Here is a 138,088-nt window from a genome sequence, read left to right as displayed (position 1 = left end):
CCTAGCCCTGGCCTGGAAACCCCAAAGTCTAGACAGTGCTGTCAAATAAATGGGATCCCCTACATATTTACCCCTCATTTTCCAGAGTCTGCAGAACACCATTCTGCCAGTCCTGTCCTGAACCACTCAGGTTACGCTAAAGAGGCTTCCCCTGAGAGTTTAGGGCTTGTGTCCTGGTTTGGGACATCTCCCATTACACTGTGGTTCTTACAGTGTCCGCGGATGGCTGCAAACCATCAACAGAGCATCACCAGAGCCCGCTGCCACTGTCGTCTGTCTCCTTGGGTTTCTGTGCCTCATTTCAGCTGTGTGAGAAACCAGTGCTGCAGCTGGGGAGGAGGGGAGCTGGGGGGGATCCAGCCCTGCCCCACGGTGGCTACGCAGGACACTTCCCCCCACCATCCCTGCTCAGGCCGTGTGCCCTGGGATCAGCGTGGGAGCGTGGGGGACACCCAGTGGGGCAGCATTCCCAAGAAACCCAGCCGAAACCCGCCGCACACCGTCTATGGATGCTTCTGTTTCCACACAGCCTGCAAGGGGGTTTCCATCAGGAAATGCCGAGTTCCCGTCTAAGGGACACTCCCTTCTCCCAGGCTGGGTTGATATATGAGAGGTGAGGACCGGTCAGATCCCTGCGTAAGATTAGGGCATCCCAAGACACGGAGTTGAGCAGCTGGTGTGAGCTAGGAGTCAGCAGCAGCAGGGCAAGGAGCGGAGCTGTGCTCCAGCAAGCATCCCAGGAAGAAGATCTCACAGAGGGAGGAGTTGGGACAACAAGAGCGGAAGATGCAGGCTGCCCCAGGAGGAGACAAGGGGCCAGCCAAGCCCCACATCCCCTCTTCCAGCTGGGCTCCAGCCGGGGCAGCTCTCAGTGGCTGCACCTTGCAGGGCTGCTCGCTCCCAGCTCGCCTCCCCCTGCTCCGGCCAGCTTCTCGCCGAGCCCCGGCCCCGGCGCGCTCCCCGCCACACGCTGGCTGCCGGCCCAGCCGAGCGGCTGCAAGCAGTGGGTCTTGCCGCTTTACTCCTGTTTACAGAAATGGGAATTTGCATGATGAAAATAACCTGGGACGGATTTTGATTTTACTGCCCTTGGCAAAAGGCTTGGAAAAAACCGGTGCATAGTCAATTACTGGAATTTTTAAACACAAATAATATTTTATGTGATCAGCAGGCTGGCTCGGGGCCTGGGCACCGCGCTCCAACGGCACTTATGAAAGGAACAAGCCATCAATTGTGCTGCCGCGCACAGGAGCCTGTGGGCAGGTGCAGCCTGTGTTGACCTTAGCACACACAGCCCTCTCGGCTCGCTTAACCCGTGAGGTATGGGCCGGAGATTTGCGAGGCTCAGTCTTGGCTCTTGCTACCTTGTGCTGGCTGAAAATTTCTTCCCTCCTTCCCTTTTTCCACCAGAAACCCAGGGAAGCATCACCTCTCGGTAGACATGGAGAGGGGGGATGCGCGAGGCTGAGACACTCGTTCCTGGGGCTGGTGGTGCAGAGCGAGGTGCTGACCATCGCACCTCACCAGAGCCACGCTGGAGAGACGGGACCATCCCTGTGGCAGCCTCCGAACCTGTCGCCGGTGGGGAAGGGGTTAACCAAAGCAGGGGCCCCATGCATTTCCCCCAAATCCCCACCATCCTGGCAGGCTCCCCAAACCAACAGCCCTGGGACCTCATTCCCAGAAACGCTCGAGCCGGGAAGGCGGGTTCCGGGAAGGACCTGCACAAGCCAGCGAAGCCGTAACGTGGTGCAGGAACCTCCCTGGCAGCCACAGACCCTCTCGGGACGTGTTACTGGGATCAAGGGAATTAGGGGAATTACACTCCCCTCGCTGTTAGGCAGCTGGGGCGAGGACAAGCAGCGAGGCAGTATCAGCGAGGCTGAGAGTTGTGTTTATCCGTTGAGGTACTTATATGGTTTCTATCCCCAGAGAGGGAGAGCGAGTGAGATGACTTAGGGAGGCAGAACAATATTAATTCATTAATTTATCACAAATACTTTTTCTTTTAAAGCGCTGGGCAGTGAAAGGGCTTTAAATTTCCAGGACTACTGCCAGTTTCCTCCTACTTTGCCATACTCACTTTAAAATCTCACCCCACGGGTCCCCCTGGCAAACACCGGGCTGTATGGTGCATTCAGCGTTGCTGCTTTCTGCAATTCCATTGTGGAACTGCCCCGCAGGACGGGAGCCCTGCAGCAGCCGGGGTTGTAAGTGTAAGAGCTGCTGGCAGAGGCTGGAGGGTGTGATCCCTTGGCAAAATGACCACTTCTGACTTCAAACAGCTCCAGATAACAATGATGAGGATGAGGATGCTGATAATTGGCTGCCTGCTTTGTTCAGGAATAGGCTTTAAGGGAAAAAAAATAAAAAGTGCTATTGTTGTTGTTCCAGGGCCAAGGGGAAGAAAAATTCCTTCCCCGGTTAAGGATCTCTAACACCTGGGTAGAGTTTCACTTCTCTCAGCTGCCTGCTTCAAGGTTTGATAGCTACTTCCTAATAACTCAGGGCTGGATCCAAAGCTCACTAAGTCAGCCGGATTCTTTCCATTCATCTAACGCTGATCAGACCTTTCTTGGCTGATTCGGAATCATTTGACACCCTGAGTGTGTGCATACATGTAAGAGCGAGAGGCTGTTTTCAAGTGGCTTCCTGAATGACTTTTTCATGTGCACTTAGGTGGGGCAGAAATCGATGGCAAAAAAAGCTCCAGATGAGTTTCCGTGTGGCGGTGGCATTGTGCGGGGGCCGTTGTGTTCACCTCTCCCAGCTGAAGACACACACACGAGTGTTTCCTGCCTGGCACACGGGCACTCCTTGCCTGCTCCTGGCTCCTGCCCGCTCCCTGCCCTTGGGACGCCTCTGCCATCAGCTGGCCACGGTCGCTGCCGGCTGCGGGGAGGAGAAGGCTCTCTGGCGGGTCTCAGGCAGGCTGTGCAATGCGCTTGTGGCCTCCCTCCAGTAGATTTCAGCTGTTTGTTCTCGGCTGGTGCAGGTGAAAGCTCCTGGGACTGAGAAAGCGGCTCTGGGCTCTGTGGGAAGCGGTCTGGGTGACTAAGCTGGATGCTCTCCTCTGAGTCAGGGCCGTCCCTGGCGCACTCCAGCCGGGCCGCAGGGACCGTGCAAGCCCTGTGCTCGCTGCGGCTTTCTCCACCCCGTCTGCACTGACCCCGTCCAAGTGTTGCTGTTCCTGAAGGCTACTTGGATGGGATTTCTGGCCAACTCCAGCTATTGCAGAAGCTAGAGAAGTGTCGCAGGAAGAGCCATATGAACCCCCTGGCCTGGCTGAAACCGCGTTCCTCTCTATCCCTCGACCAAATTGTTATGCCTGGTTGCTATGAGCTGCTAAACAGATGCTGCAGTGCCCCCAGCGAGGGCTGCATCTCATTAGGGGAAGAAATGAACCCTTTCAACAGTGGTCACAATCTGTAAAGGCTTTGGGATCTGTCCAGACCTTGGTGGTGGTCAGCAAGGGCTGACTCGACACCCATAAAAGAGGCTTTGGGTCCCAGAAATTCAATACAAGGCAGCCTTTGAGGGAGTACGGCAATATCTGAGCTGGGCTGGGAAAAACAGCTGGGAAGGAAGAAGGCTGAACAACAGGTCACAGACAAGCCTTGCCCCCCCCAGCAAGAGTCTTGGCAAAAGCCTGACCCCTGAAGTGGCCTTCTTCCCTTTGCAGTATCCCAGCTTTGTTGGACTTTTCCACAGCACAACGGAGGTGACTAAAATCCATGTATTGGCTGCCCTATGCTCGGATGAAAACACGTGCAGTAAAGTCCGTGATCATTTATGCCAGTACATCTGATGGGTATGCAAGGATTTGGGTCCAGGGGCCACAAGATTTGTCTCCTGCATCATGTGTTCTTGGCATGGGCAGATCTGTCTGTGACATGTACAATGCGTCCGTCACAGCAGTGCCCGTGCCAGCAGAGAGCACGATGGACACTGAAGTGCGGGCAGGTGTCTGTGCCTCGCTGCCCTGCCGTGACCGGTGGCGCGGTGCCGTCTCTGCATGCACACTGACAAGCACGTGTCCCCCGTGCACAAGCGTGCGTGTGCCCAAGGGCTGCTCGTGCCCGCACGTGCGTGTGTGCAGAGCGTGTGAGCCTCCATGTATAAACACGGCAGCAGGGAGAGCGCTTGCAGCCCCCAAAACTTGGCATTCCCTTTGCAGCGCAGTTGCAAGGTTAAGTAAATATCTGACTGCGAGCTGAGGAAATGAGTCAAAAAACATTGAGAAAGAAGAAACCCAGATCTCTGGAGAGACAAACTCCATGCACAGCCTGTCCTTATTGTGACTGCATGTTCCTGGCCTTCCTTCTCCCAACCAAGCCGTCTTGACCTGCTTCTTTTCGAACCGCCACCAACGCCCCACGCCAAGGGGACAAGCAGAAGAGAACAGAAAGCCCAGCCAGCTCCCTGCCCACCTCTGCGACCAACCCACTGCGGCTCTGCCCACCTCTTGCATCCCTTTGAGCCATCCTCCGTGCCCAGGTGCAAGGAGGGGGCTGTGTCCCTTCCCTGGATCGCACTTTCATCTGGAACACGTTACGGCAGGAGGAGTTCCCTGGTTTACCTGGGGAAATCCCAGAGCTGGGAAAACGTGCCCAGGTGATGACAACCCCCTCATGCTCTCTGACAACCGAATGGGAAGCTGGTGAACACTCTTTGAATGGCATCCAGGAAACGAGATGCAGCGTCTCCAAGACATCTAAAAAAAGGCTGAGAATAAAACAAAAACAGCAATCACGCCTGATGGGAGAGGAATTGGATTCTGGCCTCCCCTCTGCTTCTCCTCTCCTCCCCCAGCCTTCTGGAGGACCAAGTTGAATGCAGCTGGCTTAGTTTGGCTAATTGGCTCTGTCAATCATGTGTCAATCAGGTCAGCTCACAGTGCCGCTCCTGCCCGGGTGAGAGAAGTGTTAAATCTGAGGGACTGCTGGTGGGAAAGCAAAGGTGACCGGCAGCTTCTGATGTGGTTTGAGGAAGGTGTCAAACCTGACAGGTTTGCAGAGGGAAGGTGTTCTGGAGTTGGTCTCCAGCAGCGCTTTGCTGTTTGAGCCTAGATAATTTGGTGCCTCAGTTTCCCCTTTCCGAAGGGGACCGAGGCTGACCACGGGGACCCCAGAGAAGACCTGCTGGCTGCAAAAACTAGGAACACGGGGCTGAAAAGCCCCATGTTTGCCTGATCACACAGATTTAAGGATTCATTCTTTGTTCCATGCATGGCCCTGGGGTCACTGCCCCTCCTCTGGCAATGTCTGCTTAGAAATTAGATGCCAGACAAGAAGGAAACTCCCCCTTTCTCCTCTGGGAGAGTGAGTGAAGGGTTAATCCTAGGAAGTTTTTTGGGAGGAGATGGCAAAGTTTGGCAGAGGTCCCCCTTCTGTGTCACAGCAAGGAAGCGGTTAAGCCAGAGGTACCACCTGGGAAGCAGAGACAGGTCTGAAGATGCTTTGCCGGTTACTTCTCTGTATAAACAGCTTTTCCTTCCGGTCCCCCAACACTATCTCTCCGTGATACGCTAATTATCCAAAGCATATACCAGACAAAAAGGGAAGAAAAAAAAAAAAGAAAGGAAGAAAGAACGGATTCTGGTGCTGCTTTTTGCTGCGTGTTGAGAGATCTAGCAGCAATGCAGGGAGGGGACAGATGCTGCTGCTCCGTTTGCCCGAAAACAAAGGAGGAGAAGATTACACTTGGATTTCGAGTTTGTTTATGGTGAGATCAAACCCTCTGCAATCTCTTGTCTGGCTTTCAAGTGGCAAGGGCCTCAGGCTCCGGACTGCAGGGATGCAGACTCTTCCCTGTGGGCCTGGTGGGGAGCACCAGCCAGGTGGGTACCTGCCTGGACATTGGTGGCACTGTCTCTGGCCACCCCCCAAAGGACCGATGTCACAAGCTGAGCACGGCTTTCTGCTGGTGCTTTCTCGGCTTTCTCTCCCTTTTACAGGAGGGGAAACTGAGGCACGGGGTGATTTGGCGCACACATCCTGAGCAGGGGGTGGGGAAGAGATCTATGTGGGTAGCAGGGAGGAAGCAGGGTGAGCAGACAGGGTTCTGGGGACCTGCCAAAGGACGCCTGGGGTTTAATTTCTTGATGCTGGGAATTAAGGGATGGGCTGACATTGCTGTGAAGGACAGCAGAGTGAAAATGCCACATTTGGTGGTGCTAGTCCGAAGCCCCCCCCAACTTGTACCAGTACCTGCTTGGCCCACACACCAAATCCTTCTCCCCCAGCTGTCATCAAGCCCTGAACCCCTCCTTCTGTAAACCCCTCCATTGGGCATCGGCCAGGGATCCTTACAGAGCAAGTGGCCTGAAGAGAGCCCTAAGAATCCCCTAAAGCATCTTGTGCAAAAATCCTGCCCTGCTCCCCAAACTGGAAGTGTGTGCACACGCGCGCAGGGAGGGCTGGCCGGGCTGGCACATCCCTCCTACAGCACTCAAGCACCTTCGCTTCCCTCCTCCAGCTGCAGGCAGGGAAAACAGGCAGCTGTATCCAGATCTCCAGCAAAACTCTCTGATGCTTTAACCACAAGCTCCAGCCAAACACATCTGGCGACGAAGGAGTTAAAAGCTCTGGGCCGAGCAGTTTTCTAGCCTGTGGCTTCTTCCCCCCCCACCCCCTTCCCTGGTTTACAAAAAAACACATTATCAAAAACCTGCCTGGAATCCTCTCAGCCAGTGACACAGAAAATTCACACTGCGGAGGCTGCCAGGGTGACAACAAATAGCAACAGTAAATACAGCTGCCTGGAGCTCCCCGGCTGGTGCCCTGCCCGCAGGCTGGGGATCAGGAAGGGCGTCACGCTTCAACACGACACGCTCTGCCTCCAGATTTCTAGAGGACACTCTGCTTTCTTGTTGCTTTTCTGGTCTCTGCTCAGGCGCCCGCAGCTCCCGGACTTGTCCTTTGGAGGAGTGACAGAGCCAGCCTTGCGTCCCCTGCCCCAGCAAGTGCAACCAGCTGTCTGGTTCCCTTTGAAGCACTTCAGCTCCCTCCATTTCTCTTTCATCCCTTTCCTTTCCATCTCTCCAGGGTTATTTTCCTCTCCTGAGCCCGTGTGAGCCCGAGACGGGGGCCCTGCAGACCCTACCCTCCCCGAGCAGCTCCAGCAGCTGCCAGGGGGATGTCCCGCTGCATGGGCACACAGTCCGAAGCGGGCACGGACCAGTCCCGAGGGGCATCAGTGGTCCCAGCAACAGCAGCATGCGCACAGTCTGCACCGTGCAACCCCCTGCCCAGAGGTGGGCCTTGGCAGACCCCCTTGACCTTGGTGAGGCTCTGGGCAGGACACTGAGGGGCTGGGGAGGGACTTGCCTACAGAGAAATCACTGTCCTCTCCACTGAGGAGCAGTTCAGCTATTCCTTTGCTCACCAGCTTAACGCTGGATCTCTAGTGCATTATCACCCTCTTCCCCTTCCTCCTTTTTGCACGTTCCCCTTTTCCTTCCCACTCCAGCCATCACTCGGCACTTCACACATCTGCCACACTCACATTAGCAACAGGTAACCAGGCCACGTCTGGCCTAAAACTGGTAATGCTAAAGGATATATATTTTTTCCAGCGTCACTTTTTTTCCAAGTTGTCGTGGGTTCCAGGCCCCGCTTTGCAAATCTGATGTTTATTTTAAGTCAGTTGCCGGGTGGAAGCTGTATCCCTGCAGTTCCTGTTCTTAATCTCTGCTTTTTTCTCCTCTTTTGCTCTCTTTCCTCCCTCCTCCCCCCAATTTACAAAGTGTAATTTGTCATTGGGGTCACCGAGGCAGCTGCAGGAGGAGGTACAGTGGGACCGAGACTGTCCTGCTGCTGGGGGAGCCCCCAGGAGCAAGAGAGGAGGTGACCGGAGGACAAGGGCTCCTGGCAAGTCTTTGCAAGCGCTGGACTGGGCTCCTGCTGCTCCCCACCTCCTCGGTGCAGCCCCAGCCCATAAGATTGCTGAGATGGAGGGGCCCGTCCCGGTCCTGCCTTAACCACTCATCTTTCCCATGCTTTACACCTTGAACCTCATCCATGGAAATGAACCTGGCTCCACTTAAAATCAGCACCACAAACCCCACCATTAAGTCAAAGCAATGAACAGAGAGGGAGAATTAAAAGCCAATTATATAGAAGATGGGAAAGCTTCCTCTTGGCTTAGCAGGAGGGCATGGAGCAAGCCTGGACATCCACTCAAATAACTGCCTCCACTGGGTGATTTTATACCAAACCGTTAACGGCTGTGTTACCCAAAAGGGAATCCAGCGAGCGGTTGCACTGGTTCCCAATGTTTGAGAGGGGCTGGTTGCTATTAATCACTTGTATTACAAGTAATACAAATTACTTGTATTACAGCCCCAGGAAGAACCAGGACAGCCCCCGTAAGCACACTGTCCCCACCGGGAGACTCCACAAGACAAGGCAGGGAGAGGCACTGCCAGATGCCACCAAGGTCACAGCAGGCACGTGGCAAGGCAGGGACAGAAAGGTCGGGGTCTCCTGCCTCCCACCTCGGGCTCTTGGCATTACACGTCTGCCTCCCAGTGCCTCACGGTGGGGAAAAGAAAGGAAGATGGAGAGGATGCAGACAACGGGCCGCCTGAGGGGTTTGGGAGGTGAGATTTATGAGGCTCTGTCTTGCAGAAGCTTCCAGGAAGGGGAAAAAAAAAAGAAAAAAAAAACCTCCTTCAGGTGACTGGAGATCTGTCTTGCTGGTGATGGCAGAGATTTTATCCTGCCAGTCTGCACAGAGGAGGGTCTCATCTCTCAGGGATGTTGCAGAGACCTTGGGAAGGTGCCCTTTGCTGCTAAAAGTGGCTTAGTGCCATGTCTCAGGCACAGGCAAGGGGACTCATGGAGGAAATCTCTTGCGGGCACTGGTTACCTGCTGTGGACACTGTGCTGCTGATGTGGCCGCTGGGCAGAGGCGATGCTCTAAGGGGGACAAATCCAGGGTTACCCAAGGCACAGTCCTCTCAGGAGAGCACCTACTGGATGTCCTGTGTCTCCCAGGCTGCTCGGTGCCCTGCTTTCGAGGGTTTGCATGGCAGCAATTCATCCTGAAAGCTAAGGACAGGGAGCAAAGGGAGCCGCAGGATAACGGGGAGATGAGGGCAGGGCCGCGCGCCCCAGCTCTCCCCACTCATTCCCTGGCCAAGCGAGGGCTGAGCACAGTGGAAGGAAGAAAGAGCAAAGCCAGGAAAACTCCTTCCCCATCATATTTACTGAACTGCTCTGAGTTATGACTGGAGGCCAAGATCTGGCTTCAGGCGATTGCCTAAATCATTTAGGAGCTGACAAGGTAGGGAGGGGGGAAAATGTTCTTGTAATTCTTCAGTCTGAGGTACATTAAGGAGCCATAAGCCATGTCGAGAGCTTGAATTACATTAGAGAGATTATCCTGTTACAGTTCATAATCCTGGATAATATACCATCCCGCAGCACACCTGCCAATGATAAATCTCGCCCCGTAATGGGGCAGTCGTGACCCTGGCGGTCCTGTAGCCCTCTTGGCATGGAGCGGTAGCACCACGCAGACAGATGGAGTCAGGAGGGAGAGCACGGAGGAATAACAGCCTGGCAGTGGTGTCTGCACCGAGGGAAATTCATAGCTGGGTAGATCCTTGTGGTTCTCAGTGTGCTGCGATTCACCGAGCCGCCATAGGTCCTCGTCCACCTGTGGACAGCGTAGGCATGGGACAAGAGGGATCTCTGTGGAAGGAGACCTGTGGAAGGGTCACCTGTCTCCACAGGGAGCCATATGGGGCCCCAGCAAGTGTGCTGGGCTCCACTGATGGGGTTGAGGATGTGCCCCATGCCAAACCCCGCAGAATAAGGAGGGGAGCCTGGCAGCCAGATGGAGAGCAGCACCCCAAGCCAGAGCAGGACATCCCCCCAAGAAGAGGGGATTTCTTGCACAAGGCATCACGCGTCTTTCAGTGAGAAATGGGGAGGGATGGGGAGGAGTCCCAAAGGGATGAAGGAGAAAATCAGCCTTATGAAACAGCCTCTCCTTTTGGAGCAGGGTACAAGGAGTTAAGCTGTCTCAGCCCCTCTGGAAAAGTGGATCCTAATGGTGGGATTTGCAGCCTGGAGATCCTAGGGGTGGTGGGATCTCCCAGCAGGGCAATGCAGGGCACTGCCTCCAAGCCTTTAACCCTTTCTGGCAGCAGCATTTGGCTGCCAGTAAAGGTGGAGCTGTGCCAGAGGCCAACTGCTGCAAAGTGCATCTTTGGGGCCCTGGGTTGCAAGTCCAGGGGATAGCAGCCACTGACAGCTCATTGGGACTGGGACCTTCAGTTCTGCTGCAAGATGTTTGCCTTTCTCCAGCATATACAACTCCCCTTCCCCTCCTATGCATTAGGAAACAACCCAGAGACCTGTCCTCCCCTCTCTATGCCATAATCCTGCCTTGTAATCTTTTACAAGAGGCCCGGCAAGCTCCAGGGCTCCTCGGGTCTCCTCTCTAACTCTTTCTTAGCTTACACCCTCGACTGCTTGGTCTCAATCATCTCCCAGCCATGCTATCCTACTCCATCGACTGCAGCCCCCGGGGCTAACAAGCCCCTGTTGTTTTGGATGGCCAGTCATCCTCCAGCCCAAGCCACTTCTTTGCCCTCGAGACCATAAATCCTGCTGTCCCCCTTGATGTGAACTGACCATGCAAACACGACCAGGCAGCTCCTGCTTCTCTGCCAGGCAGCCTCTCCCCGCTCCAGCCCACATTCCCCTGCACTGGAAACTGCAACTGCTCCATTTAAGTCTCCCAACAAGTCCCAGTGGAAAATGCTCTATCCCTGAGGCCAGACTGGCTCCTGATTTTGCAGAGGGCTGCTCCTGTAAACTGCATCAATCCGCTGACTGCAGAAGGATGACACTGATTTACACTAAACCCTCAAAGGAAGGGAACAGGACTGTGTCCACCCGCTCCGGGATGTCTCCTTGCCTCCTCTTCCCTCCTGCCCCTCTCCAGACCCACATCCTGCTCCCTCTGCCCTTGATCTTTTCTTTAATAGCCACTCACTTCCAGGCTGCTCCCCTCTGATCTGTGGTTAAGCAGCTCCCATGAATTACTGTCGTCTCTGCACTGGCTGCCAGCCTCAGGCCAAGGTAAATCCCTCCTGCTCTCCCTTCCCCAGCGCCCACCTGCACCAGCCCCTGCTCCAGGGTCTGCACAGTGTAAAGAAAGAGCCCCTCTATCCTGCAGGGATTTGCAATCTCCCCTATGGCCCTGGCGGATACTTGACAGAGCCTCTTCTCTCAGGCTTGTGTGTTTTGTTTAAGTGCTTTGAGATAAAGCCCTTTTATCACGTTAAGAGCTTGGTTGCCCTGGTTTCTTCCTCTGGCCTGAAGGCCATTCTTTTCCTCCCTCTTGTTTTTGACCTCAGGTTCAAGAGTGCTAGACCTCCCTGGTTTAGAGGAGACCTTGGCGGCGAGTGCGACAGCCAGTGTGGGAAAAGGCAGGGCAAGGGTTGGAGAGGGCTGCCAAAGGCCCAGCTTGCTCAGGGAACAGTTTCCAAACCATTTAGGAAAGTAGGAAGGAAAGAAACGTAAGAGCAGAGCAGACTTCCGGGCTTTTTCAAGCCTCTACTGCTCTCCCTTCCTTTTATCTTTTTCTCTCTGTTCCTTCCTTTTATTTACACCTCCATCCTTTCTCATTCCTTCTCCCTCTTTCCCCTCCCCTCCTTTCCCTGTCTGTGCCTCCCTTTCTCCCTTTTTCTCACCCTTGTTTTGCTTTCCTTCCCTCCTTCTTTCTCTCTCTCTCTCCCTTCCCCTGCGGCTTGCCAACTGCCAGCAGATGACATCTCCTTTCATGTTTGGGGCTGAGCGGAGGCTCTGAATGTTCGTTTGATTCCGTTAAGATAATAGCTGGTTCACTGTCAGACGCAGACTGATCAGTTAAAACCTTAATCACTGCCTGTCTACTCACATGGCACTTATTTTTTAAGAGATTAATCCCCTAAGCACTGCACCAGCATACATTCAGGCTCAAAGAAAAGGGTGGGTTTTTATTATTATTTGATGCATTTACTGTTTCTTTTTTGCTCTTTTTTAAAAAAATGCATCCTCTCTCCCATCTTTTTTAATCTGATGCTGAGAAGACATCTGACCTTCGCCACCTCCGCACAACGCCTCTCCCCTCACGCCAGGCACGCACAGAGGCCGGGGGAGGCAGCAGGACATGGAGGGGATGCCGCTCCTGCCACGGGCTTTGGGGGCTGAGGGGAGATGCACAGGATGGCACGGTGGGCTGCGGATCAAGCCTGGTCAGAGACTCAGAGCTGGGCTCCGTCCATGCTTCCCCATTCGGTCCCTGTGTCTCCTTTCCCTTCCCGATTCAGATGCAGGAGACGGCTCTGGATAAACATCGCAGAGCAGCAAGTGCCGCAGCTCAAGCGAGAGGCCTCCGTGAGCACATCAAAGCTGGCTGGGGACGTTAGGTGTCCACCTCTGACTAGGATTTAGGTAAAGCTTCTTTAAAGCGCCTCAGCTTAGCACCTGCCTGCATTAAAGCAGCGGCTCTCCAGGCAGGCTGTGCCGGCACCCGGCCACGGTGGCTACCGCAGCCCCGGCTTTCCCAGCCACAAGGCAACCGCGACCCAAAACCACTGCCGGCACCACACCGGCACTTCCAGCACCTAACCACTAAATACTAAGATAACAGCGAGCTTAAATCTCCTCCTGAGCTAGGATTTTAATTAATGGAGAATACCACATCCCCCTCAACCCATTAGATGTTGCAGTAGGTGCAGAGAAAGAAATGGGACCGTGATACAGAGCCCAGCTCCCCGTTTGCCCAGGGACAGCAGCAATAACCCACTCTTAGGCAGCATTTTGTATTCACAGAGCTCCCAGCACTTCACAGAGGCGTCTGCCATCTTCACCTCCTTCTTCGAAGGGAAACAGGTGCTCATTTGCCTCAAAACCACCCTGTCGGTGAAGGCAGAGCTGCCAGACCCTGTTTCCCAAATCATTCCCCTGCAGCTGCCAAACAAGATGCTGCTTCTCTCCCCCTGTGAGACTCAGTCCTGGGACCGAGTGGGGCTGGGGAAGGGGGTGGTCGGGGAGGCAGGGGTTTTCCTTATTCCTTCAGCATCACCAGAGAAGCGAGGCAATGTTTTCTGAGTGCTAAAGGTTTGTGAAAATTTTTCTTTACGTTTGACTTGCGATCAAAGAAGGAAGAAAAGTAAAGAAAGTTCAAGAAAAGCAAGTCTTTTACTAACTCCTAGGTAACAGTTTTCAGAGTCCCATTCCCTGTAACAGCCACGAGAAATGACTGATTTCTGCATCCATCTCACAACGGCCACCACACTCCTGAGTGCCCAGTGTTTTGACCTGCCTCTCGCTTGAGGTCACGGCTTTATTTGCATGATGTACAGCGCCAGGGACATGGCGGTCCCGGCACACGCAAGGGGTCCCAGAGGTCAGTCCTCAGCTCAGAGGGTGCTGGCGGTCTCCATACCCTGACCAGCGCTGCGAAAGCAGCTCAGCCACGTGATATCGTGCTCTTCCTATGAAAGGGCTTCTCTCCCTGACCCCCTGGTGCTGGGGGAACCTCTAGCAAGGTCTGCAAAAGCTGCTCTTGGGACAAGCCAGCTTCCAGAGAGCAACTTCTCAGCAGCTCCCCGCAAAATACAGTCAGGGTTGTGCAGCCTCAACTTGTGATCTGGAAGGATGCTCGGCTCTGGAGCCTTCATTTCCACCTCCTGCTCCTCACCCCACACCTGCAACTCCAGCAAAGCAGCAGCAGCAGTGTCACCAGCTCCCGGATAAAAGAGGTGGAACTGCTGGCAGTAAAGGATAACTCAGAATCAAGTTGGAAGTATATGAGAAGAGGTTTCTGTCAGCTGCCTTTGGCGTTTCCTAGTTAAAATGAAAATGTAGTGAGAGAACAGGCTCTGAGCGTATTTTGGCAATTTTTGGTGAAGTAAAATAAAGCTGTCAAAAGGATCTATACCTATATATAGAAGCAGAGTTCACCTGCAGACCTTATTCTGCTTATTCCCCAAGATATTCCTGAGGCCAGGGTTCAGTGGAGTTGGAAAAAACATAAAGAAAAAAAACCCCTGAAACTGAAATAAATGATACCCAGAATCATAGGGATAAAGTTTAAGAAAAGAAAGCTTACAGAGGAAAGGGATGCAGAATTCCTTGCTACAAAGGATAAAGCAGCCTCTAACTAATGGAGATTAGGAAGAAACTCTCCCAAAGGACTGCTTATCCTGTAAATTAATAGAATCAATAGTGTCGCAGACCTCAGTCACAGGGTCCCGAATCATTGTACTAAGTGCCACAAGTGCGTGAGCATCCCCCTCTGAAGCAGCTGGGGCTGGCCACTACTGGAGATTACACCGCGGACAGACGGAGCCCAGATTTGAACTGACCATTCCCATGTTTCAAAGCAATGCCAAAAAAAGGCCGTAGCAGTGAATGAGTGAAAACACATGGATCTTTTCTGGGGGAAAGGGTGCTAGCTTTAACTCAAACCTGACTTGACTTTGATCTCGTGTGTTAGACCTGGCAAGAAATTTCCTAGGATGCGCGCAAGTCTTCAGACACACCAGCAGCTATCACCAGTGTTCATTCAGGGCAGAGTTACTGCCTCCGCTACCTACTGAAGATTAGCCTGAGCCCACGGCAAATGCTCTTCTCCTGCAGGTTTAAGTTAACACACCTGCTTGCAGAGTGGCTTAATTATTTTTTTGTGGAAATAATTGCTATGCAGAAAGGTAGACTAAACGACAGGTCCCAGATCTTCGGGTAAGCATCTTTCTAGGGGACGATGCTCCAACTTAGCCCCAGGGTACGGTCTGGTGGGAGAAAGATTTGGGTTTTAGTCTCTGGCCTTCGGTATGTGGGAGGCCAGGCAGTTGGTTGCGTTAGTCTCTTCCTGACCTACAGCCTAAGAAAAGCTGGCTGCCTTGCAAACACAGTCACAGGGTTATTTAGAGCACTGGATTGCTCAATGACATTTTAGCACCCAATTTTGTTAAGCAAATCCAGGTAGCTGTTTTATCATAACTGCTACACCTTTGCTCAGAGATCTCTGCTCTCTCAGGCTGACAGTGTTGCATAGCTACAGTCTACAGAGATCCTTAATCTACCCCAGAAAGCAGATTAAACTTCCTCCTCTCTTATCAAACTGCAAAAGATCCTCCTCTCCTGACCCTGAAATACACGGGCCATGCACCACACTCAGAATAAACAGCCTGATACACTCAGAAAGAGCTGCTTGCTAACACAGAGCCCACGGGGACTCTGCAGAGAGACACCTCATTAATAAAAAAGACGAATTCCTACTCATCCAAACAAGCTCATGTTCTAAACTTGCCAGAATGAGAGAGAGCCAACTGCCCACGCCTGCCTTTGCCCACCATCGCTCAGAGAGAGGAAAGGCTGCAAAAGGCTTCCCTTTACACCGCCACCACATGAGCCCCAGCTCCTGCAGCCCCCCACAGCTGGCAGTTAACAGGGCACAACTCCACGCTCAGAGGGAGAATTGAAAACCCACAGCATCACCTGCAGCTCTGCTCTTCTCCACCCTTGATGACTTTTAAATCTCTCCCTTTATGCAAGCAGGGCCTTCCCCTCCGTACTTTGGAACACGACATTTTAAAAAAATAAATCTTAAACTTTTAAGATACCAAGGAAACAATTATCCAATTACTTTGTTGGTATTTACTATTGTTGCTCTGGCTGCGCTTATTGCTTCACAGCGAGAGTCGAGCATTACACTTAAGGTTGATATTAATAAATAATAGCCATGAATTAACAATACACCTCTTGCCACGTTAATTATATATGTGATCTCCATTCCAGGGCTTTTACATGTGCTCACACCACAGCTGGGCAGGGTTACCAGCTCCTGTGTACAGAGGGGAAATTACTGCACATGGAGCTTATAGCCAAGCTTCCCAGGGATATTTTAGAGTTTAACTCCCACTGAAACTGCAAATTGCTCCAAGGCTCCCAGCCTAAGAGACTTGCCCAAGCCTGTGGTGGATTCGGGAGTACAACAGTGTTTCCCTCAGGTTCACACCCTAACTGCGAGATCCTCCCTTCCATATCTCAGGATCTCGAGACCGTTTAAAAGCATTAATAAACAAACCAATGGAGCGAAGGGGCCATCTCTGTTCTCAAAGGGGCACCAATGCAAAGAGACAGATGAAGTAACTTGGAGGAGATCGCATTAAGGTTTGCTGGAAGCTCTGAAATTTGAGCGCCTGTCTCCTTGTTCCCATCCCGGTGCCTTGACCTCCAGGACCATCTTTGCTCTCTCGGCAAATGAAAATAGGCAGGGTATGACAGATTGACCAGCCAAGCTTCCTGGAGGTATTTCCCACAGATTGTTGCTGAGACATACAATGAAAGCGATAAATATCCCAGTGGGAAATATATGGCACCTCATCTCCCACTTGTGTTGCTGTGAAGAGCTGGGGATAAATTTTGAAAAGGCCTTTTCCCTCTTGGGGGATAAATCCTTCAGGACCGGTCCTCTGGTGGGAAGCAGAGAACAACTAGAAAACCCCGTGACCCTGCCTGAAATCGTGGAGTCAACAAGTGGTCAAGCAGAGGTCAAGAGGCCAAAGCGGGGCCAAAAAGGATGCTTTCTGCCAGGCCCATCTGCTGGCAAACAGACAGCAATCACCCAAAAGGTGCAGCATGGATCAGGCTCCAGGACTCAACTGTTTCTTCCCCCAGACAGTAGCAATTATCATAATCAAGCAGTTGACTCCAATTACGCCTTCCTCTCATTACAGCCGAGGGGATGGACGCAGCCACAGCAGCAAAGGGAAAGTTCGCAGCCGTGTCGACTTTGCATATCTTAATCTAAAATGACAGGGTGTGACACGGGGGGCCGGTGACCCTGCCAGCCTTCAGCTGTTCGTGTGGCAACAATTTCCAGCACCAAATTACTCCCAGGCAGGGCTTGATTGGAGGTTCAAGGCAGCAGGAGAGAGAAGCCATTTAGGGGACTGAAACATTCTTCACAGCCCTATTTAAATACAATTTACATTCCAGGCTCTACTGTTTGTGCATTGTTAATTGCACCTTGTACCTTAGTTTATTTTATAGTTGAAGGTTTTTTTCTTTGCTGTTGTTTTTCAAAGGCATGCTTGCCTTTTTTTTTTTTTTTTCTTAAGGCGCTGTTGTTCTCAGAATGTAGTTATATTTCCCGGAAGGGAAAATAGATTAGTAGATTTAAAGGCCAGAAGGGACAAACAGATCATCTAGATGACCTCCTGAAGAAGACAGGCCAGGACATTTTATTCTGTAATTCCTGTGTCTCGATCTGTCCAGACTTAACCCAATACCTTGCGTTGACTAAAATACCCCTTCCAGAAAGGCAGCCGCAATCCAAAGACGCCAAGAGTCACACGAGTCACTAGTTCGGGGGTAGCTGGTTCCAGAGCACAATCATCCCTCACCTGGAGCAGGCACAGGCAGATCTGAACAGCTTCTGGGCTGGAGGGACAGCATGGACACCTGGATCTGCCTGTTCTCACGGTGTCGTCTCAGTTGAAATCTGGTACCCACAGTGCTTGATGCTTGAGAGAGAGAGGAGAGCACTAACCCAGGAGAGCTCACCAGCAAAAACGGACAAGGCAGGCAAGGAAGAAGCCCTATTTGATAGAGCCAGTATCCCAAGAGACCAGTATTTTGCCTGTGCTGAGGTCAGAGGCTCTCAACTTCCAGCACTTTTCATCAAAGTTTGTATCAAACTTAGGATGACTTGGTCACTCTTGGACAGACATACTGGTCTTCCTTTCCCGTGTGTAATGATGGTGGTTCCTCACTTTTCTCCAGCCCACTCTCAAAAATTCACTGCCCTTTGTTTGCTGGGTCAGGCTGGCGAGGCAGGGGAGGATGGGATGCATTGGTTAGACCTCGATAACTGGATAATTCATGAACCATTTTCATTACCTTTCCACTGACCAAAGATTTGGTAGAAGATACAGCAATGTAGGAACAGAAAATTATTTATTTAGATTTGGAAAACATGCAAAAGACAGAAAGCTTCTGGTTTGAGTGGCTTTTTTCATTCAATTGAAATGGGGCATACAAATTAAAATAGGAGCATCCACCCAGCTTTTTGCATTACTAAACTATGGTGCTGAGATCAGCTATATCCCATAGCCCTAAGGCCTGTGGACACTGGCAACGAACCCTCTCTTCTGGCTGGTGCCAAAGAGCAGGTCGAATCTAGACAACATAGCTGTCTTTCCTTCCTAAAATCCCATATTTTTGCACTATTTATTCATTACTGCATGTTACCACACATTGTAAGAGAGAAGGCTCATTTTCTAACATTACTTGAACTCGTATTATGTTAGCTGCCTTACATGAGGTTGATTCAATGAGAGTACGGACAGAAAATCCTACACAGCTGAAGCCGGGGGGTGCAGAGGTTTACCTCTTCTCAGATGAATTCTATGAACCGACCAAAGGCTGACTTCTAACCTGGTGCTAATCTAAAGTAAAAAGTTTTCACAAGTTCCTTTTCCTTGGCTATGCAGAAAGGGTGACTGCAGAAGTGGAAAATGGACTTTCAATTTCCAAACTGAGGTGGAATTTCAAATCTCAGCTCTGCCTGCAAAAAAACCACCCCAAACCCCAACAAAACATCTGTTGGTGGAGCACAGGGGTAAAACATTGCAGAATTTTTCACTCCTCTTTTTCCAACTTGTTCTGCTATTGGGTTTGAAAAGCCAGTGTCTTTTGCGAGTGATTATTTGTGACCGCGGGCTTTCCACCAGGTTAAGAGCCAACTGTGGCTGCCTAGTAGCTGGAGCAGGGACCCACTTCTGGGTCTCAGGACTGTTTGCTCTAGCAAAGCCCCAAGAGCTTCAACTTAGTCTGAAAACAATGAACTATCATCCAGGTGACAGCCAGGAGAAGGGCAACATTGCCCAATGAAGTACATGGGAAAGGTCTGATTCTGCCCCAAATGACACCAAGCAGCACTGTCAGTTCACAGCTATTTTGGCATTCTTTTCTTTGAGCCCCATCTGCTGGAGTCCCGTGATTTCATGACGTATTTTATCTTTCACTCATTTGTTCATATTTAAAAAGCATCTTTTTTAGCCTTTGCAGCCAAGGACAGAAGCTGTAAGCCCAGAAAACCAAATGAAAGAAAAATGATTAAATCTGAGGAATTTCAGGGTAGTCCCGTAACTTCACAATTTCTGAATGCTTGTGGCTGGGAATATCTGGTGCTGCCACTTGTAAAAATAACCTCCCTGGTCTGGTTCACATTTACGTGAAGGTCCCTTCACACCAGTCTGGCAATGTTGGAAGCTGGTGCGATATAAAAAGAGGTGTCAGTGTAAATGACAACTAAGCCCACTTGACCCCAGCGAGCCTACTCCTAATTTCCTCCAGCTCTGGGGAGGTCCCAGTCAGACATCAGCTCGGTAAAACTTGACGGAGAGACAGACAAATGTACGCCACAACCTGCTGCTGCTCCAGAGATCTTCCAAGCCAATTATTTTGGTGATCTCACTCCTCCCTTCCTTCTTCTTTCTCTCCCCCTTTTCCCATCACGTGCTCGCTTCCAGCACACGCACGTCCTTCTGCAACAAAAAGCAGTACCGCAGAGGAATGTGGAGGGTTTGAAAGCCCCCTGAGAGCAGGTAGATCCATCTGAGCGAGAGTGCCTGCCTCCTCCAAGTCAGGAGGGGAAGGCGGGAGGAGATCGGTTTACATAAGTACTTTGCCATATGAAGAAATAATTTAGTGGTATTAATAGAGGTTAAAGTTTCCCAGGAATCCAAACCAGGCCCCGCAGACACAGGTGGGTTCTTTCACTCACAGGGATGGGGAGAGTAACCTGACTCCCTCCGGCGAAGGGGAGACCAGAGGGCGATGGGGGGACCGGAGGGTGCTGGGGGGCAGAGGCTCTGCCGTGGTCTGCGGAGGGTCGTGCTGCCTGATGGCTGATTTACTGCAGGGCACGATGGGCTGTGAGACAGGGGCTTTGCTGAGGGATGCGGGAACCACGCTGCTAACCCTCCATGCTGGCCGCCTGGAGGGGACGGGATTTGCAAGGCTGCTGGCTAGTTGGGAGGGAGAAGCTGAGCTCCAGATCAAACCTGTGGTCAGGAAGGGATCTGTGTGGAGGGCACTGGCAACACACACGCACACCAAGCGCTGCCCAGCACATCTGCCGTGGCCTGAGCACGCTCCCCACATGGGCCAGAAGGCGCACGTGGCCCTGCAGACACGTGCAAACAGGCACGGGCTGCTCCTTGGATGGAGCGTGCACCAAACACGCTCAGCAATGCGCATGGAGTGTGCTGCGCTATTACCTGCGCTGGAAATAGCTGCCTTTCCAGAATTCAGATACCACAGACCAACCTGAAATCAACCACCCCCCTTTTCGGCAGAAAGTCCCAGCTGATGCGCAGCTATGATCTATCTCCAGTGTCTTCATCCCAACTAAACAGATAAACTGGCATGGAGCAGAGAGGGGGCTACAAGCAAGAGACTAGCAAGCCTAAATCCCCCTTTGCTTAGCTTAGCATCTGAGATAATGTTACTGATTCTCAGACATGGAGTTTTCTACAGCCCAGGGAGTTTTACGCCACCCCAAAAATAACAATCTCTCAAAGCTCTAGCGATTACGGTGCTTTCACCCTACAAAACACATGGGACCAAGCTCCAGCCCACCCTACATGGGACTGTGCTGCCTTGCACTGATTTGGGATTTGGCCCACGGCCTCCAGATCACAGACCTTCCCAGAACACGTGGCTGCTGTTCTGCTCCGGAAGGGACTAACAAAGAAATAAGAATATTTGTTAATATTTTTTTTCCACTGAAAAGCAGTTAAACCTCCTAAGACACTTTTTCCAGACATCTAAATCCTTTAAAAATATTCTCTAGACTCCATAAAACTTACATTTTCCCCGGGTTCTCCTGTGAGTTATTAAAAAACTGAAGTCCCTACCTTAAGAGCTTAGAGTCTGGTCATGATCAGAAAACTAACTATGTAGAATGGCACCTTCTTGTGTATTCAAAGACACATCTACTAACTTAGTGGAGAATATCTGAGTGAACTGCAGGACCAAAGGAGAACAGCCAAGACACTAGAAAGAAATAAGTGATTTTTTGGGTGTCCAGCCTAAGGCAGATTGAGGGATGTTTGTTTGAGATGACAGGAGACTGGCACCCTCTGAAAGCGCAGGGTGCTCTGATGGATACCCTGGACTGGCACACAACATTTGTAACTGTTGGAAAACAGCTATCACATTCTCACCGTTTACTCTTTTCTTGACAAACACCCGGCAAAGTCAGAATTCTAATGGCAGCATCTTTGATTTCTTCCAAAAAGGCTCTTAAAAATCAAGATTTTTTTTCAAGAAGCTCTCGATACGTAAGCCAGAAGAAAATCTGTATCCAGCCATCCATCTACCCAAGCATCAGCACAGCATCGGAGCGCTGCTGTTGCTGGTACGGCGCAATGTAGAGCCTCTCCCTCCCAACAGAGGTACCTGTATGGAGCCTGTACGGTCACGGATGGCTGTGATGGGTACAAAACATCCCCTGTGCATCAGGACAAGCAAATGACGTGGCTCAAAAGACACCCGTCACAGAGGGGCTTCAGAGAGTCAGAAGAGGGTGGGTTTTTTCCGCAGCTGCTTTTCTAGACCAGAACTGTGCTCCAACACTGCTGGAATCAAAGGCATCGTAATACCCTCCCCGGTTCACTTAAACATCAGTTTGTCTGGGGCGTGAACTCTGCCAGCAGCAGCTCCTGCAAAGTGCTTAGCTCTTTCTTTCTCCCCCTTTTTTTCCCTTTTTTAAAAAGCTTTCCCTTTCCCTCCCTGCTCTTACCTCGCTCCCTGTCTACCTCCCTGTAGCCTCCCAGAAGCACTGGCGTGTTTTTAACCCAGGCATGAAACAATCCCACAGCCACAGATTGTGATGTTTCAGATAACATACGGAGAATGTAAATCCTGTCAGCAAGTGCAACAGCCATAAAAGGCTAAAATGGATTCCTGCGGATTAGAAATAAAACACAGAAAGGGCCCTGTTCTCTCACTTTCCTCATCTCACAACCTCCTCCGCCTCCCCTAACCCTCCCTCTCCTCACTCCCCTTAAAAAATCGCCTGGAAATGCAAGGGGCGTTTTTTTTTTTTTTTTCATCAACTTAAAAGAAAAATAAAATACATTCCAGGAAAAGGACTGCTGCTAAGAAAACTAAAACCAGAAAATGCTTAAAGATGTTTTAATGACTTAAACACAGGGCCGGGATTGTGTCTAAAAGTTTCCACATTTAAAAAAATAAAAGGCAAATTCAATATTAAATGTCCCCCACTACCACTGCTGCTGTATTTCTTTCTCGAACCATCTGATTTGAGCAGTGTATTATTAACACGGCCAGCGCGAACAGACACGACCCTACATTTAGCAAAGTTTACGCTTCTGTTCCAAAGCAGAAAGGCACAACTGAAAACGCTCCTAAAAATAATGAAGGACACGTGAGTGTGGGTCTGAGAGGCTGTTAACAAGCAGCTGACAAGTTTCTGCTCTAGGAATTAGACCCTCATTTAGAGGGAGATTAGCAGAAATCTTCCTTCTAATTACAGAACAAGCCCAGCGATCTCTCCGGTCCGAATCTGCTGCCTTGGGCTGGAGGCTCGGCAGACAAAGAGCCTCCCTCCAGCCAGAGGTGTGGTTCAAGGGCTGCTTCAAAGCCCAGGGGTGAGGCGAGCGGGGTCAGTTCTCAGCTCCCTTCTGAAGCCAACCCATGTAATTTGTCACGACCGGTAGCTTGTGTTGTGGAGGGGCCTGACTGCTGATCGGGCATGAAGGGCTGAATCAAATCCTTTCACGGAGCAGACAGTGCGGTTCTTCTAGGTCACGGCAGAGGTTAGGGCAGGGCAGGGTGCTACAGCTGCCTGCAGCGTGTTTGGCCTTCGGTTATGTTCAAAGCGAGATGTGGGGAAAGCCCCATGCTAAAATGTTGGCTTGAGTGCAGGAGCGGGAGAGACAAACCTCCTGTTAAAACCAGCAGCTGAGAAGTTAAGGCACAGATACGCCATCTGAAACGCACAGCGTCGGGAGCATTTTGTTTAAGTGAAGGAAATCTAGAGTATTCTGGGCAGAATGTGAAAACCCCAAATTTGAGTTGCTGCTTTGAGGCTGTATAAGAGCAGACAAATAATCAGACAGGCTAAGCTTTGCCTATTGAATGTCACCCGTCTTATTGACAGATACGTAGACACACACACGCGCACACACACACAGGATGTAACCTCCAGACACAGCTGCTCCCCAAAACAACCCAGTCCCTCTCAACGGTGGGGTAGGGAAGCTTTCAGTATCACAGAGCAAAAACATTGCCTGGGTGGGAAATCTAGAAGATCCCTGTGTCCTGTCTAGAGCCAGGCTTTCCACTCCTGCTCCTAAATCCCACCTTTGCTATACCAAAATCAGCCTGCATCTGGAGGGCGAGAGCCTGCTGAGAAGCCAGAACTGCCCAGAAGCATTGGAGAGATGAACAAACCCTGGACTAGGGCCAGGACATATTGTCTGAGGCTGAAGAACGATCCAAAGGTGTACATGTCCCTCAGGAATTCCCAGAAGGGAAAGGGAGGGAATCAAGGGAGCTTCTTGCAGTTCATCACAATTTTCCAACCATTTCCACTGGGTCTGACCCTCCGTTTCCTTCCAGCAAACCTAAATCTTTTGGGGACAAACCAACAGATTGAAATAAAAAACTTCCTGCCTGCACACAAAAGGGCAGTTATCTAGTTTCTGAGCTAGATCATCTAACGGTGTAAAGGAGCCTTCAATGGAGCCAGACCGATTTGCACCCACGGAAAACCTCCCTTCCTATTTGCAGCCTGGCCATGAAAGCAGCTGCAAGAGGAGCTGTCACAGAGAGGGAAAAAACCCCCACATTTAGTTTCTTTTTCCTGAAGTCAGACCTGATGGACCAAGGCTCTTCTCACAGCTTTGAGAGGTGGAAAGTCCTCTCCTGCAGGGACCCTCTGGGAAACTAAACCCGTGTGGGACCGGGGGATCTACCAAACCTCAGCTGGAAGCGACGCCCTGCTCCCCACCCCATCTCCCCACTGCAGGACAGACCTGCTGAGACTCCAGCCCAAAACAACTCCTCAGCAGCCGCTCTGACAACCTCTCCCCATCTTCCTCCAAAAGCTCATTTCTCTTTTCAAGTCAGCATCGGGGAGGGGTGATTAGGTTGCCTTTTTTTTTTTTTTAATCGAGAACGTGCAAGCGTGTTTCAAACCCAGATTTCCATCCAAAAGAGTAGGAGGCCATAGTCAGACTTCCCAGACCACAAAGACGCACAGCTCAATCTCTTTCCAGCCAGAGTTTCCATTGTATTCTTCCCAGATGAACTTTTAAAATGTGTATGCATGTGTGAATATGTGTGTCAGTGTGTGCGCAAATGTGCGTGTTTTTTCTTCTCTTAAAAAAAAAAGAACAGAAAAAAGGCAAGCAAGCGAGCGAGGCTTTTAGGAGGTTAATAAACCGACCTGTTGCCAAGTTGGATATGTGTGTGGAAGGGGGGAGCTGAGGGTTTTAATCCCAGTTTTTGATAAATAGAAGACATTCTAGTCATAATAAAACGTGTTTTACACTTGAGGGGGGGAATAAGGGGGAGAAAAAAGGAAAGTTTTGGCCAGGCACTGCAAGCTCCTGAGCCCAAACAATGAGGTTAAGAAACATAACTGTAACGCATTAGTAAATTGACAATGAAATTGCAGTTACTTCACTGGCTCTTTATTAAATAAACACAGCCTGAAATGGACCTGTCTGCCCCGGAGGTATTTGTATAGGGTTCAGATTACTAACTCAACACTGCTGCTAACGCACTCTCCGGCACTGCACACCCTGGAGTGCAAACACATTCCAGAGCAGACCCTGCAAGGTGGGGCCGACCTTGCTTTTTCCCCTTGTCACTTTTTCCCTTTCGTTTAGACCCCGGATTTTATAGCCACTGGCTGCTACCATGCCATTTTATCCCCCGTTGCACCTCCTTTCAGGTCCAACTGAGAGAACGGCGTGCATGAATACACGTGCTACGAGCACGCTCGTCGACTCGCGCTCTCCCACACGCGCTGCCCCTCCTCCTGCCCCACTCTTACCCCGAGGAAAAGGTCCTGCTCTCCCAGCTCCTTCACAGCTTGCCCCCAGCTCACAGTCGCTGCTTCCCCTCAGCTCCCTCAGTTGTTCCTGCTCAGCAATCTGCTCTTCCCGTCTATTCACAACCCTAACAAAAAACTCAAAAAATAATAAAAAACCCACAGAGCCAATGACAGCATTCACAGTTCAAACCAACAGCCATTTACAACCCCAACCAGCAAACATCACCACTTCCCACTCACCGGCTGTCACAACGCTCCATTGTCACACCAACGCAAGGGGCTTTCAGCAACATGTCGCCATCCCCGTCCTCATATATATCGTGCAATCAACAGCCCTGACACTTGTGCTGTAGCCTCACCCTCAACCATCCAACGCTGCAGCTACAAGTGGCAACCACAATCAACAAGACGCAGCTGGTTGCAGTTGGGGATACAGCAGCAACTCACATAGCAAGGTGAAAAGCCACCTTACAAACCCTTCACCTGGAGTTCCAGCTAGCCATCGATACATGCTAGCCCAGCCAAATCCCAGTCCCACTCGCACAGCAAGCTGGGGTAATCCATCTCCGCACACATGCGCGTGTTGGAGACAATAGGAACTTCAGCATGTTCAGCACCTTGCGAGGCCTTGAACGGCTGCCAATGTCCTTTGGAGATGCGCCAAACCAGTTCATAAGATGTGAATGATAGAGATTCTCAGCAGCCCATGGGGTCTGTAGCAGGCTGTGCTACCGTTGGCTTGCATGGTCACGACACGCTTTTCCCCTTGTTCTAAGACATACCTCCTGTGGAGTCAGGTTTTCTCAGTGAGGAATTCTGTTCCTGTCTGCAAGTAGAATGAAAGCGCTCTGCTCTTCCTTCGTATGTGACCAAAACCAAAGAAGCAGTAGGTTAAGTATTTCCTTGCTCCCACTGTCAACAAGGGCTTTATGGGAAAGGATCAAACTCTTACGAAGGTAAAATACAGAGATAGGACCTAACGAATCGTGCAGAACACAGAATTTACCTGTCACTAATTCCATCCAACTAGTCTTCACCTAAACTTGAAATTTCCCCAGCTACTCAAGGCTCGCATTTTCAAACCTTCATGCAAAAGAAAAGTCTGATGTGGTGAGAAAGTGCACCAAAATTCAATTTTTGTGGAACAATTTCTTCAACACCTTCTACACAAACCTGAGCCTTGGAACAAGAGCAAGGCCAGCCAGCCCATGCTGAGCAGCCTTCACGCATTGTTCTTGCAGAGAGCAGCCAAAGTCAGGTGATGGAGAAAAAGCAGGAAGCAGAGACGCAGCCACTGACAGGAATTTTAGTAATATGAAAGAAGAGATGGACATTTTGCAAAAATATCTGACACAGAAGACAGCAGATGAAAAGGCCACTGTAAAAGCACAGTACAATAATACGATGTGGCTTTACTAAATCTAAGTGCCAAAGACAAGGGTAAGGATGCTTTGCAGTGCACTTACAGATGGGTGTAGGGACCACTGAATAATTTTGGCTTCTCCTCAGGTGCCAAACTGCATTAAAATCCATCAGGATCAAGCTCACACTGAGTATTTTCTTAGTCATCCTGTTTTTCCATATGAGCAAATGGTGTTGTTGGCACGTCTAGCCTTTGAAAGAGCTTACCAAGGGGGATGAGAGGCATCAATTCTCAAATTGTTTGGGATCCTTAAGGCAAGGCTGGATGTCTCTCCTTAAGAGACAATGCCCACGCTCCACCAGGGGCTGTCTGGAACGCGCAGGAGCGGCGGGTGGAAATCCCTGGCCAGCCGTATGCAGGAGGTCAGCCCAGCGGCTCCGAGGGATTCCGTCTGGCCTTGCAGCTGAACGTGAAATCACAGAGACATCTCCTGCCTTGCCAAAAGCAGTTTTAATTTCGTACAGGAGTGAAAGGGAGAGCTTTCCACTGAGTTCTTTCATTCATACAGACTGGTGGATTTTTAGTCTTTTTTTTTTCCCCCAACCTGTTGAAGCCTCCAAGTTTCCCTCTGGAAATTCCATCCAGGGATGGTTTTCTCTTTCAGTTACCTTTTGCAGACTTTTCAGGTGCAACCCAAAGGCCTCCAGGGGCCAGGATTGAAAAACTCTGCAAATTTAAGTGGATGCAAACAGGAAGATGCCCTGTTCATACATTCAAGCTGCCTTTGACAGGAGTCTCTTGGACAGGAGTCAACCTTGGCTGTGGATGGGAGGGAAGGTGGCTCTGCCCTATGGTGCTACTTGTTCACAGAGATATGTTGAAATAAAAACTAAGAGTAAAGAAGTACCTTATGTATCCAAAGATTGTTTAAAGCATACAAATATTGCACAAGGGTCCTGAAAGCCTCACCTTCCTCCTCCTATTAACACAGGAATTGCCAGAGTCAGGGAGTCGGAGCCAGGGAGACCAACATCCTTCTCCAGACGCATGATGTTTGGACCAGCTACAGCAAGTGGCAGTGACATGGCAGCATCAGCCTCAGCTTTCTTGTTAGCTTACCTTAACTAAAGCAACATCCATCACAGGTGGCCAACTTTTGAGCCTCCAGCACTAAAACCAAGAGTTGAGGCAGCTTGGACCAATATCTTGTCTTCCATTTCCACAAATGGAAGTATGGGACTCCTGGGTTTATTGCTCACTTTGTGCAGCTCCCAGTCCTTGCAATATGCATAGCAGGTCCATAGGAGAAGGGGCTAACCAGCTCTTTAAAGGGGTTCCAACCTTTTCCTAAATAGGGATAGGGTGAAGAGCTCAACTGTGAGAAACTCTTATCCTTTGTGGGTAAATCATAAGAGAGAGAGATTGCACGACACACTTTACAGTGGGTAATAGCAGTCGCTTCTTGGAGCTTCCCTCTTTCCCCATCCATCCAGGTGGTTTTACACATCCTCTGTTCCTCACAGTGGTTTGTCCCTGCTCTTCAGAAAGCCCCCACCTTCCCCTTACCCATTTTCCAGGCATTCATTTGACATCTGGTAGAGAGGGATATAAGCCACTCTGCAATGAAATCTTACCCTGCCTCTTTTTCCAGCCTGTCTGACAGAGAACAAGTCAGCTGTGGGCCTCACCAACAATTTTAAACAAAACCCCACAATCCAGCAGGTCAGGCCATTTTAGCATATGTACCTTTTATTTGTAGCGGACTGTTAATAATTAAGTGATGCCTTTCATACAGACATTTACAATAATTTAACCTTGCCCTTGCTGTGTAATTTATTCTTTGCAGAAGCCAATAAAAATAAAGGCCCCATATTTCGTCTCTCTCTCTCTCATTCTCTGTACATATATATAAATATATATATACACACACATATATCCAGAATAGTGTAATAGGTTTCACATATTGTTCCATAGGTATCATTAGGGTAACAGAGCCAAGTGTCTCAGTTCATATGACTCTCTTTATAGGTGCCTTATAATCCACATAAAATTGAGTTTATGTTTCCTCTCCATCCACTGATCCTAAAATAAGATGAGGAAGGGTTCTCTCTTTCTCTTTTTTCCTTCTTAGTTCCAGTCCTCACTGCACCAAATTCAAAATTTGCCATTGGTGGTAAAACCTAATCTTTAAAGAACCCAACAATTACCAAACTGTGTATCACTTGCAATCCTTCTCTTGTAACATCTTACTTCTGACCATGACAAGTATTAAAGGCTTCAGGAAAAGGGTTTGAGCAATGCCCATAGCAGACACGTATGAAATCACCTGCCCAGGCAGGAAAATCCTTCCTAAGTTTGTGAGTGAGTCATTACTCCTGTTTGCAAAGCCACAGAACAGAGAACACAGCAGGTAAGCGGAATAGGAGCAAGGGAAGGGACTAAAACCAGAGATTTATTTCCTCTACAAAAAAAAAAGGGCGGAAAAAGCACAGGACAGGGGGAAAAAAAGAGCCAAAGCTAGTACTGTTGGCTTCACTTCCACAGAAAGTCCTAAAGAGGCTACACAGAGAAACAAAAGAAAAATATTTTCCCCTGAAGAAACATTAGTAAAAACACATTTATTAAAGCACAAAAAATTCCGTAACACTTAAGAGACCTGATGCTTTGGAAAGTGCAGGGCTGACCGCTGTGCGTTGGCCAGCGAGGCTGAGCAGACGCAGCCATGTGCCCGTGCGGACCCGCTGCTCCAGCAAGGAAGAGCCGGAGAGCCCAGTTTGCCAGTCTACCCACTCCACATCAACCGGGGCGACCAGTACAGCCCAGCTCAGCCTGATCCAGGCAGCTATGGAAAGGGGTCTACAACTTCAGCACAACTTTTGTGCTCCCAAAGTAAAGATCAGCTTTACTGTCCGTCCCGAGGTCTAACCTAACTCTTAAAAAGCTCCCGCATTAGATATTCCACCTTTGTAAAGGGAACCGTACCGTGCAATTAAGACACTCGGGCTACGCTGGACAGGCCGAGACAGATACAAGCACTATGGATCTCCAAACGCATGTGGCCTAGAACCTATGGGTCACATAGGGGACATGCTTCCCCCATGCCATATACCCATGGTAATGCTGCAAAAAGTTTCCATTCAATCCCAGCCACAGCTTTTTTCCAGGATGCTTTAGAGCAGCAGCTCCTAAGGGACGTGAAAGCACGTCCGTATTGTTATTGTTGTTATTATTCAGCGGCGTGGCAGGGGGAGAAAGGGGCAGGGACAACACGGCTACTGGTCCCTGGTGCGTGGTGGACTTATGGCGCACGGCTGTTTGGTCCATATGAGGTGATGGAAAACTTTCCCCAGCATCAGGTGTTGCTGCTGAGTGTGAGCTGCTCCAGTTACACTCTCGGCAAGTGTTATAAACACACAGGCACAATCTAAATATTTATGGCACATGAAATCTCCCGTCTGCTGTTCCTCAGCAGAGAGAGAAGTGAGGAGGGAGGGTGGGAGGGTGAATTAAGAGGTGATTATTGTGCAGGGCCTGTTAAATCAAAATATGGAATCAAGATGTATTCAGTCCCCAGGAATGGTCACCACAGAGAGGAGCCAGGTGTCAGCTCCCTGACATTGATCCAAGGAGTTTGCCACAGACTGGGGTCAGCCGGCCCAAACCACAGCCGGGGGAAAGCGCTCAGCTTCCACCAGCCGAAACACCACTATTTTACACCAGATGGAAACATGGCCCTGCTTTCATGGTCTCCCTTTTCCGCTCAAGCACCTCCTGAGAGACTGATTGCTTCAGCTCGTAAAACCTTTCTGGGGCTGGGAAGGAGTAGAGCAGGCTGGGAAATTATTCTCTGCCCTTGACAAAAGTTATGATAGAACTTGTTTTCTTATTCTTTCTATTTTTGTTCAAATCTCCGGGGGTTTTGTTAAAGGCTGAAAAAAGAAAAGAAAAAAAAACCCAACCCCCAACAAAAAAAGAGAGACCCAGACTGGGGAAGTTCAATGTGTTTCTGGAACAATTGCCCATTGATACAACCTGTAAAGCACTGAGTATCTGAGGGTGATAGGACAGTCTTCCCAGAAAGAAGTGGAGCTGCTTTAGGAGAAATGGTCCACTGCAAAGCTTAGGAAGTCAGTATTGATTGAAAAGGCCCCACCAACAGAAATCCTGTCTGCACTGGTCTCTGGTGCTAGCAAATGCCATTTCAGCCCATTTCACCACCATGGCAGAATCAAGGACAAAGTGTTTACAGGTGCACACTAAATTTGGTTGGATAGCTGGACAGCCCACCAACAATCTCCTCCAGGTTGACGTGCTGGAGGGAAGGGATGCCATCAGAGGGACCTGGGCAGGCTGGAGAGGTGGGCTCATGCGAACCTCATGAAGTTCAACAAGGCCTGACGAGGAGAACAGATTGCAAATATATTTTCAGAACCATAACACACTGCAATTCCCAATGATGTATCTGCCCACAGAGGAAGGACATGGAAGGCGAGAGCATCATCCTCGCTGATAATGTAAATTCAACCAGGAACACTGACCCGTGACTGGCTTGAGCAGACAAGCCCTGTGGAAGCCTGCCTGGAGAGCAGACAGACCAGCTCTCAAGGTGCTGCCCACACTCCGTCTTTCACATTTTGCACTATTATTAGAAGAAAAAGGCAATACAGAGGGCAGCTCCTCTACGGCGGAGTGCTTTTTCTTTACAGTGATGTTAAGACATCAGCAGTGTTAGTTACTGCATTGGCGGCTCTGACTGAAGGCTTGGCGATGTCCAGCTGGAAATAAAGCCAGTCCTTCCTCCATGTATTGGAGCCGCCACTTGCAGTGTTCCAAAAGACCCATTCATTTCTATCAGGAAGGTGACACCACAAAGAGTGACAGTTTTCCAGCTTCTGATGACTTTGGTTTCTGGCTGCCAGAAATCTAAGAGAACCAGCCCATGGGAATTTGTACACTGCTCTGTTTTCAAGGGAGTGTATTTCAGTTAAAGGTGGGGCCCCCAACGTTATTTTTAGTTCAGCACAAATAACGGAGCAGAAGGCTTTGACGTTTTTCCTGAACGAGTCCCAGAACCAAATTAAAAAATCTAGGCAATTTAAGCTCTGAATGGGAATTTATACAACCTTTCACCTTGATTTGTGCCGGCATTGGTGATTTTGAGCTGGTGACAGCAATGGGAGCATCAGCAGGAAAAAAAACACATGGGGTACGGTTGAGGTGAACTATACCAATTAATATCTCATTTTTCTGTCCAAAATATGGGCTCAGTTTCTTCTCAGATGTGCTCTGCAAAGTTGCTGAACAGCAACTCTTGATTTCAGGGAAGCACTCCAGTGCCTCAAAGGGCTGACGGCTCACTGTTGCCAAATTAGAGTAAACAAGCCAATTTCCACGTCCCCCGGAACTGCAAGCACGTCGATAATCACTCAGGAGAAAGTTTAAGTGGAGCCGGGCCTTAGTAATAACAAAGCCAGGGCACGTTCTAGTTGGCACACCCAGATGGATGTTTACACTCACACCCACGGAGGCGCCAACCCCAATCTCCTTCCATTGCAATGACAGGCCTGACTTTGCAGGGCTTCCAAAGGCATAACACCTCCTGCCCTGCAGAGGAATTTTACTCCCAGAAGGCTGAGAACGTTTTCCGTAGGAATCTGCAGTTGAGAAAGGCACTATTTTCCATGTTTCAAATACGCAAAGTGAGACATCATCTACTGCTTACGTTCTATAAGCCACACACCATCTCTGTTGCAAGCTGGAACAAAGGAACTGATTTCAGTGGACTTCTTGTGGACTCACCAGGGTTGCTTGTCCGTGAGACAAGGGGTAGCTTTTGAATTCCTCTTATTATGTATTTTCAGGGTCTCTCACTTAAGCCTTTCCTGTGCCTCTCTACAATCAACCCAGAGAAATAAAGTACCTTCCTCTAGGGAGAGCTCAGCTGCCTGCACAGCCAAAGGTAAAGCTACTGTGGACATTAAGAAGCCTCCACGCTACCCTGTGTCTGAGCTCAAATCTCAAAAAAGCCAAAAATCTCCAGCTCAAACTAATAGACACATCTGCCAACAACTTCTTTTAATTTTTTGGAACTACTCTATAGATTATTTCATTGCCAAGAAAAAGAAGAGATATTTATGATGGTGACTGAGAAGCCTTGAAATTCCAAGTCAGATCCTCAGTGGTGTAAACTGGAGCTGCTCCAGCGAGTCGAGGGGACACTGCCAATTTACACAGGTTGAACTGGCTCTCTAGTTGTACCTGCCCGACTCTCTAGCACACATGGACAATTAAAGGTAGCTTATTGAGGTACTATATGAATATCTGCCACTCTTTCCTCTTGAGTCATCCAGTTGGAAAAGAAATATAAAGGCGCAAATACAGAAGTAAAACCAGACATTTGCTCCTACCTTGAACTTAGAGGTAGCTGGCGTTGCAGCTTTAGCATGAAAATGGGAACTGAAAGCTGGGTGGACACAGAACGCCTGCTGATACAGTGTCAGGTAGTTTCCTTGAAGGCACCAAATTTGTCCTGTAAATCGGAGGCAGGGGGAAAAATCTTTAGTTTGTAACTCAGGGTTGTGAGTATTAAAAACAGGTAAGACAGGGAGGTGTTTCAATACCAAAGCAACAGGAGCACGGGGGAGTTCTAGAGATATAGAAAACACGTGCTTAACATTCAGCAGGTGCTTAGGTCTATATAAAGTGCGGCTCAATGAATTTCCAAACTTTCCTGTCCCAAGGTTCTTCATGAACAAAGCTTCCCCAGGTGGGTCTCATTCAGAATCGGGGCCTTACTGAACATCAGGGAGGTTCTTTTGATCTGTCACTCTCCTGGTTTTCATTATGACTGAGACATCTTTTTGAGAAGGTTAAGGAAATGTGTATTAAATAATGGCCTCTATTCTTAGTCTTTGGAATTAAAAAAAGAAGTATGTAGTCAACAGAAAATACACATGCATTATGACAGCATGCAACTGAGAACCTTCCTGAAGGTGTGCACCAAACATACCAGACTGTGGTATTAGCAAACACATACAGATATGAGTAACTTTACTCGTGGCGATAGTATCTTAAACTATTTAAATGATCTTAAAGTACTGACACTGGTAAAGTGACTCCCAGGATTGAGTGCTGCAGGATTGGGCCCCATGTACTCTGCAGAGCATTTTAAAAAATTTAAATATATCTAATCCCTTAAAAAAATGTAAACCAGTTGTGACCTCCTGGCATCCTGTGAGTTTAATGGGGAGTTTTGTCTGCACAAGGAACGATTCCTTTGTTAGATCGGAACATGCTGAATTTAATCTCAGAATGAATTTTTATGGCCAAGACATAACCCACCCTTGAAAAGAAAGAGAGTTTCTAATGGAAAGGCTGACACAATCTGAATTATAGAGCTATAAATGACAGCACTTTAATCATTCGATTAAAGTGACCGGTCACTTCCAACAAAGGGGTGCTTGAGCCAAAGCTATTGCAGCAGGTGGAAGGATCCTCCGCTGACTTCAGAAGGTCTTTGGATCAGGCCCAGATTGCTCGTGGATTTCAACTACTTTTATAATCATTTCAATCCTTATTCAGCTAGATATTTTAAACACGTGCTAAATATTTATTGTTTGCGTAACCTGGAACTAGTCTTAAGTTTTAAATTAGGCCTGGGTGTAACTATTTTGCCAACCGGTACTGGGATGAGCTAGTTTAAAGAGGCTTTTACTTGAATTTGATATCACATTTTACTAAGCTTTTTCATGTTATCCCGATTGCTTTACTGCAGTCGTCACCTTTTGTTAAAGCACATATTGACACTGTGGTGCAGCGATTTTAATTGTGTGGATTTAAAAAAAAAAAAACAAAAAAACCCAACCAAACCACTTCTCCAATTATTTGGCGTTTCATTTTCTTTTTTTTTTTCTTATGTTTGGGGAAGAAAAGACACACACACACAAAAAAAGAGAAAATGGAAGGTTGAAAATGATTGGGTTTCAGGAAAAAAAAAATATTTTTGGCAATGAAATCAGGAAAAGCAGCAGGATTTTTGAATAGTGAAGCTCGCCAAGTAAGCCAGGGAAAAAAACCTGAACTGAGCTCTGAAACTTTACCTTCCTTTAATTATACAGGTGACATTTCAGACATTTAGTCTGATTTTTTTTGCATCTGCATATTGAAAACACCCTTTTAAAAATACTTTAAAAAATAGCTGCTACAGAACATTTATTTAGTGAAAAGTAAATCTTATAAAAATTCAATTGCAAAGTAGTTAAGGTATTTGAATTTTTTTTAAAGAAGAAGAATCCCAAGAAAGAAAGTATTTGATGGCTAATAATCTCATTTCAATATAATAGGACCTTTCTTTTGCAAAGAGCAAGACAGGTTAAAAGATATAATTATGACTTTGCAAACTCTCCCAAGTGCTACGAGATCATCTGACAGTTCTGATCCCGGGCTCAGCTCTCAAAGGGGAAAAGTCTTTGTCTAGTTAGAGAGTTAAAGAGACAGGATCCCTATTCCACCCTCTGCCTACATTGCAATTTAACTGTCAAAAAAATCCAAGCTGCAAAATTGTCTTATTCCAACACAGCGCAAGAAAAGAGAGAGAGGTTTGAAACTGACCTGTCAAAAGCACCCTGTTTAAAAATGTATAATATATTTTAAATATTTTTTTCCGGAGGTACTTAAAGGTTAAAGATGTGCCAAAGAAGTAGGATGGATTTTTTTTTCCCCCCTTCACTAAAGCTTTTTAAAACAATTAAAACAAAAAAAAAAAATGTTTCAAAATTAGGGATCATCAGTGTAAAAAATCCCCTGAAGATCAAAAGGAACACATTAGAATCACATTAATTCCGATTAAAAAAAAGAGAGAATAAATCCCCTTTTTCAATGGAAAGAGAAACTTCGAGGACATTTAAATAGTGTTTTCATTGTCAAAATTTACAAGAAGGTGGAGCAGAGCGTCTGGAAGAGATGGAGACCAAGGCAAGCACTGAGCCATGAGGAGAGATACGGAGGCTGCTGTTGACAGTCCGTCCTGGATATTCTTGGGCTCTTTAAAGCTTTGCTTTTTTATGTTTCAAAATAGTGAAAGGAGGAGAAAATATTTTTCCCAAGTAACCAAACAAAAGAAGCCATTCCTTAAGGGGGGGGGGGGGGGATGGGTTTCCAAGGAGCCACAAACAAACAATTCCAAATCACTTTTTTTACCAAATATAGATGGCAAACAGACAGCTGGACGTGACCAAAGGCTTTTACAGAGTGCCACCCGCGTGGCATTCTGCAGTACCAGCAGCACGTGGCGTTGCACCGACGCAGACCCGGTCTGTTGGACTGCAGGACCTCCCCCTCTGCTCCTTCAGGGCTGCCCCAGCAGGATCGGGCCCTCAGGTGCCTTAGTCAGCGGGGTCTGGGGGCCACAGGAGTGCCAGGGTGGGAGCTGTAAGGTGTGAGCTGTGTGCTCATCCCAGAGCAGGCAGTGCATTACCCTAAGCAGGGTGCAGGGGCCGAATTTCCCTATCTTTCATCCTACTACAAGTCAGGAGTGAGCTCTTCATCAATCAGGAGTCAATTCCTCAGACACAGAAGTTTCCCCACCTGACAGAAACCGAGTGAGAGTGTGTTTGGGTCCATTCATCCACCTCCATCCAGCCCCAGCAAACACCTCAACACCTCAAATTGGAGCAACTGAGAGGGCTCTTGCACTGGCAGCCTCTTTGTAGCCTTTATTTGCTGCAGGGAGGCTCGTCCTCCAAGGAGACAGTTGGGTTTTCCTCCCTTCTCATCAGCAAATTGTGACCTGCTCCTTCCCATATGTGGCTTGACTAATGGTCCTGCCGTACGTCTGGCAGGGCACAGGCCACGCTGTGTCACAGACGTGACTGCAGGCACCCGGCAGGAATGGCGAGCCAAGGGACAGGCAGAGACACGGGCGAGAGATTTGTAGCTTTTGGACAAAAGGGTTGCAAAATAACGTTGCTTCCCCTTTAGATCTTGCTCATAAATGAGTCCTCTCCCAGATGCCTGGGTCCCAAACCCACCAAGAAAAATGGGAATCTCCTCTGGGCTCTGCAGTCGGCCCTTCTAACCAAGGGCTGACAGGGAGGGCTACCAGCCTGTCTTAGCCTCAAAGGCACGAGCTAAAATCTTTCTAGGACTGCAAGCCAAAGGACACTATCTCAGGGAGTTCCCCAAGTCACAGAAGGTGATGAAAACAGTCTTCACTGAGTAGCACTCGCAGACAAACATATACTGCCTGCAGGAGGGCCATGCAGCTGGGCTAATGCCAGAGACTTTAAAGTGCTTTGAAACATACCTTTATTTAGATGTATACAAACACCGGAGCCATAGGCTTGGCGTACCCAATAAATACACCTTAAACGGTATCAGTACAATCCAAGATAACATGGCACCAGCAAGACAAGTGGCATAAAAATTAACCTACTCCCCCTGCCAATTTTCCTCCCTTTCCAGCCCTCTTCATCCTCTCATTTCCAGGTGGGTGGGGAAATAGATGAGCTTTGCAACAGCACTGAGCGTCACCGTCAGACACAGGGAACTTGGGAATAAGGGTAAAGCCACAGCTGCGTATTGGTGCTTATCTTCAATATTTTAATATATATAAAACTGGTAAATTGGGGTGTGACCAAACTATAAACAAACAGGGATAGGGGACTTCATTAAAGCATCCTTGCAAATTAATTTGTGTACCTCCTGCTGCATTAGGAAGCGTGTCAACACAGTCCTGTGTTTCCATAGGACCTGCAGGGTGACCAGGCTTTAAGTATTACGCACTAAAAATTAAAGCCAAACTGGACTCCTGCCCTAGGAAACTCGCCAGATTTCTGCTCTTAAAGGAATGATAAGCCTTTGGGATGCTGCTTTTCTGACTGTGCAGAATCAGGGTCAAGGCCAGGATAAGAGCACCTCATTAAATAGCTCTGACCCCACTTCCCTTAAATCTGGAGGAAAAGTCTTCCTTGAGGAGCAGGACCAGAACCCAGTAGCAAGACAAAGGTGTGCTCCTGACAGCCCAAATGGATTACACTAGGGTGAAGGGCTTTTTAGAAGGTCTTCCTTTTGTGTATGTTGCCCATAAGAAGATAAGAAAGCCTTCTCCATCCCTTCCATTAAGCCCTCCGGTGCCAAATTCTCATCAGTTTCACTCAGCCTTTCAAGGGATGAGATGGTGATAGGGCTTCCCTGGTGTAACCACGAGCAGGATCTGGGTCTCCTTGGTAAATACTGTATGCTAAAGCTGGCTTCCTCGTGCCGCTGGAAAGCTGCCGTGATTCTGCCCCTGTATGAACCAAAACTCATCTGCTTCACACGTCTTCCTCCTAATCCAACCCGTTCTCCAGCTCATCTTCTCTTGTTTGTGATCGGTTTGGAAGGATTTGTGCCTTTGTGTCAGGGACAGTTTAGTCGCTTGCTTATGACAGCACCAAGAGGGCTGCAGGTGGCAAAAGGGAATTCCTGCAGTGAAAATCATGGATGTAGTTCTGAGGAGACACGGACAGTGGGGAGTAAGACAGTGTGAGTGTCACTTGGTGAGAAAACAGTAGAGAGTGGCAAAGAGCCACGGCACACACTGATTCGACACGTGTTAAGTGTGTAGCAGGAGCAGAAATATTCACACGAAAGGAGAGAGGAAGTCAGCAGGTGTAACCTCATGAAATTACACAAGACAACTCAATGCTTGGGTTTACCATTTTCACTTCATCACTTCCCTTCCTTCCTATTGCTGCAGAAACCACCCTCATCTGAACATCCCCAATGACCCTTTCCATCTGGCACCCTCTTACTGGCCAATTCAAACCAAAGGCCGTGGTCAATACTAACAGCTTTGCCAGGATTTTCTCAGATAGGGGAAACTTGCAGGAGGTGTGAAGCTCGGGATGCTGGCTTCACACAGCAGAGTCCAACCCTACAGAAGCAGAGTGCCTGTCCTCGGAGCAATGTCTCACCACCAAACGAGACAATTTCAGCTGTGCTATGAGCTGAGCTGCCTTCAGGCTGGGACAGGCTCAGGCGACGTCCCCACTCTGCAGTTGGTCCCCCCTCAGCGCACAGCACACGTTTCGGTTTGATTGATTTTGTAATTGCTCGTTTAATTGAACAGTTACAGCAACACTATCAGGAAAAGGTTTCAGGGCTGAGAAGGGGGGTGGGAGGGTGTGGGGGTGGAAGGGGAATTGGAGCTGGGGAAAGAGCAAAATGGGTTTTTCCCTTTCTCTTAAGATGAAAACAGAGAGAAGAGGAGGCAAGGAGCCGAGTTCCCTTTAGCAGGCACTGAGGAGGAGGAGAGCTGAAAACAATGAATTACAAAAAGAGAAGAAAAATGAGAAGTGGGTTGAAAAGTGTGGCAGGGCCGGAGGGTCCCAGGGACTGCTTAGCCTCTAACTGACATCCTCTTCCTGCTAGCTGTGAATGCTGGCATGAGGAAAATGGGCCACAGAGAAGGAAAGCTGGGAAGCTGTGTGAGCTGGAATGGGGGGAACATGCAGGAGAAGGTGGGAGAAGATGGCTGTGTGCCTAAATAAAAGGTGCATGAGCAACATGGAGAGACAGGGAAAGAGATACCCGCGTCAGAGAAGCTGCAAAGAGCAGAGTGTATGAAAGCAAAACGGATGTGTACAGGAAGGTCTGCATTTCAAGCACGAGGGTGGCATGCGTAGCATGTCTTGTGTGAGAGGTAAACCTCCAGGGAGTGGGAGAATGGACCAGCAGGTACACATAGGAAAGCTGGGATGTGCGAGAGTGAAGGGAGAGTGCACATATATGAAAGGAAAGCAAGAAACATAATGAGATGGAGGGACACCTCCGCAAAAGGAGGTGAGCGTGAGAGAATCAGGACACATGCTGGCTGGGTTTATCAGTAAGCCTGCTATTGGGTATGCTCTGCTATCAGGCTGTGATGTGAGGTTGCCACTTCTTTGCAGATCTGGTGCCACGCTTCTTTCCGTGTCTGAGCCTGTGCGGGCACTGCTTCCATGTGTCTGTGAACGTTTTGGAGCATTTCTGACGCCAATCTGCATACACTGCCTAGGTGGGTTTCCCAAAGGGGTGAACATCTTCTAGTTGTTGGCATGGTGGGCATTTGCATCACTTTTCACAGAGTGTTTGTGAAATGGGGTGGGCATGGATGTGTGTAAATCCGTTACAAGCCCATCTATGCAGTGGGCACAGCGCACCTCTGCCTCAGCTTCCACGAGTCCAGATGTGGCAGTGTCACTGTGTGCCCCTCTGTGGTATGTGTGTGTCTGAGCCAGGAGCATGTGCTTGTTGGGTGTGTGTCAGGAAAAGGACAGGAGAATCCAGACAGGGTCAGGGGGGAAGGTGCACGCAGAGGCCATGGTGCAGCTCCACAGCAAAGGAGATCAGGTTTCAGGAGAGCCTGGAGCTAGGGCTGGAGGGGGACAGGAGGTGGGCTTTGCTGCCTGCATTCCCTGGCAGGCAGCACAAGGCAGGTTTAAAGAATATCCTTCCATTTAGGAGTTTGTTTATTATTCTTAACTAAGCAGCTCAGACAGGCAAGCCGGCAGCACCATACCCACACTGACTTCCCAGGAAGGCAGGGAAGGGAGGGACAGGAAGGCAGATTTCCAGACTGGGGGACAAAGGGATTTATGTACCACTGGGATAGGGAAGGGGGCAAAGCTGCTTTGCCAACTATTTAGAAAGAGTGTGGAAGACACTCGGCTTTGGGACGTCAGAGTGGAGTCTGGGTGGGGTGCAGCTGGAGTATGGCAAACAGGACCATAGCTGACTCGCTGTTCCAAAACCGAGCAGCACCTTTGGATTGGCTCCTCCTCTTATACTTAAGAACTTCAGACTTTTGTCTGAAATTCCTCAGAACCAGGAGCAGAGACTCGGCTGTGTGTTCTCTAGAGAGGAGGGAAAAGTAATCTCTTTCCTGTTATAATCCACTTATTCCGTCAGGAGTCACAGGGCAGCAAGGTAGTAGAAATTCTCTCACCTTGCAAGTGTGTCCATACCAGGGAGTCAATGCACATCTCCCAGCTCTGTGTTTTGGCTTGTCTGTCTCATCTGGCAAGTTTTTAGCTACTGCAGCGATGACCAAGAACACAGCAACCTAGACAGAAAGGAGAGAAAGTATTGGTGTGCGTTTCTCACAGGGACAGACCGTATATATCTGTGGGCTCCCTTGAAGCGTAAGTGACAGAGAAGGGAAAAGTTCTGCACATCTATATATAGAGCGAAATATACAGCGGGATTTTCCTGCATACTGCTTGTGCATGCATGCCAGCTCAGCTGAACACTGGCCACACATACAAAGACACACAGATAGCATTTTTCAGCCAGCACCTTCCACGTCTCTGGACTCCGGTGTGCAAGGGAGCGGTGCAGATCCAGGTGATGGGGCACCCACCTGCAGCGTGTGAGCACACCCCAAACCCAGCCCACGGCTGGACGGGAGAGTTAGCGTCCTTGCAGCTCAGAGGGCATGACTGCAAGGGAGGGACTATCCTTGCCATTTGCCGAGTGCCGATGTGTGTGCTCACACTGTCATGAAAATGAGGTCAAGGAAGGTCATTCAGTTCAACAGTATAAATCACGGAGGAAAGTAGAGTGGAAGCCTGTGAATACTCGGGAGATCTCACCAGTGGGGGGTGGCCGGGGAAGCAGAGGAAGGGCTAATGAGACCAAGAATGCCACACGCGGGTGAAGCAGAAGCAGCCAAACGGTGGCAGCCAAAACAGAAGGCAGGAAAGCCCAGCCTCAGGTCCTTTATCCTGCGCAATAACCAATGCTTCGTGTTAACTCACAGGATTATTTTGCCAGAGCAGGCAGAAAGGCTCCACACCCTCCAGTCCCAACCCGCTGACAGGAAACCTTTCACTGGAAACTCGCTTGCATTCAGTGCAAAATGTCTCACTTCTGTTAGCAATTTGTTCCCCATCACAAGCATTCCTGGGAGAAGTTTGGCGGGGGTAGGAAACAGGCCAGGAGGGCTGCATGCGGGGCGCTTCCACCTGGCGACCTGGTTAATAACACAATGGAGCAGACAGCCGGCCTTTCACCACCTCACACTCTCCTCCATGGCCCTCATTCCGCCTTTCACCACCTCCCCCTCCATTTCTCTCCTTTCTCCTCCCTTTTGCCAGCCTCCTCGTTCCCCTTCTCCACTTTCCCTCTTCTTTCATCCCTTTATTTTTCTGCTGCTATGTGCTCTTAGCACATTTGGACCTCATGCTCTCTCCCCTGTCTGCAGGTCTCCCAAACTCATCACACCTGTGCCCCACCACACTCTCAGGTATGGTAGAGCTCAGCACTTTATCTTTGGGCTTGATCTGAGCCTCCAAAATGCTTTTTTGTGATCAGTCTTCCCCCAGCACTCTCTGGACCGAAGTCTCCCTCTTTCCCTCTTCCCTTCCCCCTTCTCTTTCTCTCCCTCACATAATATTTTCCATATGAAGAAGCCTTCCTGAAGCCGCACACTGCCCTCTTGGCGAGTCTTAGGCGGGTTAGAGGAGACCCTGGGAGCCTTTAATCCTCTCTCTCTCGCTTGCTTTCATCCTCAGCCACAGCTGGACGCCCCATTGATGTGGAACAGACCAAACACCAGGCCTCTCGCTAAGCTGCTGCTGTGGGGCCTCTTCTCCTTTAGAGCCGAGCCGAGCCCGTGGCCCATGTCCTGCTCACAGAGTGCCTGGCCGGCGTGGCCAGCAGGCCCTGCACACACAGCCAGCGTCTCCAGCCCTGGCTTTGCCTGCCTCCCCCAGCCATGCTTTTGCTCTTATTGCTGACTAAAGCTACTGTCTCCCTGAGCCATCTTCTGTCGCCTTGTTCTAAGACAAGCCCCCACCATCCCCCTTTCTCAGGACTATTTAGCATCAACTCCCCACTGCCTTGCATCCCGGTGGAACATCACGCCTGAATGAGGGTGAAGGACTGGTTTGTGTTGCTCTGCCGAAGCAGCAACCGGTGGTGATGCCCCCAGGAAGGGCCTGGCAGGCTCCACCATCTGATGCATAAGGCCTTACGACTGCAGCCTGTTTACAATTTTGGGAAGAAGGGTCTGCTGTCTGTTCAAGAGCTCTCTTAAGGCACCCTGCGGGGTGAGGAAAGGATATACAGCTTCTCTAAAACTTTGCAGCGTACACAAGATGGGCTCACATGGGCACCTGCCTCTGGGAGCCAGGGGAAACAGAGGAGTGACAGGCAAACTGCCATGCCTGGGCAGCTGACGCCCCAGGCTTCGGTCACCGCACAGCCAGCTAGCTGAGCAGAGCGGTTTGTTTTCCTTGCAAAACATGGAGAATATCGCAAAGGCCAGCATTTCACCTTGGTGCCGAGCTCCCCGCAGCTAACCGGCTGCTTAGGAGCAGAGACAGGACTGGGCTGGCAAAGACAGCCCCCCCAGCCCAGCTGCGAAGCCCCCGAGCCCGGCACCCCATTCCTGATCTTCCTCTGCCCTCTAGCGGCTTCATACCCCCAACCCAGCCCTTCCCGATGGAAGGCAACAGAGAAGCGAATGTTTTTATCCTTGATTGGATGAAAAGCTCGAAAGAAACTTCAGGGGGCTTTGAGGACTCCAAGTAGATAGGCAGAAAATAAGTGGATTGATGAGAGAGCTTAGAGAAGGGGGGAAAAAAATGATCCAAGCTGTCAGAAACACAACCTAGGAGGGGAAATTAAAAGACCTGGGGATGGTCAGTCTGGAGTGGAAAGACTGAGGGGAGGCATGACAGGCGTCACTGCATACAAAGCAAGAGAAAGGGAATAACCTGTTCTCCGAGTTCACAGCGGATACAAAAGGGAGCAAGGCGTTTAAATAGCGGGAACAGTCAGATGTTTGGAGAAGCTTTCAAATAAGGATGGTGCAGCACTGGAATAGGTCACCAGGAGAACGCTGCGACCTAAACTAGTTAAACGGTTTAGAAATTGCATTGAGAGAGATGATCCTACTGTGTGTCACTGGGCTAGATTAAGTGACCTCCTGAGATAACATTCATCTACTTTTCTGTGATACTATCATTAAAAGCCATATCGATCCTCTGTCACAGATGCAGCAAAAGGACCAACTTCATTACTTCCTTGCTGCTCCTTAGTGACCAACATGCAAGGTCCTGGACAGGCTCCTGCCTCAAAGAGCTTCTCTCCTCAAAAAAAGGACCTCCAATGGACATGGCAAATGCAGATGCTCTGAGAAAGGATGAGGCATTGCGATGCTGCACAGTTCTTGGCTCAGTTTGTAGGCAACCAGTTGCAGAAACTGAACTAATTGCGGACTCCTGGGATTTGTTCATAAGAGAACGAGTGCATTCCCCCTTCTTGTTACTGAGCATCAAGTGCCTGATGAGAGAGGGATTTGGGGACAAGACAATGCGGAGATATCTAGCACAAAATGATTAGCCAGAATGTATTGTTAATAAGCTGCTTATTCATATAATTGGAAATTATTTGCAGCCAGGGTGTCAGTACAGTCTTTCTGCACTGCTCTGATGGAGCGAGGCAGGTAGGTACTGGCCCAGGGGAGACCACTGTCAGCATATCTGCCGGCAGTGGGGAGGCAGAGGAATGTACTGTCATTACACTTCTCTACTGTCATTGCCTTGAAGGGCACAGAAGGGCACAGGGATTTCAAGGGGAGGCAGAAGGGAATCTGCCAAGCCCCACTGACTAGGGGCATGTTTCCCAGTATGGCAAGCACAAGGTGTCTGGGGAGCAGAGTGGAAGGACAGTCCTTCTCCAGTGTCCTTACAACAGCTAGAACAAGAGTAAGGCCCAGAAAGCATGGAGTCAAGACCAGTAAGACCTGCCACTACATGTGCTTCCCAAAGCAGCTATTTGAGGTGGAGCCAGCTGTGGAAGATCCATGAGCGAGTCCACCCCAGAGCTGTGACAGCCATTGCTAACGGGAGACTTCAGTTGTGGCTATGATGCACACATTGTGGCTTGATGACTGAACTGGAGGTTTCTAGAAGTGGCTTTGTGCACCTTGAGGAGAGCTGGCTTTGTCCTGATTTCCAGGAAGCAGAGTTCCTTGGGGAGGCCAAGGGAAAGAAGGGGAAAAGCTACAGAAGCCGCTCTGCCCAGTGGGTGCACAAATACAGGGATGTGGCATTGCACCACCACACGTCCTTCTCCTTCCCTCACCTCCACTGTGGTTGAACCCAGGTCTGCAAAGCACCCAGGTTCAGGATCAGCCACATCGAGGTTTTTGTGCCTTTAGAAACAGAAACATTTCTGCATTTTTCTGAGGCCAAGGGCTGGCTGATTTTAATGATGTTACTAGTGGGAGTGTCAAGTGGTCTTTCCCAGGGGTCCTTTGGGGACAAGACTGAAAGTGTAGCAACGTGGTGAAGTGTGGCTTCCCTTGATGCAATGGTGAGAAGAAAATAGCTTCTCCTCGAATTCTGCCTAAGGCATCTGTGTCTTCTGAACTGGCCAAGCTCTGTTGATCGGGACAATTCAATTATTTAAGTGTGAACTTGGTTGCAAAACAGCAGTGAAGGATTTCTGTGCCAAGCCAAGCGGTAAGCCACTAACCTCAGCTTCTTCCTCCAGCAGTACCAGTGTGGGATAGGAGGGTACAGACAGAAGACATCTACTAATCCTCTGATCCGCCTTCAGTGTTGCCCTTTCTCTTGGCTCCAAGCCAGGCATGGAGCCAAAATGCCTCCTGCTTCTGCTCTTCTCAGGTAAGAGAAGGGGTGAGGTGGTATAAGAGGCAGGGGAGCTCAGGTACAGTGCTTCTCTTGCATTTGTCTAAGGTCCTGTTAAATGCATGATATTCCAGCATTAGGAAAGGGATTTTCTGAGAGTTTCTACCATGAAAGCTGGTTTATTTTCAGATGGAGAAACTCTCTGCACTGCTACAAAAGGAGATGGGCCAGCTCTAGTTCCTATTACCTGGAGATTCTGGCTTCTCCAGGACCAGAGGCCAACTCACTCTGGGCACAGGTTCCTCTTCAAAAACAGATACAAGTGTGTCATGAAAATGACATGTCACCTGGAACTCCCTGGCCCAGGTCCACCACTCCCTGAAAGGACCATGTGGTCAGTGGCTCAAGGGGCAGCTGTCTTGGCAGTGATTCCTTCTCTGCAGGAGCAATATTTAATAGAAATCACAGCTACTTAAGGACAGGCTAAAACTGTGTGAAAAAAAGGAAGACCTTAAAGCATTTGTTTCGTGGCTATTAAATGCCTCTTAGGAGCTGACTTTTAAGATGCAGAATCGCAGGTACTGAGGCACACCGGACTAAGCGCACAGCACACTGTACCTTTGATCCAGCACAAAAAGCAGTGCTGAGCAGAATGATCACTCTGAAAGCCTCTGCCAAGGAAAAGGAGAGTCTTTGGGAGGCAGCAAGGAAGCAAATATACATAAAAGAGTTGCTAATAATTTTGGAACTGGGATCATCCAAATGACAGCAGTGTAATACTATTTCAGCAGTCCCCAGGAATGACTAGCACAGATTTACTATCACACACGACTGACACAGTCTGCCGTTTCCTTACCAAACCTTTCATATCCTCAGTCTTTTGAAGCCTCCCCAGAGCCAGCTCAGGCCTGTTAACTATTCCATAGAAGAAATATAATTCCATGTATATTTGTGCTCACTGTATCTCTAGACACAAAGCTTGAAAAGGTATGAAAAGATTGGTCCCTGAGCACAGTACTAAGCTGTAATCGAAGCTGGAGAATCTCATCTTTTGACGACCACAGTTTCCTGCCTGATCCCTCCTTTTCTCTCGAATACACCCGCTGAACCCACCAACCATCACAAGAACATGGGCAGAACTGCAGCAGAACTAGCACTGAGCCACACAGCACAATTCCTTCCTTGGGACTGTTTCTGACTTATGCTCAAGCAGGACAAACTATCCCCCAACGCTACAACACAAAGAGCAGTTTCTACACCAGATCATCACAGTCAGCCATTTTTGGTTGAGGAAAACTACACTTCAGTGCAAAATTGCGATTTTAACCCCAAATATATTTGATTTCTGTGAAAGATGAATTTTTTACTTAAAGTAAATTTGTGTTATCCTTTACAATACAGTAAAACACGAATTTGGAATAAGGAAAAGACCCCATTTTCCTATTAGCAATTCAGAGGGATGCTGAGATACAACATTCCTTCTCTTTCCGGGGAGAGACCTAAATACTAGAAATTTTGAAAATACGGCTAGGAAGACTCTCCTCCCTATGTGACACATCACAGCCTCTTAAACAGGGAAATGCTCGTAAGCCGGCACTGAAACAACAGCATTCCCTCTGCCAGCCTGGCGCTTTATCCTCTCGCACAACTCCTGACACTGCACAGGGCACAGACGGACCCACACACTGCAGAACTTGCTTCTGCAAATGCTCCGCTGACTGCTCTCATACAGTCCTTTTCCCTACCCTTGTTTTGGCTTATTTACTGCAAGCATTGTACTGACGAACAGGTAAACAGCACAAAAATAATGGCTATATGAACTATGCACATGACAAATAACCAAAAAATCTGAGGAAAGCATTTGAATGTTCCCCAGACTCTCCTTCTCCCTAACCTTTTGTTACCTTATTGATAGATCACACGCTCCACAGACCAAGAATTCAAACAGCATGCTATTAAAATTTGTTAAATTAGTCTCCTTTTTCTCTATTTCTGTAGAAAAAAAGACAAGTTATTTTAAGGCTTACCTCAATTTTTGTTCTTTCAAATATTTTTGCAAGATGCCTTTCCCCCCCCTAAAACCACAACCTGAAATAAGGCACCCTAAGAATTTACTCAGCAACTCCTAGCTCACTAGATTCTTCCACAAAGTCTGAAAAAGGGAATAACTTCCTTTACCAGAAGCTTTATACTAACTCGTTTGATAATGGGTTGAGGATGCTCAGCTGCAAACACTGATGAGCGTCTCCCAGCTCTGCTGTGATGGTGGTAACAGGAAAGGAGAGATGGGGTGCTTTTATCTTAGAATTGCTACTACACCTAAATCCAGCAGCTTCTTCCTGTTAGAACTTGGGATACTATGGGAAAATAAGTTGTTATGGCAGAAGCAGAGAGAGCAGGCGGTGTGTGAGGTACACAGGACTGAGGGCCCATCTGAAGTCACAGTGTGGGTTTCACGTGTGAAGGATTTACCCCATAGTGGATATGTCATTTGTGGAAGATGGGTCATCATGGCTCTTAGCTGGGAATTATACTTTGGCTCAGGACAGCCAAAGGAGTGCCCCACGGCCACCGGAGTGAGGGCAGAGCGTAGTGATGGCCAGATGAAAGCAGGAAAGGGCCTTTGCCACCAAGACGGGCCGAGCTCTGCTCTCAACCACTTCCCTAAATTGTTGCTGAACATGATGAAGGATTTCCGCTTGAGGCAAGACCTCAGGCACTTCCTCCAGCAGCGTCACTGGGATGCGGGAGGGCTCACAAGGCAGACACTTTTGAACGGGACACCTTGGGCAGCCCCCACCAATGCCCCTTGCCTGGGCTTGAGGACGGCCATGGAGCTGAGAGCCCTCCTCCTGCTGCCGCTCTGCTTCCCAGGTAAGAGAAGGGCTGGGCTTGCCTCGGGCTTCCCACGCACCCAGGGGGAGCGGGACACCCTTCCCCACCTCCCGCTGCCCAGGGAGCTCCACACTGGGGGGGAATCCGACCATGGACAGACACTGCAGGGATGGGGAGGGAAGGGGCTGCCCCAGCTCCCACCATAACACATCTGGCTTCTCCAGGCTCCCAGGACAAACCACCCTGGGAGCACACAGCTGTGGTCTCCGGAGCAGCCCCAGCGCCTCCCCCAGTCGCCATTTCCCGTCACACTGCCTGGCCCCGCTCGGCTGCTCCCATTGCATCCCCGGGTCAGGACAGAGTTGCCCGGGGGGCACGCGCCTGCCTCCCCTGCTGTCCCAGCAGAGAGCACAAGGCTTTCCGCATGTGGTACCAGGTTGGAGAACCGAGGCAGCCCTGCACCCAGCACAGCCTCGCACCCTGGGTCGCTGGGCATCCTCCGAGGATGCTGCATGGAGGAGCTGCAGGCGGCTGGAGGCAAGCTCAAGCCCAGCCACAGAATGAGAATTTCATCCCCAGGGAACACACTGCCCTTGCTCCTTCCCTCTGCCCTGTCCCCAAATCCCAGACAGACGGCCACATGGCTCCTGAGGGGCACCTGAGCCCCACCACTGCCATGCCACGCGTCAGGTGGGCCTGGTCTCCATTCTCCCTGTGGCAAGGGGCAGTAACAACGGGCTGGGCTGCTGGGGCAGCTCCAAACGCTGAGCCATGCATGGTTCCATTTAGGCTTGAAGGTCCAACGCCTCTAGCATTCGCAGGTCTGTGGGTTTTAAACCAAAGATACTGGGGTTTAAATCACAGGGGTGGCCCCAGCTCAAATCTCAGCACTGCCCACCAGAAACCAACCTCCCCATTTCCAAGCAGGGGAATTTAGCAGGGGAAATGGATCTCGGGTTTCAGAGTGCCTCCAGACACAAGTGCCCCTGGACGAAGGTCGGAGGCAGTTTCTGTGTGTCCGTCGGGAGGCTGTGGGCAGCCCTGCATCAGCTCACCTCTCCCTCACCACATCTGGCATTTACAGGTCTCCAAGCCCAACCACCTGATGCCGAGGAGAGACAAGCAGAAGGAAGCATTCTGTCTATCCTGTGTCCTTACACAGCAGGGACTGACTACCAGCAGCAGAAAGCCTGGTGCCGCACAAGAGATGAACAATGTGAGCCCTTAGCGGAAACAACCAAGCCAGCACGATACCCATACACAAACAAGGCCACAAAGGGAAAAGTTACGATACTGGATGACGGCCTGTATAGAACTGTGTCCATCACCATGACCAGCCTCCAGGCAGAGGACTCAGGCACATACTCCTGTGCTTACCGTTCCGACAGTTACTGGTATATTCCCCTAAGGACGATCTCACTGATTGTTTTCAAGGGTGAGTACCTTTCTCCCCACACAAACTCAACACTTGTCAGAAAGCAACATCACTCCTTCCCGCACTCCCTCCCCCCTCTCCCTCACAGGTGAGCACCTTCCCCTGACCCCCACAGCCCCCCACCCTCCCCAGCCTCGCTCACCGCCTGCCCCGCTCACACAGGCACAGTGTGATGGAGCCCCACAGACCCCGCTGGCCCTGCAGGCTCTCGCCTCCCTCTTCTCCTGCCCGACCTCAGCCCTGCGCTGATGGACACGGCGTCTGTCAGGGAATTGCCCAGGGCAGAGTCTGGCCCAGGTGCCCACCTCAGGCCGGGGCTGTATGCCCGGGTGCCCACTGCTGGCGGGTCAGTGACCACATGTGCTGTTTCGCAGAGCTGCACACGTGGGAGCGGGACTCTCTCTCTGTGCAGTGCCCCTACAGCACCCTGGGGCACAGCACAGGTACAAAAGTCTGGTGTGGAAGAGAAGGTCAGACTGAGTGTAAAGTCGTGGTGAGCACAGACTACCCTTCGACACGGAATGCACAGTGATCTGCACTGTCCGTCTGGCTCACGTGTGCTCTCAGGGAATCTGCCACCAGATGGGCCTCGCTCTCCTCCATTTCCCTCTCCCTCTATCGCTTCCTCTCCCTCTGCCCAAGCAATCACCACCTTTCTCCCAGCTCCTCACTCAATGCTGCTGGGTAAAGCCTTGAAGCAGCAAACGGCACCCAGCTGCCAGGGAGAACCTGCCACTCGCTGAGGGGTGGCTGAACCCCACCACTGCCATCCCGGGGTGGGGAGGGGCTGGTCTCCATTCTCCCTGTGGCAAGGGGCAGTAACAATGGGCTGGGCTGCTGGGGCAGCTCCAAACGCTGAGCCATGCACGGCTCCATTTAGGCTTGAAGGTCCAACGCCTCTAGCATTCGCAGGTCTGTGGGTTTTAAACCAAAGATACTGGGGTTTAAATCACAGGCGTGGTCCCAGCTCAAATCTCAGCACTGCCCACCAGAAACCAACCTCCCCATTTCCAAGCAGGGGAATTTAGCAGGGGAAATGGATCTCGAGTTTCAGAGTGCCTCCAGACACAAGTGCCCCTGGACAAAGGTCGGAGGCAGTTTCTGTGTGTCTGTCGGGAGGCTGTGGGCAGCCCTGCATCAGCTCCCCTCTCCCTCACCACATCTGGCATTTACAGCTCTCCAAGCCCAACCACCTGATGCCGAGGAGAGACAAGCAGAAGGAAGCACTCTGTCTATCCGGTGTCCTTACACAGCACGGACTGACTACCAGCAGCAGAAAGCCTGGTGCCGCGTGAGAGATGGACAATGTGAGCCCTTAGCGGAAACAACCAAGCCAGCACGATACCCATACACAAACAAGGCCACAAAGGGAAAAGTTACGATAATGGATGACGGCCTGTATAGAACTGTATCCATCACCATGACCAACCTCCAGGCAGAGGACTCAGGCACATACTCCTGTGCTTACCGTTACGACAGTTACTGGTATATTCCCCTAAGGACGATCTCACTGATTGTTTTCAAGGGTGAGTACCTTTCTCCCCACACAAACTCAACACTTGTCAGAAAGCAACATCACTCCTTCCCGCGCTCTGTCCCCCCTCTCCCTCACAGGTGAGCACCTTCCCCTGACCCCCACAGCCCCCCACCCTCCCCAGCCTCGCTCACCGCCTGCCCCGCTCACACAGGCACAGTGTGATGGAGCCCCACAGACCCCGCTGGCCCTGCAGGCTCTCGCCTCCCTCTTCTCCTGCCCGACCTCAGCCCTGCGCTGATGGACACGGCGTCTGTCAGGGAATTGCCCAGGGCAGAGTCAGGCCCAGGTGCCCACCTCAGGCCGCGGCTGGATGCCCGGGTGCCCACTGCTGGCGGGTCAGTGACCACATGTGCTGTTTCGCAGAGCTGCACACGTGGGAGCAGGACACTCTCTCTGTGCAGTGCCCCTACAGTGGCCTGGCCTACGGCACGGGGACAAAAGTCTGGTGTCGAAGAGAAGGTCAGACTGCGTGTAAAACTGTGGCGAGATCAGATTACCCTTCAACACGGCATAACAGCCAAGCTCTGGAAGACAGAACATTGATCCAGGATGACACCCAGAAAAGGACTGTCAACATTACCATGCAGAAGCTGCAGGCCCAGGACAGCGGCATGTACTGGTGTGCATTATATAGAGGCCGTGAACTCATCCGGATAATGGACTTCCAGCTCTCTGTGTCCAAGAGTGAGTACCTACTGGCAGACAAGCCTGCCCGTTGGCAGCGTTCAGCCTCACCACCCTGCTGCTTCTCCCTCCTGGCCTGCGCCACTGCAGCGAGGAGCCCAGTGCTGCCGCCACACAGCTGATGTCTCCCTCTCTGTCTCTCTGGTGGACACACGGGCGGCTGCCCCTTGGGCCTGTGGAGCCAAAGCTCTGGCCTGGCCCTTCATGCTCTGTCTGCTCCCAGCTGCTCCCACGAGCTCCCACAAATGGGGCCGCTCTTCACAACTGCTTCCCACAGGGCTCAGCCAGGGGCTCCAGGAGCAGCTCCCCCAGTTCTGCGCTTGCCTGGCCCACGCTGGGCACCGCTGGAGACCTCCCCCACTGCAGGCATTGCTCTTGCTCTGGCCCCGCAGCTGCCAGCCCTCCCTCGTCATGGACTCCCAGGCCCCACGGGCTGAGCCCCCGTGAGCATGCGGTCCCTGGGGGAACCAAAGCAAGGGGACAGGACACCAGCCAATTTGTGGCTCAACTCTGCACGAGTAACCTGGCTCCTGTCCCCTTCTGCTCCTCATGTCCTGCAAGCAATTCTCATAGCCGAGTCCTTCACAGACAATGCTCTCTGCTTACTTCTCATAAGCCTCTGTCTGCTTAAGCACAGAGCTGTTAAATAGTTCAGTGCTACCTGAAGACCTCTGCCATAGAGCAGAGCTGCTTGCACTTACAGCACTTCCTTCGGCCACGTGTTGGGGGGGTACACACAAAGCGGGGCTCCTGCTCAGCTCCTTGCCCCTCCCTCCCACCTTTTGATCCTTACTTTGCTTTGCCGGCTGACAGCAAGTCACGATGACACAGGTTACAGCCTGGGCAGTTTGGCTGTGCTGGGCATCGTGGCAGGAGTGCGTTTATAGCCCCATCTTCCCAGGGCCAGGGAAGTTTAGCTGGTAAATGCAAAGCAGCCCAGTAGTGATTATTCTTCTCTTCCTGTTTGTGATTGCAGCGTCGGCTGGAACACCTTTGTCAGGTACTGCAAGCACAAGTCTAACAACCCCTTCTGGCCACTCCCCACCACCATTGTAAGGCCTAAAGAAGTCTCTGAGCTTGAACACAGACAGGAGTTGTTAACATCTCGCGTTGTTTCCCCTCTACTTAAAATCCCTTCAGTCGTGCCTGCAGAGACATTGCTGTCAATACGCCTCCTCAGCAGCTGCACACCTGACTGGCCATTCTGTTTTGCTTTGTCTCCTGTCACTGACACAGGTCAGTCCTTTCTCTGAAAGTATTCTACTTGCAGGTGAAGCACCAACCTCCTTGTCTTCCATTTCTCCAATGATTCCCTCTAACTCCACTGAAAGAACTATCAGTATTGAGGAAGAAATGAAACAACACAGGTGAGCTGTACCTTGCTGACAGGTGAACGGGGCAGCACGAGCCAGCCTGAACACTCGAGGGTAGAAAAGAGCAGTTTCTGTCTGCTCCTCCCCCAGGTGACAGAAGACTCATTTTATCAACAATCGAGTAAGAGGGAATTGGCTAATCTGATTTATCTCACAGTTGCAAAGAAGCTGTGATGGTACGGGGCAAAGAGAAAACATTTCTCTAACTAGAAAGCAGCAAGCAGAAAACAACAGAAAAACTAGGAGTTCACCACACGTGGCAAAAGAAATGCACACGGCTGCAGAGATCCTGCCCCAGAAATACCACCAGATGGAGGATTTGGCTGGCTATCTCTGTACCTCCTCCAAAGATGAAAACAAAGGAGAAATAACAAAACAAACATTTTGAAATGTAACAAATTCAAAGCGGCAAAAAGAAAAGTCTTTTGTGCCTTACTGGGAACGTAGGCCTCTGAACGAGGGGGATGGGGAGCTCTTTTACTTTACTTACGGCATAGCTAATAGGTTCTTCCATCCTCCTCGCATCAGCACACATCTTACACTGTCTGTAAAAATCTCCGCGCTCCTTCCCTTTCACTGTCTTCTTCACTGACATAAACTGCTAAATTTGCTCCTTTCAGGAGTTTTCTATGTGGGGAAGATAATCTCAAAAGCAATCTGCAGTATCCGAACTCCCCATGGTTTGGAGAGCTCAGTCTTCCATCGTGCTAAACAGACATCTGTAGAACGATGCTCGGGACAGATTTACCTTCCTTTCTAAACTCATTGGGAGTCTCCCTTAAATACTAATTCCTGATGGATTCCCCTTATGCATGAAGAATGGTCACGTTCCACAAAATCCTTACCCTCCTTGGGGAACCCCTCCATCTCTCTGGATCGATTCTGCTGTCCTTGTGGGGTTTTTAATTTGTTTTGGTATATTTCTTTCCTTTTTTTTTTCTAGGTTGCAGACCATCCTTTGGCTTGTCCTTGGTATCGTGACCAGCAAGATCCTGGCAATAGTGATCTTAGTGCTCCTCACAAGAAGGATGAAGAGGACCTCCACAGTGAAAGCATCTAGATGATAGTAAGCAGCAAAATCACAGTGCAAAACAACAAGTCCTCTCCAGAACAGCAACGACCTGCCTGGTGGGGATGCAAGTCATGTGGGCTTTTAGCCAAAACCAGAGAAAGTTGCTTCTCACCAAAGCTTTTCCACTGGGGCAAGCTCCTATAACTGAATCCCGTTCAGAGAAGCAACAAAGTACAGTTAGGAAGGACAGAGACACCAGCAGACACACTGAGACACTGCCCTTGAGCACAGGGATAAGAAAAGGGCGAGGAAGAGAGGGGTGAAGAGGCTTGGGGAAAAAAATGTGCTATATAGAGACAGGTTCCCCTCTTTTTCCCCATGTCTCTTGAATTTCTCAAAAGCAGCTCCTCCCACTACCCCACTCTTGGCTGCTAGGGCTGACGCATCACACTGCTTTATACCCTGAGGTAGTTTAAATCCCACATGGTCTAAAGCAGGCATGAATTAACTTCTCTCCCTCTGTTGCCCAGCACCAACCACTCTGGTGGGAATTTCCCTCCTGATATTACTCAGAAGGAAACATTTTGCTTAAGAGAAGAAACCTCTCCCACAGCCTAAATACCTCCAAACACATAAAGGCTCCTTTTCAGCAGGTTCAGAGGGCAGTTTGTACGACCAGTCAATCTGTCCCCGGTTCCTGGCAGCCCCTGTAATTCTGCAAGGTGCAGTAAGCGTTTGCCCCCACCAGAAAACATCAGCCTTCTTTTCCCACTACTGGACTCAACTATGAACACTTCCCAGCCAACAGACATTTCATGAAAGACGTTTCCCTCTACCTGTCCAGGGCAGGAGATACCAGGAGAGGAGAAAGTTCTGAGAAGAGCTCACGTGACACCCTGTGCTAAAAGCACCTCTATGCCCCAGGTCGAAGAAGTCTCTTCCTTCCAGCCAGCCAGAGCACAAGCTACCACCCACTGCCACCCTGCCAGCCTCACCTGAGGCCAGCCCTTAAATATCTTCCTCCTTGTCACACAGCAAAGTCAAAAGGGACTTTGAGGGAGGGGAAAACACAGCTTGCTTCAATTATTGCTCTCTTTCCTCCTCCTCCTTCTACTCTTCCTATCTCCAGCCCAGCCAGCAGCCTCACCTCCTCCTCTCCTTTTGACCAGCAGAGGAGGGAGGCAGGCGGGGAGGAGCCCATGGGCAGCATCTGCTGCTGGGAGCTGCCCTCGCAGCCTGCCCGGGCTCTGCCACCAGCACCCCCCTGTTGCCAGGTCCCACCCGGGAGCAGCCGCGCTACTGTCACAGAGCAGGGTCTCACCCCGGAGCACCCACACTTCCCACAGAGCTCTGCAAACCCTCTCGCCTTCCCCATGGGCCCCTGCACCAGGGCTCTGCGAGGCTGCCCCATGGCAAATAAAATGTGCAAAACCAAACGGTTCTGGTCTGGTTTCTGCAGCTGGGCACTCAGGGGAAGGCACCCCGAGGGCTCTGTGCACAGCAAAGCACAGGGCACGAGGGAAATGGCTGTGGGGGTGGAGGTGGGGGATCCCAAACAACACGGGAGGGTTCATGCAGACACAGCCCTGGACGCATTACCACCCTGGCTTTCAGGAGACTTTCCAGCAAGGGCCTGGGCAGAGGACACCGTGGGAGCCCAGAGAGAAGGGCTTGGCCAGGGCAAAGGACCTGCTCCATCTCCCACGACTCGGGACAGCCCAAGGAGTGCTCCACGGCCACCGGAGTGAGGGCAGAGCATGGCAATGGCCAGGCGAGAGCAGCAAAGGGCCTTTGCCATCAAGATGGGCCGAGCTCTGCTCTCAGCCACTTCCCCAAACGCATTAAGAAATTATCGTAATATCAGTCCCGTAACAAAACATGGTGAAGGATTTCCGCTTGAGGCAAGACCTCAGGCACTTCCTCCAGCAGCGTCACTGGGATGCGGGAGGGCTCACAAGGCAGACACTTTTGAACGGGACACCTTGGGCAGCCCCCACCAATGCCCCTTGCCTGGGCTTGAGGACGGCCATGGAGCTGAGAGCCCTCCTCCTGCTGCCGCTCTGCTTCCCAGGTAAGAGAAGGGCTGGGCTTGCCTTGGCCTCCCCCCCACCCAGGGGGAGCGGGACACCCTTCCCCACCTCCCGCTGCCCAGGGAGCTCCACACTGGATTCCCATCCGACCATGGACAGACACTGCAGGGATGGGGAGGGAAGGGGCCGCCCCAGCTCCCACCATAACACATCTGGCTTCTCCAGGCTCCCAGGACAAACCACCCTGGGAGCACACAGCTGCGGTCTCCGGAGCAGCCCCAGCGCCTCCCACAGTCACCATTTCCCGTCACACTGCCTGGCCCTGCTCGGCTGCTCCCATTGCAGCCCTGGGTCAGGACAGCGTTGCCCGGGGGCACGCGCCTGCCTCCCCTGCTGTCCCAGCAGAGAGCACAAGGCTTTCCGCATGTGGTACCAGGTTGGAGAACCGAGGCAGCCCTGCACCCAGCACAGCCTCGCACCCTGGGTTGCTGGGCATCCTCCGAGGATGCCGCATGGAGGAGCTGCAGGTGGCTGGAGGCAAGCTCAAGCCCAGCCACAGAATGAGCATTTCATCCCCAGGGAACACACTGCCCTTGCTCCTTCCCTCTGCCCTGTCCCCAAATCCCAGACAGACGGCCACATGGCTCCTGAGGGGCGGCTGAGCCCCACCACTGCCATGCCACGCGTTGGGTGGGGCTGGTCTCCATTCTCCCTGTGGCAAGGGGCAGTAACAACGGGCTGGGCTGCTGGGGCAGCTCCAAACGCTGAGCCATGCACCGCTCCATTTAGGCTTGAACGTCCAACGCCTCTAGCATTCGCAGGTCTGTGGGTTTTAAACCAAAGATACTGGGGTTTAAATCACAGAGGTGGTCCCAGCTCAAATCTCAGGACTGCCCACCAGAAACCAACCTCCCCATTTCCAAGCAGGGGAATTTAGCAGGGGAAATGGATCTCGGGTTTCAGAGTGCCTCCAGACACAAGTGCCCCTGGACGAAGGTCGGAGGCAGTTTCTGTGTGTCCGTCGGGAGGCTGTGGGCAGCCCTGCATCAGCTCCCCTCTCCCTCACCACATCTGGCATTTACAGGTCTCCAAGCCCAACCACCTGATGCCGAGGAGAGACAAGCAGAAGGAAGCACTCTGTCTATCCGGTGTCCTTACACAGCATGGACTGACTACCAGCAGCAGAAAGCCTGGTGCCGCACGAGAGATGGGCAATGTGAGCCCTTAGCGGAAACAACCAAGCCAGCACGATACCCATACACAAACAAGGCCACAAAGGGAAAAGTTACGATAATGGATGACCGCCAGCATAGAACTGTGTCCATCACCATGACCAACCTCCAGGCAGAGGACTCAGGCACATACTCCTGTGCTTACCGTTACAACAGTTCCCAATATATTCCCCTAAGGACGATCTCACTGATTGTTTTCAAGGGTGAGTACCTTTCTCCCCACACAAACTCAACACTTGTCAGAAAGCAACATCACTCCTTCCCGCACTCCCTCCCCCCTCTCTCTTACAAGCGAGCGGCTTCCCCTGACCCCCACAGCCCCCCACCCTCCCCAGCCTCGCTCACCCCCTGCCCCGCTCACACAGGCACAGTGTGACGGAGCCCCACAGTCCCCGCTGGCCCTGCAGGCTCTCGCCTCCCTCTTCTCCTGCCCGACCTCAGCCCTGCGCTGATCCGTCAGGGAGTTGCCCAGGGCAGAGTCAGGCCCAGGTGCCCACCTCAGGCCGCGGCTGGATGCCCGGGTGCCCACTGCTGGCGGGTCAGTGACCACATGTGCTGTTTCGCAGAGCTGCACACGTGGGAGCGGGACACTCTCTCTGTGCAGTGCCCCTACAGCACCCCGGGGCACAGCACGGGGACAAAAGTCTGGTGTGGAAGAGAAGGTCAGACTGAGTGTAAAGTCGTGGTGAGCACAGACTACCCTTCGACACGGAATGCACAGTGATCTGCACTCTCCATCTGGCTCACGTGTGCTCTTGCGGAATCTGCCACCAGATGGGCCTCGCTCTCCTCCATTTCCCTCTCCCTCTGTCCCTTCCTCTCCCTCTGCCCAAGCAATCACCACCTTTCTCCCAGCTCCTCACTCAATGCTGCTGGGTAAAGCCTTGAAGCAGCAAACGGCACCCAGCTGACAGGGAGAACCTGCCACTCGCTGAGGGGTGGCTGAACCCCACCACTGCCATCCCGGGGTGGGGAGGGGCTGGTCTCCATTCTCCCTGTGGCAAGGGGCAGTAACAACGGGCTGGGCTGCTGGGGCAGCTCCAAACGCTGAGCCATGCACGGCTCCATTTAGGCTTGAAGGTCCAACGCCTCTAGCATTCGCAGGTCTGTGGGTTTTAAACCAAAGATACTGGGGTTTAAATCACAGAGGTGGTCCCAGCTCAAATCTCAGCACTGCCCACCAGAAACCAACCTCCCCATTTCCAAGCAGGGGAATTTAGCAGGGGAAATGGATCTCGAGTTTCAGAGTTCCTCCAGACACAAGTGCCCCTGGACGAAGGTCGGAGGCAGTTTCTGTGTGTCTGTCGGGAGGCTGTGGGCAGCCCTGCATCAGCTCCCCTCTCCCTCACCACATCTGCCATTTACAGGTCTCCAAGCCCAACCACCTGATGCCGAGGAGAGACAAGCAGAAGGAAGCACTCTGTCTATCCGGTGTCCTTACACAGCACGGACTGACTCCCAGCGGCAGAAAGCCTGGTGCCACGTGAGAGATGGACAATGTGAGCCCTTAGCGGAAACAACCAAGCCAGCACGATACCCATACACAAACACGGCCACAAAGGGGAAAGTTACGATACTGGATGACAGCCAGCATAGAACTGTGTCCATCACCATGACCAGCCTCCAGACAGAGGACTCAGGCACATACTCCTGTGCTTACCATTCCGACAGTTACTGGTATATTCCCCTAAGGACGATCTCACTGATTGTTTTCAAGGGTGAGTACCTTTCTCCCCACACAAACTCAACACTTGTCAGAAAGCAACATCACTCCTTCCCGCACTCCCTCCCCGCTCTCCCTCACAGGTGAGCACCTTCTCCTGACCCCCACAGCCCCCCACCCTCCCCAGCCTCGCTCACCCCCTGCCCCGCTCACACAGGCACGGTGTGACGGAGCCCCACAGACCCCGCTGGCCCTGCAGGCTCTCGCCTCCCTCTTCTCCTGCCCGACCTCAGCCCTGCACTGATGGACGCGCCGTCCGTCAGGGAGTTGCCCAGGGCAGAGTCAGGCCCAGGTGCCCACCTCAGGCTGCGGCTGGATGCCCGGGTGCCCACTGCTGGCGGGTCAGTGACCACATGTGCTGTTTCGCAGAGCTGCACACGTGGGAGCAGGACACTCTCTCTGTGCAGTGCCCGTACAGTGGCCTGGCGTACGGCACGGGGATAAAAGTCTGGTGTCGAAGAGAAGGTCAGACTGCATGTAAAACTGTGGTGAGATCAGATTACCCTTCGACACGGCATAACAGCCAAGCTCTGCAAGACAGAACATTCATCCAGGATGACACCCAGAAAAGGACTGTCAACATTACCATGCAGAAGCTGCAGGCCCAGGACAGCGGCATGTACTGGTGTGCATTATATAGAGGCCCTGAACTCATCCGGATAATGGACTTCCAGCTCTCTGTGTCCAAGAGTGAGTACCTACTGGCAGACAAGCCTGCCTGTTGGCAGCGTTCAGCCTCACCACCCTGCTGCTTCTCCCTCCTGGCCTGCGCCACAGCAGCGAGGAGCCCAGCGCTGCCGCCACACAGCTGATGTCTCTCTCTCTGTCTCTCTGGCGGACACACGGGCGGCTGCCCCTTGGGCCTGTGGAGCCAAAGCTCTGGCCTGGCCCTTCATGCTCTGTCTGCTCCCAGCTGCTCCCACTTCACAACTGCTTCCCACAGGGCTCAGCCAGGGGCTCCAGGAGCAGCTCCCCCAGCTCTGCGCTTGCCTGGCCCACGCTGGGCACCGCTGGAGACCTCCCCCACTGCAGGCATTGCTCTTGCTCTGGCCCCGCAGCTGCCAGCCCTCCCTCGTCATGGACTCCCAGGCCCCACGGGCTGAGCCCCCATGAGCATGCGGTCCCTGGGGGAACCAAAGCAAGGGGACAGGACACCAGCCAATTTGTGGCTCAACTCTGCACAAGTAACCTGGCTCCTGTCCCCTTCTGCTCCTCATGTCCTGCAAGCAATTCTCATAGCCGAGTCCTTCACAGACAATGCTCTCTGCTTACTTCTCATAAGCCTCTGTCTGCTTAAGCACAGAGCTGTTAAATAGTTCAGTGCTACCTGAAGACCTCTGCCATAGAGCAGAGCTGCTTGCACTTACAGCACTTCCTTCGGCCACGTGTTGGGGGGGTACACACAAAGCGGGGCTCCTGCTCAGCTCCTTGCCCCTCCCTCCCACCTTTTGATCCTTATTTTGCTTTGCCGGCTGACAGCAAGTCGCGATGACACAGGTTACAGCCTGGGCAGTTTGGCTGTGCTGGGCATCGTGGCAGGAGTGCGTTTATAGCCCCATCTTCCCAGGGCCAGGGAAGTTTAGCTGGTAAATGCAAAGCAGCCCAGTAGCGATTATTCTTCTCTTCCTGTTTGTGATTGCAGCGTCGGCTGGAACACCTTTGTGAGGTACTGCAAGCACAAGTCTAACAACCCCTTCTGGCCACTCCCCACCACCATTGTAAGGCCTAAAGAAGTCTCTGAGCTTGAACACAGACAGGAGTTGTTAACGTCTCGCGTTGTTTCCCCTCTACTTAAAATCCCTTCAGTCGTGCCTGCAGAGACATTGCTGTCAATACGCCTCCTCAGCAGCTGCACACCTGACTGGCCATTCTGTTTTGCTTTGTCTCCTGTCACTGACACAGGTCGGTCCTTTCTCTGAAAGTATTCTACTTGCAGGTGAAGCACCAACCTCCTTGTCTTCCATTTCTCCAATGATTCCCTCTAACTCCACTGAAAGAACTATCAGTATTGAGGAAGAAATGAAACAACACAGGTGAGCTGTACCTTGCTGACAGGTGAACGGGGCAGCACGAGCCAGCCTGAACACTCGAGGGTAGAAAAGAGCAGGTTCTGTCCGCTCCTCCCCCAGGTAACAGAAGACTCATTTTATCAACAATCGAGTAAGAGGGAATTGGCTAATCTGATTTATCTCACAGTTGCAAAGAAGCTGTGATGGTACGGGGCAAAGAGAAAACATTTCTCTAACTAGAAAGCAGCAAGCAGAAAACAACAGAAAAACTAGGAGTTCACCACACGTGGCAAAAGAAATGCACACGGCTGCAGAGATCCTACCCCAGAAATACCACCAGATGGAGGATTTGGCTGGCTATCTCTGTACCTCCTCCAAAGATGAAAACAAAGGAGAAATAACAAAACAAACATTTTGAAATGTAACAAATTCAAAGCAGCAAAAAGAAAAGTCTCTTGTGCCTTACTGGGAACGTAGGCCTCTGAACGAGGGGGATGGGGAGCTCTTTTACTTTACTTACGGCATAGCTAATAGGTTCTTCCATCCTCCTCGCATCAGCACACATCTTACACTGTCTGTAAAAATCTCCGCGCTCCTTCCCTTTCACTGTCTTCTTCACTGACATAAACTGCTAAATTTGCTCCTTTCAGGAGTTTTCTATGTGGGGAAGATAATCTCAAAAGCAATCTGCAGTATCCGAACTCCCCATGGTTTGGAGAGCTCAGTCTTCCATCGTGCTAAACAGACATCTGTAGAACGATGCTCGGGACAGATTTACCTTCCTTTCTAAACTCATTGGGAGTCTCCCTTAAATACTAATTCCTGATGGATTCCCCTTATGCATGAAGAATGGTCACGTTCCACAAAATCCTTACCCTCCTTGGGGAACCCCTCCATCTCTCTGGATCGATTCTGCTGTCCTTGTGGGGTTTTTAATTTGTTTTGGTATGTTTCTTTCCTTTTTTTTTTTCTAGGTTGCAGACCATCCTTTGGCTTGTCCTTGGTATCGTGACCAGCAAGATCCTGGCAATAGTGATCTTAGTGCTCCTCATGAGAAGGATGAAGAGGACCTCCACAGTGAAAGCATCTAGATGATAGTAAGCAGCAAAATCACAGTGCAAAACAACAAGTCCTCTCCAGAACAGCAACCACCTGCCTGGTGGGGATGCAAGTCATGTGGGCTTTTAGCCAAAACCAGAGAAAGTTGCTTCTCACCAAAGCTTTTCCACTGGGGCAAGCTCCTATAACTGAATCCCGTTCAGAGAAGCAACAAAGTACAGTTAGGAAGGACAGAGACACCAGCAGACACACTGAGACACTGCCCTTGAGCACAGGGATAAGAAAAGGGCGAGGAAGAGAGGGGTGAAGAGGCTTGGGGAAAAAAATGTGCTATATAGAGACAGGTTCCCCTCTTTTTCCCCATGTCTCTTGAATTTCTCAAAAGCAGCTCCTCCCACTACCCCACTCTTGGCTGCTAGGGCTGACGCATCACACTGCTTTATACCCTGAGGTAGTTTAAATCCCACATGGTCTAAAGCAGGCATGAATTAACTTCTCTCCTTCTGTTGCCCAGCACCAACCACTCTGGTGGGAATTTCCCTCCTGATATTACTCAGAAGGAAACATTTTGCTTAAGAGAAGAAACCTCTCCCACAGCCTAAATACCTCCAAACACATAAAGGCTCCTTTTCAGCAGGTTCAGAGGGCAGTTTGTACGACCGGTCAATCTGTCCCCGGTTCCTGGCAGCCCCTGTAATTCTGCAAGGTGCAGTAAGCGTTCGCCCCGACCAGAAAACATCAGCCTTCTTTTCCCACTGCTGGACTCAACTATGAACACTTCCCAGCCAACAGACATTTCATGAAAGACTTTTCCCTCTACCCGTCCAGGGCAGGAGATACCAGGAGAGGAGAAAGTTCTGAGAAGAGCTCACGTGATACCCTGTGCTAAAAGCACCTCTATGCCCCAGGTCGAAGAAGTCTCTTCCTTCCAGCCAGAGCACAAGCTACCACCCGCTGCCACCCTGCCAGCCTCACCTGAGGCCAGCCCTTAAATATCTTCCTCCTTGTCACACAGCAAAGTCAAAAGGGACTTTGAGGGAGGGGAAAACACAGCTTGCTTCAATTATTGCTCTCTTTCCTCCTCCTCCTTCTACTCTTCCTACCTCCAGCCCAGCCAGCAGCCTCACCTCCTCCTCTCCTTTTGACCAGCAGAGGAGGGAGGCAGGCAGGGAGGAGCCCATGGGCAGCATCTGCTGCTGGGAGCTGCCCTTGCAGCCTGCCCGGGCTCTGCCACCAGCACCCCCCTGTTGCCAGGTCCCACCCAGGAGCAGCCGCGCTACTGCCACAGAGCAGGGTCTCACCCCGGAGCACCCACACTTCCCACAGAGCTCTGCAAACCCTCTCGCCTTCCCCATGGGCCCCTGCACCAGGGCTCTGCGAGGCTGCCCCATGGCAAATAAAATGTGCAAAACCAAACGGTTCTGGTCTGGTTTCTGCAGCTGGGCACTCAGGGGAAGGCACCCCGAGGGCTCTGTGCACAGCAAAGCACAGGGCATGAGGGAAATGGCTGTGGGGGTGGAGGTGGGGGATCCCAAACGACACGGGAGGGTTCATGCAGACACAGCCCTGGACGCATTACCACCCTGGCTTTCAGGAGACTTTCCAGCAAGGGCCTGGGCAGAGGACACCGTGGGAGCCCAGAGAGAAGGGCCTGGCCAGGGCAAAGGACCTGCTCCATCTCCCACGACTCGGGACAGCCCGAGGAGTGCCCCACGGCCACCGGAGTGAGGGCAGAGCATGGCAATGGCCAGGCGAGAGCAGCAAAGGGCCTTTGCCATCAAGATGGGCCGAGCTCTGCTCTCAGCCACTTCCCCAAACGCATTAAGAAATTATCGTAATATCAGTCCCGTAACAAAACATGGTGAAGGATTTCCGCTTGAGGCAAGACCTCAGGCACTTCCTCCAGCAGCGTCACTGGGATGCGGGAGGGCTCACAAGGCAGACACTTTTGAACGGGACACCTTGGGCAGCCCCCACCAATGCCCCTTGCCTGGGCTTGAGGACGGCCATGGAGCTGAGAGCCCTCCTCCTGCTGCCGCTCTGCTTCCCAGGTAAGAGAAGGGCTGGGCTTGCCTTGGGCTTCCCACGCACCCAGGGGGAGCGGGACACCCTTCCCCACCTCCCGCTGCCTGGGGAGCTCCACACTGGGGGAGAATCCGACCATGGACAGACACTGCAGGGATGGGGAGGGAAGGGGCCGCCCCAGCTCCCACCATAACACGTCTGGCTTCTCCAGGCTCCCAGGACAAACCACCCTGGGAGCACACAGCTGCGGTCTCCGGAGCAGCCCCAGCGCCTCCCACAGTCACCATTTCCCGTCACACTGCCTGGCCCCGCTCGGCTGCTCCCATTGCAGCCCTGGGTCAGGACAGCGTTGCCCGGGGGCACGCGCCTGCCTCCCCTGCTGTCCCAGCAGAGAGCACAAGGCTTTCCGCATGTGGTACCAGGTTGGAGAACCGAGGCAGCCCTGCACCCAGCACAGCCTCGCACCCTGGGTTGCTGGGCATCCTCCGAGGATGCCGCATGGAGGAGCTGCAGGCGGCTGGAGGCAAGCTCAAGCCCAGCCACAGAATGAGCATTTCATCCCCAGGGAACACACTGCCCTTGCTCCTTCCCTCTGCCCTGTCCCCAAATCCCAGACAGACGGCCCCATGGCTCCTGAGGGGCGGCTGAGCCCCACCACTGCCATGCCACGCGTCAGGTGGGGCTGGTCTCCATTCTCCCTGTGGCAAGGGGCAGTAACAACGGGCTGGGCTGCTGGGGCAGCTCCAAACGCTGAGCCATGCATGGCTCCATTTAGGCTTGAAGGTCCAACACTTCTAGCATTCGCAGGTCTGTGGGTTTTAAACCAAAGATACTGGGGTTTAAATCACAGGCGTGGTCCCAGCTCAAATCTCAGCACTGCCCACCAGAAACCAACCTCCCCATTTCCAAGCAGGGGAATTTAGCAGGGGAAATGGATCTCGGGTTTCAGAGTGCCTCCAGACACAAGTGCCCCTGGACGAAGGTCAGAGGCAGTTTCTGTGTGTCCGTCGGGAGGCTGTGGGCAGCCCTGCATCAGCTCCCCTCTCCCTCACCACATCTGCCATTCACAGCTCTCCAAGCCCAACCACCTGATGCCGAGGAGAGACAAGCAGAAGGAAGCATTCTGTCTATCCAGTGTCCTTACACAGCAGGGACTGACTACCAGCAGCAGAAAGCCTGGTGCCGCGTGAGAGATGGACAATGTGAGCCCTTAGCGGAAACAACCAAGCCAGCACGATACTCATACACAAACAAGGCCACAAAGGGAAAAGTTACGATACTGGATGACGGCCTGTATAGTACTGTGTCCATCACCATGACCAACCTCCAGACAGAGGACTCAGGCACATACTCCTGTGTTTACCGTCACAACAGTTCCTGGTATATTCCCCTAAGGACGATCTCACTGATTGTTTTCAAGGGTGAGTACCTTTCTCCCCACACAAACTCAACACTTGTCAGAAAGCAACATCACTCCTTCCCGCACTCTGTCCCCCCTCTCCCTCACAGGCGAGCGGCTTCCCCTGACCCCCACAGCCCCCCACCCTCCCCAGCCTCTCTCACCGCCTGCCCCGCTCACACAGGCACAGTGTGACGGAGCCCCACAGACCCCGCTGGCCCTGCAGGCTCTCGCCTCCCTCTTCTCCTGCCCAACCTCAGCCCTGCGCTGATGGACGCACCATCCGTCACGGAGTTGCCCAGGGCAGAGTCTGGCCCAGGTGCCCACCTCAGGCCACGGCTGGATGCCCGGGTGCCCACCGCTGGCGGGTCAGTGACCACATGTGCTGTTTCGCAGAGCTGCACACATGGGAGCGGGACACTCTCTCTGTGCAGTGCCCCTACAGCACCCCGGGGCACAGCACAGGGACAAAAGTCTGGTGTGGAAGAGAAGGTCAGACTGAGTGTAAAGTCGTGGTGAGCACAGACTACCCTTCGACACGGAATGCACAGTGATCTGCACTGTCCGTCTGGCTCACGTGTGCTCTCGGGGAATCTGCCACCAGATGGGCCTCACTCTCCTCCATTTCCCTCTCCCTCTATCGCTTCCTCTCCCTCTGCCCAAGCAATCACCACCTTTCTCCCAGCTCCTCACTCAATGCTGCTGGGTAAAGCTTTGAAGCAGCAAACGGCACCCAGCTGCCAGGGAGAACCTGCCACTCGCTGAGGGGTGGCTGAGCCCCACCACTGCCATCCCGGGGTGGGGAGGGGCTGGTCTCCATTCTCCCTGTGGCAAGGGGCAGTAACAACGGGCTGGGCTGCTGGGGCAGCTCCAAACGCTGAGCCATGCACGGCTCCATTTAGGCTTGAAGGTCCAACGCCTCTAGCATTCGCAGGTCTGTGGGTTTTAAACCAAAGATACTGGGGTTTAAATCACAGGGGTGGTCCCAGCTCAAATCTCAGCACTGCCCACCAGAAACCAATCTCCCCATTTCCAAGCAGGGGAATTTAGCAGGGGAAATGGATCTCGAGTTTCAGAGTGCCTCCAGACACAAGTGCCCCTGGACGAAGGTCGGAGGCAGTTTCTGTGTGTCCGTCGGGAGGCTGTGGGCAGCCCTGCATCAGCTCCCCTCTCCCTCACCACATCTGGCATTTACAGGTCTCCAAGCCCAACGACCTGATGCCGAGGAGAGACAAGCAGAAGGAAGCACTCTGTCTATCCAGTGTCCTTACACAGCACGGACTGACTACCAGCAGCAGAAAGCCTGGTGCCGCGTGAGAGATGAACAATGTGAGCTCTTAGCAGAAACAACCAAGCCAGCAGGATACCCATACACAAACAAGGCCACAAAGGGAAAAGTTACGATAATGGATGACAGCCAGCATAGAACTGTGTCCATCACCATGACCAACCTCCAGGCAGAGGACTCAGGCACATACTCCTGTGCTTACCGTCACAACAGTTACTGGTATATTCCCCTAAGGACGATCTCACTGATTGTTTTCAAGGGTGAGTACCTTTCTCCCCACACAAACTCAACACTTGTCAGAAAGCAACATCACTCCTTCCCGCACTCCCTCCCCCCTCTCCCTCACAGGCGAGTGGCTTCCCCTGACCCCCACAGCCCCCCACCCTCCCCAGCCTCTCTCACCGCCTGCCCCGGTCACACAGGCACGGTGTGACGGAGCCCCACAGACCCCGCTGGCCCTGCAGGCTCTCGCCTCCCTCTTCTCCTGCCCGACCTCAGCCCTGCACTGATGGACACACTGTCCGTCAGGGAATTGCCCAGGGCAGAGTCTGGCCCAGGTGCCCACCTCAGGCTGCGGCTGGATGCCCGGGTGCCCACTGCTGGCGGGTCAGTGACCACATGTGCTGTTTCGCAGAGCTGCACACGTGGGAGCGGGACACTCTCTCTGTGCAGTGCCCCTACAGTGGCCTGGCCTACGGCATGGGAACAAAAGTCTGGTGTCGAAGAGAAGGTCAGACTGCGTGTAAAACTGTGGTGAGATCAGATTACCCTTCGACACGGCATAACAGCCAAGCTCTGGAAGACAGAACATTCATCCAGGATGACACCCAGAAAAGGACTGTCAACATTACCATGCAGAAGCTGCAGGCCCAGGACAGCGGCATGTACTGGTGTGCATTATATAGAGGCCGTGAACTCATCCGGATAATGGACTTCCAGCTCTCTGTGTCCAAGAGTGAGTACCTACTGGCAGACAAGCTTGCCCGTTGGCAGCGTTCAGCCTCACCACCCTGCTGCTTCTCCCTCCTGGCCTGCGCCACTGCAGCGAGGAGCCCAGCGCTGCCGCCACACAGCTGATGTCTCCCTCTCTGTCTCTCTGGTGGACACACGGGCGGCTGCCCCTTGGGCCTGTGGAGCCGAAGCTCTGGCCTGGCCCTTCATGCTCTGTCTGCTCCCAGCTGCTCCCACGAGCTCCCACAAATGGGGCCGCTCTTCACAACTGCTTCCCACAGGGCTCAGCCAGGGGCTCCAGGAGCAGCTCCCCCAGCTCTGCGCTTGCCTGGCCCACGCTGGGCACCGCTGGAGACCTCCCCCACTGCAGGCATTGCTCTTGCTCTGGCCCCACAGCTGCCAGCCCTCCCTTGTCATGGACTCCCAGGCCCCACGGGCTGAGCCCCCATGAGCATGCGGTCCCTGGGGGAACCAAAGCAAGGGGACAGGACACCAGCCAATTTGTGGCTCAACTCTGCACGAGTAACCTGGCTCCTGTCCCCTTCTGCTCCTCATGTCCTGCAAGCAATTCTCATAGCCGAGTCCTTCACAGACAATGCTCTCTGCTTACTTCTCATAAGCCTCTGTCTGCTTAAGCACAGAGCTGTTAAATAGTTCAGTGCTACCTGAAGACCTCTGCCATAGAGCAGAGCTGCTTGCACTTACAGCACTTCCTTTGGCCATGTGTTGGGGGGGTACACACAAAGCGGGGCTCCTGCTCAGCTCCTTGCCCCTCCCTCCCACCTTTTGATCCTTATTTTGCTTTGCCGGCTGACAGCAAGTCGCGATGACACAGGTTACAGCCTGGGCAGTTTGGCTGTGCTGGGCATCGTGGCAGGAGTGCGTTTATAGCCCCATCTTCCCAGGGCCAGGGAAGTTTAGCTGCTAAATGCAAAGCAGCCCAGTAGTGATTATTCTTCTCTTCCTGTTTGTGATTGCAGCGTCGGCTGGAACAACTTTGTCAGGTACTGCAAGCACAAGTCTAACAACTCTTTCTGTCACCGCCCCACCACCAAGGTAAGGCCTTAAAAAAGTCTCCAATTTGAACACAGACATGAGTTATTAGTGTCTCAGCCACAGTATGCCTCTCTTCCTGCGGTAGGCAGGCTTTCTGAAGGTTCCTGCTCACACAGGAATTCAATATGACAGGCGTCCTTAACAACGATGGCCTCTCCTCTTCCAGCTCCAACCCAGAGTGTAATTACAAAGGAGGAAATAGATTGATAAAGTCACGTCACAGCTTTCTGGAATGCAGATGCCTATCGTCTTTTTTATCCTTATCTCTTTGGGCTATGCTCTTTGGAGCAACAGAGGCACAGAGATTCTTCCCCTGAGCCTTTTTGTCTTGACTTTGCTCACTCTTGTGCATGAATATTTAACAATTAAATAGACCTTGGCTGCTATTTTATCCTTCTATTTACCAGGCAGTTAAATGTAAAGGATTTTCTTCCCCTTTGGACATCTGCTGTCATCAACACTACAGCAGCACCTCAGAGTACAACCATACATCAGCTCCAGTGTGCCAGGTGCAGCAAAACCCAGGAGGAAAAGGCAGTACCTGCTGCAGAGGGCCTGGAATTGTACTCTGAACTTTGAGCAGTGGCTTGTTTTTAAAGTCTGGAGAATAGTTTAGGAAAAGCTCAGAAGGCACAGCCAGGCAGAAAAATCAAAATAGCATTACTGCAGGAGAACCACCCCCTCCTTCCAAGTGCATGAAAGCTAGTGCATAAGAGCTATTCCTGTCCCTTTCTTTGGTCACTGTTTGGTAATGGGCTGCGCCATCATCATGCTGTGCTACCACCTAACACTGGTAACCCTTTTGCTCTCCTGGCTTCAGCTCAAATGTACACACCTTCAACATACTCTCTGGGGTCCTCAGCATCCTGTTCATCCTGGCACTTACCAGCTCGGTAACACTGTGCGTCAGGCAGCACAAGCAGCTGAAGAGAAGAGGTATGTGGAGACTGGTGATGCCTCATGTTCTAGTCTATACTAAACATCTGGCCATCACTTTTCCACTCCTGGCGACCTTATTCCCAACTCACAGAGCTCTGGAGAAGATAAGGCTGGTGTAGCATGGGAAGTCTCAAGGCAGGCTTCTTGCTGTGATCTCCTCTCACAATAAATTAAACCATGTTCCTCTAGACTCTGCACAGGACACCTCCTACCATGTTAGAGGACAATTAAAGTGAGAGCAATGTGTTCACCAGATTCAGGGTAGAGGGGTCGCACTGTCACACCCATTGCTTCTGCCACTGCGCAGTCCCACAGCCTTCCCCAAAACTCCTGAAGCATAGGCAATGCCATGGGATTTCATGGACTTCTCTACTTCTAAAACCTCTGATTTTGGCTCTTTCCAAAGGTAACAGACAAGCAGAGGACACCTATGACAAACCAGAGGACACCTATGACAAACCAGAGGACATAGCACAGGTAAGGAAAATGATAGATTTCCCATATGGTACATGAATCCCTTACCAATAGCCTGTGAGGAGCGGGCTGACCCATCTGATGAGGACCGTGGTGCTCATTTTTGGTTATAAGCAGGAGGGAAAATGGTATTTAATGTCACCAGAGAGAGGAATGTTCCTATCTGGAGAGAGAGGGGAGTAATTAATGTAAGGAATCTCCAGCAGGAAAAAAACAATGGAGCAAATTCTAGTAATCTCTGAGAAATGTCTTTAAGACTAGAAACCAGGGTTAGACAATGAGGTTGTAACCCGTATCAAGGAGAGGTGATGAAGGAAAGAGTGTTCTGTTCTTTCAGCTCTGTCACGACCAAAGGTAAGTTTTTACATGCTTCTCTTTTCCCCCTGGGAAAACCTTGTCCTTTTGAAAACAGCTGTGGCCTGGCACTGAATCATGCTAAGAAGTATTTTCCCTTTCTTTTCATAGCTTGACAGTACTGAAAGAATGGAAAGTCCCAAGGATGACGGCGAAGACCTAAAATATGTTACCCTGAACTATAAATCCCGACTCAGTGACGAGGATCCTCTCTACTGTAATGTTGAACGAAGTCAGGCTCACAGGAAACCCGAAGATGAAAATGTAGAATATGCTATCATTGCACTCAAGCAGTTACCGACAAGTGAGAAAGGCTGAAGCACAGAATCCCCAAGTAATCCAGAAATGGGAGAAAAGAATAAGAAGTGGGAATGGGGAGCAGAAGATGTGTGGATGGACACTGGGGAAAGATCTAAGTTTTTGTTGCCGTGTGTATGTTGCCTGTACAATTAGAGGCCAGTAGAGAATTTTGCCACAATTGTGCAGATTCTCTCGGGTCAGACAGAGGTGCTGGGCAATTCTCAGGATCTCTTGTGCATCTGCTTTCTTCGGTCCCATTAAAATGCAGACTCTTTTGGAAAGGCAGGTGTGGAGGACTGACCTTTTGAAAAAGAGCAATATTTGTCTGGACATGAATAGGTTTGCTATTTCAACTGTGTTCACTGATAGAAACTCTGTCCAACTCCTACAGGCTCAGCTACTATGGCCAAGCAAACTCATTCCAGTGCTGTAGGGATAAAACTCTAACCTTGCTGTGACCCGGTCCGTTTGCCATGTAATGGGTGGGGGATACGAGCACTGGATTATAAGAATAAGCAGAACCAGCATCTGCCAGGAGGCAAATAGCTTGAGGGTGTATTGCAACACAATGATATGCTGCATTGCAAACTTTGCAAACTGAGGATTGTGCTATATGAATCTGAGCACCAGAAGGCCTTGTAGCTACAAAACAACAATGGTGTATACAAGTAATATATACTCTTTTTGAAACTTAATGCAAATTCCCCTATAACCTAAATTTATCAGTCTGCTTAGGTAAGTAAAATAGTAAGAGGCTTTCAAACTAAAGCTAAATGTTGAGCTTTAGATCAAGAAATAGAGTGTGCACTCCGGAATTTGAGGGTAGGAGGGAATGAAGGTGATGACACTACTGAGTGCATGGGGTTGTGGGATGGATTCAATGTGGCCCCTGTGGATTACACTAGGGAAAGTCTCCAACGCTGCACCCTCTAGACAACTTATTCTTTCCAAGCTTGAAGACTGACTTGCTCTCAGGGTCATCCACAGCCACAGCATATTTATGCAGTCTTTGAGGCCTCTACATTGAAAATAAGCAGCTGAAATCAGAAGTTACAGGCATGGCTTCCCATGGGTAGCTTGTGCAGACTGCCCGGTCCTTTCACCACCTCCTAATCAAAGGCCATTACTTGGTTCAACAAAACTTTGTTCTGGCTGGTCTGCTGTCTTACACCATCTGTTCCCCAAGAACACACAAACTGGCTGCTTAAACCAAGGTAGTGTGGAACCAAATAAGCAGGAAGAACCAAAACTGAGTATTTCTGTAGAAAGGAGGGAAGGGAACAACACTGGGACAGTTTTGAACAGAATTTGCCTTGCTGTGCTAACTGCAAGGATGAGCCCTGAGACAAGACATGAGGAAGGTCTGTACAGGCAGTAGCACACAGCAAGAAACTGGCAGCCTGCGCAAAGTAGTTGCAGGAATTATGACACAGACAAGAGAGGAAGAAGTATGAGCACAAGAGGGCTGTTCTCAACATCAGCTGATATAACAGAAGGACAGGATGTTAATTAGAGTGGATTATTTGTAGACGTAAATGTCCAAGTAAGTCAGACACACAATATATTTATGGATCCCCAGTGCAGCTCTGATGCAGGTTGGCAATTTCCGAGAGCTGCCCCAGGAACACTAGACTAGCTGGGACCTCATCAAACCCTGCTATCCTGAATAATGACAACATAAACTATCAAACATGTTTTTCCAATGCATTTAGTCTCTTGCCTTCATTGTTATAAGGCATCTTTGTATTGCTTCAGGAATCACTACCCAGCCAGTCTCAGATTAGTTCTGTTCTTTTGCAGCACTGTGCTGTAGTTTAAAAAGCTCTTCACAGCCTATTCACCAGTGCAGCTGGTTCTTTGTAAGTTCATTGGAAGACCAATACAAACCAGCATGCCTACTTCCAGCACTTTTTATTTTTTTTTATTTTTTCATCTAGCCTCCCTGCCCTGGGCAGGGACACCTCCCACTAGACCAGGTTGCTCCAAGCCCCGTCCAACCTGGCCTTGAACCCCTCCAGGGATGGGGCAGCCACAGCTTCTCTGGGCAACCTGGGCCAGGGGCTCACCACCCCCACAGCAAAGAATTTTTTCCAAACTTCTCATATAAATCTCCCCTCTTTCAGTTTAAAACTATTCCCCCTCATCCCATGGCTCCCCTCCCTGCTCCAGAGTCCCTCCCTGGCTTTCCTGGAGCCCCTTTAGGGACTGGAAGGGGCTGGAAGGTCTCCCCGGAGCCTTCTCTTCTCCAGGCTGAACCCCCCCAGCTCTCTCAGCCTGTCCTCACAGCAGAGGGGCTCCAGCCCTCCCAGCATCTCCGGGGCCTCCTCCGGCCCTGCTCCAACAGCTCCGTCTCCTTCTGCTGTTGGTGCCCCAGCGCTGGAGGCAGCACTGCAGGGGGGTCTCACAGAGCAGAGCAGAGGGGCAGAATCCCCTCCCTCACCCTGCTGCCCACGCTGCTGGGGATGCAGCCCAGGCTGTGGGGGGTTTCTGGGCTGCCAGCGCACCTTACCAGCTCATGTAGAGCTTCTCATCCCCCAGCACCCCCAAATCCTTCTCCTCAGGGCTGCTCTCCATCCCTTCATCCCCCAGCCTGGATGTGTGCTTGGGATTGCCTCGACCCACGTGCAGAACCTTGCTCTTGGCCTTGTTGAACTTCATGAGCTTCGCATGAGCCCACCTCTCCAGCCTGTCCAGGTCCCTCTGGATGGCATCCCTTCCCTCCAGTATGTCGACCATGCCACACGGCTTGGTGTCGCCAGCAAACTTGCAGAGGGTGCACTCAATGCCACTGTCCATGTCGCCGACAAAGATGTTAAACATAGAAAGTAAGCTTTTGTGGCTTCTTCTAAAGTCACAGGAGACCACAAATGCATGTGCCGTTTCACGGGAGAGCTTCCCAGGGCCTTGGAAAGAGATACCATTACTTCCTTCTCTCTGCTGGAAATACTCCAGATTACACATTTGCTGCCTTTATTTAGCAGTCATGTGGTGAGTGATATGAAATGAGTTTGCTGGGGCTCAGCTCAATTTCTCAAAAAGCCCAGAAACCCCTGCACTTTATTTGGCTGCACCAAGCTCTGCAGAAAGGTGGCAAATTAAAGGGGCCTGAACCACTCCCTATTCAAAAGCCAGTCACATCCAATAGGCTTATCTTGCTATGGCTGCAGCACGGAAGCTGATCTATTTTTTGAGATTTTCAGAGTTGACATGTTTAGCTTGAAATGAAAGGAAGAAAAAAAAATGGTTCTGGAAATGGTTCATTCAGCCCAAGATTCCCCTAACTATTTGCTATTCATGCAGTCAGTTACACTGAGTCAAACAGTGGAAGAGTAACAGTAGAAAACAACTGAGTTCAGGAGAGACATTTTCAGGGAGACAGCTGCTTCTGATCAAAGAGAATCCAGATTCGTGCTCACTGGAGCAAGAATGAACAAAAACTGCAATCACTAAGTCTCACAGAGAATTTTTTGATACTGCAAAGTACCATTTTCTTAAACACTAATTAGAGGAAAGAAAAAGAAGGCACATTTATGAATGGATAGACCTGCAGGTTAAGAAGCAGATAAGCACTCAAGTTGAGAATCAGGGGTTTATTGGTATTTGCATGGAAGATCTTGAAGCAAATAAATTAAAAAAAGAAAAAATAGCAACCCACCCACAGCATACCAGTTTGCTAATGCTAAAAGAGGCTCCCTTAACTGCAGTCCAGAACTACTGCATCAGCATGGCACTGATGGGCTCCGAATCAACGCCCACATCCCTTGCTGTTATGTCCTTTCTGCTCGGTACAAAATAAAGATATCTGTTTTGCTCATCTAAAGTACCTCACAGCTTCACCTAGCACAGTGTCTTTGTCTTCCTGACTCCAGTTATATGTCAAAGAGGAATGCTTCATTCACAGGCTCTTCTAAATCTTTCTCCTCAAAATAACCCACAAGATTTTCTCCTTGCCCTCCTTTCACCCTTGTGATGCTGACTGAGCTACCTGTAGACTCTTGATGAGAGCCGCCCTTTCCCTTTTGGTTTTCCAGAAATTCAGCCCATGCAATGCTTGCATGTAAAGCCTGCTCTGGTGGACAGGCACCGTTGCTGAGCTGAGAGGGACTCCCAGTACCATGGTTCCAGGCCATCACATGATGCCCTCTTTTGGGCTGTCTAGACTAAATTGTGGCTGTGAGCGGGCAATGCTGATGCCTGAATTTTCAGCCCACGAGAGAGAGATGCCCGTCCCTGGTGAATTGCTCAATATGCAGGATGAAAAAGATGCCAAGTTCCTGTGCTCATTCCTTCCGGCACAGCAAGGAGGGGGGAAAAGCAAGCTGCTCTCAGGCAAGAGCCCTTTTCATTTTCTCCAGACTCCTCTCCTCTTCTCTGCTTGACTGACATGGAGAAGCTCATGCACCCCATCTTCTTGGTCTTCTTGTCAGGTAAGAAAGCGTACGTGGCCTTGGGTTTCAGTTAACAGATAGGGAAAAGGACTGATGCAAAACTTGGTCTGTACCCGCACCTTGTACAAGATTACTGATAATGCTATGGGAAAAGACTGCACAGGTCTTGAAACACAGTAGCTTTTTCGGGATGCAAAGGCATCTTTGTTGCAGCATGCAGTTCTTTGGAAGACCAATACAAACAGTTATTATGGATAAAGAGTCTTACTGTCTGCCTGTACACTGCAAGGCCCAATGCAATGCAAGCAGAGGGAACCTGGAGCATTGCAGTGTGTTCTGCACTCTATTCTTCCTCCCAGTTCTATTGCAGGGATGTCAGACTCCTTCCTCGGAGTTTGTTCTTTTCCCTTAATTTCACAAAGGGCCAGTGGTGATCCAAGGGCTCAGCTTTTCTCATAGGGATCCTTTTGAGTCAGAACAGGAAACACTGTGTGCCTTTTCAGAGTGAAATGTGGAATTGCAAAATCCTATTTATTTCCATCTGTAGGGCTTTCAATGCAAATTGCAGCAGCTAGGGTTCAAGAGGAGGAAAAAAAAACCTCAAGGAAGGGGCCATCTCTGAACTCCTGGGCACTTGACTATTTTCAGCTTGGAAAGCAACATTCATCCGAAATGAGAAGGCACAGGACCCAGCTGGTGCTCCCAGCTGGCCGCCTTCTCTCTCCAGCCACACGTTGGAGATCCAGTACTTGCAGTGGTGCATAATACGGCAACAGATTCAGGCTTTGGCAGCACAGAAACCCGTCCCCGAAATCAGAATGAGTTTGGAAAAAAGTCCACTATAATTTTTTCAGTAGCATACAACACGGGAGGATGAACACAAATAGTAAACGATCTGTCAGCAGAATTGGTTGAAAAGATAATGACATAAAGTTTTCCACAGGAAATTTCAGCAAATTTTTAAATGCCACGATTCTGATCAAGAGATTTTTTGCAATGCTGTTTCAAAACCAAACCAAACAAAAACGAAACCCAAAACCCTGGGACCATTCCAGGAACTGAAGGGGCAGAACTGGGGGTGAGCAGGGGTCCACAAGAGAAATAGGAGAGGGAGTTAGAATGTTTAGAGGGATTGCACGGGACTGGACTGGACACGCAGTGAGGTAAACCTTAACTGGAACAACTGAGTGAAGCCACATATGAGGATAAAGACTTGTAAGTGTTGGATACTTAGCCCAGATGGGTTTTTATGCTGCCTTCTACTCAAGCCTGAAAGCGCTTCAGATTTTTTAGTTCACAATTCACTTAGAATGGCTGAAATTATTATAAGAAGTGTTATTAAAAGGCTCAGCCAGCACAAAGTCCTCACAAGAGCCTGTTTTTTAATTTACTTCTATTTCATTGTTACTTATCGTTTCACAGAAGGCACTAGCCTCTGAAGTTTTTCACTAGAAATAGAGATTTCCACAAATACCACATCACACTGCACTGCTCTCTGGAAGTATTAATAGCTCAGACTGTCCCTTCTGTCTTTTCTTACCATAAAGAGGAATAGAAATTAGGAATAAGGAACTAACGCAACCAAAAAAGCCAAGCAGCCAAAGACCAGTTGTCAACATGGTTAAAACTAGTAGGATATCAAAAGATAGGGTAAAAAAATTTGATAAATCCCTGGATTTAGAAATCAGGAGTGGGATTAAGAAGAAACCTCCTAAACAGCTAGCTGGACACTGATTTGTAGATGTCACTTTGATTCTAGCATTTTCCAGGGCTGTATTGCTTCTCTCTGGCTGTGTAAAGAGCCTTAAAATGGGAATAAACTTCATGGGCATTTACTGCAAAGGACCCTTTCCACACCAGATGGTCCTGCAGAGCCAAATCTGCATCTAAGAACTTATTATATGGAAGCTCAAGGCCAAAACCTGAAGCAAGCTGCCTTATGCCAGTAAGCAGGTTGGACGTTGCAAAGCAGGGGTGTTACAGCAAGACTAGTCTAATGAGAATGACACAGAAACAATCTGTCACCATTGGGTCAAGCTATGTTTTTATGAGCTGCCTTGTAAAAAGAGCTTTTAAAAATCAAGACAGTTTGCCTGATGCCAACTCAATCTACCTGAGTGCCCTGGTTCATGCTCCTCAGAACCAGAGGAAAATGCAAGTTTATATTTAATCTCCCAAACATGCTGACAAACCGCTTCCCCTTACTGGGCAGGAGCCCAATGACAACACAAATCCAGAGCAGTCACTACAGGGCTAGGAGGGAAGGCAAGCACCAACATTTCCTGAGCTTCAGAAAATCACAAATATTAATGAAGATGATGCCTCCTCCTTCCCTCAGTGTTATCCCCCCCCAAGAATATATGCTTGGCAAAAGCCAAATAACTACCAGTCAGAGGGATCAATACAGACATATTTCAAGAATGTCTGAACCAAGACTCTGAATCTGAGCACAGCGTATCTTTCATGGGGGAAGCAGCCAGGTAAAAGCCCTACAGTTGACACCAGCCATCTCCAGAGTTGTAAAAGAGGAAAATGACGTTCACCATAAACATATTGGTAAGCGATAGATATGAAAGAGACTTGGCTCACCACTTCCTCCTTCTCTCCTAGCATCCTGTGCTGCAGAGAACGTCACTGTGGTGTATGGAATAGAGGGGGGCACCATTTCTGTCAACTGCACCTATAACCCCCGGCAGCAGCGGTGGAGAGAAAAGAGCTGGTGCAAGCAGATCGATGAGACCAAGTGCCAACATGTGGTGAGCGCCAGGCGCTTCTGGCTGACATTCCTAAAGAACAGGAATGGCAGCACCTCCATCAGTGACAATGTCCGTGAAGGGGTCCTGACAGTGACCATGAAGCGACTCAAGAAGCAGGATGCTGGGTTGTACCAGTGTAAAACTGACTACCTGGGTGAAACAAACACCTTAAGGAAAGTGCAAGTGGAAGTGCTGACAGGTACGTCCTGGGGCTCTGAGTTTCAGGAGTTCCTGAGTTCCTACTTAAATTTCACGTGTGTCTGCAGCTGCTAACGTCTCACTTTAGTAAACATGTACTTTTTTCTTACTCTAAGGAGGTACTGTGTTTCATTGCCTCTTTTTAGTTCCTGTTTTACAGCAACGTGACCTCACCGTTACAGGATATCTAACATATGTCATCCCATTATTGCTACCCAGATTAATCTTCTAGCACACAGCGCAGTGTCCAATCTTTCCTTGGTTATCTATGGCTAGCTGGTGTTGGTGACACCAAGGAATATCATCCAGAAACACCTGCAGAATGAACTATTCTGTTTCTATCATCAGCTGTCCTGGAGACCCAAATGCCAGAGGAGCCTAGTGCTGTGCAGAGCATCTCCAGGTAAGCCATAAAACTCCTCATGCTGCGATCTCTAGTCTTCCTAGGGCTAAACCAGATTAGCATCAGCAACCCCATTTGAAGCTGAGAGGAATACCACCACAGGCATATTCTCTACCTCTTCCTAATCCATGACAATTCTCAGAGCTGCTGTGTGGTTTCTAAACAGCAGCTCTACCCTAATCCAGAAAATTCAGTGCTTCAGTACCAAGCAAAACAACTCCTGTGGATCATGATTTATCCGTATGTGAGATCTTGCAGTTAAAACCTGTTATAGATGTTCTAACCTCCCAGGCTTTGTTGTGCATAGGCAGGAGATGTTACATCTTCACACTGTATACCAGAAGAGGTTTTTTAAAGGTTGAACCATCCCCTTCCTGGCTAAGCTTTATTGTTGTATTTATGGTTCCCCATAGCATCCCTCCTGAAGCTGATTTCACTGTCTTCTATATCATTGCTGGATTCCTGGTTACTAAATTCATGGTGGCTGTGCTGATCTTTGTCATTGGCATCAGCAGGAAGAACAGAGAAACAGAGGAGAAGAACCCAAATGAGCATCAGGTCCTCCCTTTCGCTGGTGACCTTGCACATGATGGAATCAGCCCTTCCTGGGAAAGCACTGCTTAGAGCTAAACCAAAGGGAATCCACAGGGAAATGAACATCAAGCATTTGCAGGCAAAGCTTTGCCACCTGCCATAAGAAAAGGATCGCCTACTAAACACAGGTGTCAATGAACCTATCGCTCTAGAGAGGAAATGTCACCATCTACCACCACTTCTCATTGGCGCTGACCAACTTTTTCCAACACAACTGAACTGAAAAGACGCTACCAGTAACACCTGAACCGAATGGAAGTGGATGGGATCGAGGGCTGGGGGGGAAAGGCAGAATACAAAGTCTTTCTGTCAGGAGATCCAGCACAAACTCATGTATGTGCAGAGTTGCTTTCCCAGGATGGTAAAGGTGAGAGAGCCCTGCTCAGTTTCCCCCCAGCTCATTGCTAGGCCACAAAAAGACTTTGCCATTCTATACAGCTGCTGGCATATTATTTGTTTTAAATAAAACTACAGATAAACCAGTGAACATAAATAGAAGTTCAGGTAACACATCTCAATGACCATAAGTTGAGCAACCCACAGACGCATCCACAAAATGGAAAGACATGGTTCTGTCTCAAATCTCCAAGAAGTTTCTCCTGATTCACTGAAGATCAGTGTTAAAAAACTTTTTTCAAGGTGTCCCACATGTCTCTACAAAATGCTCAAATGCTTCCCCGAAAGCAGGAAATATAGCCAGAACTAGATGGTTTGTATGGAAAGCTAATATTATTATTCCTCTAGAAATCAGCTTTTTATCTGAGATTCCACTCTCTAAAGACTGGAGTTTTGACACACTTTTGGCAATGCAATGCTCTGCTATCATCCCCAGTCACTGCCAGCAGCTGCACCACACCACCCGACAGAGTTATTCCAGATACGCATCCCCATTATCATTCCACTAGGGTCTGAACTGAGACCCATCAACTTCATGTCATCTCAGAGCAGTGCCAGGTGAGAGATTCTGTCTTTCCATGGTGATGAAGACCAGCTCCCAAAAACTGCCTTGGACAGTGTGGATTCTTGGTGAACAGTCACTGGGGAAAGGCATAAAGAACTGCAGAACAAACCAGAAGGGCGTGCGAAGTCCACATGCAGCTCTGAACCTGCTTCCTCATTTCTCAAACGATTTTGCAAACAAAGAATGAACTGTCTCTCTGTGCTCCTCCCTGTATTTTTTCTGCCCTCTCAAGGGGATGTTACAAACATGTGACTGTTGTTCATCACTCCCCAAAGTGAAGCTGCATTTAGCTCTCCCAGGAAGACCCCAAATGTAAGGGCATTCACACTTCTTTTCCCTGCACTGCCTGCAAAGCTAAATAAAATCAAACTGATTATCTGATGTAGTCTGGATTCATGACAAACAGCTGCAGTACACCATCAGATCACAATACACCACCCAGAGAAGAGGTAACACTTAGAATGTGCTGGTATGTTTATAACGTACAAAAATGCTCTGAGCCAGCTGGGCAGACTGGCACATACAGCCAGCTCCATTTAGCACCATGCAGAAACGGCAGCTCAAACCCCCAAACCAGATCGGATAATGCATGGTTGTGCTCTGTCTAAACTAATTTCCTCTATTTGCAGAGGGTAAATTAGCCCATACACAGTCACACACCATTGCAGCTATACTAACACAAAGCTAGCTTCAGTATTCCCAGATGGTACTGTGGTGCCCAGCTAGATGTGCTATAGAACAAGGGAATCGCAGCTCTAACCAGGAGATATGAGTCCTAGTTCCAGCTCCAACCTGTTGAGAGACCTCAGGCAGGGTCATCCACCGCCTCTGTGATGGCACAGTGATGGTTCTCCACCACTATGCAGAGGTTTTGGGAACGACAGATATAAAACTTGCCTGTAAGTGCAAAGCTGCAGTAAGGAGGAACACATCCAACTGAAAGCTGCTCTGCACTATGTCAAGGTAGCACTAGAGACCGAAAATGCCTATTTCTTTTCCAGTCACACAGCCTGATTGCTAAATATGGCTATCTAGACAATAACACAATTAAAGCAAAAAAGTAGCTGGCAAACATTATGCAGCCTTCCCACCCAAGAAGTAATAGTAAGATTGTCATTAAAAGATATTCTCAGCAATTCCAAACTGGCATCATCACTCTAGGCAGCAGACGACTGCAAGAGACACAGCAAGTTAGCTTCCCCTGGAAGGGTTAAATTTTTTTCCTCTATGCCCTAAACCACTTTCTACTTGTGATTTTCTGGTTTTCCAGCCCTGCTGCTCTTGCTGGCACTACCAGGTAAGGCTCAGAGACTCTTAATTTCTCCAAGGAACAGGATGCTCTCTGTGCTGTTGCATGCATTGCACACTGTAATTTGCTTGAGCACTTTCTATTCAGGCCATCTATAGCCAGGCAGAGAATCAGAGTCAATGAGGGGAAGAAACGTTCAGCCTGAAATTTGCTTAATTATACAAGCTTTTGGGTTGTCATTTTTTTTTTTTATAGTAGTTCTGTATTTCGTCCAGAAACTGAACTTCATGGTAGGACATTTGGCAATCTTTGCCCTTCTGAGACCTTTCTCTCCCACTATCGCAAAGTTCTCAGTCTGAAAACACTTAGCATATGGGGAGGAAAATCTGCGTTTGTTGCTCTCTCCTGATACATCATGGATCAGGTATCACGATAGAGAGGCTAGCTGCTGTTTGCTTTATTACTGCAAATAAATACTGAGTCCATGGAGAGGAACAATAGGAATAAAAATGGAAAAAGGGTAGTGGCACTAAGGCCAAGCATAAATGTTTATTTAGGCAAACCTGCAGAGTTAAATTACTCTTCTCAGAGGCTCAGCATGAGAGTCCCAGTGGTATACTGTAAGAAAAACGGGCATACTAAACTGTGAGCACTTGTAGCAGCAATTTCTTCTTTCTTCGGAAGAATCATGCATGGCAGGAGAGGACGCGCAAGTATTTCTGCATACAGAGGGAGAGTCCTCCAGAGCTAACGGCTCATATGACATGCACAGGAATTTACATGAGAAGAAATTTTGGCGCAAGGAGCTGTCAGAAAAGTCTTGTCCATTCTTAGCCTTGAGTTCCCCTTTAAAAGAAAGCATTAACCTTAACTGTGCGCTGCATTGTTCAGTTGATCTGATAGACTTTGCACAGGGCTGGTTTTCTGTGATCATGACAGCACTTCCAAGAGAGAATTCTGGCACATATCAGTGCGGGCTGATCTGAAGAACATTCTGCTGCAAAGAATACAGATGGTGGTTTCACTCAAGGGTGAGCTATGAGGTCGACAGTGCACCGGGTGAGAGCCAAAACAAATCAAGAATGATGTGTCTCTTCCATTTTTGTTTCACAGCAAAACACAAGTGTATTTAGACACAGAGATCCCACTAGAGGTTATCAAGGACAGGGTAAAACTCTATTATGTAGTTCAACATAGAACCACAATATGTTTCTACATGTACCTAGAGGCAGAAGCGGCCAGGAAATTATTTTTGCCATATGAAATAAAAAAGTTTCAAAGGGGAAAAAAAAAATCAATGTTTTATGGATTACCATCAAAAACCAGTAATGCAATCTTTTAGGACTGTATTAATTGAAACCAAATTTTGGGGGTTTGGGCTTGGGACAGAAATATTTCAAATAAGTTGATGAAAACTAAAAATAATACCTCTTTTGGCATAAAATTTTCCGTCCTGTTAAAACTGTTTTACAGTCACAGAAACCTTTCACACAGAAAAGCTTTGATAACTCACATACAAGACTTGTAAGATGGAGCAACACCATCTTCAACTTGAACACACATATGAGGCATAAGAAATATGCTGAGGTGGCTCCATGTCCCAGCACCTGGGGAATTCGACAGCAATAACAGCTGTAATCCAGATTTCCCATTTCCCACCCCAACTTCATCTCCACTGACCATCCTCCTCAGATTGTGGCTGCTTATTTCCTTGTCTGCCGCAAGTTCTCTTTCTGCTGCTGTTAGCTCTGCTCCTTTGTTGGGTGAGATGTACGCCACTGAGAGGATTGTTTTTTCCTGTCTTTTCTTCCTCTAATGAATCACCACTCTATTGTCTTTAGGACTTGTAAGGCTATTTGCAAAAAAAGGGCAACTCCCTGTCCCTCCACGGCTCTTATTCTGTGATAGGCAAATCGGGAAACTCCATCTTTTTACTTAGTGCAAAACGGTGTCCCAAATTAGATGTCACCCTATTATCAGAGGTAACCCTGATCAAAGTATAGTTAAAGTAGGAAGGACTGAAATGATGAATGACTTCACATGCAGAATAATTAGAGTGTGGCTGAAAAAGCTCCGACTTAATGACTCAGGAGAATATCATCTTGAGAGCCACGTCCAGGGGAGAAACAAACTACTGAATAGGATCATGCTGGAAGTTTTGGGTGAGTTAATCAAAGAATTAATGATTTTTTAAAAGTCAGCAATTTCTTACCACTTGACAAGAAAGATTACAGGTCAATGTTAAAGAGCTCTCTTCTGAGCCTGGAAATTTCCTGAGACACAGATAATCCCTGAATTTCTTTTTTTAAACAGATTTTTGATACATACTAATGATATAAACAAATTGCAGGGGGAGTCTGGATTGGCTTCACTGACTAATGAAATTTTACATTTACACCAGCAGATCAAACAGACTCCAAACAATCTGATTCTTTGTCTGAATTTCTACCTGAGTTCATCTCTTTGCCACTGCTCATTAATAAACGTCTCTATTTGTTTTAACACTTTACTTCCTCTTCTGCTTTTAGCAAGTGCAGGAGGCAGAAAAATAGAAGATACTTAGTGGAATCTCTTTGATTTTTCTGAGTTGACTGAAAAATGTGTGTGTGGAGGGCAATCACATGACACACTTTCTAAGATGCTTCCTTTCTAACAGCATTCAAATAAGCAACTCAGTTTTCGTATCATTCTCTAAAACGGTATGAATTTTCCTGGCCTATACTTTCCGCAAATCTTGTTTCCTTCAGGAGCTGTCCTTTCCCTTTGAACTGTCACAGGACCCAAACTTGTAATGAAAGCAGAAAAAATAATCACATTTGTCCCTCCGCGTATGATACAATCATCAAGTAAGTAGGTTTTCCAAGGCCTCGTGCAATATTTTGCAAGAATGAAAAAACACCAGGGGACCACAACCCAAAGGGAAGAAAACTGGAATCACGGTATGTCTGTTCCTGTCCTACTAGCTATTTACTACTAGCTCTCTGGCCGGCTGTTTCCGTTAACATACCCTGATAACAGATACTACCCAACAACTTGAACAAAACTTCCAGCTCTTACCTGAGGAACTGGTTGATCCCATTCCTGTAATTCAGCTGCACTAACTAACCTTCTTTTAGGGTTACGCAGCACAGGATGAATTTTCTTGTGCGACTTCACAATTTCATAGCTGACAAGCTAGCAGTAACTCTGGACCATTCTACAAACCTGCAAAGCAGGATTTTTTAGCATAATGAAAAGCCATCTGGGATGGATTGATGGCGGAAAATCACCTGCTCTTGTTTTTTTTTTCTCAAGGGGAAAATTGGAATAATCAGGACGAAGATTTAGACACCATTTCATTTCCCACTAAGAAGTGGGATGTCGCCAACCCTACAGGTGACAGCACTAAGGATCAGAGGTAAAAACCAAAGGCTTCCAGACTCTTAAGTATAGCATTCTGGAGGCATTGCAAGATTTGAGGAGCGGTGTGACAAACCGAAGCATGTGCATGCCCATACATACACACAAAAAGAGGTTTCTCCTTCTACCCTGTAGAGTTTGGTCCTACCTCCCCAGGTCCCATGAAAAGCTGTAGGTTTCTATCAGTTTCAGGAGCACGAGGTGAGGCCTCTACTGAAAATGCTCAGTTTGACTGTATTCTTGCTTTCTGCCTAGTTAAAAATGGACAACTATATGGCCCATGCAATGCTACAACGACTGCACCATTTGAACAGACAGACCAACCTGAGACCATTCCCAGTTAAGTACCATAGTATGTCAGACGAGAGTTATTACCAGCCCTGATCAAAGATGACCCTATTAATGATCCTAATCAAAGACAGACCATGAGAAGGGCTACTGCATCCTGATGAGGGATGCCTTTGAACTCTGGCAGCACCGCACATGACTGCAAGAAGAGAGTATTCCCCAGACTTGCCAAGTCCCGAAGAAAATCCAGCTGGGATGGATCCTCTGTGGCTGTAGATCAGTACTGACCTCATGGAACCACGCTTGTTTAGAGACAGCACAGGTAATATTTGCATGTTGAATTTTTATCCTAGAACAATAATCCATTTTCAAACACACAAAATCCCCTCCCAAATTAACCTAGTCATCTCTGGTGCTGTAAATAGCAATGGAGATATCATGCTTTTCCCTGAAGTACTCTGCTTTCATGGTGCTGAGTTCCTTCCTGCCTACAACTGCTCTGATTGCTACTGTCATATTCCTTGTTACCACTTACATCAGAAGGAAAAGGGCGGGCAAAGCTCCCTAATCCCCTTGTCTAGTTTTCCTGCCCCTACTGCTTGTTGTCCCACCACCCTCAATGTAAGGAAGGTCTGTTCATAGCAATCGTTGTCCAGGGAGGCAACGAGACTGAGCTGAGAATGAAATGCAAGATGTGAGTTAAACTGCAGGTAGGGGACAGTGGGGGTAGTGACTCTGAAAACCAAAAAGTAAAGGTGTGGTTTTGCACTCAAAGGAGATTCTGTCGGTCATGGCAGGAAAAGGGATGGACTTTGGCAAATATCTTTTCAGCCAAGCCACACTGCAGGTAAGGCATCATCAGAAATCCCACATTCCTGGTGCTTTGTTTGATCTCTGTTGTGCAGAGACACTGGCTCTGTGTTCACCACTGCCAGAGGTTATAAAGCACGCAGTACCGTCCATCCTACGCTGAATGCATGGCATCCACTCAAGCTAGCAGACTAAAGCTAGCTGGCCATATTTGTTGATTGTCTGACATCTTGCTGCAAAGCAGACACAACCTAACTTGGTTATTTGAGTGAGTCACAGCCCTTCTGCATATTTTTGTTTATAGTACTCAGAAAAATTAATGTAGTAACAAATATATAATTTTGACAATTAACTGGCCTTGAATCTTCAGTAACATCACCAAAGGTTCTCATCAAAGGAAAACTCTGCTAGTTGCAATCGCCCTAAATATTTAGTGAGTTAACTGTTGCTGCACCTTTCTACCTCCTCCCTTAAATCTGAGGAAGTAGAGGTTTGTGTAAGAGAAGTTTTCTAAACTTCTCTGAGCACACTTTCCGTTTTCCCATGCGTCCCCTCCCCTTCTTCCCCAGTTCCATGATATGAGGAGAAAATATCTGTGGTTGCAGATGAACTAAGACTAATAGTCAGAAGTAAAAAATGCTGAATTTCTTTTTAACTTCTTATTCTCTGTGGTTTCTCAGGACGGAAGAAACAAAGGAAGCAGAATGTCAGATGGGGAACTGAATGATAATGCAATATATGCTGTCATAAGGCACCAACCTCAGCTGAAGCCTGAAGATGTTATATATGGCAACATACAGCCTTCTTCCACGCTTTCTTCCACGCTCAAGAACCACCAGGCAATTCAGTTTCCTCAGGGTCTGTGGAATATGCTACTGGTATCTTCAGAGCCACAACTCCACATTCTGGAACTGAAAAAGAGAAAAGCAGGTACACTTAAACAAAGCAGCACAAAGCCTGGGGCTTATTCACAGAATTTTGCTGATCTGCACTTAGAAACAATCCATTTGTAACCAACTGCTCCAGTTGGATGCATATGGGGTGCGAGGCAGAAAGCAGCTGAAAGGATGAGACACAGGGATGCACAAACCTTCCCTGAAAAAAAAAACCCTGCACTTTTCTACTAGCACCGCATCACAATTCAGCTATTGGTAAGCAAATCTAGCAGAAGGCTATGGTATATTTGCTTTTTCCAAATTGCTGTACTTTTAAATGACAGGCAACTATAAACCCGAATACAGGAAACTGGTTCTCTCTGGTAACAACTGATATTGTGCCACAGCCAATAAAGGGCTGTGAGATACGAGAACACGATGCTTCCTTTTAGACTTTCTTCAACAGCTCACTTAAATACTCATATATAAAATGCTAATTATTGCCCACTCTGATAAGATCCAAGTTAGCAAAGCTGTAAAGAATCTGCTTTATTTTAAACATCTGAGTTGTTTCACAGACTTCAGAGAGACAAGTAATGCACTTGACATGTTTTAGTAAACAAGGGTTTTGTTGAAAATTACTTGTCTACCTTATAGTATAAAACGTCTTCGGCTTGAACACATGGGTGTAAAGTTTAAACCCAAAGTTATTTATTTATTTATTTATTTTTACAAAGAAATAACTTTGCATTTCCTTGCCTTGGTGTTTGTTTATTAATGCTGCATCCACGCTACACATCCAAGTGCCTTCCAGCAGCAGTTCTGCAAATTGGCTAAAATTTGCCATATGCCTAGGAGGCCAGGGAGATCTGAGCACAAGGCAGAGATGAAAAGGACAACATTCTATTAGCCACTGTGAAAACCATCCAGTTCTGCTCCAAGTTTTGAAAGGCCCACAGAAAGCAAAATGGGAAAGTAAACTGAATTATACTACAAACCACAGAGACAAAGGAGAATCCTGCTGGACAAAAGTCGACTCTCTGAAAGTCACTGAAATATGAGAAGGGTTTTGGAACAAATGATTGTATCTAACTCCTCCAAGTACAAAGAATCGGCAAAGTGTTGTTGCATGAAGAACCTACAGAAAGAGAAAACCCAGCCTACCAACCCTATTCGCTTCACTTTAGTATTTTGAATGAATTTTATTCATTCTATTCACTTTAGAATACCTGCTCAGTTGTTCTCAACTTCCTGTCTAACTTCTCTCCCATAGATAGCAATTGCAAAATATTGATTTTTGAAAGGAAAGTTGAAAGGAAAACTCAACAATAAAGGACAAGATCCTGGCAACCGTGACTAGCCCAAGATCAGCAGATAGAGGAACTTCTCTCCAAAGTGAGGCGTTGCTTTAAATTAGTCTGCTCCTGTTCTTGTTAGGGAACTGAAAAGAATTTCAAAATAAGAATAAAGCAAAAAGCTGTAAAAATCAGTATCTGAGTGCCTTTGTAATCAGATAACCTATTATGAGCTGAGGGCATTCTCTCTAGGCCTACAATACCTGCTTACTCCCTTGGGCCACTGCCCTTCATGCTCTTCTGCATTCAAGAGTCTTCAGCTGTGAGGTCCTTGAGGATTTATTCTGTTTATTTGCCAACAATCACACTTCCAGCATGTCTGCATTTCATCATGTTGCAGAGCTGCCAGCAACGCAGCGACAGAAAACCAGCCAGCTTTCTTCAGGACCCACTCCGACTCCCGGCCCGTGGGGGCTACTCAGCATGTAACAACAGTGCCTGAGTTAGGAGGCCAGATCCTGTACATTCGGCAAAGGGAAAAAGGCATCTTCAGAAGATATTTTAAAACAGCAGGACCTAACCGCATGCCCTGAACTGCCTGCTGGAGGAACTTCTGTCCTATCTCACCTATGGGGACACCATCCCCCTAGACAGTTAACCCAGGTGGTATGGTAATGCCCTGTTATAACTGGCATTAGAAATACACACCAATTTTCCACTGGAGCTCTGGAACCACTTCAGTGTAGCTAAATACATCTCATCCAGTACTTCCAAGCTGTTTTACAGGTAGTACAAAGAAATCACTCACAGTTGGTTCACTTGGAAAACACCATTAAGGGATCCACTGCAGGAGAAAGAAACACAATTGTGTTTGGGGTAAAACTTGCCTTTTTTGTTCTGTTTGTTGCCAGCTAGTGATATTCATGCATGCTTTCAACCTCTGCTAATAGATGCTTCTGCACCAGCGAGGGCAAAACCAGGCACCCGAACTGCAGTAGTGTTCTTTCAAGAACATAGCGAATAGGTACAAAATCAGTGAAGTTCAGTGTAATCCTTCTAAAAGGGTGCACATCCCAAGCACACAGAGGAAAAAAAATATGCAGAACATAGTATTTTGCTTTTTTTATATGGCTGCTTTTAACTCAAAGAGCTTCGCAAACTGTAAACAGACACAAGAACTGTTTCAACAATACTGTAACATACAACTGCTTGATACCACACAAAGATTGCCTAACAGTGCAGGACTTGATAAAAGTATTTACGTTATTGTAGCGAATGTTTAAGTTACAATGCTGCTGAGAGATCCTGAGCAGCACAGGTGGAAGAAACAGCGTGCCCCAGAGGGAGCAGCAGGCAGACAGGGAAATTGACTCTCTCTTAAACCTTTCAAAGCCCGCCCAATCCTCTTAAGAGGAAAACTTCCTTTTGTGCCAAAACGCAAGAAATAAGCACTTTCTAAGGGTGTCCGTTCAGTCATATTTGGCCAAAAAAGATAGTGACATGATACTTGGGAATTTGGGGACAAAAAGAAACTGCCTCCTGGAAGGTAACCAAGAATATAAACAAATTAGTGTCTGAGAAAGAAGAGCATTTGAGTAACATGAAGGTGAATTGTCATCTCTTCCACTTATGCCACCCAGTACAGATTCCATCACTGCACCTGCAGGACACTCCCTCTGCTCCAGGGCACTTTCTATATAATCACTGGATTCTTCTGCATAGCCTTCCAGGGATAATTATTCAATGCAATGAATCCTGCAGCAAGCATGCAGAGACTCAAGCATCATGAAGGCGCACTGTGCATTATGCCAAAAGATATCTAGGAGCTGCCATAGCTATGGAAGAGACATAGCGTGACTACTAAGCGTATTTCCCTTAATGATGCCAATGGTAATTTTTCTTTCACACAATAATTGCCATGCATCCTCTTTGCTCCCAGATGAGACTCACCGAATATTTTGCCCACACTTGAAGGACGTACAAAAGCAACACTGGCCAGCTCCAAGCAGTCTTCCTTCCCTTCCCCAGCTCAGTGAGGCCATTTCCCAACTCCAAGAGGGTCACAGGAGCTTCCCCCCAGGTTCAGAGGTGAGAAGCAAAGCCTCCTTCCATCCTTCCTCAAACAACCCACCCCCTGCATGCAAACCACCCCACAGCCGCCATGTTGAGGCACCATCTCAACCGCTGAGGAAGAGCAGCAGGGCAAGATGGAGGCCCTCTGCACCAGCCAATCAGAGGAGCCCCAGAGCAACATCCATCCAATGAGCACCTACAGTAGGACACCCCAGCTTCCCTCAGCCAATCAGCTTCCAGCAGCCCAGCCCCAGGGGCGGGCAGAGCAGTCCCCTCAGGCAGCAACATGGCGTGGTGGGGATGGAGGGGAAAATGGACACCAAGATGTGTGGGCAGATAGGAAGCAGGCACACCCAGCCATCCCCAAGGGGGAGGCAGAGGTGACCCCTTCTCCTCCCTGCTTTCGTGGAGGGCAGGAAGGTTCGCCAGCTGCGTAGGCGTTTCTCAGCAGTGCTAAAACCACCGCCCTGCCCTCACCGCTTCCCGTCACTGCTGCCACTGGACTGGAAAGAGCACAAGGTCTGAAAGACAGGGCCAAAGCTTGTTTTTCTGTTTATAAATTTTTATTAGCTGGATAGTGTACACAGTACTTACAATTGCATCTATTAAAGACCAAAATACACTTGAAAAAAGGCATCATATAAAAAAAATTATAAACTTTTAACTATATACAAACATTGCCTTACATTACATTAATCTCGGTACCCTCCCACACCCATTCACAAAGAAAAGATTTCCTTCCCCCCCCCCCCCCTCTTTTTCACATGCAAGGCCTTAAAGCCATTTAGCATCACTTGAGGACCGTTTTCCACATCCCATTCTTTACACTCATAGAAAACTCGTTTTTGATAAGTTCGCGGCTCCAACGCTCTCTGGGTCTATTGACCACGTTCCTCCTTCTCCCCAAGCCTCTTTTATCCTCATCCACTCCTTTATGTGCTCCCAGGGTGGAGTTTTTGCTCAAGTGTAGCCAATCCACAAAGAATTCTCATAGAATTACTAGAGAGGTTTGAACTTGATGATGTCTCCAATTTAACAAATTTGCACAGGAAAAGAAAGCAGACTTTTTTTGGTAACATGGTGTTGACCAATAACTCCAATCTCACCAAGCAAACACTACTTTTAGAAGTGAATACACGTAACCCAAAGCAAATGAAAAATATGACAGTAGCACTCAGGCTTTCACATCACTATTTAAAATATTAACGATAAGACTTTCTACATAACACAAATCCATAGGTCTTAATACACGTTCTACAACAACGGATCAGAGAACCTATATATGAAAGGCTTATTGGGAAAAAAGTTCTAGCTGTCTTGAAGAAGTTTACACGTTCTTTAAGAAAAGAAGTAATTACTCATTAAAAAAAATACCTATGTCAGAGCAATAATCTTGCTTCCCTAACTTCCAGCTCTGAGAGGGGTTTCTCCAGAGATGAGCCATCAGTTGAAGAGCAGACACGTTACGGAGAAGCTGTCTTACTCCAGCACAGAAATACTCCTCCAACACTGACAAAATGTACAGATGATCTAAAAAAAATATATATATTTACAATAATGCTGCAAATTCAACTAAAGCAAATGTTTTGTTACTCCTTCACTAAGAGAGCTACATATTTCCTGAAATGGGTGACCTCGCAGAAATGCTAGGTGAGGATTTCATAGTTGCCAACTGAAGAAAATAAGCACCATGCTCTAATTGGCCAAGTATTTTAAGGCGGAAGCAACCAAAGGCACCAAAGATGCCATCAATGCAACGGAGGTAAGCAAATGCCTTTTGAATCATTAGAAAAAAATCCTAATGTAAGATCTGTGAGCGGATTTATTTGCACATCAAGTAGTAGGCCATCTCCTCCCATAGCTGCAGGTGCCACCGGGTGTTGAACAGTTTCTTTCTCACCATGTCAGCTGTGGTAAGAGTAAGAGCATGGAACTAAAAATTCAGAAGGAAAATGAACGGAACTCAATTTACGAAATCCAGCTGCCTAACTACAAATACCAAATCTGCATTTCTGCTTTGTTCTTTCACTGGCTACGTAACTCCACGGATGGCTGACCTAAACATTGTCATCCTTAGCATCTAGACAGGCACGCTCTTCTTCCAAGATTGCCTGCTGGCAAGATAGAATCTAACATTTATCCACATTTCTGCTCACTCCTCTTGCACTCCTTCCCATCTTCTCATACTCTTAGGTCTAGTATTTTTCTCTTTTATCCAAATAAATAGAATGTTCAAGGCTGTGTAGTTTTGTATCCTCCCAGCCTTCTATAACTTGCTAATTTGTCCTCCATTTTGCATTTAGTCATAAGCTTTCAGTAAACGGGAAAAACATAAGAGGGTGACAATATGGGATGTATTTTTCGTGTCCGTCCCCCCACCCCCATTTGAAAACAGAGTTCACTGAATCTAAAGCAGTCTCTCCCGTCCTTGGATGCCTTCCTCAAAAACACACACCTCACACTTTACCTATTCAGGTTCATTAAGATCTCCCTCAGTGACAACGCCTGGCTGTATTTCCAATCCCATGCTTAACTGACATGATGCATTTTTTATGTTTTACAGAACACAAAAATTGGAAGCGATAGGACTATAGCATGCAAGTGATACATAGAGAGCCTGTAAAACTTATTCAAGATGGGAGGAGACGGGAATGGAAAGATGCAAGTATCAACTGTTAAAATAAGCATTACAGCTTCCATCACCAAATTTCAAATTAGTAAGAATGGAGCAAGCTTAAAATCTGTAATGAGCTAAGGAATTAAAGATCAAGACATGTTTTGTCAAGATACTCAGCCAGAAGCCAGATATAGATCATGAAATATTTTTTTTTAAATACAAGTACTCCTCCTTCATTAAGCGCCACTTTTTTATTTATTTAAAGAGGATAGTCTATTAAAAGCCTGAAAGGTTCATCAATACCTGCCTTCATTTGTCTAACAGTTCAGTTACATCAGGATGAGCTGAGCTGAGCTGCCCTATGCTTCTGCTGTCATGAAACAATCCCTCACCCCGTGCAGAATGAGAGAACTGCAGAACGGATTTAGAACAGACATGAAGAAACGCCATCACAAAGATGGTCAAGTGCTATCACTCTGAGATTGCAGATTTTATGTGTTTTGGAGGAACCATGCACTGGACTGCAGGTTAGAAGGCAGAATAAAAAAACCCCAACAAAATCCTTTGGAAGAGACTCACTTATAAGTTTTAATCCTTTTTATACTAGCATCTACTTTTCTTCCAAAGCAACAACTACTGGCAATAAACATACCAAAAAACATCCAGAGATTGCTTTTACTAGTTAAATCCTTATCCTCACATCACCCTCTCCCTTCTTGGAACAGATACACAATATATTAAGTCCTGCAATCGTCTTGAGATATTTCGCTCATTGTGACTGGATAGCCGAACTTTTCCCAGAGAAGAGCTTGCTGTTTACATATTTTACAAGGTGGAACTTCAAAGAACCTCCTTCAGTTTCTGCCAGTTTCAGAAGTGCAGATGCAACAACAGGAAGCAGTTCAGTTGACCATAAAATTCCGAAAGTGTAAAGAGTGCATGTAAATAACAAGTCTCTGCTGGGAAAACAAAGTACTGTGGTGAAGCCGCGCCAGAGCTGGTTGCTATAAACCGGATTACGTCTCTGTACAGAAGGGCCGTATGTCCAAGAGGTCTTTGCTGGCCCTGCTTCAGCATGCCAGAGTTATTGCTGATCACTGAGTCAGTGGCACACTCTCACCCATGGCCAATCTTAACACAAGAGATGTTTAAAAGAAAAAGAAAGGCATGAGCAGTCAGCCTCCGAAATCCCTGCGCTGGATCAGAACAGTATACCAAGAGTGTCGTTAAGTTTCCATTTGTTGAGTCAACTGCAGTTAAAATCTCGACCATGTACTGAAAACGTGGTGCTTGTTCTGTAGAAAAGGATAGGCTGTGATATGGCGATTGTCCCATTGAAAGACTTGCTTGATACACTGGAAAGGTAGGACAGACTTGCAGAAGGGATGGGAATTCCACTCAGTTATTATTTTTTTTCTTTAAGCAGTGGTTAGGAGACTCTGATCATCTGTGTCATTGCTTCTTCATTGGCCTGAGTTGGATCCTATAGATACAAAACACATACCATGCTGTAACTTCAACATTTTTCCATAATAGCAGAGAGAATCACACACAACTATCAAGAGATACTCCTGCCTCCTCCCTTGATCGTGTCATATTTTCCCTGGGTTTTACAGGCCAGTGTCAGAGAATGGGATATATAAATCTTAATAGTTCCTAGTAATGTGTTGTTTCTGGCAATAGGGAAAACCTAACACTGGTCTAGTATTTGGGAAGGATTCCACTCCACTAAAGCCACAGGACTGCTTTAAAGCACTAATCAATAACAGAATTTGCTCGTTCTGCTCTATTGTGTCCCTTCCTTTGAAAACCTGTCTTGCGCTTTTTATGTAAATCAATATGCAGCTAAGAATCAGATATTCACATTTTTTAATTTTCTGTCGGATGAAAGATAAGGTGTCTGTACCTTTAATTCATGTCCTAAAAAAATACTTCTGGTATGCAATGAGAAAGGCTGCAAATGATGCATTTGTTAGGACAAATAAATACATGCATTCTTCGTTTGCAAAACAAAGTGTATACGTTTCTATCAACATTACTATAATTTAATTACTCAAGGCAAACAGACACTTGCTGTCTATAAGAAGTGAGAGAAGGTTTCTTTATAATGTCTGAAATATAAATTCAAAGGTAGAGAGGGAGGAAGGTCAGCAGCCTAGTCCAAGAAAGAACAAATGAAACAGTACAAAAACACCTCTAAAGTGTATTCTGAAGAACTGAAAGTGGCAGTTGTGCAAACAACAGATAAAATGTTACCCACCTGCATATGAGGGCTGTCTTTTTCCTTTGGTGAGAAGAAACGTCCACCTTCTCCCCGCTTCCTGGCCATGGCATGGCGATGCCGAGATTCATGCAAGTATTTCTGCAACAGTATGAAGGGGGTAATGAGAGACCAGCCTACTATTTCCAGTTCAGCACTTCCAGGAGGGGAAATTCCCGACTGCTAGAAAAGCCTACCCAGTCTGCATCCTTCTCCCTTCCCCAGAGAGAAGGTGTTTACAGTAAATGTCCATTTGCAATATACATATGCAACAACTAAAAGCATGCAAAGGAAGCAAGACTGCCACCAAGGGACTGGCTTACGAACAAAAAAATAAAAAAAAATAAATTGAAGAACACTTTAAGATTCTGGTCCTCATTTTCCAGCAGAGGTGGTTTTCTGTGCTTTTCTCATAGAGCAACCCTGTATTAGATCTGAGTTATATTCTTACCCTTCTTTCTTTGGGGATTTTTCCCTCCGCTTCAAGCTTAGCACGCGCCTGCCTCCTCTTAAGGATCCGGTGATACTGCTTGGCATTTACATAGAGGGGCTCTTCTTCCAGCATTTCTGCTCCAGGCAAAGGTATTCTCTGGATAGCTGGTACTGATCCAGCTCCAGGTACCATCTGTGCAGAGAAGAATATGTTCTTAGTACTTGTAGCTCAGAACACAAAGTGAATGCAAAAAAAGTAATTAAAAAATGTTAAAATGGAAAGTTTGGGGTTTTTTTTTTGTTGTTCAGATAATGCACCTACTTAAATTGAAAGTTGTTTTCAAACTGCAGAACAAATTTAAACAAATCAATTACATATCAGTCGTGCTTCACTTTTTTTCTTATTATGGTAAAATTTCTATCATATATAATTCTATGACCATGTTACTGCTTCTTGTACAATTAAGCATACAGGACATGCCCACTGCTTCCCTTTCTTTTTGGTTATCACTTATTTAATTTATATGATAATTTCAGAGCATTTCTTAAGCAAATATTACTTGTAGAGCTGCTGACATCTAGTGGGGACAAAATAAAATTCAAGTCAAAAGGCATCACACTACAAAGAAAGAAGAATTGGCAGAAAAAGCCCTCTTATGATTTAGAGAAACAAATACTAAGGGATCCTCCAGAAAAGCAACAGTTGATTCAATCTTTTTAAAGCTCAGTTCTCAGTTAACAGCTTGTTTTGAATTTCAGTTTCTAGATTTCTGAACTCTATAATCTGCTGTGGGCAAAAACAGAGTACAGAATACATAGATCGCAATAGGACACAGGCCATGAAAACTGAAAACTTGTATTGTTTAAACTAATGGTAGCTACTGAGAAGTCTGACCACATTAAGGTGACATGAATCTCAGAAAACAGTTTGTGTACAGACATCGTAAACTTCATCCTTTAAAAATATCAATGGAAAGTGAAAATACATACCATAACCATTCCACCTGAATTGACAACGTTTCCAGCAACTGGCAGGGTCACTGTGACAGTCCCTTGTCCACTACTGGTTGTATTGGTGTTGGCTCCCGTTTGGACAATTTGCGCTCCAGCCAAACTGGCTGCTGGAATGGTGATCATGCCTGTAACAGGGACTGTAACTTTAAGAAAATAAAACACAAAAGAAAAAAAAACCAAACCAAAAACACGCACACAAAAAGAAGGGAACACCATTAGTCCCACTTCTGTTTTTTTACTCATTCATCCTTCCATAACATGCAAAAAAAATTTAGAAAAACATTGTAAGTTATTAACTAAATTCTATCACCTCGTCCTCATACTTCCTGTATTTTGCATTTGTATCTGCACAGTAATCCCAGTGTCAGATAAGACATCATGTGCTCTAACGCGTAAAAGCAAAGTCAAGTGTTTCTATTCTAATAGTCCTTGCCAAAGGAAAGTGACTGTTTTTATTCTTCTGGGGAAAGAACTGCAGACTGAATTCCTATATAATAATATAAACACCTCTTCTTCCATTCACTATGCCAACAATTCGTATCACAGCACTACTAGCATTGCAACTCAATGTTTTCTTGGACAATAATTACAGTGCAATAAAAACCTATTGAAGAGATATTGAGAAGTCCTGATTCTTTTCACACCAAAGCTCATACCTTGTTGGAGAATGGTTCCATCAGCATTAACTGGCTGATAGACTATGGTCTGGCCTTCAGCTGCTTGTGCTACCTGTTGTCCTTGAACTGCTATTTGTTGCTGAGTCTAAACAAAACAAAGAACAAAGTAACTTTACAAACTGCTTATTTTTCAAATTTTACATTTCCTGAATTAACACATGGTGCTTTAGGTGTTTCAGGCATCTATTTCTTTTGCTTTATTAACAGCATCAAGAAATAGGATGGAGGACAAACCAACTGAACTGTGGATAAAACACCTAAAGCACACATTTCTAACAGTCTAGTATTTAATATTGAAAGAAACAGGTTCTACGTTTCCCATCTCACTATGAATATGTTAAAGGAAGAACTATTCTGCTCAGAAATTTAATTTTGGTCCTAATCAACAGAATCAGCAGAAAACCCAGGTATGACTAGACTACTTCACAAAATGGCGCAAGTATGAAATTACCAATACTTCATGTTTTCAAATTTCAACAAATAGACAAAAACCACCATGAACCAATAAAATACAGAAACACAATGGATAAAAACATGCAATCTAGCTGTTCTGCCCCAGAGTTATGCATGAAAACACTACAAACAGATGAAATTTATTCTCAAGTTCTCCTCAATACGAATAATTCCTCCTTTTTTTTTTTTCCCCCTTTTTTTTTTTTTACTTAACCACACCTTAAGTCATTTGTCAAGTTTCTCTTCCTGTTTCTCTCAAGAAAACCCTTTCATGCTGGTGCAGTTACCTGTGTCTGGCCAGCAGTAACTGCAGTCTGTGGCTGCTGTATAATGATCTGCTGGGTCTGGCCCTGCTGCCCCTGTACCTGCACAGCCTGCCCACCTTGAATCTGAATCTGACCTGGCTGGACCAACTGAATCTGTGGAAGAAAGAGTCAGAAAGGAACATTAACTATGCCTCTTATTTCTCCCTCCTTGGCCTCAGCATTACCAAACCATCTCTGAGGATGATTTACTGTTGCAGAGAAAAAGAAAGCACTGATTCTTTGCTTGTTCCATTTTAAAATGAAGAGCTTTAATTTATTCCTCCCTGTGACACAGCAGTCACAGCCGTACAGAAGAGAGGAAATATAACATGCTAACGTCATTATGCCCAACCAGTTCTCCACTGCTTACACAATAAAATGGTCAAAAGAAATAAATTATTCACATGAAACTAGGAGTAATAATACTCTGGTGGGAAAAAAAAAAAAAAAAAGAGAACTAAGATTTAAGATCTCTGTAGAGTGTTAATTATCCAGCATACAGAAGTACTCCTGCGTATCTATAAAAGCTGTCTTCAGCTTTGCAGAGAAGTCTTTCCACCACCGAGGAATGTTTCTTAGATAAAAAAAAAGGAACTGGAATGTGGTTTGAAGTTTGTACTTAAAAACCCAGTTATGGATTTCCCTCCAACAACCAGACCATAAAGAACCTAAGACAAAATATATTTTTCAACAAAAGAAATTTTAAATAAACACTAAATAAGTCTCTCAAAACACCAAGACATCGTATGCCTTCCTGGACTATGCTGAACTTAATTCCTAGATCCTGTTCTCAAATCACTAGAACACTGTCATTATGCCACTGTTACAGTTCTCCCTTTGCTATTGAGGAACACACTTTGAGCACCTCTTTAAATTTAAAAACTGTCTTTTAGACAAATATTTCAAAATAATTGCTTCTAATAAAATCCACCTTCTATACCTTCTACAGTATTACCTTCTGTGCAATAGAACCATTTAAATTCACCTTCAGCCATCACATATTAGATGAACTCAAGCACAAGAGTTATTTTCAAGAAGCTTTCTTAAAAAAATTTAAAAAACCCCACCCTCTTTCTGAGCCGTAAATTGAGTAGGCACCAGATCACCACTGTACTGCAAGGGCCAGTTAAAATAAAAACAAAAAAAACCCCAACAAACCAAAAAACCCAAACTAACTCAGCTGTATTTTAATGGACTTCATTTAAAAGGTTTGCACCATCCCGTAAAATACAAAAATCAAATATACAAAGAATTTTCATTGCATTCTTAACACACAGCTCACTGCCAGATCCATAGCTGGAGAACAACTCTCTTTGCCCAGTTTATTTTAAAAGTGCTAAGGCAAATGTACTATCTGACAAGGTGAGAACATCACAGTTCACTCTCTGCAATTTCTCTTTAATAAAATGAGGGTTATCTCACCTGCTGCAGTCCCTGTGTTCCAGAAACTGGGACTTGCATGATCGTCTGGCCCTGACCCCCAGGCACAGCCTGCACCATGATCGGCTGCCCGGTCGATGTGATCAGCTGGCCTCCGCTTACTTGGACCATCAGCGGTTGACCCTGGACCTGGGAAACAGGAGGAAAACCAAACAGAACAATGAAAAAGTCTGGTGACATGAAGCCAGAGACTGAAGTGGCTACCACATGCGGCTAAGTGCTTACCTATTTTAGTGCGGCGACCAGAGAACCTGAGCAACAGTCACTAACCTGGGTTCACAATTGGCATTAAATATCTTTAGTTTCTAAAACTTTTTCCATGATGTGCTTCTGGATTTAGTAAATTATCTTTTTCTGTTGCAGTCTAACCAAAACTTCCAAGTCTAATTGCAATAAAGCATGGAAAGCACAGCTAAATTTTCCAGAGACAATAACTATCTTCATGCACAGCCTGAGAGTAAAGTGTAATAAAAGAAACTTTATTATCCACATCACTATTACTAATCTTTAATTGGGGTTTCTAATGAGAAAGCGCTCTAAATAAGCTATTCTCACAGAGAGATTCCGAGGTAGCTTCAGCTCTCTCCAATTACACGCTTACAACATTTCCATTTCCTAACCGATATATAGCATGCAATGCTTTTAGAGAATCTTGTCATGCTCATTAAGTGAAATTATAAACGCAACAAGACAAAACGTAGTTCAGTAAGGAAGAGTGAAAAAAAGGAGCAGCAGCTACGTCTTGGCCCAACAACGCTTAGAGCAGACTTATAAATTTGGCATAAGAGTCTCTGGACTCTTGGACCAGGTATGTCTCTGGTCACTAGGGAAAAGGCCAATGAGAAGAAAAGCAAGGAGAAAACCTGTCTGTTCAAACACCCTCACACACTAAGTCCCCAAACTCCTCAAAATATATCTTTGAAAACATTGTACCTCCACAGCTTAAATGTGAAATGAGTCTTATGCACCAGGCAATCAATTACGCTTTATCACGCTCCGAGTTGTTTGGAAACAAGAGCAACACAACATGATAAAAAGTCACTGAGTTCTTGGGTTTTCTACCTGTAAATTTCAAGAATATGCGATAACCAGGCTGAAGAGCAGCACAGATTTTCAGCACATACTGAACTACCTAAAAAATGCTTCACTTTGCATAGTTCAAATACCTTAGTGAATTATATGCTAACACATCCACAGAAACAAGCACAGTTGTACCCCAGTGATCAACGCCCTGCATAGAATACTGTGACTTTACACGTCACCTGATACCCTTGCGACACTGTTCTGTTTCTCAACCTTGTAACTATTGCATACAAGTCCCTAACAAAATTCTGTAGTACTTTTGAATTACAACAGAGAGAGAGATATAAACATGCTCATGTCAGCCACAGAGAAGCACAGTCAGCAGTACAATATCCAATAAGCAGAAAGAAAAATTATACATTCCAGGATTCTTGTTAATGTATTAGAGCAAGCAAAAAAAAAAAAAAGAAAAAGAAAAGTGAGGGGAGGACACATGGTGATGACCAGGAGGCCATAGTGACCCAAGCAATTCAAGTCAGTCAGCTTTTCATATTTTAACTCTGAACATAAAAAATGCTGTGTTCAACTTTACACCTGGCAAGACCATTCTAGCCTCTTGGAACTCTCCTCCTCCGAAGAATTAAAAAAACAAACAAAACCAAACCACTCAGTGAACTACTAAACTGCTACAGCCATCCAGGATTTATCAACTCCTTTAAAAGCCTCCTACATGAGCTAACGAAATGAAGTTTACAAGACAGAAAATACTTCACATTGAAATAAATCAGGGTTTGAAATAACCTTGCATTTCTTTCCAATCTGGGATGTATTCACTGTTAGGATACCTACTTGTCCTAGGTTTCCCTGAGTTGTTCACACGTAAATAAGAAATCGTATCTCTCAGTCCCACAGAAGCCAATATTGTCCCCAGGTGCCCTTTTTAATCACACACAAGAAGTTTCACTCTTCAAGCTGGTAGGTCATCCACCACTTCTATGTCTTTCACATAGTGAAAACAGAGAACTACTCACAGTGGGTATCAGAAATCTAATCTTCTTGAAACTACTCTGGGTTATATCTCTTGACTGTTACTTCCTGATCTTGGTGGTTTTTCCTTTTAAATCTCATTTCAACCACTATTCACTTTCAGAATTGCAGCAGCAGGAATTCATGAATGCATCGGGGTTTCTGGCATGCACCCGAGATCCAATGGAAAGCTATAACCCCATGCTCTTCATGGAAAACCCTACAACTAGCATAAAGCAGAGATACTACTGTTGACAAATTTTCCTGTTCCTATTTCAAACCCTGGAAAAAACACAGCATTAGATATGTGGCGATGGTGAGAGTCATGCAGTGCTCACAAACACAATTAGAGAGATCACCACTACCTGGAGGGTCTGGACTTGCTGGCCTGAGGCGGATGCCACCTGGGCCTCAGTCTGCAACTGGACAGCAGTGACACCACCCTGCTGCTGGGAATAGGAACAGGAATAGCTTGAAACACGGAAATGCACAGGTCTGACAAGAGACAACGACACTTTGCTGGAAGAGGGTGAATTTAAACTTCATACACACTGCTCTTGGAACATAAGGACTGTGAATACGTTTAGCAAACCTAAGAACGGCATACCAACAAAACTGCATAGGATACTGACAGGCTTCAATATGCCAAGCAAAAATAATTTACAAAGAACGGAGAGATTATTTTGCAGAATTTAAAATCTCAGCTTCAGCGTTTTAGACTGCTACCTTTTTGCTTAATGTTTCCCTTCACTGCCAAGGTTTCTTACTGTGAAGGGGTTCCAGATTTTTGTCACTTGTTAGTTACAATAAAGGCCATAAATTCTGCACAGAGCAGCAGCACAGATGACCACAGTCTAAGCTTCATCTGTGTCACCCCCACATCAAGGGCTTCCCACCACTGACCTTGAAGGACAATCTTGAGAGGCTGCAAGAGCAGTGAAATCCAAAAGCCTTTTCTATCTTTAGCCTCTTTAGTGAGAGTCCCAAAATAACCTGTGTTAACTATGTTCGCATTTGGGAGATGAAGGACATCTCTCTATTAAAAGCTGCATACAACAGGCCTGTTAAATTATTTTAGAAAAACATTTCATGTCAAATACAGCACAGGCTGTGCATGTACTAAAAATGTAACAAGCCAAGTTATGTTTTTACCTCCCATTTACCTACGAGGTGACAATAAAACCAAATGTATCTTTGGTTATCTGCTGGAAGCAGGTATATTTGGTAATTCTTAATAGATCATGTTTTAAGGTCAAGTACAACCTTACTGAAAAAGTCAACTCCAGTGGAAGAAGCTGGTCCCTGCTGTCAAACAAACAGGCTGATGAGAAAGCGAAGCGTATCTCACTGAAAATACAATCCAGTGGCTCATTTATTTGCATGACAAACTAAGAAACTCCTCTTGCCTTTAAATAGAATAAACATAAGATGCAACAAAAATTTAACAGCAGCACAGCTCATCTGAAAATGCATCACTATACCTGAATGGGTGAAGCTTAACCACAGCAAAAATCTATAAAGCCCTCAAGAAAAAAACAGCCCTACTCATCTGCACACTATAACAGAACTAGAAACTTCTTTCTAGAATGGGTTAATTCATCACAAGCTACATGCTTTCTTGCAATTCCTCTACTGTGTGTTCATTTTGATCCATCTGTAGTTCTAAAACAAAATATCTCAATAAATACTTCTTTTGAGAAAGCTGGAGAAAGCCTCTATGGGCTTGAACAAAACCTATTTCAATTTTGGGGGTAATCTACGTTGTTCCTTGTGTGACCGTTTGGATTAAGATTCTGATTCCTCCATTTTCAGCGAGGATGTCACTACCAGTTTGCAAACTCCCTGCTACACTGAAATGTGGTTAACTTGTATACCTGTAATTTTAAGAATTTAATAATAAGTTTGTGGGGCTTTTTAAAACATATTTCCTCTGACTTCAAGTCAAGTCAGGTAAACACATATCCAGACCGTATCGAGAAGCGTCTTGCTGGTTCTGTGAAACTAAGAAGTACAAACAGATTTGTAACTCGGCACTGGCGATGCCAGCTCACCCGCTATCGCCTTCCATACCTGCTGCTGAATCTGTCCAGCCTGCACAACGATCTGCTCTGTGGAACTGTTACTATTCGCTGTGTACTGCTCCATAGCGCTTCAGTTCCAAGACAGTAAAAGGCACACCTCGGTCTGTGTATCTGGCAAGACAAGTTAAAAAAAAAAACCACCATGTGATTATTGTCCCAAGGTTTGAAGATTAGAATTATCATACAGTAGCGGAAAAGCAAACCATCTGCTGACATTGAGGTCACGATCACACAGTAAGAACCGCTGTTTAATCAAGGACCTACCTCTTTCATAATGTCACCTTACTTTCATTGAGTAACAAAATTAGAATTGTAATTTCAAGAACATGTAACTTGACTGAGAAGCAGAAAGTATCTCAATTCTGTCATTGTCCTCAGTGAATCAGATAGCAGCTATGAACCTGTTTATCTTCCTGTTTTACCCCTCCAGCCTGTGTATTCTGGGCTATAGACAGTTGCCTACGCTGCACATTGGTGGAGGACAGGCATGTTATTATAAAAAAAATTCACAAGATACAAAGTTTAGGTATTAAAAAATCAAACTACATTTCAAGAATTCAACAACGCTTAGTGAAACTGTCTCTCCTACCCTGACTATGTAGCGCTCCCTCCTCATATCTCTTTCTTCTCTTCCTACTTTCATAAATTTGAGAATAGCCAGCAGACTTCTCAGTGCTTCCATCCTTTTACTGCCTCTCATTTCTTGGACACTTGCCTACACATATGAAGAACACACTGTTGAAATAAAAGACTTAGTTCCATTACCTCCTTCTCCCTCACATCTCTTCTCAGTTGATCAACAAGGGAAGAATTCTTACTATTGCTTTTAATGAGGTATTTGATTTATGCTATGACTGAACAAGAACCTGCTACATTAGTGAAAAAGCAGCCTGTAACTTTAATCTTTGAAGTCTAAAGCAACAAAAAAACCAGGCCCCTTCAGTTTTCAAAGAAATGCACACAAAATTTATTCACAACTTAAACTAACTGTAACTGTTGCTGTGGTTACTACTGTAATGACACCTCTCACACTGCCTGCTCTTTAACTTTAAAACATCCTTTGTACTTCAGTGTCTTGCATTTATCTTAAGAACACTTCATTTTTTGCATCAACTTATTCCTCACCGTGACCTAGGAAAACACAGAATGATTTTACATTTCGTTGTTCTCTTGCACGTTATCACCAGTTGTTGCTTACCTACAAAAATAAACTATTAACCCGTCATGACAGACCAGAAGGATGCTCGTTACAGGCGGCACAATACTCAGCCATAATAATGTAAGAACCTCCTTAGTCCCTATCAGCTCTTTCGTTCGGATTAAGGATGTAGTGACACTAACCCTGGAGATCACAGATATCTGTGTCACAGCACTGAAAGGCACTACATTTTACTGCAATTTTATCTCTCTCCTTGGCCCATTTAGTAACAGTTTTTCACAGCCTGACAGAATAAAAGAAGATAAACATTATTTCTGAAGATGATGCTGTCTACCAAGGTTCTTATTTCAATTTTGCACCGTATACTTAATTTCTGCCCTAAACGCCCATGGGACCTGTCAGAAAACAGCTCCTGCATTTCATTCTTCAGGGAAGTATTTCAATAGCAAGCACAGGATACCAGTAAACCATATTTGCGAAGAGTTCTCTGGCTTCCTTAACGCCACAACCAATAATCAAGTGCAGGCATAGCTCTAACTTGGGAATGCTTCTTCACAGACCCCCGCATCAAGCCCCTGTCTTGTTTACTTAAAATATTAGCAGCATTGTAATCCTAACTCTCTTCATTAGCTGTGGCTAGCCAAAGTTACAAACAAAAGATTTTACATGTGCTGGATCATAGTCCTCCCAGGGATTATTTCATTCCCTTCATGAAAACACAGAGCACCAGCGTTACTGTATCAAAGTTAAATTTTAAAAATCAGTCATCTGCTTCAATGGCACGCTCCTCCCACCGCTGATCTCACCACTCGGCTCCTCCTCACCAGGCCCTTGTCTGCGCTGAAAATGACTTTGTGTTCTCGTTCTATCGGCATATATTCATATACATACAAACGAAGCCATAGGAGCTGCATCAACAACAGTTCTCTTGGCAAATAAGCTATGATAAGAACAAACTAGCATGACAAACTGTGCTAGGACTTGAGCCAGCGTGAAAGCATCATTTTAAAACGTGTTGCGCCCTGGAAGAACGTTACTAAATTGGCAGAAGTTTCTAGGGCAGACCCTGTCAGTCCACCCACACGATCCTTGTCCTCGAAGGACACCAGCGGAGGACAGAACAACCACGCCAAGCCAAGGACAGGATTTAACTAAACAGCAACCCAGAGAGGGACAATAAGGCCACAGTCACAACTCCCACTGCTCGGCAGAATAAAAGATGTGCTACCCAGATTTTGTTTCCGACCTCCTTATCAAACTTGTGAGTCAGGGCGTTCGCCCAGGGACGTTTTCATTTTATTGCCGAATGCCTCACACCGGGGATGTTCTCGGCGGGCAGAGGACGATGTGCTCGGGCAGAGGCGATGCCCTGCAGCTCAGTGAGGACAAAGCAAAGGGGGGAAAAAAACGGGCAGAAAGGGCAGTTTCTCCTCACAGAGGAGCACGTGGCTGGCGGCATTTGGCGCCCAGGTGCGTTCAGGGGAGGCGGGGTGGGGGGGCCCTGCACACCCGCTTCACCGGCAGCCGCGGGGAAGAGGAAGGGGGGGCAGCGACCTGCCCTCGGCGCACACTCGCCGCCTTCCCCCCCGCCTCCCCCGGGCAAGGCGGGGAGGAGGAGGGGGGAAGGAGGAGGGGCGGCCCGGGTTGCCCGCGGCCCATCTGTCACAGCGGGGCCGGCGGGGAGGCTCGCCCGCTCCGCTCCGCTCCCCCCGCCCGCCCGGTGGAAGGGCGGGGCCCTGCCGGCTCCCATCCCAGTGGCCCCGCACGGCACCGGCCCCACCGGGGGAGACCGGCCCCACCGCGCGCCTCCCCTCAGCGGCCCGGCCCGCGGCCGCGCCTTCACCTCCACCACCGCCCCGCCATCTCCCGTATCCCGGCCCAGGGCCCTCTCCTCCCGGGGCTCCCCACCAACACCACCGCCCCTGGCGGAGCCGGGCCCCGTCCCCTGGCCTCCCCCGGCGCCCGGCCGGCCGCGGCCCTACGAGCGGCCTCCTGACTGGTCACTCGGCCCCGCCAATCCCGGCGCTGGGGCCGGCGCTCGGGGGCTCCATATTGGCTGCTCGCGCTCACCGTGCCTCGCTCCCCCGGTTCGGGTCCCGCGCTGATTGGCTCCGCCACCGGCCCCCGAAACCCAATCAGCGCCTCCACTCAGCCGCCGCGCAAAATGGCGCCCAACCCCGAACAAAGGCGAGGGGAGGGGGCGGGCACGGGCGGCGCAGGCGCAGGGCGGCCCCGCGCCCCGCCTGGCCCCGCCCCCTCCCTCCTCGCGGCCCTGCGCGCCGGGCCCCGCCCTCCCGCCCCCCGCCCGCCCGCGCCTACTGCGCCTGCGCCACGGGCCGTGCGCGCGCCGCCGCGGGTCGCCGCCGCCAGCACTGCGCAAGCGCCGGGTGAGGCTCCGCCCCCTCCCTCCGCCGGATCGTGCGCATGCGCCGGAGGCGTCCTGCGGAATGTTCTCGGCGAGTATCATAGAGAGGGTGGTCCTCCAGCCCGCCTAGAGAGGCGGGCGGCGGCCGCCATTTTGGCGTGGCGATAAGGCCGCGGTGGCGGAGCGGAGGAAGGGCTGGGGTAGCGGATGTGGGGAGCGCTGGGGAGGTTCTTCGCGGCTCAAGCCCCGGCTCGGTGGATCGTTCTTCGCGCCGTGCCCGCGGGTGTGGCCTGCTGAAGGGTTTCCTGAAGGGGCAGGGGTGGCTCGGAGGAGGATGGAAGGCCTGTGGGTGCTAGTTGTGTGGTGACCCTGGACTGGGGCCTCCTTGCACCTCGTGGGTTGGAGCTGTGGGGCTGCAGCTGGAAAGCTTGCAGCGCACTATTTGGAGTAACTAGCCTCTTCCTTTTCTGTTTTGAGGCGTGTCTTACTGTTTTTAGCTGTCCCGTAGAGGAAGCAGGCTCAGTCTTGCATCTTCTGTCATACAAGCTTATTACCTAGTTTGAGGTTCCTAATAACTCTTGTTTTTCTCTCTGTCATCTTTTCAGCTGGAGGAGTCTTCACCATAGCCCATGTTACCATGGCCACCCACTTCTCCAAGGATCAGGAGGAGAGAGTGCGTAAAGACTGGGTTACCAGGGCTACTGCTTGATGTGTGTCTCTGTAAAGAGACCTTCATATTGCCCCTAGTAATGTGGCAGCTGGCTGTGCCGTGTAGCTTTTTGGAGCAAGGTGGCCAAAACTGCTAAATTTCTTGTGCTTTTATGTTAGTGATGCAGATACTGTACACCAGCACAGAGCTTATCTGCTTAATTGAGTGTCTGGGGATATCTGACACGGATACGCCGATAGTGTGCTGAAGATGTGCACTAATCTAGTTTTGCTCTCTACTACATAATTTTAAGTGTTGATTTTCTAAAATTAACTGCTAAACTGGCATGTGTTACTCATAACTGACGTTATAGAAAGATAGTTGTCTGTATATTGGGTTAGTAATTCATGCCAATTCACTTGTGAACTGCATCTTGAACTCAGTCCCTTACGCTCTTTGCTGTACAGGCTTGCCAGATTCCTGTTATCTGAGTATTGTCTGATCTGAGCCTGCACTCAGCTTACTTTTATTTATCCTTCTTTTTGTGGTGTTTTCCAGATCAAGTGTGTTAAGGGGGACCTTTTCTCATGTCCCCAGACGGATGCATTGGCTCATTGCATCAGCGAGGACTGTCGCATGGGTGCAGGCATAGCTGTTCTTTTTAAGAAAAAGTTTGGAGGCGTACAAGAGCTGTTGGATCAACGTGAGTGAATCACGTAGGGTGGACATGCAGGAGCTGAAGGGAAAACCTTGATTTGCGGCAGTAAGGGTATTCCAAGCTACTGGGGGTGTAGGGGGAATTATGTAGTGGAATGTAACTGCTTTAAAAATACCTTCTTAATTTCTTCACTTTAGAAAAGAAGACTGGGGAGGTGGCAGTTCTCCAGAGAGAGGACCGCTATATTTACTACCTGGTAAGAGTGGGACATTACTCGGGCATTCTCCCGTAACTAAACGCTGTTAGATATGATGATGAGGGCTTTAATAGTTGTGGGGAGTTTTGAGTTTCTTCTAAATAAGAAGTGTGAGATGTATTACTCAAATTTTGCTACTTAAGGAGAGGCCGCGCTCTCATGTATGTATATGTAACTTTAAATTCAAAGAACTAGCTGCTAAATTACACTATTTTAAGGTGTGAAATATAGTTCTTTTTCCAAATCATTTTCCCTTCATGGCAGCAAGTCTGGCTGTGGAGTGTGAGTGTAGTGAAATGTGGTTGCTAAAAAGAAAATTTTGCAGGCACAACTGACCTTTCTACATTTACGCTTAGATAACGAAGAAGAAAGTTTCTCACAAACCGACATATGACAGTATGCGAAAGAGCTTAGAAGCCATGAAAGCTCACTGTCTAAACAATGGAGTTACTGACATTTCCATGCCTAGGTAAGAAAATTAGTTACTGCGGTGGAAATACTTGAATGTTTTTTGCATAGGAGGATGTTTGAGAGGTGATCCCCTGCCATGAAATAAGATTTCAAGTATCCACTTCTGTTCAACTGTGCAAATGAAATTTGCATTTCACAGTGTGTTTAAACGATAGCAAAACATACAGGCTTGGTTGTTTGTTTATTTTAACTGCATTATGTTGTTTTATGGTGAGCTGCATTAGTGCCATGTAAAACCGTAGCTGCTTGAGGGGCTAACTGTTCATAGCGTACCCCAGAAGAGGCCATTACAGCTGTTCTGATGTCTTATTTTCCAGGATTGGATGTGGACTTGACGGCCTGGATTGGAATAAAGTTTCAGCAATACTTGACCAAGTGTTTGAAGACACAGATATAAAGATCACAGTTTACAGTCTGTGAGCAAAAGAGTTTAAAGAGAGCCCCATTTCCCTCACTTTCAGGAGTGGAAACCTGTTAACTGATGAGGGGGGGAAACTGCATGCTGAGCACATTCTTTGTCTGAGCGTAGCTCACTCTTGTGTTATCAGTGGCAGTGGCTTTTAATAACAAAAAAAATAAAGCTCCAGAGCAGCTAATTTGGGATGTTGTGTTCAGGGAGCCTGTGAAGAAGGCAGGGGTGTTGTGGTAACCCTCAGGGAGTTCCCAGTCTGTCCCAGCAAGCCGCCAGATGTCACTGGTCCTCCATGGAGCACCTGCCTGCACTAGAGCCTCTACTTAGAGCTGACAGTTCCTGTGCAGAGTGAAACCGGAGCTGTCTGTTGCTTAGGTCTTTGTTGGTTTGTAGTTAACGGTTGATAATGATGAGCTGTGGAGCCCTGTCACTTTTTTGTTAGAGTTTTGCGATGGCATACAGTTCATTTACTCTGTTCGTTACAGGATTAAAAATCTAATTTCTACCTTCTGGCCACAAATAGAATTTTTTGTTATGAGATTGTACTCACTAAGAATCATGCTACCAACATTAAATAAATAGCTCTTCAGTACTCTGCTGTCAGATCAGAGCACTGTCCTTTTGAAAAGCCTACCGATGTCTGTCTGTGTTGCGGCTGTGTTCTGGTGGGAAGCTGGGGTTTGAAGGGGAATGCTGGAGGTGTGTAAAGACACCTTGTGGGTGCATTTTATATAATTGGTATAGTTTGCACAACTCACTTTTCTGAGAATCCACACATGAATAAGTGTTGTGCTGGAAAACATAGTATGGAGTTTAAGGTTTGTTTTTCACATTTCTTTTTTTACTGCATTTGTGGTTGAGCTGTTGCATGTAGGTTGGTGTTTGATGTCACCAATAATAGCAAAAGCAAATTAGTTCATCAGATCATTGGTAAACACTTGAGTTTTGAAAGCTTGGTTCCATTTCTGAAGAATTATCATACGCTCTGCATTTCCTTTATGTTTGGTGTCGTGTACCCCCCCCCAATAACACATCTTTCTGATTTCTCTCATACTGAAGGCCCAGAAAAACACCAGACAGGTTGAATAAACCTAAGACGTAACAGTGGAGAAATTTGTTGCATAACATGGGATTCCTAATTGGTTTTCACTATAAATTGAATGGGTGGAGCGTTTTCTGTTCTTAGAGTTGTGGGTTAATCTATGTTGTGTGGTTTCTTTGCTGATGCAAATCTACAAATCCTGTTTGTGTCTTTAAGAGCTTCATATTATTACTCTCCATGTTTGTTGACCATCCTTTGTAAACTTGTTTTTGATAGATAATTCCTGTAACTAAATACACAAATGGAGGGGAAAAAAATAAACTCAGTAAGAGAAATAGGAACTTGAGTATTGAGCTGACCAAGAGTGGACATCGAGACTGCTCATTGATTTAGACCTTATGCCTATTTATATGTGTCTTTTAAATCTAGTGGCAAAGAGATGAAATCCACAGTGGCTCCACAAAGGTTGTCTTAATTGCAGCTTGCTTTTTCTGCCTTGAATATTTATGCCAGAATTTAGTGCAATTGACTGAGGTAAGAGATGGGTGTAGTCAGAGGTTTGATGTGTGTGTATCTAGTGCCGTTCCAGTTTGTGACAGTGCAGGAGAAACCAAGGTGAAGAACTCATTGGAAGAATGAACCTTATCTGACTCCGTTTTTTAGCTGATGAGGGTCCCTGTGACCCTTATTTGGTCTGTGCCTTGTTTTATATGGAAAGTGATATGCCCATACTCACTGTCTCCCACATTTTTGTGTACTCTTGACATTTTTTTAGCATATAGTAATTCTCCTTTCTCATCATGCTGCGCTTCCTCTATGAAATATTTCATATGTGGCTGTCCCAGGATGTCTCACTTGTCAGATTGAATTTAGGACCCCTTGCAAATAGAGAAGAAGGAATAAACAGTGCTCTGTGTTTTTGCAGTGACTTCCAATTTTATTTCACTTTTCTCAGTTTTATATCACAAACATCATTGAACAAGGGGAGAAGGTATTTGAAATCAAGTACTTGGCGTTCCATCGTAATTTAGAATAGACCAATTAGCCCTAATTTAAATCACAGCTCTGAATATTGAGGACAGAGGAAGAAAAACTTTTTTTTTTTATCTTAAATACCTTTCTTTTAAACTGTAATGAAGTATGTAGTTTCTAAATGTATTTATCTAATTGTCAGCTTTGTTCTAAGGTCTTGTAAAGCTTTCCCAGTCTTTCCTGTAGGTCCACTGCAGTCCTTCTCACTCAAGGCTTTAACCACACTGTACCTTGCCTTCTCTTTTCCTATCAGCAGAGGCAACAGGGGTTTGTTTGGGGTGGGGAGGAAGGAATAAAATAAACCAAAACATTCCCAAACACCACAGATCTGTGTTGTATATGTATTTGTAGTCCATCAGGGCTGAGTCTTCCAGAAGTTGGTGTTCCATCCTTCTGGAATCAAAGCTTTGGAAAGCAGGAGTATCCCAGATGTCCGAGTCTGTCGCATCTCTCTCCATAGATCTTCTCTGAATTGATCCTGGAGAAGAAAAAAGAGACATGTTAGAAGTTTCAAATGCTTTCATGTTTTATGGCTTAAATAGGTGACTCTTGGGTACCTCTTCAAAAAAAAAAAAAAAAAGGGGGGGGGGCGGAATTCTGCATTGATAACTGATTTCCTTTACTGGTTGTTACTTCTTTTTTCTAAAGGGCTAGACTTTGTGGAGTGGAGGAAATCCCCTTTTCTCTACGTTCCTCCACTGTTTCCACATGTCTCCTGACTATCGTGCATGTGGGGAACAATGAGGTACTTTTGTACGTAGTGAGCCTAGTACCGTTTGACTCTATTTCTGGAGATGTTTACTCTGAAGAGATGGAAAAAAGCTCTGGATCTGTTAGGTGTCTGCTGTGGAGGAGGCCATTGTGGTGTTACTACCCTTGGAGGGGTAGGGCGCTACCTAGGATTATTTTCAATATTCAGGTACAGGCAAACCCAGCCAGGTACATGTGAGAGTATCAGGAACTGAAATTGGCTCTGGGTTACACCTTTAACAACCTGAAGAAAAAGGAGGAGTCTATAATACTAATATGGGTAGATAGGTGACCGAGTGGAAACCCTCACTCACGTGAGCTTCAGTGCAAAATCTCAGCCAACTTTTCCTCATAATATTGGAAGTTCTCTTGAATGTCCTCCCATGGCACGAAAGCCTTTGCTTCCTCTCCTTCCTCCTGTTCCACAAAGTTCTGCCAGACATACTCAAAGTCTTGAGGCTTCATAATCCTCAGCTTGCAGCCAGCTGACTTCATTTTTTTCAGGGCAGCCTGCATTTCTGGCTCTTCCCACATGAAGAGGCGCCCTACCATGATTGTCAGCCGCAGGTTCTTATTCTTCTTTAGAGTCTCGGTTATCCGATCCGCACAGGTCACGCAGGGACTGGAGGAGACGTACCAGGTGATGTTGTAGCGGAGGCTTGATTCACACTTTGGTAAAATTGTGTTGAAGAAAGCCATTTCTGCATGGGCGGCCGCGTGCTCGTCTTCCAGGTAACCCCGAGAAGTCACTGACTCTTTGCCTTGGGTCTCGAGAACATAACACAGGAAGGTTTTGTTCCTGCCTGAGCTGTATTCCACGTTCCTGAACTGGAATTTGAAAAATATGGCTGGGAGGCGCTCCCTATAGAGAGTGGAGAGGAGAGAAGCATCTCAGAGGCAGACAATAAAGGGGTGTGTGTATATATATATATGTATATACAGGGTTTAGTTCCTGTGTGTGATCTTGGACAAGTCGCTACATCTATGATGGCTGTATTTCTCCGTGGATTAAAAGGAGATGCCTTTCAATAGGAGGATAAAAATACATTAAAAATTAGAAGATATTCCACTAGTTTTGCTGTGTGGTGAGGCTTCCAGGCCTGTTCTTGCTACCTAGTCTTTCTCACTTAATTTTAACAAACTTGTGCTGGGAAATTCTGGTATCTGCATTGAGGTACTTGAAGAGCAGCTTGCTTCTGAAATGTGTTTCTTGAGACTGATATTTACTGTTGGTAAGCAAGGACAGCAATTGGCATTTTCCCAGTCTTAATTCACCCATAGACTGAACTGTTACACTGTTTTCTAGGCCACTAACATAGTTCTTTCAGGGTGGTCTTGCGATCTGTTGTCCTAAATTGTTAGGATGGTAACTCTGGCGTTGCTCAGTAATGTTTTACCCCCAGTGCTGTTGCAGTCTGGATTTCCTCTGAGTAGAGGCAAGCGGGACTGACTAGTTACAGTTCTAACGTGTTCTAGTTTTACTCTTCCAGTATCAGTTGAATACAAATATTCGGTAGGATTAGGTTGTGACTTTGGTTTAATAAAATATCTGAGATCAAATCTAACTTTGCTGTGAAAAAGTGTATTCCCCACTGAAACGTGATAGCTGTCTTGTGGATACTACTGATAAACTTCAGATTTTTATTTTTTTTTAAATTTGTTGTGCACCTCTTCCATTCTGAGTTTCTAAATGAGCATAACCCAAAGTGAATCATCGCAGTGAGTAATGTGTTTGCAGCCCTCTCTCCCCCAAACAAGGCAGTCCCTTGTTATTTAGGGAAGTTAAAATGAGTCCCTTAAAACACGGTGTATAGCTTTTATGTATTGCTGATTGAAGAGGTGAAAAAGGAAAGCTGCGTCGTCTCATAGTGCCTGTTCCTTTCTAATGGAGTACCCGACTTTCCTGATGGCTCCCGGTAGCACCTACTGTGGAGCACATACATCAGTGCAAGAACTGCTACTTGAAGGGTGTTAGGTGGAAAGATGGAAAAGATATTGCTGACAACATGCCTTGTCACCTGCTAAATGCTACAAAGGACGTGAGTGTAAGACTGTGCAGAGTAGCCCAAGTGAAATAATGAAAAGTAGTAACACAACGTTTCATTTATCACACACTAGTAATCTTCTGGCATGTTGTACTCCTCTCATCTGAGCTTTAGGTGGACCTATAACCTTGATATTCCCAGTGAGGCAATAATGAATCTTTGTAAAACAGTAAGTGTCTTATTCATCCCTGTCTCATCTATAGTCAGATTATAATGTCAGGCCCCTCCAGGGGGTACACTGAGCAAAGGTCAGGAGAGATTCTCAGACTCTTGGAAATTTTAATTGGGGAGAGCAACGAGGCTGCAGGAGTAAGTGGCGAAGCGTCGTGCTGCTGAGAGGGAAGAACAATTTGTGATGCAGCATCTCACAGGATGTCTCCAGGGAGAGCGGAAGCGAGTGGTATGGAAAAGAGTGAAGAGAATCAAAATCAGGATGTTACGCTGGCTTAGTAATGTGGGAAGGACGAGCGGATGTGCTGTCACTTCGCTGTCAGTGGGAAATGCCGGTGTGGGCCACTGAAAAAGTGGGATGGCTGCAGGTCAGGAGTAAGGGCTGTTTGCGAAGAGTTGGATCCGATGCCTTTTAAAATTAGTGGGTGTCTTCCCATAGAGTGTTATGGATAGGGCTTTGCTAGAACTGCATGAAAAGCCCCAAATAGCACGATATTCTGTGCCAGTGAGAGGGATTGAAACAGGAACGTCTGAGCAGAAAGACCAGGGAACAGGCACTTAAGAGCTCTGTACATAATACCTGGCTGCAAATATTACATTACATACTGTAAGCAAATGGCTTTTTGCTTAGAAAAGAATTGGAAATAGCGTGCTGTCTAAATACGTAACTCAGAGTAAATGATAGCTGTTGTCAAGCTTCTTTGGTGTTATTTTAGAAGTCGAAATACAATTTTCCATAAATGTTTAATTCCACTCACAAAGCTTCAGAAGTTTCTCTTCAGTATGTGCATATTCCATACTTCTCTTAACGCAGCCAGGAATTTTCTTGCTGCCAAGGGCCTGTGGCATTTTTGGCTTTTGAGAAAGTTAAAACATAAGAGAGCACCCTCTCCGTTTAATTTTTTATGATACTACAGTAGTATCTAGAGTCCGTTTGGTCCTGCTACACAGATTCGCAGTAAAAGGCCTGGAGTTATAGTTCCCACTTCTGTTTTGGATTCCCCAACAGTGTGATTTTACAGATGAACAACTTCACTTGGAATATCAGTGTACTGTACCAGCCAAATGGTGTGAGAGCTGATGCCGTTAGGTTGGCGCAGTTGTATTTTGTACTGTGAGAGGAAGATCATTACTCTTCCAAATGCAACAGGATGTGCAAGTCGAAACAGTTTTGTTCATAAAATTGCATCTACGCTGGGAATATCTACTGTTGCTGTCAGTCAGGGACCACCGTAATTCTCTTCACGTATCATTGATTTGTGACAGTGGAAGTACAGAGTACAAATTTGGCTTTAGAAATGGTATAGAAGCAGGTTTTCGGCTGCTTCTTAAACAGTATAATTAAACCCTTACATTGTTCAATTCTGCTTAGATGAGATCTGTGCAAGACAGGATTTAAACAATAGAAAAGCCTGTTTGGGAGCTTTCCATGCTATTACTGTTTTAGCTGGCAGTGTATTAATGAGGGATGAGGAGCAGTAGTGTGGATACAGATTTTTATTTTGATTAAGGAGCGAATAAATCATGCTGCTTTGGTATGATTTAGTGCATGGTTCTCTGGTTCCCAAGCCTAGATAAGAGAAGCTTGCACAACTTCTAAGCTACCCAGAAAGACCACATTAACATCCTTTTTTTGGCGTTTTGACCTCCCTTATGTTAGATGACCCAAAGTTACCTGTTAGAGTGAGTCTCAGTTTCTTTAAGCCGAATTGCAAGACTTCCACTGATTTTATTAAAGAGCGTTACCAGTCTCTAATTTAGCACAGCGCCTCTTATTCCCCAAACTCCTTTCTCTTGCTCTTTGAGGCACCCCCACCCCCCCATCCTTCTGAGAATGGCGTTTTTCCTGCTTTATATCCTAGGTAATGAATGATTCTTTGGTTAATGACTTAATGATTCTTTAATTAATGATTTCTTTAAAGTCCAGCTATGTTGGGTCTGACATAAGCCGCCCATTGCCTTGTTTCAGAGCTAAGCTTGTAAGGCTGCAATAAGTTGTTTTAAAATAACATCATCATGTATTTAAGTGTAGCACACCAGAGTCACATGGAAGCTCATTCCTGATTTACGTCTCTTGACCGCAAGGCGGTTACATCAGTGATGAGATGGGGTCTGCATGTTTCGGTGAGCTGTAGTGATCTGTTCCAGGATGTATTGACTCAGAGGTGTATTTAGTCAGGCCTTCTAGACGGATCTTATTGCTTTCATCTCGGCCTCTGTCTAAGATTATCTGGGATGTTCACCTAAATCTGCCCTCCTAGCAACATGGAATGTGCATCAACTTAATTAATAAGTTTCGGATAAAGAATATAAACAAAGCTAAGGGCATTTTCCCAGTCTGTAAGCAGTTGGCTGACAGCTTGGAAAATTTGCTGATCGTGGATACGTAAGGCAACCAATGAGCTGTGTGTGCTCATTAGCGAGAATCTGCTTAATCCCGGGTAAACCAGAGCAGGGGGGACATTTCAGCACAAGCGTGAACTGTAAACTTTTGTCCTGACAGGGTTTAGCTGAGCCCTCGCTATGTGACTCTTGCAGGCAGCGGGGATTTGGGCAAGGCAGCCCCCGTCCTGGGAGTAACTGGAAAACCCCGCAGCAAGTGATTCAGCAGTGAAAGAATGGGCAAGAAGAAACCACATGTTGTGTAAGACTGCATACGTATTTAAACGTCGTATGCTGCGTAACCTCACCTGTGAGTTATAGCATCTGGGCAGATGACCCTCATAACTTATTGCAAAGGGAAGTATCATGATTGTATTGCTTATTTGGGTGGATTAAAACTCTTTGCAAACAATTGATCATCAAAATACATCCCTGAAATCGCTGTGTCAGCTTCTACAAGCTAAGCCAAGTTCTTTGGAAACTCAAGTCTATGTCTGAGCAGGCTGTTTCTCTGTAAGTGACCAATTCTTGGCAATCCTGTTTATCCATGTTCCAATGACAGGTGGTGTACAAATGTTAATATTATGTCTATTTTACCCATATTTATTTTTTTTTGTTCCAACATCAGGGAATGATAACGCTAACAAAACATAGGAGATGTGAGTTCCATTCTCCTATTTTCTTATACTGGGAGCTGTACTGCTATAAATGTTAAACATAAAAATCATGTCGTCTTGCACATGACTTTGCAATCTTTTAAATTATACAAATATCAGATATTTCAGTGACTAGGCTAATTGCTTTTCTGCTTTTGTTTTTTCTTGCGATTAGTGACATTCTCTTACCATTTCCCTCTCCAGTAAAGCCATCGTATTCAGTGTAAGACTTGGAGGTAAGTTTTATGTACGTGGGAAGTTCTTTTAAAAATTTTTACAGGCCCTGAACTGTCACAATGCTCTTAATAATCACCTGCTCCAACACTAGGCTGCAGGTGGTCACACAGCTCACTTGTGGTGTATGGAAGGTAGAAGTTGAAATCTTCATTCTCCTACTTCTCTGAAGATCATCATTAAATGGTGATCTTTAGGGATTTTCTAAATGCCTCAAACCTAATTTAGCGAGGCGTTTGCCCTGGGTAGCAAAGTGTTTTTCATCTCTTGGATCATATTAAGATGAAAAAGGTTGAAATTTTGAGGCAGAAACCTCACTCTGTAAGAATGGTACCGGATGGAACAGAAGATGTGCGTTTAGGCTTGCTGAGCTAAGGTGGGCTGGAGGAACACAGCCGCCCAGCGTGACCCCGGCACTCCTGCGTGCTGGGTAGGGGAAGAGAATGAGAACTTCTACGGAGAGAATGAAAACGTGGGATTATCTCAAGCATACTCTAAACTAGTAGGACGTATTCTTTAGATTTAAATATTTGTTCAATGATGATTATACTATGCTCTTCGGTTATTTGAGCCAATAAAACAGTGTCCTTTTGCTTGTTCTTTGAAAACTCTTCACAAATAAACACGTTCCTGCTGGGCTCATTGGTTACAGAAAGCCCATATTGATCAACTGCAAGAGGAACCAAGGATTTATCGCTGCTAGAAGGAGCCTCATTTACACCCTGAGGAAAGTGTAAATAAATGTGTCTACTTAAATGTCATGAAACGTACACAGATGGGGCTTATATTTATCCAGGACTGTGTTGAGCCAAATGTTGACAAAAAGGGGGTTAATATTCTTAAACAGAGTGATTAGGTTCTCAGTATTTTTCTGGTAAGCCAGACTCCTTAGAGCTATAAGCAACAGCTTGAAAATTTGGCTGTGGGTCATAGATGCCCCTCATCCAAGGGCTAAAACTGAAATGCAGTGTAATTGAATGTAAGTGCTTCCACAGTTGCGGTTACGGGGTTTCTCATAATTCACATAACTGGCTTCATTGGCTGAAAATTTGTGTATAGTTAGAAAAATCCAGCGGTCATACCAGGCCGAGGCGCAGTCTGAACTCACAGCGTATTTCTTAAAATGAAAGTAAAAATGGCTGGATATTTCTGTACCTCTTTCAGGCTCCTTTAGCATTTCTGCTTTACTTCCTTAGTCTCACCTTTAATAGCCAGGATATTAGTAATAAACTAATAACGAGAGGAGACTTGGGCGTGATTTCTACAGGAATTCACCAGATATTTATAAGCACTTTCCAAATAGTATGGTGATGAGGACGGTACAAATACATACCGACAGCTCCGTGAGCCCTCACCGAATGTCTGAGTACTTTCATTTCAGAAACTTAAACCCCCTGTCTTGCTTGGTATCAGGGTAGAGAATGTGAGACTCAGCTGGTACCAGCTTAACACACGTAGATGCCATAGCGCAGAGTTTAACTCATCCCTAGAAAAGTGTTACCCGCTTCCAGCTCTAACCGCTCCGTGGTTCTGAGACATGCTTGCGGAGAGGGGTAACAATAGGGAAACTAAACCCCACGAGGCCGAGGAGCGAGCCGTGCTGCTGGAACTGCACGCCTTAGAGCTCATCCGGTGAAAACATCACGCAGCTCACCCGCGGTGTACGGGGGGGGAAGGTAAAATGTGCAATCTTCACTCTCCTGCTTCGCTGAAGATCATAATTAAACGGTGATCTTTGGGGATTTTCTCAACGCCTCAAACCTCATCCCTCGCGTTCTTCCTGCCACCTTTCCAGAGTGGAAAGTTCTGTCAAATTCTGCAACACCCTTGTAATTTCAACAAATAATTTAATTGCAGGATGACAGTAAGAAAGTATTTTTCATCCATGATTAGCACACCAGTTCCTATCCAGGTCACTGGGGTTAGCAAGGTTTGAGGATGCTGTCTAATTCCTTAGGATTTCTAAGTGCAAGGTGAGCGTTCTAAGGCTGAAAAATCTCAGTTCCTCATTGAGATTCATTTTAGTACATGTCTCAAGTGTCTAGAAGTTGTCCCCATGTGTGTCGTTAATCCAACGGCTTAGATAAACAATTTTTGGTGTCTTAGCTCCGTTCGTAGCAGAGGGTTGTGCTTTCCTTAAGTCCCTGCTCTAGCAGAGGTGTGTTACTGCTGTGATTGCGTTCGACACAGACCAAAGGCTGTGAGCAGCCCCACCCCACAAGGGATTTGTCAGAGCAGACACACTTTAAGAAGAAAATGTGCTTGTTTTTTTTCCACCCTTGTGCAGGAATGTGACCCAATTGTGTGAGATCAGACATAGGTGCTGTCCGGCCTCATGCGTTGTTTTCAGAAATTCCAGCCAATTTTTTTTTCCACTTTTTTTTTTTTTTTAAAAATCTTTCTTACCAGTGACCACGTCACAGGCAGAAGGGTTCCAAGTGGGATTTTAGAGTCTGGCCTGCGCTTTACATTCAAGCAGCTGGAAGAAATCATGGTTTTGGTTTACGCGCTGGGAACGCTGCCTTGGTGACCAGAGGGAAGAGTGACACAGGGCATCTTGCTACTACCGCAATGAGCGTTTTGAAATGCTTAGAGATAGCAGATTATAGAGGTTTGGTTTTTTTTCTAGTTGCAGCTGTCAGTTATGCCTGGCAGAGTTCAGCTTCCTCGTAGATCTCTGTTGTATCTGCCTTTTCCAAAGGCCAGGCTCACTGGAGCAAAAGGAGCTGCTTGCTGCTTTGCTGTCTTGAAAACTGCCTATTGTTTTGGTGCCTTTCTGCAAGTTGGGCTTTTTTCAAAGCCTGTTTCCAGCTGTGGGCGTGGAGCCCTTGAAAATGTGGACTTTTAGCTCTCTCAAAAAAAACCTATCCCTTAGGTCTATAAAGCAAATCAGCTGTAGCAGGGGTATTTTTCCTAACCCACAGATAGAGAAACTTTCAGACAAGAGCCATTGATCGCACCGAGAAATCGATATTCAGTGCTCATCAAGGGCCGATACCTTCCCTCCCGGTATCATCAGGCAAGTGATCCATGGCAGTCGGTGGGACTACTTCGCTGCAAGGGAATCAGTCAAGGCTATAGAAACAGACCTTCTTCTATAAAACAAACAGCTTTGCCGGCCTGCCTGCTGTGAAACCGTCCTCTGTAAAACTCGCCGGAACTTAACAAAATCCCACAGTAATGCAAGCCGTACTTACATTGTTTAGGAGTACTCAGAAGTGCACTGGCTGAAGATGCTGGCTTTAATTACCCAACGTAAGAGCTAAGACAGAGACCTTTGAGCATCCCCACTTCACACTCTCGCACCCGCGTGTTTATATCTAAACCTCTTACCCGGTCACAATTTCAAACGGTGGCAGGTCTTCCCGCTTCAACTTCTTCTTCTTTTTTTCCTCGCCCTCTTCTGCGTTCTCAGGTTCACCGTTCTGGGTGTTGCTGGGCTCCTCCTGCTTTTCTGCCATCTTCTCGGGTACAGGGGTATTAAGTTATGGCCGCTGGGAAAAAGAAAGAGCAATTTCTGAGAGCTCTAAGGGAGAGGAGGCAGAAGCGGGAGGAGGGAAAAACAGAGCTGGGAGTTCCTGCGCTAGGCACAGTTGTCAGGAGCTAAATATGGAACAAAGCAGCAAGGATAGAGACTGGATGGGGTAGGATTGACCCAGGGCTCTCAGATGTCGCCTCCTTCCCTTCCTTTCTCTAGGTCTTTTTAACAATCCCTCTTGCTCCCCTTTTAATTTAAAATTAAGTGACGACTTCGCTGTGGGCGGGTTAAGCGATGGATGGAAAATCCTGGAAGCATAAGTATCTATTTATCCATTAGCCTGACAGATAGCTGGCAAGATACAGAGCTGGCAGCTTCTCCATCTACCCTCTTTTGCCAGGTTATTACATTGCTGACCTTGAAGGACCGCTGTTTCGGCTCAGGCAAGAGGGAAAAGGGGCAGTCCCCAGCTGGTTTGCGGAAAAATCCCCATTGTTGGTGGATTTGGCCTCACGGGCCACCTGGAGCATCAAGGCAGGAGTGCTGAGGGGAGCAGGAGACCTGCCTTTCCTTCCACCCTGTTGGATGTCCATGCAGGGACAACGAAACCAGGAGCTGAACAGGGTGACATCTTCCTTCTTGAAGTTGGTGTCAGATCATACTGGTGTAAATGCGAGCCAGAACCTTCTCCCAGATATTTTAAAGTCAGTTTTATAATTCCCAGCGGGGCAGGGTTTCTGGTGCAGGGCAATTCCAAGTGCACGTGCTGAGCATCTGCCCGTCATTTTGTATTCTTTCCTCTCTGTTTTCTGAATGTTGGCAATACACCCAGCATGCTGGGAGCGATAACGTAGCTAGGTAAGAGTGAGCAGTTGAAAACTGCTGGCCTTAGTGGCTCCTGTGGTAATTCTTTGTTTCTATCAGTTTTGCCGCCGCAGAGGACGCAGATGTTGAATGGGCGACTGCACTGGGGCCAAAGAATCGTGGAGGTGTGAGGAGAGACGAGGTGTGTGCGGTTCTGCGCTAATAACCGGGACTGGTGTCAGCGGCGTGCCGAGGACGGAGTACCAGAGGCATCCTGGTAAGGTACTTAATTGGGATTCGCCCGAACGAGCGTGGGTGTGGAGTCCGCCTTTCATGCAAAGAGAAACGAGAAGGACTATAAAGATTTTATTGACACGAGTTTGGGATGTTTGGTTTGCTGGGCTCTGTATCAAGCAGATTTCCTGAAGAGGCTGTGGTAACTTAGAGGGATGCTCGAGGGTGATGTCGCTTTTACATGAGCTCTAAAAAGAGTTTTGTATGTTTGGGTTCAGGGGATTGTCTCCCCCTGCGGCCTCCAGGATTATGTGAAATTCTTCCAGTTTCTCACTCTAAACTTAAATCATTTAAAGTTTGTATAAATCCCTTGTGAGCCAAGCCTAATGAAAACCTGAGTAGGATTTTTTGCGGAGACTAATCCTGCTGTGCCGCGAGGCTGACAGTGAACGGAAAACGCGCGGCTGTGCAGAACTCGCGTTTTAGCCAAGGCGTATTGGAAATCCAATCTCCAGTATCTTGGGTTCTGCACTTCGTTCGGAACCCACGGCCATCCAGATTTGGATAAATATGAAATATTAAAGCTATATTTGATTGAGCATTCAGTCTGTACTTAGTGGAAAACCTGCTCTTAGTTTGAGGAGGATAAACTGTATTCTGTAGACATCAAATCGGTGTGAATACCTGCTTTCAGGCCAAACTCGGTCTCTGTGATACTGTTGTAGTCAGCTCTTTAGAGACTTTAGAGAGGTCTGCACTGATGCAAAGTGAAATAAATTTATGCCATTGGGAAGATAATTTATTATAGATAATAAATAATATATTCTCATAGAGAATTCATTCTGGCTACTCTTTCAAGCCCCCTTGCTAACAACAGCCTGCCTTTCTGTGCTCCAATATCCTTTGTGGCGTTTCATTAGTAACGTCACAGAAACGCAGTTGTTCTGGGGACAGAGCCCCCCCGCTTTTGCTCCCACACTGTTTGCTAGTGATGAGAAGTTGTTTATTTGATGACTGACACAGCTGGCACGGAGAGTATTGTGACAACAGCGCAATCAAGGGTTTGACAAGTTCCAAGACATCCTATCCGTGGAACACGTATCTTTCATTTTCATGGTGCAGAATTTTATTTATTTTTAAGCTTAAAATACTTTCCTGGCAGGCAGGTGTAGTGTTTTTCCTCTTGCATGGTAACTATGCTCAAATTCCAGCTCCCCTGTCCAATTACTCTCACCTTTGACATTTCAGGCGGTGTTTTTGGGGATGGGAATCCTCTCTTAATGACTGACAGCTTGTTTCCTTCTTACCCTTATACTTTAAAGAAGCGTTCCAGCCCCTCATCAGTCCCCCTGACCCACTTTTCTTTATTTTTGGAAGCTCTTGGTGGCTCGGGTCCCATCTTTCCTGCGGCCTGTAGCTTTCGCTGGTCTGGCCCCTCGGCAGGGCTCAGGGCTGAGCTCTAATCTAATCTCGGGAATGCGGCACCGAGTCTCTCCCTCTATTCCCCAGCTGCTTCGCAGCTCCATCTAGGGCAGTGCACTAAATACTCATGAGCCACCCCCCTGCAGCGTCTGCCTGCGCCAAAAATATAAAGGGCCGCCTCCGAGCGGCTGTCAATCTGACATTTTGCGTTAAAGCCATAGGAATGGAAGCTTTGATCGGTTTTGTTTGGTTGGTTTTGAGTGACCCCCGCTCCCCCGCGGTGCGTGCCTGTGTCAGCGCATGGGCCTAATGACTGAAGCCAGTGATGGAAAGGTTTTTTCCGTCAGCTAGTTCAGAGTCGGAGCCGGGGCACGGGTGCCCAGAGGTGCCAGGGATGCGGCTAGCCTCCCGTAGGGACCTCCCGATGGCACTCGGGTTGACTAAAATCTTTGCGCTTGCCAACCAGCATTTTTATTGAGGCTTCCCTCCACCCTGCCCCTCTCCCTGCTCATTTAATGGTTTATTTAGTTGTCTATTAATTTCGTTCTGCTCGGAGAGCCCTGCGCAGCGGAATCGCTGCTCAGCCACCGAAGAGCCACAAGGGATCTGCTCTCGTGCCGGGAGAATGAGAATCAGCCCGTTGCCTCTCCCCGCTCCCTCTCCCCATGGCAAGGGCTGAGCCGTGCTGGTTTCCAGCAGAGCCCCGTGGCCTCTCCTCGCACCCCGCACACTGGGTGCAGACTCCCCCCCCCCCGTAGATAATCCTTTCCAGCAGCTGCACCTCGTACGGGGGAAACACCAACGGGGCCACCACAACCCTGCACCGCGGCTGTGGGATCGGCCACTGAGCTGGCTCCGTCTCGGTGGCACGAGCCCAAGCTGTGCTCTCCTGCCCAAAGCCGCTCTCCACCATCCCGTGACAGATGTGTCCCGCAACATCTGGCGGCCTGTCTCCCTCTGTTTTAAAAGGTCTGGCTTTGGTGTGTCGGGGCATCGAGGCCGAAATGCCTGAGCAGAGCCAGATGAAGCGATGGGGAGGAGTAGAACCTCAGAGCCACCAAACCTGTGGTAAGATTTGAAGACCTGCCTGCACGCAAACGCCACCAGCAAAGGCGCCTGCTAACAAGGCAAAGCCAAGGCAACAACCCGTTCTGGGAGAAGGTTTCTGGCTTTGCTGGAATATTGGAGATGAAGGTCTGATCCTGCGTCCATCCAAGTCCACAAGAGTTTCTCCACTGACTTTAGAGGCATCTCTGAACAATTTGACAACATTTTCCCCATCTTAAATAAGTATCTCACACTGAGAGCACTGCATTCCCCTGACCTGTCTCCCAGGCGGGCTGTCTGCCCTTCCTCTAATTGCAGCAGGAGTTACCGTCCTGAAGTTAAAATGCCGTTACTGTTTTCCCGATCACAAAGGGTCAGGAGAAGAGACCTGGCTGCAAAAGTCCTTGCCAGGAAAAGGAGGCTTTTATTGCATTCTCGGGCTGGAGGAACATTTTTGGATAGATGTGAGAGTGAAATAAGACACCGGCTGCGTGAGTCATGGCTCAGCCGTGCTCTCTATTCCAAGGGGACAGCTGGTGGCACTAACAAAACGTCTCCCTAGATACATTGTCTGGCAGCAATCCCCCTCCTGCTTTTTCCAGCTGTAACTACCGTTACGTGATAAATAAATAAACACGCTGACAGTGATGTGCAGAGGCAGCTTTCCTTCCCTCGGCCCCCGGGGGCTCTCACCTGTCCCTCTCCTCCCGCTGCAGGACCTCAATGCCAAGATCTAAAAGAAAGGGCAGGGAACACCGGTGTCGGCCGCTGCAGGGTTTGTCCTGGAGGGTGCCCGTGTCCCTCTGTGCGGGGTGGCAGCTCCCCGGGAAACCGCGCCAGAGCCGATGTGAGCCGTGGCGCAGGCGGAGATAAGCGACGCTCTCCCCTCCGGGAGCCTTATCTGCTCCCTGGTCCCCAACTCTCACGCACCCCTTGCCACGCTGCCACAGAGCCGGGGAGGCGTCTGTTCTGTTGGCAAGCTGTCCCGTGGATTCAAAGCCCAACGGGAAGTTCACGACAGCTCCAAGCAGCGCCACCTCCCTCCTGCTGGGTTCCTGCTGCAGTTATACCGGGAGCAGTTCAAGGGGAAGGTCGGCCCCCGCCGTGCTGCAGGTGCTCAAAGCCACAGGAATTTATATTCTGCTAACGAAGGGGCGGTGGGGGGGAGAGCTGCTGGCCCGTAGTCGGCTCTCTGAAGTTTACATGCGCACAGCGGCAAATCTCCTCTAGCATTTGACTCTATGTTTTGACATAGCTCCAGACAACAGCAAATCAATTAAAGTTCCTCGCTACTGAAGCCGGAGCGTTTTCTGGAACAGCTGGTAAATTATTGAATGAGACGAGGCTTAGGAAAAGAGCCTGGACTGAAAGGCAGAAAGATTTTGTTTACGCACAAATATTGTGTATCCAGCAGCTGGGGGATGTGCCCTTTGGGCCAAGATCAAGTGTAACGATCAGTTTAATATCAAATATGGCTTTCTGGAAAGACTGGCTGAAGTCTGAAGAGAGGGATCATCATTAGACATGGTGATCTGAGGGGTGGCCCTTCTCTCTAAATGCCACGACCCCGCGAGAGCTGTCACGAACGCTCGGCCTTTGTCTGAGTCACTGCTGGAATCATGTGGAGCGTGACATGTCCCGTCGTGGGTTATGAATGTTCCCAGGTGGGACCTGGGATCCGTTCCGTCAGCTGATCTGGGGGGTGGGTGGACAAACACCTTGCGTGCCCCCCAGGGCGATCCAGCCTGGCTGTCGCTGGTTAACGCTGGCAGGAACAAAACTTCCCAGGGCTCCTTCTGCATCCCCCGGGAAAAAGGGTCCCTTGGGAAGATGGGGAGCAGGGAGGAGAGCTTTCTCGCTCGGAGGCAAAATTTCACTGATTTTAGCAAGCCACGTTCCTAACCGTGCTTTGGATTTCTACCATCTCGGTTTGTTTTTTTTTTATTATTTTTCTTTCCTCTTCCCTTTGCTCTGTTTGTAACGCAGGGCCGGCTCCGGGCAAGGGCTGCGCATCCACATGCTGCTTCCAGCCGTTGCGTGACCAGGGGCAAGAGCCCCGTCCCGCGGCACTGATGGGACCCAGGGACCCTCCAGCTTCCCAGGGGCTGATTTTGGTCCGTGCTGCACGATATAACTAAGCCATTTTTCTAGATGGCTGACTTTGAAATGTCATTAAAGTTATTTTTATGCGAAGGGGGTTTAGTGTATCTGTTTAAATAGCGAACGTACCAAATGATGCTTTAAATATTAATACAGGAGGCTGCTTTGCTGAATTTAACTTCGACAATTGATTTCAAGCTATTCTGTGTGTTACCTGTAGCAACGTTTGCTGGTTTTGCTGCCTGCAAGAAAACGCAAGTGGCAAAGCAAAGCTGTTGGTGCATTTATAGGTGGACTGGAAGGAAGAGGAACTGAAATGAAGGCAAGAACAAGGCAGCTTGGGGAAACGGGGAGGGAAAACGTGAAAAGATCAAAAAAATCTGTTACTCTTAATTCTAGATTTTCCTTTGCCTGCAGAAAAAAAAATTATAGGAAGGGGAAAGAGGACTAATTTATGACAGCTGATGGAATATGTATCCAAATATATACACATATTGGAAATTTAATTAAAACGTTGCAGATTCGAACAAGATCTGGAGTCACCCATTTAAATGTGATTTAAATAATACTTTTCCCCTTCGCACAGGCAGAGATCCCTGTAAAGACTTGCGTTATCCCTCCTGGCCTCACTAGGTGTCTCTGCTCGTTGCTATTCCCGGTGACTTTGCCATGCTAACTGGGAAAGGACAGGCATAATGACATTCAGGCGCCCTAAATCATTCTTAACTCCACTGAATTGAATCTCCAGCCCAGATATTAGCTTTTTTTTTTTTTTTTTTGGAAGAAATAATTTATGTCTTCCTGTCCTTTGGCATGTGGCTTTCTGGAAGACACAGACGAGGCGTTACTGTAAATAAGTTCAGTGGTAACATACCGTTATACAAAGCCCTGAAATATATAGGTTTTTTTTTTTTTTTTTTCAAGTAGCTTATGATCTTTCTAGTGCCGCTTGCAGTGCTCGTGCTTTATAGTCCTGCCCCTGGTTACAGCCACATCTATTCAAAGGCCTGTTCTTACGCAGCTCTCGCTCGGGAGATGACAGCAATACGCTGGCAGCAGCAGTCCGGTGCAAAGGTGTTCAGAAGCTCGAAGGGAAAAATAACGGATGGGCCCAACGTGCCAGAACAAGATCTACGACCAAAGTTTGAACAGGCACTTCAAATTTCAACTGCTCTCACCTACGGGTGTTTGTTTCTCTCGGCCCCGGCGTTCAGTCGTGCTGAGCACCCAGCTCTGCCGTTTGCACGAGCCGGACCTGGCGACATTCAGCATCTCTAAAAATCAGGTTTGACGTGGCTCGGGAAGGACCCCGAACCCAAGGATTAGCTTCTGACCTTGAAGCTGTGGGTGAAGTACAATGGAGGGCCCCATCATGGGGATCCGCAGGTGAGCGGGTCCCCACTGCGCAGGGGCCCCGGCTGAAGGAACCTTTGGGACCTTTAGGCTGGAAGCCCCCACAGCCCGTTTGTTCCTAACACACACCCCGGAGTAGGTCTGGCTGCCGATCCCCTTCCCTTTGGAGCCACAGCACAAGCCACGGACTCCAGACAGGATCCCCTGAGCTTCTGCAAACCTAGTGCCAAACCAGCAAAACAAGAAAAGCTTGGATTTATTTATTCTCCAAACAAAAGTGACTTGTTTTTATTAAAAGCAAATACAATTTATTCTACATCCTCAGCTAAGCCCTCCTCCCCCCACCCTTTGCATGTGTACCCACGCACCTTGATCTACAGTCAGCTGCCAGGAAGAAGATCCACCTACCACTTTTCTTCACGTACATTGCTTCTATCAATTAAAAAATAATCGTAAATATTCTCTGTAGACACCAAAATCTAAGGTTCAGATTTATCAAAGACAAAGACAGGATGAACGATGGACAAGGGTTAGTCTATGCACATTTGGTGTCCGATTCAGCCATGGCTTGGTCCCATTTCTCTAGAACTACTTGTGTTTTAACCTGTCCTGATCAGTGCTGTTCCGGAATGGAAAGGCTCCGGGATGAGATACCTAAGCTGCACCTGACAGAGTTGGCATGGGGGGTTTTGCCAATCATGGAATTACAACCTTCAAGGCCATTCTTAAATTTTACAAAGGCTCTTGTGTTTCTGTACTTAAAACAAAAAAAAAACCCCAAAAAACAAAAAACATTTTAAGTATTTTCTTCAAAGGCACTGATGATAGTTTTTCACTGATGGGGAATAGCAGGCGGAGGCGGAAGAGAGAAATTTCCTCTTGGGAGAAGCATTTGCATTCTAATCATTGCTGCTTTATCTTGGAGCATGAAACTCAAGAAGTGTGATACTCCACAAATAGAAGTCGAAGTGCCCGGTCTCCTTTCACTAGCAGAACAAGACAGATTACTGCTTGCTCAGTAGCTGGCAGATAAAAAGTTAATGGCACAAAGCACAAACCAGGTGATACATGAAAATGAAGCAAGAGCACAGATAGCAAAAAAATCAAGTATGTTCTTAAAAATTGGTGTGCACGAGTGAAGGGCATTTTTGTTTGGTCCCAGACGAGGAGATGGGATTTACCACGTGTGTGAACAAGTTCTGCTCTCTGGGGGAACGGTAGCGGCTCTAGAGGTATCCAGGATTGCTACTCTGAAGCAGCCTGGTATCACGAGATCCTAATTTGCCTATTGGAATTTGACCTGATAACGTTAAGGTCACCGTACAGCTGTAGCCCCCAAACCTCAACAGTGCCGGAGAAAATAGTTCCCAGGTTAAGGATGCACAGTTACTTTAAAGGACCGCACAGGAGCACGGGGCAAACCTTTCTTTTACACGACCATGATGAAGGTGGGAGGAGGAGGAGGCGTGTTCTCACGCCTGTCCCAAAAATGATACCCCCAAATTATGAGATCTTGGTTCACATCAGCATAGCTTAGTTTCACAAAATGCCTTCATTGCCGTCCTGCTCTTATTCGCTCTTTCCTGGTTTTTGCTCAGGGTTGTCCTTCCAGATGCGGATGGTGAGACAAGTAGCCATGGCCAACCAGCCCAGGTAGGGCACCAGCAGCAGCGCTGCCACCTTGTTAATGCGGTACCAGGAGCACGCGGTGCCTATCGCCAGGCCGTCCAAGCACAGGATGTCAATCAGCGCCTGGAGCAGAGAGAAGACAATGACCCGGGTGCTCGCGCTTGGGAACACGCAGCCGTCTTCCCCGGCACGACTATAAACCATCCCACCAAAGGCGGAACTGGGGAGATTTCGCACTGAAAAGTCACCTAAGAGTGATCCTAAACCCCAGGACCTTGGCTCTGAACTGAAATCAGTGAGATCTGAATGTATCACACCGGCAGCCAAGGCCGGTATTGATTATTTTGGTTCATTATCAAGTTCCAGACATTAATACACTCTTTATGACGATCAGTGTCCCCTTCGGCTGGTAATGCCTATCCAGGCAGATCAGAAACGTGCTTATGTTCGTACCCATGGCTAGTATCACTTAACAAACTTTCTAAATGTACCTTTCATCCACAGAGTGACAAAATTCAGGTGGAAACACAAATCCCAGGCTGTGTCTCCGTCCCCCCTGGCCCGTGGCACCTGAGGTAAGTGCTTTCTGAATGCAGCACGAGCCCAGGGCAGCCGTGCCATGCCTTCGCGCGCAGCCTCCTCCCAGGCTCTGCCGTGCACAGGGCATTGTATCGCTCGATAAGGCTCGATAAGCCACGCACAGCTCATGTGCCCCCCAGGGACGCTAACTGTGCTGGGTGTGACTCCCAGAAGGGCTTATCTCTAACCCCGGATCCTTAACTCAGAGATGCAGCAGCCGGACCATTGAGTCCCCGATCGCCCGCCCCGCGCTGGTGGGGCTGGCTATCGGCGCGGCAGGAGCAGAGTGAGGGGTGGAAGGGGCTGATACCATTGTCTGGAACCAGGTGCAGCGGGAACCGTATCTGAGCTAAAGCTCTTCCTGCAGCTCTCCTTACGATTGCAAAAGGCTAGTTAGAAAACCTCCAAACAGCCCCAAAACCCGTGGCAGGGAGACCTGCAAACAAGCCTCCAGCAGATGAATGGGTGGCGGGACACGTTACCAGCTTCAAGTTATGGGCCCCGAAGAAGAAGGGAGACCAAGCCCAGTTTAAGGCCAGCTGAGCCCCGTAGAGGCCGAGCGGGACGACGGCTTTGCCGCTGCAGCCACCCAGGTCGTTCCATATCAGGTAGGAGGCGTAGCTGTCAGGAGGGAAACACACGTGAGTGTTTTGCAGCGAGCAAAACCCCTCATACAAACTCTTCTCGTGCAAGATGGTTTCACACCCATGTGGGGGACAGCGGTGTTTGCAGGACCGCTGCCTCCCCGTCCCGCGGGGTCCCAAGCCCATCGCCCGTGTCACACCGCTGCGGCTCACGCCATTTCCCCGGGGCAGCGCCTGCTTTTAGTGTCTCTTTCTGAAGCCGAGCCAGGCTGCATCCCTGGCCAAAAGCATTGCCTGCCACATGAGTCGGAGGGACCCAGCCCAGGATTTGGCTCAGGCTGTACTTCATCTGCTGGGAATAAGCGCACCGGCATGCCCTGCTGATGCGGGGGGCAAGGGATATCCCAAAAGCAAATGGAAGAGTGTGAAATGTCTGTTCTTCCCTGTATCAGAAACAGCGAGACGAGAGAGGGAGCGGGATGCGGATCTTACCCCATGCCAGTGTACAGGACAGTCCAAGCAACAGGGAATATTTTGCGGGAGGGACACCATGAAGGTTTTTTCAGCTTCTCATACCAAACAGGTATTTCTTTGCGATTCATGAACCAGCCAAGGAAACCTCCCACATGAGGCAGGACAGTAAAACCAACGGTATAAGCCCACATCCTCCCTTGGTGGCTTGAAGTAGCCTCTTGCCTGTAGTAAGTTAAAAACAATAGTTGATTATCACTGTAAAAGGACATTTTTTCCTGCTTTGATCTTCCAAGCTTTTTGTCTAATTGCCCATATTCCACTTTAGTCTCTAAGGCAGAAGGCAAGTATTTAATATTGCATCCAGCTCGGCTGCTGACTGCCTTCTGCCCATCTCCCGATCTCTGAAATAAGAGTAATTATTTCTGTCATGGCTACATTCTTCCCCGTGATCTCCCCAGCAAAGTGGCTCCCCGCTGCTATTTCATGGCTTCTCACAACATTCGTGTGGCAGGGTTCAGCTAAGGTGGTTATGCTCTGAGAAGACAAGGCTGCAGTTACTTTTATCATTCCTCCTCCGGATGCCCCAGTCAGACAGCATCAAACTGCAATGGATGTTCACGGGGGCTGCGCATCCCAGAGAACATTATCTCTCCTCTCCATGCCGTTCTGAATACGAAAACCCAGGCAGATCATGCCCAGAAACCCCCGTCCATTCTGACTAACTTCTAATTTTTCACCAAGGATTTGTATTTCCAATGAGGTCTGTGACAAGACAACCCCGGAGACGCCGTGGCTGCCCCATCCCTGGAGGGGTTCAAGGCCAGGTTGGACGGGGCTTGGAGCAACCTGGGCTGGTGGGAGGTGTCCCTGCCCAGGGCAGGGGGTGGCACTGGCTGGGCTTTAAGGTCCCTTCTGACCTGAACCGTTCTGTGATTCTATGATAACACCCTCACAGCGCATTTTAAGCCCTCAGTGAGCCTTGTTTAATCCTCCCTGCAGCCCTGGCAGGCAGCGGTGGATTCTCTCCTCTGTAAGCAGGTAGGCTGAGGCACAGGAGCAGTTTCTTAATTTGCTCATGGTCTGCCTCTTGCATAAAAGAAAGGACCCTTTACGTTAATAACTACATTACGCTCCCACACCGGACAGTGGGATAAGGACAACATCCAGCATTTCATTCTCTGTCCCGTATCTTCACCTGCCGTTATGCTCTGACCCTGCCTGTTTGCTCTCCTCCTGCCTTCCGTCTGTGTCCATTTTGGTTATGGAATTAAGGAATTAGGAATTAATTAATTTCTAGGAATAAGGAATGAAACCCAAATTAGCATTCAACAGGGATAACACGGAGGACTCGCCAGGAGCGGAGCGGTTTTGTGCTGTCGTCAGCATCGACGCAAAACGCACTCAGGGAAGTTTGGTCTCAGCAATGCCAGAAGACAGAAGCGGGCACAGAAAATTCCCTCGCCCGGGGAAATGTCTGAGCACTGGGCAGAGAAACAGGGAGCACGAGGAGAGGGCTGATCTTCACAGCCATCTCTGCTTGGGATTTTAATTCGCAATTAACGCTTTGCTATATCCTATGCTAATTGTTATGATTATCATCGTGCTACAAAGCATTCATCTTTGGAAACGCACGCCAGCAAGTACAAGCCAATTTACACATCAATAAGGAACAAATACCCCAGGCACCATCTCTAACTAACAATTCCTTTACCAGACAATTTATAGCTCTATTAAAGTGTCTACGGAACCAGAAACTCTACCGAACACTGAGAAAAATAATAGCCGTTAGTCCTGCTTTTAAAGTACAAAGCGGCACCAGCTGAGTTCTGGTTCCTCCGTAGCACTTCAGAAAAGTAAAATGGGAAAAGTAGATTTTTCCCTCCTCCCAACTCCTTTGTAGCTGCCAGGCGAACCTGATAGACCGCAGAAGTAACTGAGGGTTGAAAATAACACAACACTGTTATAAACCCTTATTTTGTCTCACAGCTGCTGTAAGTTAATGGGGTAGGAGCTGTAAAAACCTTACCGTCTCTTCCTGCCTTTCTCTCCCTTGCAAAGAAAAAGGGCTGGACATCCAAGGCCAGCTTCTCTCTCTGAGGCCGGTGCTGCTCTACAATGAAGAAGTGGTTGGCTGAGTTTTACCTAAATAGCAGAAAAAAAGGGTGTGTGGGTGGGTGTGCGTGCGTGCGTGCGCCGGTGGCTGGATCAGATTACAGAAGAGAGCCCACGTTCGCAGGAATTGGGGGACTTGGCGGTGGATGAACAGCCCCGGGGAGGGCAGGACCGGCTTCTGGCTCCAGGCACCACTGGGATGGGACATCTGCGGCTCTCAGCTGAGTCTGAGGACCAGCATCTCGCTTAGGGGTCAGCGGGTGGCCGCACGGGACAGGGAAGCAGCCTTTAATGGGGCTGGGAGTGCATCGGGCGTGCAAAAGTATAAATATATAAGAGCTTGTGCGTAAGGGATCAGGTCCGTAACAGCAGGAGTTCGGCGTGTGGCGTGGCTGGGAGCTCTGCTGGGTTTCTCCACCTGGGGATCCATCCCAAAGCGTGTCTGTGGGTGTTGTGTGGGACAGGAGGAGCCCGCTGTGCCCGCGAGGGTGTCCCTGTCCTGCCGGTACCCAGGCACCATTTAACACAGCATTGGTTGACAGGCTGGAGAGCTGGGCCCGTGCCAACCTCATGAAGTTCAACAAGACCAAGTGCAGGGTCCTCCATCTGGGTCGGGGCAATCCCAAGCACCGATATGGGTTGGGCAGCGACTGGCTTGAGAGCAGCCCTGAAGAAAAGGCCTTGGGGGTGCTGGTGGACGAGAGGCTCCACATGAGCTGTCAGTGCACACTTGCAGCCCAGAAAGCAAATCGTACCCTGGGCTGCATCAGGAGAAGCGTGGCTAGCAGGTCGAGGGAGGTGATTCTCCCCCTCTACACCACTCTCGTGAGACCCCACCTGGAGTACTGCATCCAGTTCTGGAGCCCCTACTACAAGAGAGATATGGACGTGCTGGAACGTGTCCAGAGAAGGGCCACGAGGATGATCCGAGGGCTGGAGCACCTCTGCTATGAGGACAGACTGAGAGAGCTGGGGTTGTTCAGTCTGGAGAAAAGAAGGCTCCGAGGAGACCTTATAGTGGCCTACCAGTATCTTAAGGGGGCCTACAGGAAAGCTGGGGAGGGACTTTTTTGGATGTCGGGCAATGGTAGGACTAGAGGGAATGGACTAAAACTAGAGATGGGACGATTCAGACTGGACATTAGGAAGAAGTTCTTCACCATGAGGGTGGGGAGACACTGTCCCAGGTTGCCCAGAGAGGTGGTGGAAGCCCCATCCCTGGAAGTTTTTAAGGCCAGGCTGGATGGGGCTCTGAGCAGCCAGGTCTAGTGGGAGGTGTCCCTGCCCAGGGCAGGGGGTTGGAACTGGATGATCTTTAAGGTCCCTTCCAACCCGAAGCATTCTATGATTCTATGATTCACCGAGTGCTTTCGGCGGTCACCTGTACGCCAGCCTTTTGGCTAAAATTCACCAGAAACCACTCAAATCTAAAATAAAGACGTTACACAAGCACGTTAAATGAAAAAGAAAAAAGCTAGAAATCAATTTCCATTAGTAAGCTGTCTGCAAGGGATGGGAAATTAAACACTAATTTACTTCAGTTATGGGTCATTACCTGAATTTCATGGCCAGAGGCAGAATTGCTGGTTCCTAGCAGAATGCGGTATTACTGTTATAACATAGAACCAACGAGATCTTCGGTTTTATTGGGCTCAGAAGGAAATGATGGTTTTGTGGGAGGAGAAAGAAAGAAAAAAAAAACGGTGCAAAGGGGCAGATTTTCAGCTAGCATAAATCAACGCACTGCTCTTGCAGCCGTGGGTTTGTACAGTGTAATTGCCACTTCGGAGTAACGGATGCAGCACACATTAATCAAGCGGTGGCCACCTGCATCTCCTTTTGGAGTCTGGGGTTATTTGCGAGTGGAAACTTCTGTCGGGCAACGATGCAGCTGCTGATACGTGACGGAACGGTTTCCATCGCCGCCAGCCCCATTTCTCTGCAGAAGCGGTCATTGTGCTGATTGCTGGGTCCTGTTGCCTTCACCCAGCTTTGGCAACCTGGTCAGAAAGCAGGTAGTCCCAGGGTTTTTAGCTGGTAGTATTTCCTTCCCTGGGCTTCAACCCAAACCCATGATTGCCGGTTTGCTTGGCATGTAGGCATTGTATTCCCAGGCTATTTTAGAGTCTGATAAGTTGGAAGGATCAAAAACTAAGGGTCTAATAAGTTGGGAGAATTAAAAACTAAGGGTCAAATCACAAAGATCTCGGTAAATCTGCGAAGCCGGGGATGATGCTGCGTGAGTGGGGAACGGCAAATGCAAAGAGGCAAAAAAATAGCAAAGGCAATTGCGGGCCTAAAAGTCCTATAATCAGTCCTACTGGAGCCTTAGAGCCAAGAGAGGGATAAGTGAAGCCAGGGAGGTACCTGGAAAAATGGGATAATATATATGTGGATGGAGAGACCGAGAGAAGAGTGTGGGATGCCCCTGGGCTCCCCCTCTGTACATGAGCCCACCCCACAGCGGGGACCAGCCTTGCAACGAAACAGAAAGACTTTCTCCAGCACAATATTGGTTTTCCTCTGTTACCACAGATTTCTATCTCTGTATTTCTGGTTTGAATCATTTTACAGTAATACCAGATGAGGTAGTACTACCTCTTAGTAACGTCGTCTCTATACTACGTCTTGGTATGCCTCTGATTATTCAAGTTACATAGCTGCTGGGCTTCGGACCACTGCGATGTGTTTTTATGAAAGAAAAGACATGGGAGAACCGAGTTACACAACTCTGTTTGTTTTCCTCTTCTTAGCAACCTTTGCACGTTGTCCCAAGAGGTTCTCAGTCTCTGCAAGATTAATTGCCCAAATATAAAAGCCCTGTTAACCTGAATATATTATTGAAAAACAGCATATTTCAATCTGCCCTAGTTTTGAAAATAGAGATGCCGGGTCAGCTCCTGGCATAAATCTGCAATGTTCCTCGGCAGCCAGCGGAGCTTCTCTGATTTACATCGGCAATAAAGTCGTCCTGGTTTGTCTGGCAGTGCTGAGAGCGCCAGCGTGCTCACCCCGCTGCCACCAAGGACGCGGCGGTGGCCGGGGAGGAACCGGCACGGCAATCGCCATCCTCTGAGCGACTCAAACCCGCCAGCCTCGGCACTGCAGAGCAAAACGTTGCATTTTCCAGTATTAAAAGCCATTAAAAAAAAAAAGAAAATAAAATCCCCTAGGTTTATTTCTAATGAATAAAAGCTTGTTTTTAGAAGTTTGCAGTTATGTTGAAATAAAAACTCTGGATAACATGAAATGATACAGGAATTTCCAGCTGGTCGCTCGGTTGTTTCCCACGGGGGGTGAGGTGGCCCCGAGTGGGCCAGCGCAGGAGCTCACGGCTCCTCAAAACTCGGGTGCGGATTGCTCGGTGAGCTGAGCCTTGTAGCTTGAATTTCCATCCTCTCTCCACTAGAGGGAATTTTAAAAAAGGCCTTTCTTAGGATTAAAGTCCACTTTTCAGGGTGTTAAAAAATAGTGCCTGCAGGACGCTGCAGTACCTGGATGCACAGGGCCACTGGCCCTTCTGTACAGCACAAGCTCCTTTCCCGCTCCTGGCTGGTTTCATAGAATCACAGAATGGTTTGGGTTGGAAGGAACCTTAAAGCCCAGCCAGTGCCACCCCCTGCCCCGGGCAGGGACACCTCCCACTAGACCAGGTTGCTCCAAGCCCCGTCCAACCTGGCCTTGAACCCCTCCAGGGATGGGGCAGCCACAGCTTCTCTGGGCAACCTGGGCCAGGGGCTCACCACCCTCACAGCCAAGAATTTCTTCCAAACTTCTCATCTAAATCTCCCCTCTTCCAGTTTAGAGACATTCCCCCTCGTCCCATGGCTCCCCTCCCTGATCCCGAGTCCCTCCCCAGCTTTCCTGGAGCCCCTTTAGGGACTGGCAGGGGCTGGAAGGTCTCCCCGGAGCCTTCTCTTCTCCAGGCTGAACCCCCCCAGCTCTCTCAGCCTGTCGCCACAGCAGAGGGGCTCCAGGCCTCGGATCATTATAGCTTATGGCAGGAACAAACTCGTGTGAAATGAAGAGCAGAAAAGGATCTTTAATTTTTCAGGGCTCAGCCTTTGATTTCCCTCTGCCCGGGGGGGACCAGGCACACCCCAGCTCCCTGCTGCTGCCCCGGGGCTCTCCCCGCACTCCCTGCCTGGGCTCTCCGCATCCCGCAGGGCTCTGTTTGTGGCCAGGCTGAATTTCCAGGTAAATTTTGAATTTTGGAGCCTCTCATAGCAGCGCCCGTTTGTCAGCAGCGGAGCCGGGGAGGGCTGGCGTACGGAGCTGCCCGCCTGCGATAACCGTGGGGGCAATGGTTGGGTCTTATCTGCCGCAGAAGTTGCACCTCGGTAGCCAAAAGAATAAATTTTAACGGACGCAGTTCAGCGCCTTCTCTTTCATGTTCGGAGCAGCTTAGCATGGGGATAGGCAGATGATTGCAAGCTATTAAGTTATGCAGCTTAACAAATTACCGCTCTCTAGCTGAGCCTCTTTAATTAACCGCAAGCACAGACCCAGCCCAGCACTAATGTGACATAAAATATCTTGCCTTCAACTACCGTGACCAGTAATACCTG

The 138,088-nt window shown here is 48.2% G+C and overlaps 8 protein-coding genes, 2 long non-coding RNA genes and 1 pseudogene across 43 annotated transcripts; 7 read left to right on the top strand and 4 right to left on the bottom strand.

Moving 5' to 3' along the window:
* Positions 1–32,876: 32,876 nt before the first annotated feature.
* On the bottom strand, positions 32,877–47,231 carry LOC141733780 (uncharacterized). Its single transcript, XR_012584392.1, has 3 exons — positions 47,118–47,231; positions 40,437–40,553; positions 32,877–32,999 (listed from the first exon to the last, which is right to left on the bottom strand). It is a non-coding gene; the product is annotated as an uncharacterized LOC141733780 (long non-coding RNA).
* Positions 47,232–47,801: 570 nt separating this feature from the next.
* On the top strand, positions 47,802–55,400 carry LOC141733599 (polymeric immunoglobulin receptor-like). 4 transcript variants are annotated; one of them, XM_074564177.1, is made up of 8 exons: positions 47,802–47,964; positions 49,010–49,360; positions 50,536–50,886; positions 51,261–51,581; positions 52,558–52,581; positions 52,852–52,948; positions 53,898–54,020; positions 54,811–55,399. In XM_074564177.1, the coding sequence occupies exons 1-7, from the start codon at positions 47,922–47,924 to the stop codon at positions 54,016–54,018; spliced, it is 1,308 nt and encodes a 435-aa protein (XP_074420278.1). In that variant the 5' UTR covers positions 47,802–47,921; the 3' UTR covers positions 54,019–54,020; positions 54,811–55,399. The 4 variants fall into 4 exon arrangements, with proteins under 4 accessions (XP_074420278.1, XP_074420279.1, XP_074420280.1 ...); XM_074564178.1 differs by lacking the exon at positions 52,558–52,581 and having other exon boundaries at positions 54,811–55,400; XM_074564179.1 differs by lacking the exon at positions 52,852–52,948 and adding an exon at positions 52,722–52,817 and having other exon boundaries at positions 53,898–55,399.
* A 470-nt stretch (positions 55,401–55,870) lies between these two features.
* Positions 55,871–63,423, top strand: LOC141733756 (polymeric immunoglobulin receptor-like). 4 transcript variants are annotated; one of them, XM_074564563.1, is made up of 7 exons: positions 55,871–56,037; positions 57,081–57,431; positions 58,596–58,946; positions 59,321–59,641; positions 60,888–60,984; positions 61,935–62,057; positions 62,848–63,423. In XM_074564563.1, exons 1-6 carry the CDS (start codon positions 55,995–55,997, stop codon positions 62,053–62,055), a joined length of 1,284 nt encoding a protein of 427 aa, XP_074420664.1. In that variant the 5' UTR covers positions 55,871–55,994; the 3' UTR covers positions 62,056–62,057; positions 62,848–63,423. The 4 variants fall into 4 exon arrangements, 3 of the variants coding, with proteins under 3 accessions (XP_074420664.1, XP_074420665.1, XP_074420666.1); XR_012584387.1 differs by having other exon boundaries at positions 55,915–56,037; positions 60,888–61,080; positions 62,848–62,860; XM_074564564.1 differs by having other exon boundaries at positions 55,915–56,037; positions 62,654–63,423.
* A 515-nt stretch (positions 63,424–63,938) lies between these two features.
* LOC141733575 (polymeric immunoglobulin receptor-like) lies at positions 63,939–72,464 on the top strand. Of its 2 annotated transcripts, none has more exons than XM_074564113.1 (8): positions 63,939–64,070; positions 65,115–65,465; positions 66,641–66,991; positions 67,366–67,686; positions 68,663–68,738; positions 69,559–69,674; positions 70,084–70,154; positions 70,617–72,464. In XM_074564113.1, exons 1-8 carry the CDS (start codon positions 64,028–64,030, stop codon positions 70,821–70,823), a joined length of 1,536 nt encoding a protein of 511 aa, XP_074420214.1. In that variant the 5' UTR covers positions 63,939–64,027; the 3' UTR covers positions 70,824–72,464. The 2 variants fall into 2 exon arrangements, with proteins under 2 accessions (XP_074420214.1, XP_074420215.1); XM_074564114.1 differs by having other exon boundaries at positions 63,949–64,070; positions 65,193–65,465.
* Positions 72,465–74,994: 2,530 nt separating this feature from the next.
* Positions 74,995–80,486, top strand: LOC141733577 (triggering receptor expressed on myeloid cells 2-like). 3 transcript variants are annotated; one of them, XM_074564125.1, is made up of 4 exons: positions 74,995–75,232; positions 77,804–78,148; positions 78,496–78,550; positions 78,964–80,486. In XM_074564125.1, the coding sequence occupies exons 1-4, from the start codon at positions 75,190–75,192 to the stop codon at positions 79,172–79,174; spliced, it is 654 nt and encodes a 217-aa protein (XP_074420226.1). In that variant the 5' UTR covers positions 74,995–75,189; the 3' UTR covers positions 79,175–80,486. The 3 variants fall into 3 exon arrangements, with proteins under 3 accessions (XP_074420226.1, XP_074420227.1, XP_074420228.1); XM_074564126.1 differs by having other exon boundaries at positions 75,097–75,232; positions 79,063–80,486; XM_074564127.1 differs by having other exon boundaries at positions 75,098–75,232; positions 79,066–80,486.
* Positions 80,487–81,332: 846 nt separating this feature from the next.
* Positions 81,333–88,614, top strand: LOC141733803 (uncharacterized; annotated as a pseudogene).
* NFYA (nuclear transcription factor Y subunit alpha) lies at positions 86,747–106,853 on the bottom strand. 22 transcript variants are annotated; one of them, XR_012584390.1, is made up of 11 exons: positions 106,652–106,793; positions 103,412–103,533; positions 101,704–101,790; positions 99,275–99,421; positions 97,835–97,966; positions 97,074–97,179; positions 96,394–96,560; positions 95,423–95,596; positions 94,972–95,073; positions 93,364–94,194; positions 86,747–86,762 (listed from the first exon to the last, which is right to left on the bottom strand). XR_012584390.1 is itself a non-coding variant. In XM_074564610.1 (10 exons), the coding sequence occupies exons 2-10, from the start codon at positions 103,484–103,486 to the stop codon at positions 94,141–94,143; spliced, it is 1,044 nt and encodes a 347-aa protein (XP_074420711.1). In that variant the 5' UTR covers positions 103,487–103,533; positions 106,652–106,793; the 3' UTR covers positions 90,652–94,140. The 22 variants fall into 22 exon arrangements, 21 of the variants coding, with proteins under 21 accessions (XP_074420711.1, XP_074420719.1, XP_074420716.1 ...); XM_074564610.1 differs by lacking the exon at positions 86,747–86,762 and having other exon boundaries at positions 90,652–94,194; XM_074564618.1 differs by lacking the exon at positions 86,747–86,762 and having other exon boundaries at positions 90,652–94,194; positions 96,394–96,542.
* A 172-nt stretch (positions 106,854–107,025) lies between these two features.
* OARD1 (O-acyl-ADP-ribose deacylase 1) lies at positions 107,026–110,023 on the top strand. 4 transcript variants are annotated; one of them, XM_074564606.1, is made up of 6 exons: positions 107,026–107,229; positions 107,552–107,619; positions 108,154–108,298; positions 108,451–108,509; positions 108,866–108,978; positions 109,298–110,023. In XM_074564606.1, the coding sequence occupies exons 1-6, from the start codon at positions 107,154–107,156 to the stop codon at positions 109,398–109,400; spliced, it is 564 nt and encodes a 187-aa protein (XP_074420707.1). In that variant the 5' UTR covers positions 107,026–107,153; the 3' UTR covers positions 109,401–110,023. The 4 variants fall into 4 exon arrangements, with proteins under 4 accessions (XP_074420707.1, XP_074420708.1, XP_074420710.1 ...); XM_074564607.1 differs by having other exon boundaries at positions 107,026–107,393; XM_074564609.1 differs by having other exon boundaries at positions 107,049–107,146.
* Positions 110,024–111,346: 1,323 nt separating this feature from the next.
* On the bottom strand, positions 111,347–121,602 carry APOBEC2 (apolipoprotein B mRNA editing enzyme catalytic subunit 2). The gene is made up of 3 exons (XM_074564605.1): positions 121,038–121,602; positions 112,531–113,078; positions 111,347–111,944 (listed from the first exon to the last, which is right to left on the bottom strand). Exons 1-2 carry the CDS (start codon positions 121,163–121,165, stop codon positions 112,538–112,540), a joined length of 669 nt encoding a protein of 222 aa, XP_074420706.1. The 5' UTR covers positions 121,166–121,602; the 3' UTR covers positions 111,347–111,944; positions 112,531–112,537.
* Positions 121,603–121,613: 11 nt separating this feature from the next.
* LOC141733772 (uncharacterized) lies at positions 121,614–125,342 on the top strand. Its single transcript, XR_012584389.1, has 3 exons — positions 121,614–121,826; positions 122,107–122,263; positions 124,612–125,342. It is a non-coding gene; the product is annotated as an uncharacterized LOC141733772 (long non-coding RNA).
* Positions 125,343–128,407: 3,065 nt separating this feature from the next.
* TSPO2 (translocator protein 2) lies at positions 128,408–133,526 on the bottom strand. Its single transcript, XM_074564198.1, has 4 exons — positions 133,435–133,526; positions 131,427–131,630; positions 130,833–130,971; positions 128,408–129,894 (listed from the first exon to the last, which is right to left on the bottom strand). The coding sequence occupies exons 2-4, from the start codon at positions 131,597–131,599 to the stop codon at positions 129,712–129,714; spliced, it is 495 nt and encodes a 164-aa protein (XP_074420299.1). The 5' UTR covers positions 131,600–131,630; positions 133,435–133,526; the 3' UTR covers positions 128,408–129,711.
* Between the last annotated feature and the right edge of the window lie 4,562 nt (positions 133,527–138,088).

The sequence above is a fragment of the Larus michahellis genome, chromosome 21, assembly GCF_964199755.1.
Source record: "Larus michahellis chromosome 21, bLarMic1.1, whole genome shotgun sequence".
Taxonomy (NCBI): domain Eukaryota; kingdom Metazoa; phylum Chordata; class Aves; order Charadriiformes; family Laridae; genus Larus; species Larus michahellis.
Note: the sequence above shows the minus strand (reverse complement) of the source record. Positions and strands in the feature narration are given on the sequence as shown.

Excerpts from the sequence above, each read along its gene's own strand:
- LOC141733599 (XM_074564177.1), top strand. The coding sequence starts at position 47,922 with ATGGAGCTGAGAGCCCTCCTCCTGCTGCCGCTCTGCTTCCCAG. Across the intron at positions 47,965-49,009 it reads GCTGCCGCTCTGCTTCCCAG|GTCTCCAAGCCCAACCACCT; the intron begins GTAAGAGAAGGG and ends TGGCATTTACAG. Across the intron at positions 51,582-52,557 it reads CCAGCTCTCTGTGTCCAAGA|CGTCGGCTGGAACACCTTTG; the intron begins GTGAGTACCTAC and ends TTGTGATTGCAG.
- LOC141733756 (XM_074564563.1), top strand. The coding sequence starts at position 55,995 with ATGGAGCTGAGAGCCCTCCTCCTGCTGCCGCTCTGCTTCCCAG. Across the intron at positions 57,432-58,595 it reads CTCACTGATTGTTTTCAAGG|GTCTCCAAGCCCAACCACCT; the intron begins GTGAGTACCTTT and ends TGCCATTTACAG. Across the intron at positions 59,642-60,887 it reads CCAGCTCTCTGTGTCCAAGA|GTGAAGCACCAACCTCCTTG; the intron begins GTGAGTACCTAC and ends TTCTACTTGCAG.
- LOC141733575 (XM_074564113.1), top strand. The coding sequence starts at position 64,028 with ATGGAGCTGAGAGCCCTCCTCCTGCTGCCGCTCTGCTTCCCAG. Across the intron at positions 66,992-67,365 it reads CTCACTGATTGTTTTCAAGG|AGCTGCACACGTGGGAGCGG; the intron begins GTGAGTACCTTT and ends GCTGTTTCGCAG. Across the intron at positions 67,687-68,662 it reads CCAGCTCTCTGTGTCCAAGA|CGTCGGCTGGAACAACTTTG; the intron begins GTGAGTACCTAC and ends TTGTGATTGCAG.
- LOC141733577 (XM_074564125.1), top strand. The coding sequence starts at position 75,190 with ATGGAGAAGCTCATGCACCCCATCTTCTTGGTCTTCTTGTCAG. Across the intron at positions 75,233-77,803 it reads CTTCTTGGTCTTCTTGTCAG|CATCCTGTGCTGCAGAGAAC; the intron begins GTAAGAAAGCGT and ends CTTCTCTCCTAG. Across the intron at positions 78,551-78,963 it reads GCTGTGCAGAGCATCTCCAG|CATCCCTCCTGAAGCTGATT; the intron begins GTAAGCCATAAA and ends GGTTCCCCATAG.
- NFYA (XM_074564610.1), bottom strand. The coding sequence starts at position 103,486 with ATGGAGCAGTACACAGCGAATAGTAACAGTTCCACAGAGCAGATCGTT. Across the intron at positions 99,422-101,703 it reads AAGTCCAGACCCTCCAGGTA|GTCCAGGGTCAACCGCTGAT; the intron begins GTGGTGATCTCT and ends CCTGTTTCCCAG. Across the intron at positions 97,180-97,834 it reads TTACTGCTGGCCAGACACAG|ACTCAGCAACAAATAGCAGT; the intron begins GTAACTGCACCA and ends TGTTTTGTTTAG.
- OARD1 (XM_074564606.1), top strand. The coding sequence starts at position 107,154 with ATGTGGGGAGCGCTGGGGAGGTTCTTCGCGGCTCAAGCCCCGGCTCGG. Across the intron at positions 107,230-107,551 it reads TCTTCGCGCCGTGCCCGCGG|CTGGAGGAGTCTTCACCATA; the intron begins GTGTGGCCTGCT and ends TCATCTTTTCAG. Across the intron at positions 108,979-109,297 it reads ACTGACATTTCCATGCCTAG|GATTGGATGTGGACTTGACG; the intron begins GTAAGAAAATTA and ends CTTATTTTCCAG.
- APOBEC2 (XM_074564605.1), bottom strand. The coding sequence starts at position 121,165 with ATGGCAGAAAAGCAGGAGGAGCCCAGCAACACCCAGAACGGTGAACCT. Across the intron at positions 113,079-121,037 it reads CCGTTTGAAATTGTGACCGG|GGAGCGCCTCCCAGCCATAT; the intron begins GTAAGAGGTTTA and ends CACTCTCTATAG.
- TSPO2 (XM_074564198.1), bottom strand. The coding sequence starts at position 131,599 with ATGTGGGCTTATACCGTTGGTTTTACTGTCCTGCCTCATGTGGGAGGT. Across the intron at positions 130,972-131,426 it reads GTCCTGTACACTGGCATGGG|CTACGCCTCCTACCTGATAT; the intron begins GTAAGATCCGCA and ends CCCTCCTGACAG. Across the intron at positions 129,895-130,832 it reads GGGCCCATAACTTGAAGCTG|GCGCTGATTGACATCCTGTG; the intron begins GTAACGTGTCCC and ends TCTCTGCTCCAG.